Source organism: Neomonachus schauinslandi, chromosome 6 (genome assembly GCF_002201575.2).
Source record: "Neomonachus schauinslandi chromosome 6, ASM220157v2, whole genome shotgun sequence".
NCBI classification, from domain to species: Eukaryota; Metazoa; Chordata; class Mammalia; order Carnivora; family Phocidae; genus Neomonachus; species Neomonachus schauinslandi.
Genome location: NC_058408.1, coordinates 122,740,465 through 122,862,062, shown reverse-complemented (window position 1 = coordinate 122,862,062; position 121,598 = coordinate 122,740,465). Strand labels below are relative to the sequence as shown.

Genomic DNA, 121,598 nt, shown 5'->3' with positions numbered 1-121,598 from the left:
AATCTTTTTTTTTTTTTTTTTTTTTATTTTATTTATTTATTTGAGAGAGAGAGAATGAGAGACAGAGAGCATGAGAGGGAGGAGGGTCAGAGGGAGAAGCAGACTCCCCGCCGAGCAGGGAGCCCGATGCGGGACTCGATCCCGGGACTCCAGGATCTTGACCTGAGCCGAAGGCAGTCGCTTAACCAACTGAGCCACCCAGGCGCCCTGTTAAATTGTTTTAAAAAAAAATTTTTTTTAATGAATGTATGCAAAAGGTAATACATTCAAACTGAAAACTGTATACTGTGACTAGCAAATCTCCCTCGCTCCTCTAATCTCAGTTCTTCCTACAAGCAACATTAATACCATTTTCTTTTGTACCATTCTAGGGATATCCAGGTACTTAAAACCATGCATATACATAATGCATGCCTCATTTTGTGCACAAATAATCACACTTTACACTCTCTGTTGTGTACCTAGTTTTGTCATAAAATATATTCTGGTGAACATTCAATAGTAGAACATCCAGGATTCCTTTCAATGGCTACATTGTATTCCACTGGATGCAAAGGACTAGAAGCCAGAAGCCCTGAGCTCTGGTTCTCAGTTCTTGATTTATTGCTTCCAGTTAGAGTACTGGTATTTTATCTCCTCTGAGACTCAGGTTCCTATCTATAAAGTGAACTAGATGATGGCTGAGATTGCTTCTGACTTTAACATTTTAGGTTCTTTGCTCTTGCCACACACATGACAAAGTCTTCTGTGGGGAAAGAGACCTGACACTAGCCATAAAGCTCTGATCATTATCCAGTTTTAAAGGTTTTAAATTTAAAATGTTTCCTGGCAATTCATGTCTGTACACCCATTAAAAGTCAAATATTTCTAAAAGGCATATAATGGAAAGCAACCATTCCTTGTTCCACTCCCTCCTCACTCCCAATTCCCATTCCAAAAGGTAACCACTTTGATCTCTTTTAGCTATTTCTCATGGTGTTTGCTATCATCTTTCAAACTGTCATGTTTATATTATGATTTCAATTTGTCATTTTTAGATATATTTACATATTGTCCTGGAAAATAAAGATTTAGATGCCATACGTTACCTTTCCCACACACATTTCCCCCTTCCTCCATCTCCCCAATATATAATTTTAAGATATTTTTGGTTACATCTACTTTCAGTTGCTTTCATTGTTATGACTACACAAACATGTTCACTGTTGAGCCACATGGTGTCCTATAATTATACTTTCCTTTTCGTTTTCCTGGACTTTTTTTCCTTAGCTTTCGTCAAGCCTGTATCTTAAGTTTTCTACATTCTCCAATAGCTCTGTAAAATGTCTCCATTCAGCTTTCAAAATAGTCAAACCTTCAGATAATTTATTAGTTTTATCTTTCTGCTCTTGATTTATCCTCCTGGATCCATCTACCCTGATACTCCAGCTCTAATATTGATGGCTTCTCTCTAGAGCTCTATCTAGCTGCCTATCCTGGGATAGATTCCTGTTCCCAGGATCCCATGTCATTCTTTTCCTGAGTTTACAGAGCCCAGTAGCTTTCTGAGAAAGGGTACCTGGGAGGCAAATCTTTGAGACCCAGTATATCTGAAAATATCCTTAATCTCCCCCTCATCCTTGGTTGTTTGCCTAGGTACGAAATTCTAACATGGAAACCACTTCCCCTCATAATTTTGCATTTATGCTCTAATTAATGCCTTCTAGCCCTCTCATTTTCTGCCAAGGGAATAGGGAGATGGTGTAAGACTGGCTGATAATGTTTTGGAGGCTACACTGAAAAGCAGCCTAGAAGACTGTCCTCACTATAAACAGACTTTCACATGATTTCTCTGTTCTCAGTAAAACCCCTTTCTCCTTCCTACAGTTCAACCTCTTTAGAATATAAGCTTTCAGACTTCTAGTGTTGGTAAGTAGAGTTGCCTGGCTACAAAGGATGAGGAGGGAGATCTTACAGTTTAGTCATTCCTTTTAAAGACTTTTAACCAATCATCCTATTTTTAATTCACCTAGTATCTCTACCCCTGCCTCCATCTTTAAAGTATCACAGGTCCTGGGGTATCTGGGTGTCTCAGTCTGTTAAGTGTCTAATTTTGTTCCAGTCATAATCTCAGGGTCCATGGATGGTCATGATCTCAGGGTCCATGGATCGAGCCTCGTGTCAGGCTCTTCCTCAGTGGGGAGTCTGCTTCTCCCTCTACCCCTCCCTCCGCTTGTGCTCTCTCAAATAAATAAAATCTTTAAAAGAAAGATGTCGCAGGTCCTGAGTTTTCGGAGGTTCTTGTTGACTTTGGGAAGTCCCAACATCCCTGAATCTATAGCCACTTTATTTTCAACTTTCTCTGCTCTGGCAACTTGGTTATCATGGGTCTATCTACTTTCTAGTTTCTAAACTTTTATTCACTCTTGTGGTCCACTTGAGAGGGAGTAGAATAAATTCTGTGTTCAATCTGCTATATTTAACTTGAAGTTGAATTATTTCCAGTAAAAGTCTTACATTTCGTTCTTGACTTTTTTTTGATATTTCAGAAGTATGTTTCATAACTACAGCTCTGTTGGTTCTACCTCCAAAATATATCTTAAATTGGTATACTACTGTATTAGGTTTCCCAAGACTGCCATAACAAACTACCAGAAATTGAGTGGCTCAAAACAACAGAGATTCATTCTCTCACTGTTCTGGAAGCTAGAAGTCTGAAATAAAGTTGTCAGCAGGCTCCTCTGAAAGCTCTACAGAAGGATCCTTCCTTGCCTCTTCCTAGCTTGTGGTGGCTCCTAGCAAATCCTTGGTGCTCCCTGCTTGTAACTACATCATTCTAATCTCTGCCTTCCTCTTCACAGGACCTCCTCCTCTGGTGTCTGTGTCCTCTCCTCTTCTTGAAAGGATAGTAATCATTGGATTTAGGGCCCACCCTAATCCAGGATGACCTCATCTTAATTATATCTTTCTACATATATATATAAAGGAGGAAAGGTAAAGAAATCTATATGGTGGTGATAGTTCTACAATCTACTTAAAGTGATAGATTTTAAGTAGACTGTGAAAAGTTAAGTATGTATAGTACAATCCCCAGAGAACCCTTTAAAAATATACAAAAAGATAATAGCAAAAAATATATACATTAAAATGAAATACTAAGAAATGCTCAAATAACCTACTAAAGTAGCAAAGAAAAAACAATGGAACAAAAACAGAGAGGAAAAATGGAATACAAATAATAAAATGGTAGACCTAAGTCCAAACATAAATAATGACCTTAAGTCATGCCAATGACTAAATATGCCAATTAAAAAAGAGATTGTCAGAAGGTTTTTAAAAAAATAACCCAACTATGTGCTATTTATAAAAAAACTCACTTCAAATAAAATTATATAGGTACATTAAAAATAAAAAGATGAAAAATATATATATACCAAGTAAACACAAATCCAAAGAAAGCTGAGTAGTATACAAACATCAGACAAAATAGACTTCAGAGCAAAGAAAATTAATAAGGATAAAGAGGGACATTGCATAATGATAAAAGGGTTAAATAACCAAGACATAAATCCTAAATGTATGTGCAGTTAACAACAGAGCTTCAAAATACATGAAGCAAAACCTGACAGGACTCAAAGAAACAACAGACAAACCCATAATTACAGTTGTCAACTTAAATACACTTCTCTCAGTAACTGACAGAACTAGTAGACAGAAAACAGCAAGGGTATAGAAAAACTAAACAACACTTTGACCAACTGGATCAAAAGATATTCTTATCAATAAGAGAATGGTTGAATAAACCCTAACATATTCACAACAAAGGCCACCACATACTACACAACTCCAGGGGTCCTTGCACATAAATTATGAGTTGTGTGGTGCATGGACTGCTTAAGTGTATGTAGTGGATCTGCCCACGCTTTAGAATACTATGGATCCTTTAAGAAATAAGGATTAGTTCACTTGGAGGTATTTCTACTATTTTCGAAGGAGAAAAGCAACATACAGAAAAGCATACATATATGGTCCCATTTTTATAAAGCAAACAGGAACATATACACACACACATACATCCATATGTATATTTGAGAATGATGGTAAGTGGAAGGATGCATACTTGGTTGGTAAGCAGGTGAGTGAGGTGAATAATACAGATGGAGGAGGGGAGAGAACAGTGGGATAGGGACCCAAACAAAAAAAAAAGAAAGAAAAAGAAAAAATTAGCTGCACTTAAAAAATATCACATTTATGCACTTACACAAAATAATGAGTATCTGTAGAAGTAATTTTTAAAGTAGTCTTAAATATGAAAAATATTTTACTCAGTTACTTAACACCTTTCGATGATTTGTTATTGTACTTGAAATAAAATCTGAATTCCTTACCATGACTGATGTGATCTGATCTTTGTCTACCTCTCCAACTTTACGTGCCTCTACTGTCCCCTCCTTGTGTCTCTTTCTGGACTCAAGCCCTTTGCAATTGCAGTTTTCTCTGCCTGCTAGGCTTTTGCTGTAGGTTTGCACTACTGGCTTCCCCTCATCTGTGGAAGCCGCAGGTGCCTACCCCATAAGCCACCCTCACCTTCTTCCTTACCAATAGAACACTGATTTTATTGGGACAGCAAAACCTCATTTACTATACGTGACCTCCCAGCTTGCCCGTAGCTAGGAGTGATACAATTCTGGTTGATGGCAGATAAGTGGAAGTTACTAGGCATGGCCTCCTGGGAAGCTTTTTAAAAGAGCTACACCAGCTGCGTCCTTTACCTCCCCCTTCTCTTTCTGCGTTTTCTTGCCATGGAAACAGTTATGTGAGGCTAAAGCAAAGGTTCTCAAGGTGTGGTCCACAGATCAGCAGTCCAGGCATCACCTGGGAGCTCGTTATAAATGCAAATCACTGGGCCCCGCCCCAGGCCCACTGAGGATGGATGAAGACTAGTACACCTATAACATCACAGATCCACTGCATCAGACTTGGACTGCCTCCTCTAAACTTGGCAGTTATGTGAAAAAGTAATCCCTATTTGGTTAAGCTACTATGATTAGGTTTCTGTTACATGCAACTGAATGCAATTCTAGTTGATAAATCATCTAAACCTCGGCTCTAACATTGTCTCTTTAGAGAGGACTTCCTTAACTACTCTGCTTATACCCTCTATCCCCACCAAAGTCCTTCTCTATCATGCCATCCTGTTTACTTTCTTTATAGCACTCAGTACACACTGAAATGATCTCAGTTATTGTTTATTTGCTTATGGTCCATTTCCCCTGAGGAATGTAAGCTTCACAGGGGCAGGACCTTTGTCTTTTCACTGCTGTACTCTAGCACATACTGATGTGTCTGGTACATAAGGGATGCCCCATTATTATTTGTGGAATGATTTAAAGAACTTTAAAATTAGATGTCATATTTAAAATCATGTATTTTTAAGTTAAAAATAGAACTACCCTACAATTCAGCAATCACATTACTGGGTTTTTACCCAAAAAATACAAAGATACTAATTCAAAGGGATACATGCACCCCTATGTTTATAGCAGCATTATTTACAATAGCCAAGATATGGAAGCAGCTTGATGAATGGATAAGGAAGATGTGGTATATATATGTGTGTGTGTGTGTGTGTGTGTGTGTGTGTATATATATATATATATATAGTGGAATATTTATTATACAGCCATAAAAAAAGAATGAAATCTTGTCATTTGCAACAACATGGATGGAGCTAGTGTAATGCCAAGTGAAATAAGTCAGAGAAAGACAAATACCATATGATTTCATTCATATGTAGAATTTAAGGAAAAAAACAAATTCACAAAGGGGAGGAAGGGAGAGAGAGAGAGAGAGAGAGAGAGAGAAGCCAAGAAATAGACTCTTAACTATAATAGAGAACAAACCGATGGTTAGCAGAGGGCAGGTGAGTGAGGGGATGGGGATTAAGGAGGGTACTGTCATGAGCACAGGGTGATGGATGGAATTGCTGAATCACTATATTGTACACCTGAAACTAACAATATAACACTGTATGTTAACTAATTGGAATTAAAAACTTAAGAATAAAATCATGTATTTTTAAAGTAGACCAAAAAAATGGTTCATTACAGTTTCAAAATTTTAAGGAAAAAATTTTAGTTGAGAAATCCATACACCTGTAAAAAAAAAATGCATATGATACAGAAGGGTCCTCTATGCTTGCCTATGAACACTTTCTCCCTTACTCATGACTGGCCTAACAATTCAAAAACCATAAACAACTAGCAAAATAGTAATGTAAATATTGAAGTTGCCGCAGAAATGAATTGCATGAGTTCAGTATTTTTTTGGTAACCTTGTCTTTCCATTGACATCATTTTGTGCTACCCCAATCACCGTGGGAGACTTGTTAATAACAAAACTTCATATAGCATTTAAACACAAACATTCAAATAAGAACAAAAATTCTAATTAATTTTCATATGTGTGCCAGAGAACACACACGATTAGGTTTTAACCTTGGAGAGAAAGCATTCTCTTCACCCACATCCCTATTATTTTACTCTTCTAGTAATCTCAAGTTTGGTCCAAGATGAACATCACTGAAAATAAATGAGGTCTTCTCTGGCATCAGCCCATGAAGGCGCTCTGCAGGAGAGAATTCAGATTGAGGATTCCCCAGAGATGAACTTGGGGTCTCTGCTTATGAGAGTGACCCAAGAAGCTCCCGCACTTCTGCACTGGGAGAGGTCAATTTTCTTTCTCCTGTTTTTACCTCCTATAAAAGTGCTCTCATCAACCTTTGGAAATCTGTATCCTTTGGTTTTTCTAAAATAAGTTGTTCTGTAACGTTTAAGTAAAGTGTATATTTTTTTCTGTGAAGCACAGAACAATTAAAGAGAAGAAAGTGCAGTGCTTCTGACTCAGGTCCCTGTCCACTCTCTCTCTCGAGGCTCCTAGGATCTAGATGGGCTTCCTTGGCCCCCCCTCCATGGGGAAAGGAAAGCAGCAGAAAAGTGCCAGAGGCAGGATGGGCAGGCTGTTCACTAAGGGAAAAAGGAGCCTTGAGATTTAGTAAGACCATTTTCTCCCTTTCTCACAGAATCAGGAAAGCATATCAAACAGAGCTTCTTGGGAGACCCTTTCAAATAGTTGGAGCTGGAAGAACTTCAGGTCAGTAGCATCCCAAGTGAAAACTTTTAGGAAGCCCCCAGAAGCTGGCCTCAGCCCTCAGCCCAACGTGGCAGATTTTCCTTTGACTTCACTAGTGCAATAATCTTTTATCTTATGAGAGGCAATGACCTCAGGTTCGTACTGGAATACCTTCCACCTGGAATGGCATCAGAACCAGCATCAAACGTGCCAAGCTCACATTGGTAATGACAACATTTTGTAAGGCAGGGTTCTCACTCTTAACAGGTCATCAGAATGATCTGGGGGTCTTGTTTACAATAACATGGGTTCTGGAGCTTCACTCCCAGAGGTTCCGATTCAGTAGGTCTTAGGTGGGATGTAGGAGTCTGCATTTTCAACAAGCCTCCCCAGGCGATGTGACGGAGGTGGTGTGAGGCCTACAACCTAAGTAATACTGGCTTCAGAGGGAGGGGCCAGAATCACTTCTTTCCCATAATAAGACCTACTGTAGACAGTGACCCAAGGCCACCAGACTAACCAAAGTGTTCTCCTTGAAGAGGTCTCCGGTGGGGAGGTCATCTACACTCATTCTCAAAGGCTCAGGGAGTGAGTCTCCATGGTGCCCAACTCTATAAAAGAACAAAACTTGGGTTCATACTTGGCTGGACTTGAGGATAAGTAGCAAAGTCCTAAAGTATCAGAAAAGTCTTGATTGTTCTGGGCAAGGGGCCCATAGCACATTTTTTTTCCTTTTCCCTTCTTCCTTTTCACTGATGTTGAGCTAAGGAAGCCAAATAGACCCACACAGACAACACGTTGTTTGGGTATGGGTGAATGTACACAGCCAGAGCAAATTCTGTCTGGGGAAACTCAGAAGAATGAATTCCAGTTTGATACACAGCATCAATAATTGACTGTACATCAGTGTATGGCATCTGGATAGGAAATCCTGTGACCTGGACAAAAGACAGAATGACGTGTAAACCCATGCTATAATTATGTAGGTAATCAGGAATCACCGTATGCAAAAATATCACAAAAGCCTCAAAAAATGATAGTCATAAAATAATAACAGTTATTTTACAGGTGCTTATGATGTTCTAGGAACAGTACTAAATGCTTCACATACATATTTAATCCTCAAACAACCTTATGAAGTAGGTTCTACTATAATCCCCACTTTCTAGAGAGAGAGGAGCAGAGCCAGAGCTGAAACCAGAGTCTGCACACTCAACACTCCACATACTTGCACCCTTTCTAGAATAGCAAACTGCCAACGAAAAAATTACCTGGTCCTACAAATGAGGTATTTAAGTGAGCATTATGGGAGAATTTATTTAACACTGATCCAGTTCGTATTTCTTAAGTGACAACCATGTGATGGGATTAAAGGATTATGGTACATGGTCCTACGTAAAATTATCTATTTAATAATACACAGACAACAATCATACACCTCTTTCAAACCTTAGATTACTTACTTCAGGAGGCTTTTCTTGATCCTTAAATCTGTTCATGTGTCCTTCCCATGTGGTTGCAATAGGATGCTATCCTTTCCAATGTTACTTAATAAAATATATTGCAATTATATGTTTTCTGGTCTGTTTCATTAGCCTACAGTCTCTGTGAATGCACAAGATTGTATCCGCCCTGTTTATGGTCATAACCCCAGTGCCTAACACAATGCCTGGCACATAAAATACAAATAATAATTAACATTTGCTAAACACTTGCTGAGTGCTGGGTGCTGTGGTTAATCCTCACCATAACCACAAACCAGATAACTATTTTTAACCCTGTTTATCTCGCCCAGTGGGGTGGAAAGTATAGAGAAGTTAGGTTACTTGGTTAACGCTAGTGAGTGGTTGAACCAGGGCTTGAATCCAAGCCACAGGATTCAGCTCAGGTTTATGATTGTGTGTTATTAAATAGATAATTTTACAAAGAAATTCTAAGTTTTAAACCTTGGCTTATATTGCTTTGCTTACCTGTTTACCCCTAATTCTGTTTTTTTTAATGCAAAACAAAACAATTCCTCCCTATTCATGAATAAATAGCACCTGCAGCTCCCCCCGACCTGACAGCCTAAGTACTGAACTCCCAACAGATTCTGTCCTTTCTTCTCTCATAGGGTTTCCCTAGGAGATATTTCCTAGTCTATGGGATAGTAGGGGGAAAGAATCTCACTTTTGGGAGGCTGGGGCTTTCAAACACCCACTGGAACAGTTCATAGGGAAGAGTCAGCGAGAGGATATCCAGAGCTGGGGGTAGGTAGAGGAAAAGAAGAAGGACCCTAGCAATATACCAAATGCCCACCATGTTTGGTTATGAACTTGTTGAGTTTGAGATGCCTTTTAACCATCCAGGATGATGTCAAATGTGTTGGTAAATACATAAGAGAGGAGGTCAGGAGAGAAGTCCAGGCTGCGTACATACATTTGGAGTATTTTGCATATAAAAGATATTAAAGCTTGCCTGGAGTCCTCTTGCCCAGAACCAAGGACAGGGAATCTATTCTATTACTACCACCAAGGGATCATTTTTCAATTTCTCAGTTGCAGGTGATTTCCTTTTGGTCATCTCTTTCCAGAGGTTGTGATTTATATAACATACAACATACGACCGATTCCAAGAAAATGTCATGAAGTGTGGTCATGGTAATAGCTGTTCAGTATATCTGAAATTTCTTAGTCTTTAAATAAATGTATTTTAATGTCATATCATCCATCATCTAGGATCAAGATAAAAGCATTTCAGGGATATTTAAGGCTACTATTACCTAGTAATGAACAACATAGATAAAACAAATGTTATTAATGCACTAAATCATATACACACCCAATAAAACTGTAGTAGTCTTTCAAATTCACTCTCTTCTTCAGATGAAACAAAGCTTCCAGTGCCAAGTTCTAGTTTAGGAAGGATTTTTCGCAAAATATAAGTGCATTGTCGATTCCAACGTGTTGGCTGTTTAGGTCGCCATTCCATCATTTTACATTTCAGAGTCCTTTCAATCCTAACATAAGAATGCAAAGATTAGTTTATGACAAATTACAATTTGTTTAATAAATGTGTAAGAGTTTCGGCACTTTGCTCAAGTATGAGAATGATATATTTTTTTTTATTTAGGATGAACCAGACCTCTATGGCTAAGGTTATCTGCCATCATTCACATTATTAAGTTGGGGAGAAGCAGCTCTTGCTTGGCTTGGGAAAGCAAGAAGCTTCCTGGGGTAGCCAGCAATGAGATCTCAGGGGCACAGCTCTTTTCCAGTTACCTGTGTGTAGGCAGCTGCCTACTGGGTGTGATGTGACAACCATCTACTGTCTGGTCACTGGACCGACATCCCCATTCTCCAGGACCCTCCCCTGCCATAAAACATTGTGTTTCCAAGGAACTGCATTTACCAAAGTTCAGATATCTGGTCTGGGTGATGTTAGCAGGGATGGATTTATTAGATCAGTTAATTCAGCAAGCAGAGTTGGAAGGAAATAGGCACAGACTGATAAGTATGATGATCAGGTTCCCCTACTAGAATGTACCCTCCGTAAGGGCAGGGATTTGTGCCTGTATATTCAGCCCCTAGAACAGTGCCTGCTGGTAGACTGTTCCAGGGACAGTGCAGGTTGGATTGATGGGGCCCACTTGGGAAGCCTCATCTCTGCACAGAATCAGTGTGTGCTCTAAAAAAAAGCCACTGGGAGTCTCCTCTTGGCTGAGTCCGTGGTGTAACCAAGCAGTTTGGAGTTTGCTGTCTCAGTAGTAGCTAAGCATCAGAATCACTAATAGGGCTTTATCAACATATTGTACCTCCAGATACCGATTCAACAGGCCTGGTCTGGGACCCTGGCATCTGTATTTTTAAATAGTTCTAGAATCTATGAATCTGATTCTGATAACCAGAAGCTGGGAATCATTTCTCTAGCCCATTTCTTCCCTTTTTTTTGTTAAGAATTGAGGAAAAAGGAAGGGAATAAGAGGTGGGAGTTGTGTGCTAGTGAGATAAGAGAGTAGCAAAATTATTTTTGTCATGCTTTGTTTTGATCAGTTGGTAGCAGCTTATGTGGCAGCCTACTATGTCGGCATGAGTCACTGGAGGCAGTAAGATCTAGAAGCTTCTGACACATCTGGAGTAGGAGTAAAGCCTGCTGCAAAGTTTGTGACTTTGACAAACTTGTTCAGCTTGACTGAGTAACTCCTTAGGGCACGTGTGTGTGTGGGGTGTGTGTGTGTGTGTGTGTAAGGGAAGGGGGTAGTGCTGGGGGTGGGTGTGGGACAGTATTGATGTTACCACCCAACTTGGATGTTTTTTCCATACTCCAAGTGGTGGGCCATTTACCTTCATGTCCTTTCAAGAGGTATTAGCTACCACATTATTATTATTACTCTAACATCAACAGGTGTCTGTGTTGAGAACTTCCCAACAGCAGCCCCACAATGTTTCCAGAGGCAACCATTTTTTTACTTCGATGGTCTTTTTAAGGAGTGTTCTGGAATGGCAGAGGGGCTGCTTTTCGATGCACAGACCAAAAGACAGCTGACTCAGTGGAAGAGACTATTATAAACTCCATTTCCTGCTTCTGTTGCGGAATCGCAGAGGTATTTTGAGAGACTGGGTTAGAGGACTGAAAGGTGGAAGGAGGACTGAAAGATTCGGGAGAAAACGTAGTAATTGTAAGATATAAATAAAGGTGATACCTGTTCTTTAGATCTTCTATCATGCTTTTATTAGTCTCACAATAAATTATTTCTTCAGGCTGAAATATACAGACAATTGAAAGTCAAAAAAGATTCTAGGGAGACAACCTTTACATCGCGGTCACCCCTGGAGTGCGAACTGTAACAAGGGGAACCCAAACCCCTTTCATGTGGCAAAATCACTCCACCACAGAGGCACCAAGGTCAAAGAGATCACAGTGCTTCCTTTGATTTTAGTACTACTTTACCAGAGCACAGGATGAGGAATTAGGGTATTTTTCCTAGATGAGACGGAGCTGCTGCCCACATTCATTTATTCAAACAAGCATTTGCCATATTTATCGATAAGACCAGATAGCCTTTGGCAAGCTGCTTTAGTCTCTTCCACTGATCAACTGGGGTCTAGGTGAAGTTACTTAACCTGAGTCTCAGTTACCACATCTTTAAAAGAGGGACAATAATAGTACTGATGTCCCTAGGGTCTTGTGAAGATTTTGAAATAAAGTAATACACGCAGAGCCTGGCACATATTGTTCAATAAAATCAGGTATTATTGTTATTACTATTCCTTTAACATGGTTTATCATCTTCCTTTTTTGAGTATCCTTTTCTTTCAGCTTGCAGGAGTTGGGTCTTTTTGTTTGCGTGCATGTGTGTGTGTGTGTGTGTGTGTGTGTGTGTGTGTGTCTGTGTGTGTGGTCCATTTCAATTTCCCCTGTCTCCAAGCCATTGTAAAAACAGCAGAGAGCAATGCTCTACCACGTTCCCCATATTCCCTTCCCTGCCCTATGGGATTTGCTGCAAGGAGAGAGGACTCTTTAAGTCTACCACCCAAACCAGCCCTCCCCGCCCTATCTCGCAGGGCTCACGTGGACAAGAAGGTTGGGTTTAGACATTTTTACTTTGGGCATTCCTGAACTGAGAAACAGAGAAAGCTGTAGAGACAGGGAGGGTTGTGCAAAAAGATGGCAACAGTTCTTAGACCTCTAGGTGCTAGAATATCTCAGGAGTGGTCAAGAAGATTCAGTCTGTCACGTGGTGATCTAAGCCAGTGGTCCTTGAAGTGTGCCCCCCACCCCCACCCCAGACCAGCAACCTCACACCTGGGAAGCAGTTAGATACAACTTCTCAGTCCCCACATGGGACCCACTGAATCAGAAACTCCGAGGGCAAGGCTGAGCGCTCTGTGTTTCAGCAAGCCCTCCAGGGTTCTGGTGCCTGCCGTGGACAGATGTGACAACAGGCCCAGGCACAGGGAGCTTCCCCATAACAGATCCCGGCAGGAGATGGGAGGCACTGCAGAAAGGGAACTATGAACTCCAGCGTCACGTTGCAGGGCCACCAGCTCTCCCAGACAGGACAGGTAAGCCGAATACCTTTATTGCTGCCACCAACCACTGTGCAACCCTCCAACACCTCCACTCCCCTCCCCTGTGCCTTCTCTCCGGCAGGTAACTCATGGATTAGTGAGGCCAACTTCAGGCCCGAAAAAGAGGCCTGGGTTATGTTAACTCAGTACAAATACCTCATAAAGGTTATTTGTCCACTTTCCTTTTTTGGCAAAGTCCCCTTTCTTTCTGGGAATTCCTATCTTTTAAAACTTCAAGAGGATTTCCCTGTTAACTTCATCTCTGCATACCCACATACTCATCTTACACGCTTAAATTTGTGTCTGCGATCACGATACAGAAGTGTTCACTACAGATAGCAGTTTATTTTGGGATGTGTGTGGCAAGACAGAAGATTGAGGGCCATTAACCCACAGGAAAGAAATCAGTAGAGATACAAGCCAAATGCAATTCTGAGTTTTATATTTATAGATTCAACTTGGCAAACGTTTCATTTCCACGCTCAGGCAGAGTGGCTTTTAGAAACTACAGCTGTGATCATGGCAGCCTTGCCTTAGTGCTGTTGGCTTCTGACTGCCCTGAGACACAGGGACACATCCTTAGCAGGACTCTGCTCAACCCTGAGCTTGTCTTGCTCGCTCCCTGGCAACGGCCAAGCTGCCTTTCAGCTGCTCCCCAGATCCCTCCATGCCCCGCACATCTTCGTGCTTGCTGTACCCTCACTCTGCTGCGAGGTTGTCCACCCTGAGTTTCCCCTTGGCCGGCTCCTGCTCACCTTCCTCCCTTTGCCCCTCATCCCTTTTTCCCAGGAAGCCCAGCAACTGTCCTTCTCCTCAGGTCCTCCTGCTGCGTGCTCCCAAAGCACACTCATTTCTTCTGTAATCACATTTACCACTCTGTCCTGCAAGGGCTTGCTTCCTTCTCTTTGCTCCTTGAGAACACAAGCCCCCAGACTACGAGACATGTCTTTTCCTTGTGGAACCGATGCCTGACATAGCCTTGGCTCAGCAGGCATGCGAGATGCGCTCACTAAACGCCTAATAGACTGATTAATAGAACACATAAAACCTCATCTCTAAATGTACTGTTCTCCTCCCTAGGGGGCAGCAAGGCATCAGTCACAACTTTGGGAGGGCAAGAGTAAGGCATGGCTTATGGATGCTGAAAGTGCTTGCTCAAGAGAGATAAGCGCATTTCCCCTTCTTTAAAATGACTTTACAAACAGGAAATATAAAAAATATATATATGCTTGCAACATGTGGAGAACGTTTAGAAGGACGCACAACTAAGTTACTCCTAAGAGTGGCTATTTCTTAGTGAGGAAAAATGCTGAAGGGGGGGACATTCTTTATACAGTTTAGTACTGTTTGATCCCTTCCCTGCAACCTCCATGCATTCTTTTTGGTATTGTCAAATGGCTCAAATACACAGACAAGCATTGAGAATAACGTAATGAACATCCACTCAACTTACCTACCACTTAGCTATATCTAATATTTGCATTCTTCTACATTTGTTTTAGATTTTTTAAAAAGAAGTAAAACATTACAGATAGACTTGAAGTACTTTGTATGTTGCTCCCTGATCTCATTTTGTTTTTTGTCTCCAAAGGTAGCCTTTCACCTAAATTTGGTATTTATCATTCCTATGAATGCTTTTACATTATCAGTATGTGTCTATATATACATAAACAACACATAGTTTTCAAACTTTTATTATATAAGTGATTTTGTACTCTATGTGTCATTTCACATATTCTTTGTTTTGCTTAACATTACTTTTTTAATATTCATTCATGTTGATGTGCATGGCTCTAGACCAGTCGTTCTCAACCTCGGCGGCACATTGGAATCACCCAGGGAGCTTTAAATAATAATACAGGTGTGCGAGTTCCACCCTCAGAGATTCTGATGTAATTGATACACAGTCCAAGTTGAGAACTAGTGTAAATTGTTTTATTTTTTCCTTACTACTATATAGAAGATTTCATAGTATGAATACTTCATAACTCATGTATTCTTTTTCTGGTGGAATTGTTTCTTTCCTTTTTTTAAAAATATTTTATTTATTTATTTGACAGAGAGAGACACAGCGAGAGAGGGAACACAAGCAGGGGGAGTGGGAGAGGGAGAAGCAGGCTTCCCGCAGAGCGAGGAGCCCGATGTGGGGCTCAATCCCAGGACCCTGGGACCATGACCTGAGCCAAAGGCAGACGATTAATGACTGAGCCACCCAGGTGCCCCTCTTTCTTTTTTTTTTAATCTTTTTTGCTATTTCAAGCAATTCTATAATGAACATTATTGTACTTATCTCCCTGTGCTTGCTCCTTTTGGTATATACTTAGAAGTTGAATTGGTGGATCAAAGATGGAGCATCTTCAATTTTATCAGATATCATCATAATGCTTTCCAAAGTATTTATAGCAATTTACCTTCCCACCATTTCTCTGCTTCTTTGCCAACACTTGGTATGATCACACTTAAAATTTCTTTTGTCAATCTTATACATGTGAAGTAGTGTTTTGTTTTAAATTGTATTTCTCTGATTGTGAGTGAAATTGAGCATTCAAGTTTCTGCTTCTATGAACTGTTTTCTGCCTATTTTTCTTTTTTTTTTTCCTCTCACTTTCTCTGGGCTCGTAGCTCTTAGTTTATGGATTTTGCCATTGCTTGCACCCTGCTGTGCCCTGGCCCTCAATCCAGAAACAGCCACTGAAGTGAAATTTGGGGTGCCCTCACAAAGTGACACTGAGTCCATCGCAGATCCACTGGCTGAGCCATCTCTGGTCATTAGGTTGTTCTTGACCTCAGGTGTGAGGTGCTTCCTCCTCCTGCCTCTTTTGCCCCAGGCAGTGAGTCTGCAGCGTTCCTTCCCCATCTTCTTTCAAGAGTAGTGAAGTAGGAAGCCCCATCACAACCCCTGACTCCAAAAAGTGGGACTAGCTCTGGTTCCCTGGATTTCATGAACCATTTTCAGACCTTGCTGCTGTCGCCTGTTTGGCCCTACTCGCTGCTAGTATTTCTGTCCTATTTCTATTCCATGAGACAATCTTCATGGTTTGGAGCCTAGATAAGCCTTCTGTTTTTCAATTTTTATATTTTACCATTGCCACGGATGTGGAACAGAAGGACTAGGTCAAAGTAAACTTACTGCACCATCTTAACATTATATTTTCAGTTTTAGAATAAATATTTAAAAATTTTTACTTTAAAATCTAAATTCACATTTAAGATGATACCTTCTTCTCAACTCTTCTTTTCTGCAAGCAGAGGAGTATGGTTAGACTAGCCCAAACTCAGGCTGGATGGCGAAGAAAACTAGATTTTATTAATATTGCCAGGTAAATCAACATGCAACCAGCTATATAAACGTAACAAGAGCTGGTATGACTGGCAAAGATTAGAATAAATGGTAACTTTCATACAGACACACCTGGAAAAATATAATTTACCTGTATGGTATGTGCTTTTGTCCCTTGGAAATTTTTTGGAAGCAACTGTTTCCAGAAACTTTCCTTTGAAAAGTCAAAATGTACAGCCATCAGTGTATTATTTTCTTGAATATTAAACCAGACCTATTAAAACATAAACATAAAATCAGTATAGGCACATAGGAGCACAAAGGCTCTACCTGGTTAGCATGGAGCAAAATTTTACAGTCCTATACCAAATGAAGTGGTAGAAGCCAAAGGAGGTTCTGAGGTCAGAAGTAAAGCAATTCTAGGGGTATGTGAACATTAGACTGATTACTGGTGCTCAATCTTGGAGGCACTACAGAATCACCGGAGGAACTTTATGGATAAAAGTTTTCCCTGGCTCCATATCCCAGGGATTCTAACTGAACATCTGTAGTTTCCTCCGAGTTTTCCACACAATTCTAATGTAGAGCCAGGGTAGAGGTCCACTGTTTGACTCTCAGGCGATAACTCAAAATAAGATTCCGCGCCCCCCACCCCCGCCATATACTTACATTTCGATCATCAAACAAACAGTCTACACTTTGTAAGGGACAAAATGGGTCAAACTGCTTATGACATTGCCCAGTTAATGGATTCCAAAGCAAATATTCATCAGTTTCTTGAGTTAATACATAAGCCACTTGTCCCTATATGAGGAAAAAGAGCTACAGTCATGTTTGGTGGGTGGTTGACTTAACTCATCTTTGTATGTGGAAATTACAATGTAAGTATGTGATAGCTTTGATTTCTAAAAGTCTTTTTTTAGGGTCTTCAAAGTCTTTTTGAAAAGCAAAAAAGCCAAAGCTCCAGAAATCCTCAGGCCCAGGCTAGCATGAAGATTCAAAGAAGAGAACTTTTGAGCTGGTGCTGCCATGTACAGCCCTGTAGGGTGTACCCTCGCAGCAGTAAAACATGTTGTTCTAGAAAAATCAGTATACTCTGACAACAGCTAGCACTGAAATGTTTTGAGGTAGGGATACTTTGGCCTAATTCACACAAAGGCACTATATGGACTAGCCCTGCTTTGAGTGGAATATACTTGGGGACTGAAGGGGAACACCACGCAGAGTTAGGAAATGGACACTTGCCTAAAGCTCTGAAAAAGCCAAGTGAAGTTAAAAAGCCATTAAGTTAATTTTGAGAACAAGATCTGAAGTTAGAGGCTAGAGAGAAAGTATATAGGAAACCATCTGAGGAATAAAAGTAGTCATTATGTTATCATTCTGTTCTGAACATACCTTTTTAAGTTCAAAGTTTTCTTAGAAAAGAATAACAATTTCAGGTAATAATAATAAAGACTACTGAACATTTATTGGGAATTTATGTGCACCAGGTATCGTGCTTAACATTCACATGAAATTTTTTCACTTGCATTCACTTCAAGTTCTTTGAGATGGGGTGATCATTATGCCCATCTTCCAGATAGAGTCAGAGGTTGAGGGGCTTGTCTAGTGTAACAGTAAATGGCATTAGTCCTGTTTAGGGAGAGGATAACTGAAGCTCAGAGAAGTAAACAAGCTAAGATCACACAGTTAGTAAACGGCATTGCTGGGTTTTAAACCCTTCTTTGACTGACTCCCAAACACAAATTCTTAACACCGGGCCGTGCAGCCTGGTCTCTCCAAAGCTCTTGTTCTTTATCACTGTGCTCATCTTCTTTACAATAAAGAGGAGGCCTCACCTCAGCCACACAGCTGAGGTGAAACACACAGCTGAGGTGCCACCCACCGCGTTGACTCACAGGCACAAAAAGCAAACGTTTGTTGAAATATTGTCGACTGTTTACTGCCATCTAGTGGCACTTAAAACTACACAGGGGGATGGCAAGGGGGGGGGCTTTTAGCTTGCAAATGTGACAAAAATAATAAGCCATGCCAAGGAAATATAGAGAAATAAGTGATCATAACACAAAGCCTAAAACCGGACTGGAAATCTTGACCCTTATCAAGATATTCATGGTAGAAATAGAAACAATCCAAAAGACGATAGCTTTCTGGAGGTATGAATGCAGGAGCATATATTTAAGTTGTAAAAATTTCAGGTAGGTAAACACAAATTTCAGACCCACATCTTGTATGACTAAAAACTGAGGAAGGAAGAATAGGGAGAAGTATTTCTTAAGGATCTTTAAATCTATTATTAGAAAGTTATAAAGATGATGGTGGTTGATAGTTAACAACCCCTACAACTACTGCTATGACTATTGTTACATCACCACAACCACCACCACCATAACCACCATTTATTGAGTATTTGCTATGAACCAAGGTGCCGTTCTCAGTGTCACATATTCACTATGTAATTTAATATCTTAGTAACCCCATGAAGTAGCACTATTATTAGTACAGCTTTACAAAGAAAAGTGAAGGAAAGCCTTTCTTTACATGGTGGTCATTTTGATGAGCCAACAGTATCCTCTTAACTAAATAACTGGTTGCACATGAAATTCCCCAATTAGCTTGTGAAAAGGCAGAAAACTGGGTTTGGTGTCTTTTAAACTTGCAGCTGAAGGCTGATTAGTTTTGTTTACACTATTTAAGTATTAACTCCAGCACTTACTTCCAACATTGAGGTCCCCAGGAGGACCAAAGCTTTCTTTCCAAAATACAGAAAGAAATTACAGAGTAGTACGGCATGCTCTTCCTTATTTCCAATAGCCAAACTGATGCAGCGCTGAGGCAAAGCAAAAGCAACAAGGCCAAAAGAAAACAGAAGAGAAAGATGAATAATATAAGCAGCCAACAGATTTAGAGCCTCTCTGTTCCCTCCAGGTTCAAAGCTCTGATACCTCTGTCTGAGAAAACACTGGGGAGAACACTAACTTGGAATATAGGGGTCACCCTTACTATGGGACAATTAATGTGGATACTGCATAAGTGACCAAATAGTTCATCATCCAAAAATAGGATATTTCTGTTTAGGACAAATATTAAACTGCCCTTGGAAAACAGGGACATACAGACTGATGTTTTAAGAAACCTCATCTGATAGGAAGTCACATAGAGTTTTTAGAGGAAAGGATCCTTTGGTCAATGGAGCTTCACTCTGTCCAATACCAATATAGTGCTCTCAACTCAAAGAGAGGAAGAGGATGGAGTTGAAGCCCCATCGGGAAGATGATTGAAACTTCTTCAACTGGAAGAACGGGGTGGAGGGAGACTCAGGAGTACTAATATTTACCTGAATGGTTATTTTTATGGTTATTTTTTAGATATTTTAGAGGCTCTTTCAATGTTCTGCAGGATCATAATACCCATGAACATATTCTGATTAGGTCAAAGAGTCTCAGAAGAGTCTAAAGTTAATGACAACTCTTTGAGTGCTGCTAGATTTGAATCACTGAATCACTAGAACCACATGCTTGTGTCTCCCTTTGCAGAAGAAGACAGGGTAGCTGACTAATTAAGTTAGCCCTGTGCTCCCTAAATCCATTTCAGCTCCACTCTAGCCTCTAAAACATTCTAGATTAAGTGCCAGGACCATTGGTTCCAGACGGAAAGTGTCCCTCTCTTAGGCTCCTGTCATACTAGTAATTTTCAATTAATAGTATTTATTGAATGCTTGCTACATTTACGTAAAAATATAAAAATAAACAATCAAGTCTACTTCTTCATTCAGAGGTTAAACTTGGGATATATATATGTACAGAGTGTGGGTGTAGGGTCAATATATAAGCAACTAAATATAATTTAGGGTGGAATGAAAAAACTGCTCTAATTAGGGTTGCCAGATTTGGGGGAAAAAGTAGATGACTAACTAAATCTGCACTTCAGATAAACAAATGTTTAGTATAAATATGTCTCAGATATTGCATGGGGCTTGTATTCTAGTTGGCAACGAATCTAAAGAGAACTTTAATCCAAGTGCTAAGGAAGAGCATTGCTGTGTAAGCTCTTCATTCAGATGTGGGGAGGCTGGGCAAAGCTTCTGAGAAGTGGTGGTATTTGTCCTAGACACAGCATCTGTCCAGCTCCATAGTGACAAGCCATATTTCTCCCTGGAGGATGTCATAATATTGTACTGCTGGGATTCCCATCGAATTAAAATATTCATGAGCTACCACTTATAATGTTGAATAAGATTGTTCCTCTTTAAGAATTATTTCTATGGGTTGTTATAGAGCTGAAAATGATGTATTAAATTATCAAATGCTTTCAAATTTCATAAGACAAAGTATTTCATAAGTGCATAAATATTTCTTTAGGAGAAAGGTAAGAAATACTATATATTTCAATTATAAAACATAATGGGGGTGCTTGAGTGGCTCAGTTGGTTAAGGTCCGACTCTTGGTTTTCACTCAGGTCTTGATCTCATGGGTTGTGAGATCGAGCCCCATGCAGGGCTCTGTGCTCAGCGGGGAGTCGGCGTGAAATTCTCACCCTCTGCCCACCCCCCACTCATGCACGCACACACTTTCTCTCAAATAAATAAATAAAACATAATTCGTTACCTCTGATGTCATCCATATGTCAAAACCATCATTTTCATCCAGAATATCAGGCACAACAGGAATCAAAGATACAAAGCGAGCAATGAGGTCCTAGAATAATATTAACTAACATTTATTAAATGCATACTACATGCCCATCACCAAGCACAGTGTTTTACATGCAATATCATCACATTTAGTGTATCCCACAAGCCCATCAAGTACATACTATTATTACTTTTGTTTTACATAAGAGGAAACAAGTATAGAGTGCTAAGATAACTTGCCCAGGATCACAGAGCTAACACAATGTATGGAGTCTCTGGTAATAAGCCCAAGTTAGCCTGACTCCAGAGAATGCCTGTTAACCATAACACTTCACTGTAATAAATTATTAAAGTGTTAAACATGATATATATTACATATATACATTAAATTACAACTGTTAAGAATTTTTTAGAAAGATACTGAAGAATAGCAAAAGTTTGATTTGCTTTTTCCAAATCGATCAGAATTATTCTTATTAATATAAGCTTGTTACAAGCTGTTGAAGCTAGAAAATGTTGGTGCTGGAGACAAGGGCTCAGACTAAAGTAGGAAAGGAGAAAGGGATACAAGTAATGAGTCCACACAGAAAGTTTACTGATATTTTCACTGATTTATAATAGCCATCACTTAGGCACTAATGACCTCCTACACTGGTCACATTTCTGACTTCATGCAATTAATTAAACATGGTTCATAGTCCTTCATAAGCAAAGTTGCTAAGAGTTACATATTTTTTTAAAAAAACAGAGATTGTCTTTGAAATAAATCTAGAGCATTATTAACTCCTTGGACTTTGGGTGATAGGAAACAGACGGGAAGAAACTTGTGATGGAAAGGTAGAGTGTAGACAGAGGCAACCTAAATTAGGACTTTTGATTTTATCCTAAAGAGTCCAACTAAGGGAGCTTTATAGTAGACAAATAATATAAATATTCTGAAGTAAGCCAACTGACTCAATCAAACCTGAATAAACAAAAGATATAAACCATTGTTCACGGATGCCCTTTAAGCAAAGCTAATTTTTTTCTCAAAAAGGAGACTTAAATTTCTGATTTCATATTTTCCTTTCTCAGAGTAGAAGGAGGTTTTGAGTCCATAGTGAATAAATCTTCATTTTATATGAAATTCAATTTTGAACATATGTCTCTCTTGTCAGCTGGTAAATAGATATGCATAAAGAAAAAGTCACATAGGGATGGAGTGGGAGGTGTTACGTTGGCAGTTTACAAAGAAAAATATAACACAGTTTCTTCATTCCCACATACAGTGAAAAGCTATCCTGAGAAGGACAAAACCCCTTTAGAAATGTAACTTCTAGGGCGCCTGGGTGGCTCAATCGTTAAGCGTCTGCCTTCGGCTCAGGTCATGATCCCAGGGTCCTGGGATCGAGTCCCACATCGGGCTCCCTGCTCCGCGGGAAGCCTGCTTCTCCCTCTCCCACTCCCCCTGCTTGTGTTCCTGCTCTCGCTCTCTCTCTGTTAAATAAATAAATAAAATCTTTAAAAAAAAAAAAAAAAAGAAATGTAACTTTTAATTTTGCCTGGAAGTCAAAGGAATTTTTCAAAGTTTGGTAGAAATGTTACAAAGCCAGTGTGGTCACGTGAACTGCTGTAGCCACAGCGACTCTAGTCCAAGGGGGCAGAAATGAAAGGAATCTAGAAGAAATATTCTCCCCCATCTGGGGTTCGGGAGGACATACTGCAACATAGATGGTTTCTCTCTCAGGAAGCTGTCTTTGAAAGCAAAACAATTTTTAGTAAGAAAGTTATGCTCAAAGTTAATATAAAAAGGTAAACAAAATAAATATAAATTAAGATTGACAAAAATATTCTAAAATTTACTATGGTGATGGCTGCACCACTCTGTGAATATACTAAAAACCATTGAATTTTACACCTTAGGTGGGTGAATTCTATGCAATGTGAATTATACATGAGTAAAGCTACTAAAATACATATCTTACAAGCGTTGCATTAGAATCATGAAAAAACATATCCAGGAGTTGCTGAGGTGGATTTAGTGCCTTGATGTATCTGGTTACTAAGATCTGTAACCCTTCACCATTAAAGACAGTCGTCGTGATTCTTCGGTTGGGAAACATCGCCTTACAAGTTTTATTAAAAATCTGTGCTCTCTCCAAAACATCTGTTTGATCTGAAAACTAGAATAAAGTTCAAAATATTTTGACATGGTACCATGTTGTTCCCACAGGAAAATATCAAGAACCAATGTTCATTTTACCAGCTTTGAAATTATTATTACTAGTTTTTAAAGGAGTTTATACTTCTTTAGTAGTACACGTAAAACAATTCAATGTAAAACCTACCTTGTCTAGTTCTGGATTACAGGTGACATGTGATATCTGAGGTTCAATGGTAGCAAAAATATTTAAGAAGGTACCTTCTTTTAAATTCTGCCCATTATAATCTTCTTTAGGAGACACATAAGTCTTACTCCAAGTATACCCAAGCAAAACTGGTGGAATATTTACTTGAAATGTTCCACTAATCTGAAAGAATATATCAATATAATAGATTCCACATGAAGAAAATACACATCAGCAAATACAGTACAGCCCATTTCAGTCTTCTCCAGAGGAGGAAACAGGCTTGCATGCGTATGTATGTGCTGGTTCTATGCACCTGCACAAGGATGATCACATTCTCCATGGTGGTCTATTCACAGGCACCCTTGACACTCTGGGTCCCTCATTAATATGCACTGTGTGGAGAGGGCATATGTTAGAAAGGGATGACACAAGGATGCAGGTTACCCTAACAGAATGACAGTTCTTAGAAGATCCAATTCAGGCTCAGAAAAGATGCTAAAAGACCATATTATGTTTTATATTCGGTCTAGAAAGAGAAGAAAAAATATAACAGCAGGAAGGACAATCCACAGGTCCACAGGAGGAGGGATCTTGTGTGTGTGTGTGTGTGTGTGTGTAGGTAGGAGCTGATTTACAATAATAACAACTAATAATAATAGCTAATAGTTATTGAGGACTTACTATGTGCAAGGCACTGTGCCAAATATTTGATATAGATCATATCATTCAATGAAGTAGATATGGCTCTTAACTCCATCTTACAGAGAAGGAAACTGAGGCTCACAAAATTTAAGTAATTTGTGCAAACTCAGACAGCTAATGAGGTCTGTCCACTTTTGAAGTTCACATTGTCAACTACCTTTCTATCCTAGAGTCTGGCCTGAGACTGAGAGATATCGAGAGATTTACAGATGTAGGAATCCCTGTACCTCTAACAACTTAAATCTCTATTGCTGGGGTGCCTGGGTGGCTCAGTCGGTTAAGTGTCTGCCTTTGGCTCAGGTCATGATCCCAGAGTCCCCGGAGTCCTGGAATCAAGCCCAGCATCAACACTGGGCTCCCTGCTCAGCGGGGAGTCTGCTTCTCCCTCTGCCCTTCACCCCACTCATGCTCTCTCACTCCCCGCCCTCTGCTCGTGCTCTCTGGCTCTTGGTCTCTCAAATAAATAAATATAATCTTTAAAAAAAATAATAAATCTCTATTGCTCTTTATTTGCAGCCCTCGTACTTGCAACATGCTCCCGTGTGACATCCCTCTTGATGACACATTATGCAGACATTTCTCCTCTCCTCCCTAATATCCATTCTGTCCTCCTTTCTCACCAGTGGTTTTAGACAGCAACAGGACAGCCACACAGTGGCCAACTCACATAAATGTAAGAACTCTGCCAGGGTTTTCTGAAAAGTGTCTGTTTTCCTGATACAGGCACGGCCCCTTCTTGCTTCACCCTGCTCTTTTCTACAACATGGATATGAGGCTGGAGGTGCATTGACAAATTTGCAATTATGAGGATGAAAGGTACATGATATTTATGTGATGTGATGATATTCTTGAGCTGCTGCACTGTCATCTAGACTCCTTTTTAGGTGAGATAAATAGACCCCTTGCATCACTGTTAGACTTTCTGTGGCAAATGGCTGAATGCAATACTAATACACACATAATTCCTTCTGAGTCAAGTATCCTCTTTTGTTTGACAAACCATCTTTAAGGACTTGATTCAAAAGTTATCTCTTCTGTAAATACTTTCCTGACCTTTCATTCTCCTCCTCATACCCCTCTGACTCAGCCCTGACTCCTCTGAATACCCCACACTCCTCCAAGCCAGGAAGAGTAAGGTACTCCCTACTGTGTGTTCTCATAGTACTATCTCGTGCCCCTATCAAAGCACTACAGCATTATTAGGTTGTACTAAAGTGTTAGTTTTCTTCTATAGACAGTGAGCTCCTTGAGGTAGAAAATTCATTTCTGAAACTTCTGTGTCTGGCATAGCTCTGTAAGAAAGTAACAAAGCCTAAAATGGAGTCTAGGCTGAGGTTTTTATATTTTGCTGGCCACGAAGGCATATTTGTGCTACATAACTCAACAGGAGAGCCCTGTGGGGATATCACAGAGACAGGTGCTAATCATCAGTCTCACCATTATCAACAAACAATCCCGAGGAGCTGAAACTCCTGGAACCCATGGTCACAAAGCAACATCATTTATCATTAATCAAAGAACATTCGTGAATCTGGTCCTAAAAAACTATTATATGCAAATATAAGTGTTGCTTTAAGACCTAAGGCTAGCTTTGCTATTCTTTTTTTTTTTTTTTTAAGATTTTACTTATTTATTTGACACACAGAGAGAGAGAGAGCAGGAACACAAGCAGGGGGAGTGGGAGAGGGAGAAGCAGACTTCCTGAGGAGCAGAGAGCTGGATGCGGGCTCTATCCCAGGATGCTGGGATCATGACCTGAGCCGAAGGCAGACACTTAATGACTGAGCCACCCAGGTGCCCCTAGCTTTGCTATTCTTTATCAGTGAACACGCTAAAGATATAAGAAATAAATTTATGGGTGTCTCCTGTTCTAGAGACAGCTAAAACATTTAAATTCTGCAACATCCTAATGGCACTCAAATACAAGATTGTTTTAACTGACCTACCAATATGTCAATCACAGAATCTGATTCAAAGACAACAAACAGTACATTTCTATAAACCAGAGGTAAAAACTCAGAATAATTAGCAAATAATCACTTTCTATTACCTCAGATTGTTGCAGAAGAGCAGAGAAAGGGAAGACAATGGATCCAAGCCAATTCTTTCTTATATGTGAATGACTACTGCAGCTCTTGAAATAGGGATCCTATTAGTATGAATAATTTTTCTATTACTTACTGTATACCATGTGATGAGTAATTTCACAAACTTGCAAATAATTATAAAAAATCATTCTTTCTTTTTAAAAAGAAACCAAAGAGTAAGCAGAAAGAATATTTTTCTCTTTAAAAGATAACTATTTTTTTTAAAAGATTTTATTTATTTATTTGTCCAATAGAGAGAGAGAGTGAGTGTGTGCACAAGCAGGCAGAGCATCAGGCAGGGGGAGAAGCAGGCTCCCCGCCAAACAAGGAGCCAGATGCGAGACTCAATCCCAGGGTTCTGGGATCGAGCCTCACATTGGGCTCTCCACTCAGCAGGAAGCCTGCTTCTCCCTCTCTCACTTCCCCTGCTTGTGTTCCCTCTCTCGCTGTCTCTCTGTCAAATAAATAAATAAAACCTTTAAAAAAAATAAAGAATACAAAGAATAAAACTTCCCTTAACTCAACCCTGAAGACATCACCACCATTAACAACATTTTAAGATATTAAATGGTAGTGAAAATATGTCGAAATGATGAGGACACCCTCAAAGAGAAGAGAAGCATCATGGATGCTGGGTCAGTGAGAAAAGTAGACTTAGAATAGAAGTTTGATGGTTGATATAACATGGTCAAAAAGAAGCAGGTTTGTTGAATGGCTAAGTAATTTAAGTGCATGACATGTCTATTGGAAACAGGTGACCCCCAAGGCTACCTCATTAAGCCCTTAAAACCATGTGATTCAGTTTTCTCTGATTTACCAAGCAGTCTTCTGAGCCCAGTTCAGTTTCTAAGAAAGGTTTCTCTGTGGAGAAGTGATTGCACGATAGACCAATTCTGACTGCTTGGTATGTTATGTTTCTTATGCTAGCTGACAGATTGTTTATTTTCCCTAAGGTCCTGATCACCTGTATCATGGGAATTTCAGATTTGCAAGATTGGTTTGATTTCCTTTCTTTCCTATCCTCAATTTAGCCTTGGATAGAGCTGGCCTTACACTTCCAAGACCTTGTCATTAAAGAAGTAAACAACAGGCCATCCTGTTAAAGTAAACCATCCATCTGTGTACAAAGAGAAATTAATCATTTTGGCCTGTTTAGAATATTAGGATTGATTCTAGGCATGCTTAAGCCCCATCATGTTGCAAACTGGGAAAAGGAAATTGTGATAGTCATGTCAACTTGACCAAGCTAGGGGATGCCCAGATACAGTAAAACACTTTCTCTGGGTATGTCTGTGAGGGTGTTACTGAAGAGATCAGCACTTGAATCAGTAGACTGAGTAAAAAATCAGCCCTCATCAATGTGGCAGAAATCATCCAATCCTTCTGAGGGCCCGAATAGAACAAAAAGGTGGAGGAAAGGCAAATTATTTCTTCTTGAGTTGGGACATCCATCTTCTCCTGCTCTCGGACTTCGGAGCTCCTGGTTCTCAAGGGCTTTTGGACTTACACCAGCAGTTTCCATGTCCTCAGGCCTTTGTACTCAAACTGAATTATAGTGCTTGCTTTTCTGGTTCTCCAGCTTGCAAATGGCATATTGTGGCATATCTCAGCTTCTATAATCCCGTGAGCCAATTCCCACAATAAATCTCCTCATATATATATCATATATATAATTGATTCTGTTTCTCTGAATACTACTACAAAGATAATTAAAGGGGAAGAGGGATATATACCATGTATGTGGGATTGGAAAGATCAATATTATAAAGATGTCAATTCTAATCGAATTGATCTATGTATTCAATCCATCCTAATAAAAGTCCTAACAGGTTTTGTCTTGTTTTTGGAAATCAACAAGCTGATTCTAATATTTATATGGAAATACAAAGAGCTAAGAATAGGCAAAGCAATCTTGAGGAAGAAAAACAAAGCTGAAAAACTTAGGTTTCTAGATATTGAGATTTATAACAAAGGTTTAGTAATTAAGACAGTGTGGTATCCATGTAAGGATAGATAATAGACCAATAGAACATAATAGAGATAACAGACCAATAGATCATAATAGAGTCCAGAAATAAACCCACATTTATACAGTCAGCAGATTTACAATAGTGATTCTGTAGTGCAGTGGGGGAGGGGATGATCCTTTCCATAAGTGGTGCTGGGTCAACTGAATAGCCTTATGGCAAAAAAAAGTAATCTTGAACCTCTAGCTCACAGACACATAAAAATCAATACTGGTTGGATTTTAGATCTAAATGTGAAAGATAAAATGACTCAACTTTTAGAAGCATCCACAGGATAATATCTTCATGAACTTAAGTGGGCAATATTTCTTAAATAGGACCCAAAAAAGCACCACCACTGCATTGCACTATATTAAATCAAGATTTTCTGTTCATCGAAAGACACATTAAAAAAGTAAAAAAGACAAACCAGTGTGGGAAAAATACTTATAAAATGTATATCTGACAAAGTACTCATATCCAGAGTATACACAGAGCTGTTAAAAATCAATGGGAAAAAATGGGCAAAATACTTGAACACATCTCTCACAAAAGAGGATATCAAAATGGCCAATAAACATAGAAAATGGTGCTCAATTTCATGAATTATCATTAAAATGCAACTTAAAACCATAAGGAGATATTACTTTCATTAGTATGTTTGAAATGAAAAAATCAGACAATGCTAGGTAACAACAAGGATGTGGATCAATCTCATAAACTGGTGGTGGAAATATGAGTCGACATAACCATTTTGGAAACTGCCTGGCATTAAACTACTAAAGCTGAGCATATGCACAGTCCAAGAGCTAGCAATTTTACTCTTAAGTACATTTCCAACAGAAATGCATTAATTTGGGCGCCTGGGTGGCTCAGTTGGTTAAGCGACTGCCTTCGGCTCAGGTCATGATCCTGGAGTCCCGGGATCGAGTCCCGCATTGGGCTCCCTGCTCAGCAGGGAGTCTGCTTCTCCCTCTCCCGCTCCCCCCTCTTGTGCTCTTTCTCTCTCTCACTCTCCCTCTCAAATAAATAAATAAAATCTTTAAAAAAAAAAAAAGAAATGCATTAATTTCCCTAAGACACGTCCAATTACATTTATATCAGTTTTAAATGTAAGAGCTGACAACTAGAAAGAAGCAAATGATCCATCAGTCATAGAATGAATAAAAAAGTTGTATATTCCTATAATAATATACCATACAGCTATGAGAATCAATGAGTAACATTACAGATGACTCCCACAAAGTAGAGTAGAAATAAGCCACTCACAGATGGATGCATACTGTATGAGATTTCAACCATACAAAGTTCAAAAATAAGTAATACCTAATACATGTTGTTAGAAGCTAGGATAGTGTCCATCGACAGATGAATGGATAAAGAAGATGTGGTATATATATACAATGGAATATTAATCAGCCATCAAAAAATAAAATCTTGCCATTTGCAACAACATGGATGGAACTAGAGGGTATTATGTTAAGTGAAATAAGTCAATCAGAGAAAGACAATTATCATATGATCTCACTGATGTGGAATTTAAGAAACAAGGCATAGGATCATAGGGGAAGAGGGAAAAAAATGAAACAAGACAAAACCAGAGAGGGAGACAAACCATAAGAAACTCTTAATCTTAGGAAACTGAGGGTTGCTGGAGGGGATGGGGTAACTGCGTGATGGACATTGGGGAAGGTATGTGTTGTAATGAGCACTGGGTATTATATAAGACTGATGAATCACAGACCTGTACCCCAAAACAAATAATACATCATATGTTAATTAATTGAATTTAAATTTTTAAAAAAGAAGCTAGGATAGTTACTCATGGGGAGGAAGTAACTTGGAGAGAGCACAAAAGATGTTTCTAGGGTGATACTAGCAATATTTGGTTTCATGTTCTGAAGCAATGACATTTTTTCCTTTTTAGCCTTTTGTCTCTACTATTTATTTTCCCTTGGATAGAAAGCAAAATGTTTGCCAGAATAAGTTTGTCAATACAAATTTAATTAAGAAACCTGGAGTTGAGTCTCTTGCATCTGAATAATCTAAACTTATCTGAAGTGGTCTGTAAACTCTAGAAAAAGCATATAATTAAAATTAATCTTCAAAAATAAAATGTTTTAAAGAGTTATGTTTTTCAAAAATCATAGTACCAATTATTAAAAATTCACAAAGCACTTTGGCTACAAATGCAATAAAACTAGAATTTATTTTTTTAAGATTTTATTTATTTATTTGAGAGAAAGAGTGAGAGCACAAGCAGGCGGAGTGGCAGAGGGAGAGGGAGAAGCAGACTCCCCGCTGAGCAGGGTGCCCCCAACCCAGGGTTCAATTCCAGGACCCCAGGATCATGACCTGAGCTGAAGGCAGACACTTAACCCACCCAGGGCCCCTAAAACTAGAATTTAAAATCAAAACTTTACACTAGAGTCACTCAAACATTTGAAAATATAAAAACATAATATTAAATACCTTGTAGGTCAAGAAAGATAAATGTAATAAAAATACATAGAAAATAACACAAAATAAAAATAATCTAATATAAAAGATCTAGTCTAAGATATTTTAGAGATAAATTCATGGTCTCAAAATATTACCACTACTATGAGAGAGAGATTGATTCCAAATTCATCTCAGCCCAGCTCTTTCACCCCCAGTGCTAAAAATAGGCCACGCCACGTCTGTGAGACTTCGAGTCCTCAGCTTCCTGCTAACGAAGGGGAGACCCACAGGAAGTAAGAAACAGTTGATAGCAGGAAGAAAAAATACACAGGGAAAAGAGGAAAATCGAGGCATGGAAAGAAATTGTTTTCTAAAGAATAGTGATCGATGATAAACTAAAACCTTCTTTCAACCGGGTGGTCAACTTGGGGCTCATCCTGGGTCTGGTCTTTTATGAAAAAATGGAATGTTTGGGCCTATAGTTACCTTGTAACCCAGTGCATGAGATGAAGGCAAGAATATAGGCCAGGCCCTTTCCTTTGCTAGAGAGCATGCCAATGTTGTCACAGATGTCTGATACCTGAAGCATGTGGATTCCATTCACTAACAACATAAGCACTTAAAAGAATTGAACTATTAATCAATTACTATTCAAGTCTGGTCAAACTGATCATTGAGATAATTCACTTCTGAGAGAGAAAGTCGGTTAGGCATTCTTTTGGGTTTCCCAAGTTCTACCCATTATTAGTTTAGATATTCAGAAACTACTCAGTTTAACTCCTTGGAGAATAGCCATCACTGGGGCGCCTGGGTGGCTCAGTCCGTTAAGCACCTGCCTTCGTCATATGATTATCATATGATCTCACTGATGTGGAATTTAAGAAACAGGTCATGATCCCTGCTCAGCAGAGAGTCTGCCTCTCCCTCTCCCTCTGCTTCTCCCTCTTCCCTCTGCTGCTCTCTCCTCTTGTGCGCTCTCGCTCTCTGTCAAATAAATAAATAAAATCTTAAAAAAAAAGAACAATCACCAAATTACTCTTCAATATTTTTACCTTCAGCCTTTATGAAGAATTGATAGAAAACGTTTTAATAAGAATGTGTGTCTGGGGGGCGCCTGGGTGGCTCAGTTGGTTGGGCGACTGCCTTCGGCTCAGGTCATGATCCTGGAGTCCCGGGATCGAGTCCCGCATCGGGCTCCCTGCTCGGCAGGGAGTCTGCTTCTCCCTCTGACCCTCCTCCCTCTCATGCTCTCTGTCTCTCATTCTCTCTGTCTCAAATAAAAAAAAAAAATCTTTAAAAAAAAAAAAAAAAAAAAGAATGTGTGTCTGGGATCCCACCCTCTCTACCTCCCCCTGCTCATGCACATGCACATGTGTGTGCTCTCTCTCTCAAATAAATAAATAAATAAATAAATAAATAAATAAATAAATAAAATCTGATTGAATAGAACTGGGTTTTAATCCTACGAATAATTTGGTGTCTTCTGCAGAAGTGGTGTATCTTCTAGGATCAGACAGTGAGAAATATATAACCCATTTTCATTTTGTTTCATTTATCTTGGCTACCAGGGAGCTCACATTTAAATGTTATGTTTAATTGCAGAAACCTACTTGTCCCAAATTCTTGGTATATTTACCCCTCCTCCTCCTATACGTGGTTTATGATCTCTGCTATTTTTTAACTGACTTGTCACATGTCTGATTTTATTTCAAGTTACCCCAAATACTTTTTAGAAAATGCTGGAAATAGACATTGCATCTAAAAGCAAATTTACCCTAGCACATACCCTCCCCAATGTCTATCATCCAGCCACCCCTTCCCTCCCACCCCCCATCACTCTAGCAACCCTCAGTTTGCTTCCTGAGATTAAGAATTCCTCATTATGGTGAGCTCTGTGAATTGTGTAAAACTGTTGAATCACAGACCTGAACCTCTGAAACAAATAATACATTACATGTTAAAAAAAAGAAGATAGTAGGAAGGGGAAAATGAAGGGGGGGAAATTGGAGGGGGAGATGAACCATGAGAGACTATGGACTCTGAGAAACAAACTGAGGGTTCTAGAGCAGAGGGGGATGGGGGGATGGGTTAGCCCGGTGATGGGTATTAAAGAGGGCACGTACTGAATGGAGCACTGGGTGTTATACGCAAACAATGAATCATGGAACACTACATCAAAAACTAATGATGCAATGTATGGTGATTAACATAACATAATAAAAAAATGAACAAAAAAAATAAAAGCAAATTTACAAATATGTTACTAGATTTCATTCAGTTTGACTTTAGAATCAGTTCAACATTATTATAATTATTCTAATTTACCTCATGTTTTTCAATAATCATTTCATCAAAAATGTTGATATATATATTATCTTTTATTTTAGATAAGTTTGAGAAGCTATAGTCATGTCCTGGTGAGCTGTAAATAAGAAAAACATGTAAATGCTTAACTTATTTTATAAGAGTATTGTACATAAAGAACCATAAAATTATCTGTTGTTTTCTTTTATAAACTATAAGCTAAGAAAAAGCTATGTGTTTTGCAGATGAGTGTTATCTTTCACTAAAGCCGGTATGTGCTTTGTAAATTATCTTTTATCTGTCTTAAAGTAATTTGCATGAAAATAAGAATGTTTAAATTTCAAGCAGAAAGACTTTCACTACAGCCATCCATTGCAAACAAATTATCCAAAGTATGGCGTATTAAGATTTTCCAAATACCTTAAACTCTGCTACTTTCTGCTAGTTCCCATATGTAGTTAAACTGCTCTTTTGCTCCCAGCTAAGAGATGACTGTTTAACCACAGAACTTATTCTCTTTCCCACATTTATTTTCTCCAACTAGAAATTGGAATAGTGGAATGCATTTTGCAAGCTGTCTGTTGATGGCTTACTTGATTGGATACGTTTTTGGAGGTAGCTGAAAGGATAGTGTAGTATACCACAAGCCTAGAACTTGCTTCACTCTTAGCTCCAGCTTCTGCATGGAACCTTGAACCTTGATCAAACTTCTAACAGCTCAGAGAAGTTAAATAACTTGCTTAAGGTAATGCCACCAGCAAATGACAGAGTTGTATGTGAACTCAATTCTGGCTGACTCAAAAGGCCAGGCGCTTTTCACTATACCAACTGCCATTGATATTACTTATTAAAGCTTGTTGCTAAGGAAGCAACTACTATTTCAAAGGATCTCCAAAAGTTTGTATAACTTTTGAGACCTACAGTCAGTGGCAACTGAAAAATGTTAGCTGAGATTAGAGAACAATTTTAAGTTGAAGTTTCCTTATATTTTTAAGTGATAAGCTAACTTCCCTACCCTGTTCTTCAAGAGTTCCCCTTCGTGTTGCAAAAGGCTTAAGACAAGACAGAGGAGGCAATGAATACTTACAACACTATGCTGGCAGGAGAAATGATAACTGTCATCCTCCAGACATTTTTGTGTGTGTCAACTTAGAATGTCTCTTAAATCTCTCAAGTCCTGCATCATCTTGCATTTTGTATTCTACTAAAACCTTATTCAAATTTCACCACAATTTCTCCTCCAAAGTAGAGCTCACGAGGCTAATTACTATATACTATTTATTTATTATTACTCTCTATCCCATTTGCATGTGGTTTTCATTCACTAAAATGTCATGTGGAGAAGGGAATAGAGCTCTTGAATCTCAGGGAACCAAAAGTGGTACTGAATGGTGTGCCTTAGCTGAACCCTCTGATCTACTTGGTTGTACTCTAAATGTGTTCTTGGCGTATCTTGCTGCTATAACTGCGAGAATGCAAATACTCTACAGCCTCCTTCTCTTTAGTTCACTTATAAGTTTATTTATCTTATCAACTATTTTGTGTTCTCCTAAATCCATTTATTTAATAGAGAGACACCATCAAAGAATAATGCAAATAGGAACCACATGATCTGCAGAACTTGAGGGAGCTGAACAAGATTGGCAGGAGAAGGGGAAAGGACACCAGGACAAGAGAAAGGACTTCGATAATGGATGTGGTTGACAGTTATTTATATTCTTTCACACCAGGGAGAGCTAAAGATACTTAGGAAGTGATAACTGGAAATGGCTAATTGAGTTTAGAGAACAATTTTAAGTTCTAGGTTTCAAATTTGTCTTGATCAACGTACTTTATTTCCAATAACAAAAACCTATTTATACAGCTATAGTATCAAATATAAATCTTGAGAAAGAAGAACAAAGCTGGAGGCATCCAATTTCCTGATTTCAAAATATATTACAAAGCTACAGTAATCAAAATAGGATGGTACTGGGATAAAGATAGACATGTAGACCAATGGTATAGAATAGAGAGCCTAGATAAATCCCTGCATCTACATCAGGACAACTGGTCTTTGACAAGGATGTCAAGCATATACAACGTGGAAGGAATAGTCTCTTCAACAAATGGTGTCGGTAAAACTATCAACATGCAAAAATATTCAAATCGACCCTTATTTTACACCATACACAAAAATCAATTCAAAATGGACTAAAGACTTAAAATGTAAGTAAGACCCGAAACTTTATAGCTCCTAGAAGAAAACACAAGGGAAAAGCTTCATGGGATAGGTTGTGGCAATGATTTCATTTCACAGATATGACACCAAAGCATGGGCAACAAAAGCAAAAATAACAAGTAGAACTATATCAAACTCTAAATCTTCTGCATAGCAAACAATCAACAGAGTGAAAGGGAAGCCTATGGAATGAGAGCAAATTTTTGCAAACCATATATATTATAAAGGACTAATCTCCAAAATATACGAGGAACTCATACAGCATTCCATAGTAAAAAAGTTAACAACCCAGTTTTTAAAATATGCTGAAACTTGAATAGGCATTTTCCAAAGAAGATCTACAATGACTGACATGTATTTGAAAAAATGTTCTAGGCCCCTGGCTGGCTCATTCAGTAGAGCACGTGACTCTTGATCTCAGGGTGGTAAGTTTGAGCTCCACGTTGAGTACAGAGATTACTTAATAAAATCTTTTTTAAAAATGCTCAATAATTGCTAACTAATAAAAAAATGCTCACTAATTATCAGGGAAAGGCAAATCAAAACAACGGTGAGGTACCACCTCACACCTGTCAGAATGACTATTACCAAAAAAACAAAAGATGAAAAGTGTTAGTAAAGGTGTGGAAAACTGGAATCCTTGTACACTGTTGGCAGGAATGCAAAATAGTGCAGCTGCTATGGAAAACAGTATGGAGGTTCCTCAAAAAATTACAAACAGATTTACCATCTGATCTGGCAATCCCATTTCTGGGAATCTATCCAAAAGAATCAGGATCTCAAAGAGATGTTAGTAGTCCTTTGTTCATTGGTAGCACTATTCACAATAGTCAAGATGGAACATCTTAAATGTCTGTTGACAGATGAATGGATAAAGAAATAAATTCTATTTACCCTTACAAAATAAGAAAATTCTGCAGTATGTGACAACACAGATGAACTTTGAGGACATTATGCCAAGTTAAATAAACCAATAAGCCAGTCACAGAAAGACAAATACTGCATAATTCCACTTACATGAGACATCTAAATTAGTCAAATTCATTAAATCAAAGAATGGAATATTAGTTGCCAGGGGCTGGAAAAAGGGAAATGGGGAGTTTCTCATCAACAGGCATAAAGTTTCAGTTAAGCAAGATGAATAAGCTCTAGAGGTCTGCTGTGTAACATTGTACCTATAGCCAACAATAATATACTGCACACTTTAAAATCTATTAATAGGGTAGATATCATGTTAAGTGTTCTTTCCAAGTTAACAAAAAATGAGTAGACCTGAGTAAAGCAAATTACCCTCTGTAGTACTGGCTCACGTGATTATGAGGCAGCCGAGTCCAAAACCTGCCAGGTAGACCAGCAGGCTGGAGGCCCAGGGAAGAGTTGCTGTTCAAGTCTTCCCAGGGGGAGGTAAGTCTTTTTTCCATTAAGCCTTCAACTGATTAGATGAGGCCTACCCATATTCTAAAGGGTAAGAGAGAGAGAAAGACAAGACACAAAGATACATACACAAAGACAGACATACACACACACACACACACATACCCTATTGATTCTGTTTCTCTGGAAAACCATGATTAATGCAATGACATTCTGGAAAAGGGAAAACCATGGAGACAATAAAAACATCAGTGGTTGCTAGGTCCCAGGGGAAGGATGAAGGGATAAATAGATGAAGCAGAGACTATTTTTAGGTCAGTAAAACAATGCTGTATGATATAGTGGTGGGTACATGTCATTATACATTTGTCAAAACCCATAAAATGTATAACATGAGAGTGAACTCTGAAGTAATGGTTGATAATGATGCATCAACATTGGTTCATGGATTGTAACAAACATACCACACTGATGCTGAGGGAGGCTGTGTGTGTATTGTGAGAAAGATATAAGAACTCTCTGTACTTTCTACTCAATTTACTGTGAGACTAAAACTGTTCTAAAAAATAAAATCTACCAATTTTTTTATTATTTTTTTAAAGATTTTATTTATTTATTTATTTAACAGAGAGAGAATACAAGCAGGGGGAGCAGCAGGCAAAGGGAGAGGGAGAAGCAGGCTCCCTGCTGAGCAAGGAGCCTGATGCAGGACTTGATCCCAGGACCCTGGGATCATGACCCAAGCCGAAGTCAGACGCTTAGCCGACTGAGCCACCCAGGTGCCCCTATCAGATTTTTAAATGAGAAAAAACTCAATCTCATTAGAAATCAGGGAAGGTAAATTAAACCACAATAAGAATATCATTTTAGATCTATCATATTAGAAAAAATAATTTTAAAAATACAAAATATTATTGAAGATATGGCACAATATATATTGTGTTGGGAGTGTATATTGGTACAGTCACTAGAAAACAGTTTGGTATTATCTAGTAAAATTGAAGCTGAATTCAATTACAACCCAGCAATTCTACTCCTGGACATATATCCTAGAGCAGAGGTTCTCAAAGTATCCCCTGACTAAGTAGCATCAGTAACACTTGGGAACTTGTGAGAAATGGAATTATCAAGACCTACCCCAGACCTAGTGAATTAGAAACTATGAAGGTGGGCCCAGCAATGTTTTAAGAAGCCATATAAGTGATTCTAATGTACAAAAAAGTTTGAGAGCTACTGTCTTAAAAACAAACTCTTGCATGTGTGCTCCAGAAGAAAGTACAAGAATGTCCAGAGCAACGTTATTTGCAATAACAAAAGGTTAAAATAAGCCAAATGGACATCAACAGGAAAAAGTTACGGCATTTTAGTAAAATGTCGTATAATTACGGCATTTTAGTCCAGTAGAAGAATACTATACAGAAGTGAAAATAAAAGAAGGAAAGAAAGGAGGAAGAGGGGAGAAAAGGTAGGAAAGTAGGAAAGAAAAAAAGGGAGGAAGGATGGGAGGGAAGAAAGTTATGAGTAGGAACACAGATGAATCTCTCAAAATAATTAAGAGTAAATAAACAAGATTGCAAAAGATGATTCAATTTATACAAAGTTGAAACATCCACAAGTGAATAATACATGGTTAGGGATAAATACTTATGATATAAAATCATAGAGGGAATGTTAAACACAAATTAGTGGTTGCTACCACTGGGGGAAAGAAAGGGAATATAATTAGGTACTGGCTTAGTGACAGCTAGGTAGTGGCCTTTGAAAGTAATGGTAATATTCTATTTTTTAAGCTGGATGGTAGATACACAGGTATTCATATTATTACTTTTCCTCAGAACTTATATTTGCATATACATTATATATATCAATACCTATATAAGAACTATTTCATAATTTAAAAGCTTAAAAAATAAAGCCTATCTCAATCGTTAATTTCAAGCAATGGCTCAAGAAAACAATTGTGTTATTGCTCTATTTTTAGAAGCTGAGGAAAGATAGATTCCAACTTACATAAAATCTACTTTAATTTCTTCATTCCAGCATGGATGAGATCCACTTGCTGTACTGGTTTGGTATACAGTGTGTTGAAAAGAAACTTCCACGAAAGGTTGTACAGTATCCTGAAACACATAATAAATACTGACTAGATTTTTGTGCTATCTCATATAGTTGATGAAAGGTAGAAGGCCAGGAAATTACTTGTTTACTGGCTGACAAACTGGATGGCTTACTTTTTCTAGTTTTTCAAACAGCTATTATTCGTTCACTCATTTAATAAACATTTATTGGTCCTACTCAATATCAGATACTTTTCTAGGATCAAAAGATAAATGGAACTGACCCTTAAAGACTTTAAAGTCTACCAGGGGAAAATAAACAGGTAAACATATAATTGCAACGAAATGTAAAAAAGAAAAGAAACATATTCAAGGTATAATAGTTACTCAGGAGAGCCAATGATTTTCTGGAGTAAGGACAAGGAGAGTTTCAGAGAGAAAACATTGATTGACCTTGAGCTTTGAAATAGTAAGCAGTAAGTTTCATGTGGCCAATAACATGGAACTGTGTGGAGGCCATTCCAGACAAAGGAAAGGGAAAGAGGCCTTCTAAAAGTAGAGGTTTGATATGATACTGTCTTGAGCGGGAGAGAGATGTGGCTGATTGGTAGGTAAGGGCCAGATCATCATAGATTTTTGTAAGCATCCTAAAAGAGCTTGTACCTTATTCTTATGCCCTGAGAACAGGGGAGCAGGGAATGAATTGGTTAGGATTACATCTTATAAAGAATACCTTCAGGGGCGCCTGGGTGGCTCAGTTGGTTAGGCGACTGCCTTCGGCTCAGGTCATGATCCTGGAGTCCCGGGATCGAGTCCCGCATTGGACTCCCTGCTCAGTGGGGAGTCTGCTTCTCCCTCTGACCCTACCCCTGCTCGTGCACTCTCTCTCACTCTCTCTATCTCAAATAAATAAATAAAATCTTAAAAAAAAAAAAAAGAATACCTTCATTGTGTTATAGAAAATCAACTGGAAGCTTAAGACTCTAGAGATGGAGAGACCAATTAGGAGCCAGTTGTAATTCAGGGCAAACATAATCAAAATTGCACTTTATAGAAGTGTTAAATACTTACTTCATTTAAGATTTCATCTGAAGCTACTGATTCGATTGTTTCTTTATGTCTGAGGTGAGATATTGATGATTTCAAATTGGTAGGCAGATCCAAGGCTCTTCAGGAAAAACAATATAGAGATATACACTTCAGATAATTGTAACAGAGAGGAGGAATTAAGATGGCCAAGGAGTAGGGGGACCCTAAGTTTGTCTCATCCCTCAAATACAACTAGATAGTTATCAAATCATGCTGAGCACTTGAGAAATCAATTGGATGGCAAGTCTACAAGTAGAAAAGCCACCACCTTTTGGAAGGTAGCAGGTGCGGAGCCTTGAATCTGGTGTGATAGAACTGAGGATATGGTGGTGGGGAGGGAGCCTGTTTTAGGAGGGCACTGCAAAGTATTATAAGCAGCAGAGTGCAAAATCGGAAGTTTTAGAAGTCTGCTACAGTGGGGGCTGTGCCTGGCTTGAAGGTGCTCAGGTGGTGAAGTGGGACAGAATCCCAGGTGTGACACTGTGTTCTGAGGATCCCCTGTGACACAAGAAGAATGGGTGGCACCTAAGTAATGCACTGTTCCCAGACATAGGAGTGTGGAAGCTGGCCAAGAACACCGAGTGTAGATGCCGGCTTTCTGCTCTGTCTTGCCATAAACTGAGAACTGTGACATGGTCGTGGGACCACTTTGCTGGGAGGGGTCCAACAAAAGACAGAAGCGTGGTGAGACACTCCCTGGGAGGAACATCGTGGGTCTGCCCCACAGGACTCCCTAAAATTTGGAGTTTTGAAACTCAGTCGCATGCCTGAGCTAAAAAACCTTGGACACAGGCAGGGTGAAAACAGAGTTCTGACGGAAACCACGGAGACAAGTGTGATTGATTTCTCTTTTGTGAGGGCTCACTGAAGAGCGGGGGGCCACGAATTTTCAGCTCCAGGGCTAGAGAGCGAGGGGCCACCATATTCATTCGACCCATCAGCGCTGAAAGCCCTCAGGGAGCAGAACAGCGCCACCTAGTGGAGTCCAGAGCTACTTACACCAAGCCCTGCCTCCCTGCACTCTAAGGCACATTTCCATTAGGGCAAGTCCACTTGAGAATCAGGGCTTCAGGCACTCCCCCAGAAGACCAAAAGAAACAACTCACTGGCACCAGGTTTACTGGTCATAGACGGCTGCGAAGTTTCAGCTCTAGGGGAAAATAGTATCTAGAACCTTTTGTACTTTTATTCTTTAATTTTTAATTATTTTTTCAGTTATCTTATTTTTTCAATTCTTTAATTCGTTAATTTTTATTTTTATATATACTTTATATTTTTTATTTTTTGTTTCCTTTCACTGTATTTTATTTCCTTCCTTCCTCCCTTCCTCCTTCCTTCCTCCCTTATTTTAAGATCTTGTTTCTTTTAATAAGCAGACCAAAACACACACAGGATTTAGGTTTTGTTGTTGTTGAGGCTGTTGTTGTTTTTGTTGTTGTTTTTTTTTTCCTTTCTTCTTTTTTCTTCTGGACAAAATGACGAGATGGAGAAATTCACCCCAAAAGAAAGAACAGGAGGTAGTACTCATAGCCAAGGATTTAATAAATACAGATATAAGTAAGACGTCTGAATTAGAATTTAAAACAATGATTATAAGAATACTAGCTGGGCTTGAAAAAAGCATAGAAGACACTAGATAATTCCTTACTGTAGAGACAAAAGAACTAAAATCTAGTCAGATTGAAATAAAAATCCTATAACCGAGATGCAGTCCCAAGTGGAAGCCATAAAAATGAGGATGAATGAAGCAGAAGAGAAAATCAGTGATATAGAAGATAAAATTATGGGAAATAACGAAGCTGAAAAGAAGAAGGAAAGAAAACTATTAGATCGTGATGACAAACTTAGGGAACTCAGTGATTCCATAAAGGGAATATCCAATTATAGGAGTCTCAGAAGAAGAAGAGCAGGAAAAAGGAATAGAAGGTTTATTTGAACAAATTATAGCTGAGAACTTCCCTAATCTGGGAAAGACAACAAGCATTCAAGTCTAAGAGGCACAGAGAACTCCCCTCACAATTAACAAAAATAGGTCAACAACACGACATATTATAGTGAAACTTGCAAATTACAAAGATGAAGAGAAAATTCTGAAAGCAACTTGGGACAAGAGTTCCTTAACCTAAAAGCATAGACACATAAAGCTGGCAGCAGACCTGTCCACAGAGACCTGGCAGGCCAGAAAGGACTGGCATGATATAGCCATATTTTCCCGACTTAGCACATCATGGCTAAGAATACTTAGCAGCCAAGAATACTTCATCCAGCACGGCTGTCATTCAGAATAGAAGGAGAGATAAAGAATTTCCAAGACAAACAAAAACTAAAGGAATTCATGAACACTAAGCCAGCCCTGCAAGAAATATAAAAAGGGACCCTTAGAGCAGGAAAGAGAGACCAAAAGCAACAAAGACTAGAAAGGAACAGAGACAATCTACAGGAACAGCGACTTTCCAGGTAATACAATGGCTCTCAATTCATATCTTTCAATAATTACTCTGAATGTAAATGGACTAAATGCTCCCATGAAAAGACACAGAGTATCAGAATGGATAAAAAAACAAGATCCATCAATATCCTGCTTACAAGAGACTCATTTTAGATCCAAAGACACCGCCAGATTGAAAATGAGGGGATGGAGGGGCGCCTGGGTGGCTCAGTCATTAAGCGTCTGCCTTCGGCTCAGGTCATGATCCTGGAGTCCCGGGATCGAGTCCCGCATCGGGCTCCCTGCTCGGCAGGGAGTCTGCTTCTCCCTCTGACCCTCCTCCCTCTCATGCTCTCTGTCTCTCATTCTCTCTGTCTCAAATAAATAAATAAAATCTTTAAAAAAAAAAAAAACCCTCCACAATGTAGGAATAGAGGGAACAGACTTAACATCACAAAGGCCATTTATTAAAGGCCCACGGCTAATATCATCCTCAACAGGGAAAAACTGAGAGCTTTTCCCCCTAAGGTAAGGAACACGACAGGGATGTCCACTCTCACCACTGTTGTTCAACATAGTACTGGAAGTCCTAGCCTCAGCAATCAGACAACAAAAAGAAATGAAAGGCTTCCAAATCAACAAAGAAGAAGTCAAATTTTCACTCTTCACAGACGACATATACTCAGAAAACCTGTAAGGCTCCACCAAAAAATTGTTAGAACTGATACAAGAATTCAGCAAAGTCACAGGATATAAAAAAATTTTTTTAAAGATTTTTTATTTATTTATTTGACAGAGAGAGAGAGCAAGAGAGTGCACAAGCAGGCGGGAGCAGCAGGCAGAGGGAGAGAGAGAAGCAGGCTCCCCACTGAGCAGAGAGCCTGACATGGGGCTCGATCCCAGGACCCCGGGACCATGACCCGAGCCTAAGGCAGAAGCTTAACTGACTGAGCCACCCAGGCACCCCTGCAGGATATAAAGTTAACACAGTGAAGTCTGTTGCATTTCTATACACTAACAATGAAGCAGTAGAAAGAGAAATCAAGGAATCGATCCCATTTACAATTGCACCAAAAACCATAAGATACCTAGGAATAAACCTAACCAAAGATGTAAAGGATCTGTTCTCTGAAAACTATAGAACACTTATGAAAAAAATTGAGGAAGACACAAATAAATGGAAAAACATTCCATGGTCATGAACTGGAAGAACAAATATTATTAAAATGTCTATGCTACCCAAAGCAATCTACACAGTCAATGCGATCCCTATCAAGATACCATCAGCACTTTTCACAGAGCTGGAATAAACAATCCTAAAATTTGTCTGGAACCAGAAAAGACCCTGAAATAGCCAAAGTAATGTTGAAAAAGAAAACCAAAGCTGTAGGCATCACAATTCCGGACTTCAAGCTCTATTACAAAGCTGTCATCATCAAGACAGTATGGTACTGGCACAAAAACAGACACACAGATCAATGGAACAGAAGAGAGAATCCAGAAATGGACCCACAACTCTATGGCCAACTAATCTTCAACAAAGCAGGAAAGAATATCCAATGGCAAAAAGACAGCTTCTTCAACAAATGGTTTCGGGAAAATTGGACAGCCACATGCAGAAGAGTGAAACTGGACCACTTTCTTACACCATATGCAAAAATAAATTAAAATGGATGAAAGACCTAAATGTGAGACAGGAATCCATCGAAATCCTAGAGAAGAACACAGGCAGCAACCTCTTTGACCTCAGCCACAGGAACTTCTTTTTTTTTTTTTTTTAAAGATTTTATTTATTTGACAGAGAGAGATACAGCGAGAGAGGGAACACAAGCAGGGGGAGTGGGAGAGGGAGAAGCAGGCTTCCCGCTGAGCAGGGAGCCCGATGCGGGGCTCGATCCCAGGACCCTGGGACCATGACCTGAGCCGAAGGCAGACGCTTAACAACTGAGCCACCCATGTGCCCCATCCACAGGAACTTCTTAGTAGACACGTCTCCAGAGGCAAGGGAAACAAAGGCAAAAATGAACTGTTGGGACTTCATCAAGATAAAAAGCTTTTGCACAGTAAAGGAAACAATCAACAAAACTAAAACACAACCTAAAGAATGGCAGAAGATATTTGCAAATGACATATAAGATAAAGGGCTAGTATCCAAAATCTATAAAGAACTCATCAAACTCAACACCCAAAACACAAATAATCCAGTCAAGAATTGGGTGGAAGACATGAACAGACATTTCTCCAAAGAAGACATCCAAATGGCCAACAGACACATGAAAAAATGCTCAACATCACTCATCATCAGGGAAATACAAATCAATACCACCTCACACCAGTCAGAATGGCTGATATTAACAAGTCAGGAAACAACAGATGCTGGCGGGGATGCAAAGAAAGGGGAACCTTCTCACACTGTTGGTGGGAATGCAAACTGGTACAGCCACTCTGGAAAACAGTATAGAGGCTCCTCAAAAACTTAAAAATAGAGCTACCCTACAATCCAGCAATTGCACTACTAGGTATTTATCCAAAGGATACAAAAATAATGATTTGAAGGGGCACCTGCCCCCCAATGTCTATAGCAGCAATGTCCACAACAGTCAAAATATGGAAAGAGCTGAGATGTCCATCGACAGATGAAGGAATAAAGAAGTAGTATGTATGTGTGTATATATATATATATGGAATATTACTTAGCCATCAAAAAGAATGAAATCCTGCCATTTGCAATGACATGGATGGGACTAGAGGGTTTTATGCTAAGGGAAATAAGTCAGCCAGAGAAAGACAAATACCATATGATATCACTCATATGTGGAATTTAAGAAACAAAACAGACGAACACAGGGGAATGGAAGGAAAAAGAAAATGAGATAAAAACAGAGGGAGGAAAACCATAGAGACTCTTAATTATAGGGAACAAACTGAGGATTGCTAGAGGGGGGTGGGGGGGGATGGGGGTAACTGGGTGATGGGCATTAAGGAGGGCACTTGATGTAATGAGCACTAAGTGTTATATGCAACCGATGAATCACTAAATTCTACCCCTGAAACTAATAATACACTATATGTTAACTGAATTGAATTTAAATAAAACAATTTTTAAATAAATTATTTTAACATTAGTGTTGGTGGGAATAGGCAGGGTTTTGCCTATGTTCATGGTGATAAATAATTCAGTTACCCTAGATCTTAGAGAGTTTGCTTTGGATCTTCTTATCATAGGTGGCTAGAGCTAAACATTTAATAATCACCACTCTGGTAGAGTATCTTCTAAATGCTGAATCATAGATTGGATTCAGTCTGTGGTAAAGTTTTCAGTAGTCCTCAGCAAAGTAGAAAAATAAGGCCAGTGATACTTTGAGATTATATTCTTTCTATTTTGGGTGTTACAATATTCTTTCTTTTACAAATTGATGATTATAGAAAATGGTGGTGATTTTATGATGTCCTTACTTCATAAAAGTTAGCTTTTGGAATGTGCATTTGTTTCGAGAACATCAATTCTATTAGGTAAATAAAGTTGTTGTTTATAAAACATAGGAAAAACTTTTAAGAGGTTTTAACCATAGATTAGTACCTAGTAAGCAAAATATTTTTCATATGTAGAATTCACTGGATGTGGTAAACATAAGATAAGTAGAGCACATTATGTGCTAAACACAGAGGGGGATACTTAATATTCCTGAGATACCTGGGTTCTAAATACCGATAATATAGGATTCATACATGAGACTAAATACAGAGACACTCGATATTCAGGACACACTAAATATACATGAGCATTTATTATTCATGATGCCTTAATTTGGCCACTAAACAGTGATCTCCATTCTGGCCCCACATATCCTCTGCTCAAAAACATAAATAAAACCCATGGAGTGCCTGCAGAAGAGCTGAGTAAGATCTGATTTTTGCAGAGGTCAACTAAAATAACAAGTCTGAAACAGCCTACTCTCTCCTGTGTTCTACCTGCAGTCCTGAGAGGGGTCAGTGGCAGAGAACAATGCAGGTGGTGACAGCAGGGTCACAAGTGCTCACAATAGGGAACAAGGTCAAAAGGCATTTATATGATACGGCACCCCAAAATACACATGGTAAAGTTACTGTGGTCATCGCAAACTTCTGAAAATTCTTAATACATGGCAATGATGGTATGACTATCCAAATGAAGATTTCAACTTTCCTTCCATTTCTTTATACGGAGCATTAATAAAGTGCCAAGTTTCACACAGAGGACAGCATGGAAATTTACATTTAAGATAGAGCTTTTGCAAAAAAAAATTTTTTTAAAAGATCTTTTGCAACTGTAAACATTGGTGCACACTGTCTTACCTATTAACTGTTGTGTTCCTGGTAGGAATGTTATAAGCCCGCAATATTCTGACAAGAATCTTAATATCTCCATCACAGACAGTGTGCGCTGCTACCTTTTTTCTTTCTTTCCTCTGAGGCTTTAACTTCCTTCGTCGTTCAACAAGCTTACAAATTGCATGTGTCAACTGGCTAAAGAGTAAGAAAGTGATCAGCTGCATATACCCAAGATAACTTTGTTTTAAAAGACATCAATTTTTATTTTTTATTTTATTTTACAATTTTATTTATTTATTTGACAGAGAGAGACACAGCGAGAGAGAGAGCACAAGCAGGGGGAGTGGGAGAGGGAGAAGCAGGCTTCCTGCCGAGCAGGGAGCCCAATGTGGGACTCGATCCCAGGACCCTGGGATCATGACCTGAGCCAAAGGCAGACGCTTAACGACTGTGCCACCCAGGCGCCCCAAAGACATCAAATTTTAAAGTGAATTATTGTGAATAAGGCCATTATTCGGAACCATATTCTCTCCATTGTGGAGGGGAGACAGAGTTGTCTTAAGCCCAAGGAAAGAACCTTTCTCTAAGCACAGAAGAGATTCTGTGCTCACTATCATGTTGTGAGAAGATGCGATTGCCCCATGCCCTTTGGGTACATGGTCCAAGAAGAGACAAGGGCATGGAGACGTCATTCCACAAAGACATGATATTCTTTCAGAATATTATTCATTTTTCAGGAATCACTCTCTTGAAAGTGATCAGATTACTCAACTTTTCTACAGGCTCTGAAACAGGAGTTAGTAACACAAGCTGTAATTCCACAAATCCATGGAATTACAGCTTTATGGTCACACTCATTTCCACCCCCTCAAAAAACGAAAATAAAATACAATAGATTTCAGCATCCAAGCCAATTAAAACCATATTGGTCACATTAGGAATCTGCAAGTGGCCCCAGGGAGGATTCCCAGAAACATGGCATCCCTACTCCTAGTCCTACCCCTAAGGTTCAGAGATAGAACAGTATGAGAATTGAGTTGAGCCAAAGGCTCCCCCACCTGCTGCCTGTGGGTTGTAGCACCCACGGATGGCTGAGGATTTTTGAAAGGGAGAGATTATAGACTTAGTATGCGGTGCTGCCAGCAACTTTTCCAGGAGCGGCTCCAGGACAGGAAAATCTTAGGACAAAACTAATTTGGGACAAAGGTATTTCTTTTCTTTTTCTTTCCTGCCCTAAAAACTATCAATAAGGAAAGGGTTAAAAACCAGTACTATGCAACTGAAAACACCTATCATATAGATATGTCCAAAATGCAATTTTAAAATAACCAAATATATTTTAAGTCACTATATTTCACTTTATGCCTTGTAACTGCATCCTCTGACATGTAACTTAATATTAAAACAGAGAACTTTGAGGGCATTAGCTTAAAGCTTTATATTTCATATTTAAAAAATAATAATTTTTACGATGTACCTTGCAGATACAATTTCTTCATAATCAGCCACAACATCTGATAAGTTAAATTTGCTAACTTTGACAATTCTTTTCATTATCAACCTTCTTATCTACAAAAAATATATTTAAAGAAATAATAGTTAATATTTGAAGATTAAGTATGTACAATGCTATTGGTGCCACCATTTTTTTAGTCTTAATTTTTGCAAGCAATGAATGTAAAGGGAGATTAGGAGGATTTCACAAAAGTAAATGCAAACATACTGATAATACTATTTTGTTATTGCTACCTTTTTCAGAAAATTGGCAGAATTAATCCTTTGTGCAGTAATAGAATTGACATCTGAAATGGAGATATCCTTCTCTGTCTGACTTTCATATTCCTAAACAGAGAATTAAGTTAGTTTTACCTCTTCAATGTAACAGAGTTCAGAGTATGATGCACTGCAATAAGATATAAAATATTAAATATTCAGTTCTTGTGTGGGAGACACTGGCAACACTCTGGCATAAGAGAAGAAAACATTTCTTTCAGATTCTCCTACTGAGCATTAGCTAAGAACAGCTTTTGTCCATATTTCATTTGTTTCTAGGATGAGGTCCATTCATCTTTTAAAATAGATAATGTTGGGGTGCCTGGGTGGCTCAGTCAGTTAAGTGTCTGCCTTCAGCTCAGGTCATGATCCCAGAGTCCTGGGATCAAGCCCCACATCGAGCTCCCTGCTCAGCGGGGAGTCCGCTTCTCCCTCTCCCTCTGCCCCTCCCTGCATCTTGTGCTCTCTCTCTCTCTCACACTCACTCTCTCTCTAATAAATAAATAAAATCTTTAAAAAAACATAGAAAAATTAAAACAGTATAACGTTGAGAAAAAATTATGATTGAGAAAATTATGAGAAAATGTGAAAACGATGGCAAAATATTCTTTATGCATGCATTTACCTGGCAGTCACTGAAAACAAAACATATGGGAAGTAGTATAGTATCAATAACTTTAATTTTTAACTTCTAACTTTATTTTTTTAAGTTTTTTAAAAGTAATCTCCACACCCACTGTGGGACTCGAATTCACAACCCCAAGATCAAAAGTTGCAGTCTCCACCAACTGAACCAGCCAGGTGCCCCTTAACTTCTAACTTTAAAAAGTTTATCAATAACGTTAATTTTACATCCAGCAGTTGGTATAAGATTATTTGTCAGGCTGCTTCATCTATATAATTCAGAATAAATCTGCATCTGTTAAATCTGTATTTGTGGGATACATCCCTAGTGCACATGGAAATTGTTTTACATTATGGATAACACTAATGACTACACAAAAATAATGAAGTAGATACTTTAGAACTTTTAGCCATGTTACAACAAACATTCTTTCATCTGAAAGTAATTTATTTGTTCTTCTGATTATCTGCAAGAAATCTTGAATTTAGTTCTGTTGGTAAGTAACAACTTTTACTTAAAGATATATTAATATTTCATATTACTTTACTCTTTATTAATTTATAGGAGCTACTTAAATATTATAATATCTAGATATTAATTTTTTGTTATATGTGTTGCAAATATATTGTCTTAATCTGTAGGGTTTAATTTTAATATCAAATTTATTAACCTTTTTTTTAAATTTATACTTTCTGTGTTTTAAGAAATACTTTCTTACCCCAAGATTAAGATATCCATTTAAAGTTTTGCTTTTCACATGTAACCCTTTTCTTATTAAGTTTTTTATTTTAATTCCAGCATAATTAACATAATTCACATGTAGTCTTCATTACACATGGTATTTATTCCTTTTGTGAGGTCTGAATCTAATTTTATTTCTTTCTAGACAGATGACCAGAACCGCTTAACAGATAGTCCATCTTTTTTTTCTTAAGATTTTTTTTTAATTTAAAGATTGTATTTATTTATCAGAGAGAGAGTGAGCACAAGTAGGGCAAGTGGCAGGCAGAGGGAGAAGCAGGCTCCCTGCTGAGCAGGGAGCCCCATGCAAGACACAATCCCAGGACCCCGGGATCATGACCTGAGCTGAAGGCAGACCCTCAACCAACTGAGCCACCCAGGTGCCCCTTTTTAAAGATTTTTTATTTATTCATTTGAGAGAGACAGAGAGAGTGAGCGAGAGCATGAGCAGGGGGGAAGGGCAGAGGGAAAGGGAGAAGCAGACTCCCCACTGAACAGAGAGCCTGACTCGGGGGCTCGGTCCCAGAACCCCGAGATCGTGACCTGAGCCGAAGGCAATGGCTTAACCCACTGAGCCACCCAGGTGCCCCAAAAGCCCATTCTTTTCCAACTGATTTGTGATTATACCTATCAAATATAAAGTTTCCACATATGCATAGTGTGTCTGTTTTGAGGCCCTCTGTTCTATTTCACTGGTTTGGAATTGCATTACTACATTTACAAAATAACTCGGGGAGAACTGGCATCCTACAATGCTGGCACCTTACAGTTTCCTATCAGTGAACATTTACTCAGATTTTTTTTACATCATTCAAAATGTTTTATAATTTTCTCCATTAAGTCCTTGCTAGCCAGTTGTCCCACATTCCAAATTTGATTGTTTCCTTGCGGTGCCATTTAACTTGTTTCTCTATTCCTCATACTTCTTGTTAAACAAATTAATCTAAAGTCTTAATTTGATTCAGATTACACATTTGTGGCAAAGATACTTCATACATAATGTTGTATATTTCATACTGTATCATATAAAGGGCAATAATGTCTGTCTTTTATTAGTGCATTAGTTTTCTCTTCCTGCTGTAACAAATTATCACAAATTAAGTTGCTTCAAACAACACAAATTTAGTATCTCACAGTTCTGTAGGTGAGAAGTTCTGGTTGTCTCAGCTGGTTTCTCTGCTCCAGGTTTCACAAGGTTGATGTCAAATTGTAGGCCAGCTGGGTTCTTATCAGGAAGATCTGGGAAGGATCTGTTTCCAAGCTCCTTGACGTTGTTGGCAGAATCCAGTACCCTGCAGCTTTGCGACTGAGGTCTCCTTCCCTTGCTGCCGTCAGCTAGGGACCACTCTTAGCTTCCAGGGACCTCTCTCCAGTCTCTGCAGGTGGTCCTCTAAGTCTCTGAGCCAGCAACTACATGTTTAATCCTTCTCATGACAAATCTCTCTGATTTCTCTTGCTGCAGTTTTTGCTCCCAGCTGGAAAAATGTCTCTGCTTTTAAAGGCTCATGTAATTAGATTAGGTCCCACCCAGATAATCCAGGATAATCTCCCTATTTTAAACAATGTAACACAACATATTCACAGGTTCTGGGGATTAGGGAATGGACATCTTTAGGGGGCCATTATTCAGCCTACCACTATTAATAAGATTAAGTTGGATCATTGAGTCAAGACAGCTAGATATCTCCATTGTAGAGGTACAATGTTGCTTTTGCAATAAAAAATTAGTCATTTTAAATATGGATATTATAGTCAACAAATTTACTAGTTGTGACAGTTTGCTGTAGTTTCTCTTATGTTTTCTATGTAGACAAATATATTTTCTGCAAACAAGGGCAATTTATCTTTTCTAATTCTAATTTTCTTCTTTCTGTCCTAATGCATTGGCTCTTAGTGGTAGAGATGTTGGCGGGCATCCTTCCGTTGTTCAGATTAATGGGAAAATTATTGTCTATCCACTAAGTATAATGTTTGCATAGGAGCCTATGAGGAAATGGATTTCGGATCATGTTCCTTACACCAACTCAGTTCAGAGCCATACAATTAATAGGGTATTGAATCACAGTCAAGGGGCAGATTATAAGGAATAGGTTTTCCAGAATGCTGAAAAGCTGGAAACAGAGATTTTGTTCAGGGACACCTGGGTACTGGCTCTATTTCTTTTCTTGAAGGAAAATATGGCCTTAGTGACCTTGACTTGGGATCAAGAACCAAAGGAGGCCAATGTTTGTAAACATTCCCTTAAATGGAAGTGCATTTACCATGTAAGTATTAATTCTCCTGGAGTAGTTAGGTAAACCTTGCCTATTGTGTACAGGGGTTTTTTGTTTGTTTAATTGATTTTTTGTTTGTTTTATTTTGTTTTGTTAACTCTGGCAAAACCCTGTTCTGTGTGGACAGGTCACAAGAAGCTTACCCCCCATTACGGTACCAAAGTCCAGGAAAAACCAGCATCTAAATTTGTTGCAGCTGTCCTGTCCTGTGTTCTGCTCTGCTTTCTGTATGTTTCTGCATTACTAGCTAATTACATCTAAAACTCAATGTAATCAGCCAGTGGGTATGTGGTACCTTCTTGTCTCTCCTCCCACCCTCTCAATTCCACAATTTAGAAGAAGCACTTCTTTCAATGCAGTTCACATCAGCAGAAAAACCCAAAATGTTGTAACATTCTTAATCAGTTTAAAGAAGTTCTCTTCTAAGGAAACAATCAACAAAACTAAAAGGCAACCTAAAGAATGGGAGAAGATATTTGTAAATGACATATCCAATAAAGGGTTAGTATCCAAAATATATGAAGAACTTATAAAACTCAACTCAATCCAATTAAAAAATGGGCAGAAGACATGAACAGACATTTATCCAAAGAAGACATACAGATGGCCAACAGACACATGAAAAGATGCTCATCATCACTTATCATCAGGGAAAGGCAAATCAAAACTATAATGAGATATCACCTCACACTTGTCAGAATGGTTAACATCAACAACACAAGAAACAACAGGTGCTGGCAAGGTTCTGGAGAGAGGGGAGCCCTCTTGCACTGTTGGTGGGAATGCAAAATGGTATAGCCACTCTGGAAAACAGTATGGAGGTTGCTCAAAAAGTTAAAAATAGGACTACCCTATGATCCAGCATTTGCACTACTGGGTATTTACCCAAAGAATACAAAAACACTAATTCAAAAGGATACATGCACCCTATGTTTATAGGAACATTATTTACAATAGCCAAGATATGGAAGAAACCCAAGTACCCATTGATTGATAAATGGATAAAGATGGGGTATATGTATACAATGAAATATTATTCAGCCATAAAAAGAATGAAATCTTGCCATTTGCAACAACATGGATGGAGCTAGAGAGTATAATGCTAAGTGAAATAAGTCAGTCAGAAAAAGACAAATACCATATGATTTCACTCATATGTGGAATTTAAGAAACAAAACAAACAAGCAAAGGGGAGAGAGAGACACACACACACACACAAACCAAGAAACAGACTCTTAACTATAGAGAACAAACTGATGATTACCAGAGGAGGGGGGGTGAGGGGGATGGGTGAAATAGGTGATAGAGATTAACAGTGCACTTGTGATGAGCACCGGGTATTGTATGGAACTACTGAATCACTATATTGTACATCGAAACTAATGTAACACTGTATGTTAACTAACTGGAATTAAAATAAAAACTAAAAAAAGAAGAAATTCCCTTTTAATTCTAGTATACTAAGAGCTTTCATCATGAATGAGCACTGATTTTATTAAATGCCTTTTGGGCATTTATCAAGAGGAGCGTATTTTTCCTTCCTTAATTATGTTAATGTGATAAATTATATTAATTGATTCCCTAATTAAATCAGCTTTGTTATGTGAAAACAAATCCTCTTAAATTATAAAGTGTAATTACATATTTATATACAACACATTGCTTTCTAATTTGTTGAATTTTTATTAGTAATTTTACAACTATGCTCATAAATAAAATGATCTAAAATGATCATTTCCTGCTCTCCTTGCCCAATTTTGGTATGAAAGTTCTATCAGACTCAGAAAATGAGTAGGATTACTTTTCTTTCTTTTCTGTTCTCCGAATAGTTCGAATAAGATAAGGAAAGCTCCTAGTTTCAAGAGCAGAAACTGTTCCTCTTTTATGATGTTATATTCCCGATTATGCTGAGCCTTGTGCTTTGCCTGTCGCAGTTTATGGAACTGTAGAATTGAATTCAATCACTGAGAGAAGCCGCAGGAGGAAAATGAATAACTTTCTAGCTATTCTAAGCTATTCTCAGGCCTTCCCACTACAGTTTGCTAACTGAAGTTCCTAAGGTCTCAAAACAGGAGACTGACCATAATTAAAAGTTGGGAAATGCTTTCCGAAGCCGAATACCAATTGGCCAGTTTGTGATTACATATATTTCTACTCACCCATGTTTGTGAAAGTCATAAATCATCTGCAAATCCTATTGTTATATGACTATAATAGTCAAATGTGCTAACTGGTGGTGCTAGGACATTGTCATTGAAAAATCATTAATTTGCATTTCCCCTTTCACCTCTGAGCCACACCAAAAGTCTCCGGACAGTCCATTTGGTTCAGAACATGAGTGTCCTTGAGTTTTAAACGTAATGAGTCCTGTATAGTTTTGTTTGTGTATCCTCTAAATTAGGGTTTACAAGCTAAAGGATGGCTGTGTGGCAACAATAAAAACAAACACACACTATTTTTTAAAACAATTTTTATTTACTATTAAGTGGCTTATTGCAATTTACTTTCAGTCCAGAATAAAATGAAGACAAATATCGAAGATCTTATCCATTTCTTTCTTACTGATAATAACCAAAGTTAAATTAATAAGTCTATTATAACCTATTTTTAAAAGTGTTTTTTTAAAATAGGTTTTTTAATATAAACTTATTAGTTAAAAAATTAAGATAGATTTAAAGCAGCAAAAATATTAATTTATCATACAATAAGTAACATTCAAATAGAAGCCACATACCTGGAAGACTAAATCTGGAATATCTTTGTCGTAAAGGGGTATTTGCTGCAGAAGGAAAATGTCTAATTGACCTGCATTTCTAAGTTGCAATAGCTGGAAACGTTTACTCTTTTTCATTTCTTCTTCAGAAACAAAGTTAAATTCATCTTGCAACTGTTCAAGACGAAAATATTTTGGAACATCCTGTCCTTTATGTTTCATGTACTATAAAACATAATTAATATAGCCTTTACTTAAAATATTAATTTTTTAAAATTTGGGAATTATTTCAAAACACTTTTTTCCCCTCAACTGTGAGATGTTAGACTTGCCATATATGTAGGAAAAGGAGCAATGAATCTATACAGAGATAGAATCTGGAAAAAAAAAGAAAAGAAAAAATAGAATCCAGCCTACATAGCTTTCCAACCTTTTTCTGGTCATGACTAAAATGAAAAATGAAAATATTTATATTGCACACTGGGTTAAAAGATGAGACTATTCGTATCTGTTTGCTATAAATGTTGAAAAAGGATCAATATTTCTGTATACTTGTAACGAACAGAGCACTTTAGTTGGAAGCTGTGATCTAGGGAAGCTTAACTGCAATAATCTATGCATTGTTTTATTCAATAAATGCAAATGTGTGTACACGGTACATGCCAGGAAGAGTGCTAGCTACCAAAGATTTATTCACTGTAGTTCTAAAAGGAAAGATAAAACACAGAATGAATAGCTACAGTAAAGGGCAGAATGATATCAGAGTCATAGAAGTTATAAAAAGAAAAAAAGTTAAGAGGAAGGAATGGAAAGAAGGGCCCATATCTAACTGAGGTTATCAGGGAAACCTTTATCAGACTTGCAGGCTACCAAGATAGCCACCTAGGGTGCCCTTCTAGGCAGAGGGAATGACATGAATAAAGGTATGAAGAATGCATGTTTGAAGCACACAGAGCAGTTCAGGTGGTTATAAGAAAGAATAGGAGAAGTGAACAGTTAATGGAGTCATTGAGGGAAGGAATGTGTCTATAAATCATCTTTATATCCCTAGCATCTATAATACCATGGGTACTCTGTAGTTGTACAAGAGATGCTAGCCTGAAGTTTAGCCTATAGGATGCCCTGCAGGTTGCTAAGTAACGGCAGAGTACCAACCATCAGGACTAAAGTAGCAATTATTTCAGTTGTTGAAATTCTAACTGCCTTTACAATACTGTAAAACTGGTTGAAAATCGTATCTGTCCTCAGATTTATCTTTATATGCCTCCTGGTGCCTAAAAAACCTGAAGTATAAGGGGGTAGAGCTTAGGAAATAGAATATACAGTACTGATATTTGCTATAACTTACCATAAGAAATTCCATTAAATCAGAATATTCTGGATTATTTGGATCAATTTTTACTTCATTTGCCCACTCAAAAAGCTTCTGTGCATTAATGAACCATGGAATTCCAGGAACCCCTCTTGCATCTACATTCCTTAACACACTAACAGAGAAAAATATCTTGTGAATTTGCATACAATATCTAAGTTATACATCTGTTATACAGGGTAAAACCTACCCATTCCAGGTAGTTAAAGATAAAACCTATACATCCTCTGCATTTCAGGATAAAACAGAAGATTTAGATGTGATCTCACTCTCGGTTCTTCTCACATTCTAATTTGTATCCTAGCTTTTTGATAAATGTCTACCCCCACTCTTAAGAGACAGTAAGCTTCTTAAGGGTAAAGTCTGTAAATATCCATCTTTGCCATCTCCACCTGGTATAGTAGCTAAAACATAGTAGATGCTGAAGGGAATAGTGCTTGCTGAATGTACTTTGTAAACCCTGAGGATAGTAACTTGTTAAATATTTTCTTTCCATAGGATGTACAATATTGCAATTTAATCAAGATGTTAGCTCTGGCAAAATTAATAAAGTCCACAACATAAAAAGAATCTTCAGGCTCGATCTATACAGTTGAAACATAATACAGAGTAATACAATTAACTGGGAAGTATTCTGCCAGAAGAATATCTCTGTTTGGTCACATGTGGCCGTCTTGAGAAGTTGGAGAGCTGCAAGAGCCTAGACTCATAATTCATCCTTGGTGGGACCTCAGCTATAGGCTAAGTGAAGAAGAAATTCAACCCTAAACAGTAAGGATTTCTTGAAAACCATCAATTATCCCAGTTATTTAGTCTCTCTCTTCATAGAAAATTTGCCTCATCATGTGTAATTATAGGGACTTGGACTAGAAAATCTCCAAGATCCTTTCTATAAATTAATTCAAGAAACATTCTAGTCCATAAACTGGGAGTCCAGAAATACAGTTCTGACTCAGATTCAATAATGTCTTAACCCAAACGTGGACACTATCTTATACTGTCTACTTTCCGTCAGCATCTATTCATATTTCTGTGATGAATCTTGGGAAGCTATTGCTAACAAAGCCAATGCCTGGTATGACAGGATATAAGCAAAATTACAAATAGGTGACGAACCATGAGAGACGATGGACTCTGAAAAACAAACTGAGGGTTCTAGAGGGGAGGGGGGTGGGAGGATGGGTTAGCCTGGTGGTGGGTATTGAGAAGGGCACATTCTGCATGGAGCACTGGGTGTTATGCACAAACAATGAATCATGGAACACTTCATCTAAAACTAATGATGTAATGTATGGGGATTAACATAAGAATAAAAAATTAAAAATTAAAAATTAAAAAAAAATTACAAATAGGTGAAGTATGAGTATTCTTCCTTTCTTTAATTCCTATTTCTGTCCTTATATTTGAACTGTTTTTGATATCTTTGTCACAAGAGATCTCTACGGCCTGAGATCTGATCTCTTACACCATCATGTAAGAAATTTTCCTTCTCATAGGAAGAGTCCTAGCCCAGGTCACAAAGCCTGAGGCAAAGCTTACATGTTAATTAACAGATCAGGGAGGGAAACTTATCCAGTTATAGCCTTAAAATAAAAAAGAAGTTGTAAATGGATTTCAATGTACTCCCATGATTTCTGCCTTAGGGAAGGTAATAAAGAGCTCAGAACATCTCGGGCCTTTGCTACAATGATTCCTCCAGCCACCCCTATAGGTGTTCAGCTATGGGCTACGGTGAAATCCCTCTGTCACCTGGACTCCCTTCTCCACAACCAAATGCCAAGCAAGGAACACAATTCAGTGGCATTAAGTATACTTACAGTGTTGTACAACCACCATCGCTACCCTATTTCCAGAATTTTTATCATTCCAAACAGAAACTCTGTTAAACAACAGCTCCCCATTCCTCCCTACCCCCAACTGCTGGCTTTGTGTCTCTATGAATTAGGGGGGAAAAAAAGTAAAGTTATTAGGGAGGAAAGATAGACTGTCTACAAAACACCAACATGGCAGACTTTTAAACAGGAATGATAAATCCCAGAAGATTATGCAATTATAGCTTCAAAGTGTCAAGGGAAAATAAGTATCAACCTCAGATGTTACACCCAAACTATTATTCAAGAATGAGGACAAAATAAAGATATTTTCAGATATACAAAAACTAAACAAATTTGCTAGCCACAGAGGCTGACTGAAAGAATCAATAAAGGAGCAGATTTTCATCAGGAAAAGTAAATGTAAAATGAAAGTGTGGAAGATAAAGAGGTGCAAACATAAAAGTCAATTAACCATATCAGAAAATTTCATTAAATAGTGAGCATAAGAAAATGGTTTATATTTTAAAAATGTGTTAAATGAAAACTCTAGACAATAATCACTGAGATTCGAGAAGTGTGCTCAATGTGCCATTAAAGTATTCCAAAATCTTTTCGTTCACTGCTTCATCTCAAGCTCATCGATGAATGAATAAATGAATGAGTAAATCAGAGAATTACATGAATACTTTCTTTTGGATCTTCTTGCTCTGAAGGATAGCTCCAAGCTCTGACTCTCACAAGTCAGCCCTGCCTTTTGGAGCACCCATCCCAGGTTCCTGGAACCCGGGCTCAGCACCTGCCCTTGAGCACCCACAACTGTAGAAGAGAGTTCTGGAACCAACCACTCTGATCACGGAGGCCCCAACTGTAAAGTTTTACTTCAAGTTAACTTCATTAGAGAGTGCTCTGGACTTTGAAACCTCCTTTGCAATTCACTGCCTCTTGAAATCTGGCATCTGTCCCAATCTTTCACAGAACTGCTTTCAATCTTTTGTAAACCTGAGTTCCCAAGTAAGTGGAACTGCTAACTGCAGCATCACAGAAGCCATTAGAGAAAAGACTTCAAGAAGCAAAATGATGAGGATAAGCCAATGAATCTGGCCAGAAGGTCACTGGTAGTGTTCAGGAATAAATGGGTTGAGTTAGGGAGGGAATGTGTGAATAAAAAGTGGAGGCTTTGTACACAGATCAGTAGACCACACAAATGAGGACTTGGACAGGAAAAACAGCCAAGACAGGTTTTCAGGGTTTAATCAAATGCTTGGGTTTTTCTTTGTTTTAAAACAAAGAAGGCTTCTTGAATACAAAAGACTAACAGCTTAGGGAAATGGAAGAGTTAAAGATAATGTAAGAAAAGGATATAAATACGTCATCAAGATCCTAAAGGAGACAAAGAAAAGTGCCTAATTACCTGTATAAAAGTTAGCTTTAGAGTAAGAAGAACAAATATTTGACTCCAAAAAGAAAGTGAAGAATAGTATGAGGAGACAAAGATTGGAAATAGCTGCAGTGGGGACAATGCTGGGGAAAAATGAAGAAATACAAGCAAATAATGGTTCAGAGTTTTAAAAGCTTATTCACTAGCACCAAAATGGATTATCTTTATTAATTGTCCATTTTTCTCTAAATGCGTTTATTCAGGTCTCTAAGAAGATGACCTTGTTTACTTAGCAAAACAAGGACATCATCAAAATTGCGTTCCTGTCTACACAGTGATTTCCGTTTCCTTCTCTGATTTAAAGAGGTATTTCCTCTTCTACAGAGCCAAGCTATCACTTGCATTCTCGTTCGATATCTTCTTGACTCTGAAGGATCTCATACTCTAATACATTCTGGCTCTTTTTCTATGCATTTCATCACTTATTCTAAGAAGATAAAATTGCCCCAATTTTCAAGAAACCTATACTTTGATTCTATTGTCTCTCTTATTTTCAGCCTCTTTTTAAAACTTCTTGGTAAGTAATCTACAAATACCTTAGCCTCTTCAACATCAATTGCTGAGTACTACTGGCACTTTGTCTTTTTTTCTCTAAAACTATTGCCAAGAAAAACATTTATGAACACTTACTATGAATCTGGCCATATGCCACTGGCTTTATAGTGTTCTCACTGTTATTTTTAAAATAGTCTCTAATTTCAGTTTTGATTTCCTGTTTAACCCAAGTTATTTATAGCAATGTTTTAAATTTTAAAAATTATTTTTTTCAGAGCAAGACTGATCAGAAAGTGCAGTTTCTTTTTTTTTTTTTTAAAGATTTTATTTATTTGACAGAGAGAGATACAGCGAGAGAGGGAACACAAGCAGGGGGAGTGGGAGAGGGAGAAGCAGGCTTCCCGCTGAGCAGGGAGCCCGATGATGCGGGGCTCAATCCCAGGACCCTGGGATAATGACCTGAGCCGAAGGCAGACGCTTAACGACTGAGCCACCCAGGCGCCCCCAGGAAGTGCAGTTTCCATACGTCCCCTACCCGCCTCCAACCTGCAGTCTACTCTACTATCAATATCTTGTACCAGTTATAATTTATTACATTCATTGCAATAAAAGAGTTGCATTTGTTATAATCAATGACTGACACATCATCAGCACTCAAAATCCACAGTTTACATTAAGGTTTACTCTTGGTGTTGTACATTCTATGGGTTTTGACAAATACATAATGACATGTATCTATAATTATAGTATCATACAGATAGTAGTTTCACTGCCCTAAAAATCCTGTGTGCTCTGCCTATCCATCCCTGTTTCCTCCTAATGCCCGGCAACCACTGATATTTTACTGTCTCCATAGTTCTGACTTTTCCATAATGTCATATAGTTTGGGTACAACAATGTTTTTTTTTAATTTAATTTAATTTTAATATGTTATGTTAGTCACCATACATCATTAGTTTTTGATGTAGTGATCCATGATTCATTGTTTTTGTATAACACCCAGTGCTCCAAGTACGTGCCCTCCTTAATACCCACCACCAGGCTCACCCATCCCCTCACCCTCCCCCCCTCTAAAACCCTCAGTTTGTATCTCAGAGTCCATAGTCTCTCATGGTTCGTCTCCCCCTCCAATTTCCCTCCCTTCATTTTTCCCTTCTTCTCCTAATGTCCTCCATGCTATTCTTTATGTTCCACAAATAAGTGAAACCATATGATAATTGACTTTCTCTGCTTGACTTATTTCACTTAGCATAATCTCCAGTCCCATCCATGTTGATGTAAAAGTTGGGTATTCATCCTTTCTGATGGCTGAGTAATACTCCATTGTATATATGGACCACATCAAAAAATATGTGTTTAGATGGGGAGGGAGAACCATCTTTTCGTTATCATCATTCTTTAATTTTTAAATGATGGAATCTACTTAGCCCTTTATATTTCCTGTTTTATTCAAACACAGCACAATATATAAACCAGTATTACCATTTTTATAGATTTTTACTGTACTTAATTCTAGTAATCCTACTTGTGGTATGATCTAGAAATTAATCCCAAGTTCTCTAAGAAGTCCTAGGGCATAGAGTAAGATTTCTAGGATTTTTCTTCTAGCAAATTGATAATGCATAAATGATTCTTTCATAATCCAGAATGGTTGGGAGATACAAAGGATCCAGAAATAAAATCCTTGGGAGTCTCAGCCTCTGCCTGCAAGAGCTATGGAACCACTTCTCCCATCATCCATGTAACTATAAACCTAAGCATTAAAGAGATACATTCACTTACATGTAAATCCAAATGAAAATAAATAGTCCAAATCAACTAGACTGCTCTTACCACTGCTAGAGTTTTCCCTTTTACTGACACAGGTTCTGTGTGATGGTTTGCTGAGTACTGGCATTATTTTTCAAGCATAAAAATTTATTACCTGCGGGCGCCTGGGTGGCTCAGTTGGTTGAGTGACTGCCTTCGGCTCGGGTCATGATCCTGGAGTCCCCGGATCGAGTCCCGCATCGGGCTCCCTGCTCGGCGGGGAGTCTGCTTCTCCCTCTGACCCTCCTCCCTCTCATGCTCTCTGTCTCTCATTCTCTCTCTCGCAAATAAATAAATAAAATCTTTAAAAAAAAAAAAAAAATTTATTACCTGCAATAAGCAGATCTTAATGACTGTGACATGGGTGTCCGAGGAATACCATTTTCATCTAAAGCCCACGATAGAGAGTAGCTCAGTTTTCCTGACGTCAAAAGACAAAGTTCCTCAGTTCCATTTCCCTCAAGAAGAAAAGGTACATCTATTTATAAAAAGCATTAAAACATGAATTTTTAATAAGGCATAGAATGTGACACATTGTAGATTTTTTTCTCCCTGACTTTACTTGTGAAACCCCAGGCTGTTCTGTGGTGACCCCAGGCTCTAATCTCAAAACTCTCTCTCATTTTCCATCTACGGTACCTCAAGGCAGACCACTTCAAACAGACTACAAAACAGAGAGGAAAATATTGATCTGAAGACCTAGGGATGGACACCTCTATGATACTCTTCTTACTATTAGAAGCTTTTTTAACCATTCTTTCTGGAAGTGGCTTCCAGCAGGAAACGACTGCTGGCTGCAATACTAGGGGCAAACCAGCTACTACTCTGTCCTCTTTCCCTATCGTCCTGAGTCTTCCCCCTCTATCCATTTTCTTTTGCAATCTCCAGAGAGCTTAACAATACTCCTCGAAACTTCTGCTGACTTCCTGGGGCTCCTTAAATTTTTTGCCCTAAGTCTTTTCTCCTGGGTTCCCACAACCCTATTTTCTCGCTTCAGCTGGACTAAGCAAACTACATTCCTGTCTTATTCCTGTCGTTCCCAGGCTTTTTTGCCTACTTATTTCCTTCTGTCTCCTCATTGCTCATTTGTTCATACTTCCTTTTCACTTGTTCGTACACAAGCAGCTGTGAAACTCCTATTTAGGAAGGTGAAAGAAGGTATCTGGGGGAGAAGGAGAGGAATGGAAGTGTTCTCACAAGCCTTGTCCCCTGATGGCAGCTCTCAAAACTTCAAATGCTAACTTGAATTTCATTGCATGAGGAGTGAAATCAATTGAAAGACAAGTGAACAGAAACATGCCTTCTTCCTTCTCTCCTGTTCTCTTTTTCTTTCACTCCTCCTCTACCTCCCTTCTCTATTCAGCTCAAAGATGCATCAAAACGTCCCATCCCGTCCCATCCCGGAGCATCTTTGGGCTTTGCTAAAGGACAGGCAGAAGCGGAGCAGTCTCTCTACTCAGAAGCAGAGCTCCTGTTCCAGAGAGTGTAGTGCTCTTATCTCAGGTGATTTAGGAAAAGCACAGGTGCCAATTCCAAATTTTAGATTTCCCAAAGATCTGATTCAAGACAGTTTTAAAAATGTTAGTTTAACATCTGAAAGGAGAATTTAATACACTTTAAACCTAATACTGTAAACACAATGCTCTTTACTCATATAAATGACCCAGGGTCAGGTACGACATGGAACTCATGAAGAGAATGAAAGTGGGGAGGGGGATATGTTAAATAAACTTACTGCTTCCTACTTCTCCATAAGCAGGTATGACCAGCTCATCAGAGCTAAACTCTACATATTCCAAAACAGTTTTGCTTTTCAACTCTGTGTTGTTAGGTAAAGGTAAATATAGTTTTGCCAGTAAGCTTGTCCTTTTACTTATCTCATAAACCTAAATATAAAAGAAATGGTTGATAGGTCACTGAACATACAAAATGGGGGGGGGGAGCTAAAATGAGAACCCTCAATTAACACATTTTTATTCCTTTTTAAAAATACTAGCATATAAAATAGGTATTTTTCTAGAGCATTTCATCCACATGATTATGAGAAAGGAGATAATCCTAAGTCCTTAAAAATATAATGCCTTTTACTGGTTTCAAAGAAAATAAGTTGAATTAAAGGATAACAAATATATTCTGAGCATATAGGTACATATAACACAATACCCAAAAAACTTACTTTTGTATAGCCCTTTTAAAGTTCTTTATCTCATTTAAGCCTGATAAAAATGATTAGGAAATAGGTATTACTTTTCTAATTTTATAAATGAAGAAATTGAGTCTCTATATGAAACTACATTCATAGAAATTCAGGTTGAATTGTTTAGGAAAAGGGGAGATTCATTGGCTCATAGAATCAGAGGAGAAGTTAAACAAGCCGTGGGAGGCAGGGGAGGGAGAAAGAGTCCCGGAAGAAGGAGTAAGGGAGGGGCTGAGTAGACAGCTCCATAGATGTCTACTGGATACTAAACCCAGGTCTTCTGATTCTGTATGCTGTTCTTTCTACTACCATTCCATCAAATCCAGTCAAATCTGGTTTCTGGGACCGCAGGGCTGGAGGCCCGATCCTGGATAGTAAATGTAAAGGTAGAGAATTCCACCTCCGTAAGTGAAGTCTCCTGGGAGAGCCTTGTCCCCTGATGGCAACTCTCAAAACCATTGTGTGGCTGGAATGGAGTGTCAAGAATGAAAATGGGCCTTGTTAAGCGGGAGAACTAGAATGTTCAAAAGCTCAGAAGCAGGAAATTGCAAGGATGTATGGGGAAAAAAAATCAAGCAGTTCAGTTTGGCTAAAGTGAAAAATGAATAGAGAGGAATGATAAGGAGTAAATTCAAAACGTAGGTCAGAATCTGTTAGGTTAGGGCATATAGATTTATTTTGTAATTTCTGCAGTTGCTCATGGTGTACTTTATCCCTAGCTAGATTCCTTTCTTTCCCTGCCTCTTAGTTTGCTACGATCATGTTCTAAGTGGTAGGATGATGAAGGATTCAAAATACACATTTATCCCCTTGGAGTTAGGGCAAGTTTTATACTTCAAGTGGTTGGATTATTACATCACAATTTATTTTAGGTACAACAGGAAAGTATATTCAGTATATTTTTTAAATAGGAATTTCAACAGAGGCACATTGTAAGATGATAGAAACTTGATAGCATACATGAACAAAATGAATGTAGCCTCTGATCAGGGATAGAAAAAAATTATTTTAGGTATTGTAAAAATACCTTTGATTTAGATTTGTAATTATAATTCTCTCCCTACTCCCCAAACCTCACTCTATCTTTATTCCCTCCTAACTTTCCTTTCAGGTCTAATTGCAAGTTTAGCCCCTATGTTAGCCATCAAGACTTCTTTTTTTTTTTTTAAGATTTTATTTATTTATTTGAGAGAGAATGAGATAGAGAAAGAGAGCATGAGAGGGGGGAGGGTGAGAGGGAGAAGCAGACTCCCCGCCGAGCAAGGAGCCCGATGCGAGACTCGATCCAGGGACTCCAGGATCACGACCTGAGCCGAAGGCAGTCGCCCAACCGACTGAGCCACCCAGGCGCCCCATCAAGACTTCTTATCTAGACTCCTTTAATGTCTCTAATTTTTTTCCATTGTCCTATTTTTCCTTCCTTTAGTGCAGGGGTTCTTACGGTGGGGTCTTTTGATAGGGATCAGTAGTCTGTTATGTGTATGTTCTTTCATCAGATTCTTAAAGCAATACAAAACATAAATGAACAAATAGATGAATGAATGAATGAATGAATGAATGAAATACACACATATATACATACAAATTCAGCAAGATACTGAAATCACTAAGTCAGGGCTGAGACAATTTGGAGAAATCATTCAACACTAACAATAGCTATGCTACATGTTATAGTTTAAATAACCCTCTTCCATCACACTAGCAAATGAACAGTAGTGCTGCACATCCAGGGTTGATAAGAATTTTAGCAGGAGAGAATGGAAGTATTTAGAACAACCACAAATCAAATAATTTTGTACTTGTAGCATAAAAGACTATCGCTGAGTTATAAATACATTATTTATAAGTATCTTGCCTACCCATATAGATCAGTCATCTCTAAACAGAAATTACTTGTCACATATAACAGTAACTAATGAGAAATTTAAAATTACAAATGGCATAAAATAAGATACAAAAGTAAATGACAATGGCATACCTCCAAGCAAATTGTTTCAGGCCAGTATATTAACTGAATATTGAAAATTTGCTGAAACATGACTTTAAAATCAAACTGAAGAGGAGATACTGAAGTGCAAGAAACCTGTTTATTGTTGTATAATATTTTAATAAAATACTTAAGCTTCTGAATTTTGGCTCTCCTCTTTTGTTCGTGCCTAAAAATTAAATAAATCTTTAAAGGATCCTTGAAAAACAAAATGGATACAAAATATTGTTCTTTTCAAAATGCACCTAAGCATGTTAAAGTATGACCATTTTGAGGACAAATGCTATCTTAAAGCCCAATAACGCTTGCCTATGTGTGGATAAAAGCCTCTCCTACTCTAATGTTTTTTTAAAGAAGATATTTACTCAAAAATAGAAAGAGAACTAATTTAGGTACTATAAATCACTCAGCAACTTATTTTACTAAATTGAAACTTAAAGAGATTCTGGCACTTACCCATCATAAGATGTCTTATAAAAGGAGAAAACTGAGGGACTTAGGAATGGGGGGGAGCTTGAATTTAAAATTTGAAAATATTTTCTAACTTCTAGAAGAAAGACACACTTTTAAAAGAAATATGCCATGTTTTCAATAACCTCACTGAGGTGGCTCTCAGTCAACAGGCTTGTTGTATCCTCTTTAAGGTCTTTAAAAATCCCTTTAGGCTTTAGGTTGTACACTCTTTTTCTCCAGGACATCCTTTCTCTAACCACAAAGATCAGAGAGGCAAGCCAGATTCCCCAGGGTTTCTATGAAACACTTGCTGGGAAATAAACTGATCCCTTAAGTGATATGAATTCCTAAAGAGAGTCTTCTAGCCATTCATTCATTTGCTCATTCACCCAACATTTATTGAATACCTTCTCAGCTGCAAGGAACTGACCTAATGATGTTTAGGACTTCTCTTTTTCAGAAAGATAAGCTTTAGGTTGAAACACAACATGCCCTTCTGTTCTCCACCCTAATTGTCCTAGGCATCCAGTATCTCCTGGCGCCCAAATCTGCCCACGTTCTCTGTAACCTTTTCAGAGGGTCAGGAGACGAAAGATTACTTTTTTTTTTCCTTTTTAAGGATTTTATTTATCCATTTGACAGAGAGAAACACAGCAAGAGAGGGAACACAAGCAGGGGGAGTGGGAGAGGGAGAAGCAGGCTTCCCACTGAGCAGGGAGCCCGATGCGGGGCTCGATCCCAAGACCCCGAGGTCACGACCCGAGCCAAAAGCAGACGCTTAATGACTGAGCCACCCAGGCGCCCCAAAAGATTACTTATTTTTCCTATCTCCCTGTTGGCCTCTTCTAATCATCTTCTCAATTAACTCTAAAGAAATATGTTAGGTACATTTCCCCTTTATGTTGCCCTCTGAAAGTAGTTTTAATAATGAGCTCATGAACTGATTATGAAAATTCATTAATTCAGGATTATATTTATCCTCAGGAAATCTTGCCTTTTTCATCACCTATAAACTCTTTATAATTCTTCTTTAATCCCTGTATTCCCTTCATCTCTATCCTTGCCATCAGTATATTCTTCTTTCCTAGAGAATCGACCCTTATTCAACTAGACATTTTAAATGGATAAAGACAGCAACGCCTCACAACAGCAATAACTTTGAAAAGACAGAACACATCCCATTTCCTTGTGCCTTGACTTCCACTAAGTTTTAACCTCCATTTATCTTCCTCCTCCTCTTACTTCTAACTTCCATTTTATGGCTCTTGTTTTCTTATCCTCATGTAGGTGGTCCTTTTGGATGCATGTCTCACATAATAATTATCTCAGGCACTCTTGGGAAGTAGGTGTAGAACAAACAAAGCTTTCCTCCACTGCTGCACTTTGCTGGTCAGAAAGAGAGCAGTGGTAATTGTGCTTTTGCGTCTGCCACTCTTTATGTCATTTTAAATGTAATCATCCATCCAATCATTTCATAAATATGAATATTTTGGGGGCATTTACTACCCTTCAACACTGTGCTAAATGATGCACATTCACAATACTCAAAGATGAATTGGTACAAAGTGTCCCATGGGACAGGGATGTCGAAAAGTTGGACTTAAGTTCCGTGTTTTAAGTTGTCATATCTTCTTTAAAGGAGATGAGATCCCTAGGCCCAGAGATGGGAGAAATGGGGATCTATATTAGATCTGTTTTTGCATGAAAGTCCTAGGAATAGGGAGAAAACAGCTCAAGGAAAAAGTCACAACTGGGAAGGAAAGAAGTTTGTGTCAAAGTAGAAAACTGCCCAGAGGATCCTCCAGATACAGAATACTTTTTTTTTTTTTTAAGATTTTATTTATTTATTTGACACAGAGAGAATGAGAGACAGAGAGCATGAGAGGGAGGAGGGTCAGAGGGAGAAGCAGACTCCCTGCCGAGCAGGGAGCCCGATGCAGGACTCGATCCCGGGACTCCAGGATCATGACCTGAGCCGAAGGCAGTCGCTTAACCAACTGAGCCACCCAGGCGCCCCAATACAGAATACTTTTTATGAAAACAAGAGGTCCCCTTAGTAAGCAAGGGCAACCACATAACCTTATTTTTTACAGTGGCTTTATATCCTACCTATTTCTGAACAAAAATTACTGCCATAGCAAAACAAAACAAAACAAAAAAACAATCATTAAACCAAACAGGTTTATGTCCTACCTCAGTCATGAATTAGAAGTGTGACCCTGGACAATTTACCCTTCCATAAGCACAAATTCCCCCATCTCTAAGATGAGGATAATACCACAGAGCTATGGTTGCAATTAAATGTGCAAATGTATTTAAAAACTTAGTAAAGTGCCCAGCTATGGGACTCACTCAAGAAATCTAACACTATTATTAAAACAATACAATAAAGAGATACTATATAATGAAGAAATAATCCTTTAAAATGCTTACAGTGAACACTTGGATAAGTTTGTTAATTCTGCAGTGAAAGAGAGTTGTGGCATCAAGGTAATTGGCCTTATTCTTTTAATATCTGATTCTTCAAGTTCTGAAGCTAAATATGAGAAGCTCTAGAAGCCAAAATATAAATATTTAATATACAATGTAAGTTCATTGCTTAAGACAACCATTCTTAAAATTAAACTTTTATTTCTTATGTTTGTCATTTTGTTGGGTAACTGTTACAAATACCAAGACTTCCTATTCTACCAAGCAATTAAATATTATAACCAGTTAAGAGGAGTTGAATGTTATTTTGCAATATAAATACCTCCTGTTTTTCCCCATTCTTAAATGCTTTTCCTTCAGTTTTCTTCTCAGTTTCAGACATTTCTAACAGTTCTTCTTGGTTTTGTTCATCACATTTATTCATTTTTATCCTAATTAATAATAAATATAATTATTTGAAGCAGAAATAGTGGAAGTATTTGAGATTTGTTACTGGTGTTGCTAACACACATATACACATACGACCAATTGCTTACAACAAACAATTTTACATCCCAAGGATGATCGTAGCGAGAATAAGAGTGAGTGGTGAGCAGGCACAGGTCCAGAGCTACGGTTCTGAACAAGCTTATGGCATCCATGGCTCTCCTTTTCTGCTCAGGGGTTCAGAATGCATGTGTGTATCAGACTCGTTTAAAGAAATGGAGGCAAGTAAGCAGGTTTACATGAATTCAGGACTCTACCATATAAAGTTTCATGCTGGGTAGGTTTAAAAATTGTCAGAAGCGCTTACGTTAAAAACCAGTGCAGCGGGGGAAAAAAGTCAACAAAGTAAACATCTTTCTTAATAGGCTGAAGTTACACTAATCTCCTACAGTTTTGAAAAAAGACCATGGGTTGTGGGGAGGAAACCAGTTATTTCACTGAGTTCACAAACAGCTTAAGTGATTAACAAGTACAGTTTTTAATCATAACCATCTCCTCCACTAACCATGTTTTTATGACTGTATGTTTCACCTAGAAGTATGATGGGTCTATGTGCAGCTTTATAAAAAGTGCCACACTGTTTTCAAATGGCTGTAACATTTGCATTCCCATCAGCAATCAATGAGAGTTCCTGTTGCTCAATATCCTTGTCAGTATTTGTTATTGTCTTTTAAATTTCGTTTTGTTTTGGATTTTAGTCATTCTAAATGGTGTATGGTATATTCACATTGTGGTTTTATTTATTTATTTATTTATTTTAAGATTTTATTTATTTATCTGACAGAGAGAGACACAGCGAGAGAGGGAACACAAGCAGGGGGAGTGGCAGAAGGAGAAGCAGGCTTCCCGCGGAGCGCAGAGCCCGATGTGGGGCTCGATCCCGGGACCCTGGGATCATGACCTGAGCTGAGCCGAAGGCAGATGCTTAATGACTGAGCCACCCAGGCACCCCTCACATTGTGGTTTTAATTTACATTTCTTTATTGACAGGATATGATGCTGAACTTCTTTTCATGTTTGCATTTGCCATCCATATGCCTTCTTTAGTGAAGTGTCTGTTCAGTTTTAAAAATTGAGTTGTCTTATTAAGTTATAAGAATTATTCATATATTCAAGGTACAAGTCCTTTGTTGACTACATTAAATAGCTGTCTAGCTTCTGGATTTTCTCCCAGTGACTGTGAATTCCCAGTTATTCGTGGGCAGTTCCTCAGGAGCCCTATCAGAACAAATAGACAAGCCACTCACCTTTCAAACTGTAACTTTACTGGGGTGCTTGTAAACCCTTGCCGTTGTCGAAGGGATTTTATTTGTTTCCAAGTCCGTAATATACTGTGTAATAGAGAGAAGTCTTTTCCCCTTTCTAAGTCATAGAGCTGTTTTGTATTACTACAACAATAAAGGTAGATCAAAAATACATTGGTGGATTAGAACTATAAATCATTAAAAATGGCCTAGGAGAATGTAACTAACTCTTCTGGATACCCCCACCTTATGATTTTTTTTTCATTTTACCCACATCTTGGTATAGCTACTGAAATTCCATTAATTAATTCCTTTATGACTTGAAGATTTTTCACTATTCAAAAGTGCTCTGCTAAAATCCAGACTTTTCCAGATGATCTGGTCATTCTGGAGTGTATTTATTATATTTTTTTCAGATTAACGATTGAAACCATTGCTTCAAATTTAGAGGTACTTTGCTGGATGGGGTAGTGATCATATTATTTGGATATTGAGGTAATATACTGTTTTAAAAGATGCTTATTCTGTTTCATGACTTTACAAACACACTATTAGTATGACAAATTACACTAATTGACTTTCTAATGTTAAATCATCCTTGCACTCCTGGAATGATCCCAACTTCACTGTATTATTTGATAGAATTCTGCTTAGCATATCTGTAACTATGTTTATGAATGAAATTGGGTTGCAACAGTTTTTGTATTGTTATCAAGTTTTAATTTCAAGGATAAAACAACCTCAGAAATGAAGTTAAGAATGTGGCCTTTTTTTTTTTTATTCTTTGAATTTGTGAAAATAGAAGTTATCTTTAAATCAGAGGCTCCCAACCTTTCCTATATCAGAATCACCAGAGGGCCTACTGAACACAGATTGCCAAGCCCCACCCCCAGAATTTCAGATTCAGTAAGGCTGTGGTGGACCTGGTAATTTGCATTTTTAACAGGTTTCCAGATGAAGCTGACGCTGCTGGTCTAGGGAACCACATTTTGAGAATCACTGCTTTAAATGTTCTACCGAATCCTAATTTTGTCATCTGAGCCTCAAGTTTTCTTTGCAGAAAGATTTCAAATTACCGATTTGATTTCTTTAACAGTGATTGAACTACTTAGGGTTTTTCTTCTTCTGCTTCTTCTTCTTCTTTCACTTGTTGGATATATGGTTTGTTTTTTTTTAAGACTTTATTTATTTATTTTAGAGAGCAAGAAAGAGACAGCACAAGCGGGAGGAGCAGAGGGAGAGGGAGAGAGAATCTCAAGCAGACTCCCTGCTGAGCGTAGAGCCCAACATGGGACTCTATCTCATGACCCTAAGATCAAGACCTAAGCCGAGATCGAGAGTCAAAGCTCAACTGACTGAGCCACCTGTGCACCCCAATTCTGGTTGTATTTTTGTACAGATTTGTCCTTTCCATGTAAATATTCACATTCTTAGGCATGAAGTTTTTCAAAGTATACAGCATGGGTGATAATGTCCCCCTTTCCTTCCTGATATTGTATATTGTATATTTGTACTGTTTCTTTTCTTTCGTTTTTTTAAAAAAGATTTTATTTATTTATTTGAGAGAGAGTGAGAGAGAGCACAAGCAGGGGGAGGGGCAGAGGGAGAGGGAGAAGCAGACTCCCCACCAAGCAGGGAGCCTGATGTAGGGCTCGATCCCAGGGCCCTGGGATCATGACCTGGGCTGAAGGCAGACACTTAACCAATTGAACCACCCAGGCACCCCATGCTGTTTCTTTTCTTGATCAGCTTTGCCAAGTTTATCAATTTTTACCAAACATTTGAGTTTACTGATTCTATCATAGCGCTCTTAATTTCTGCTCTTTATTTCCTTCTATTCTTTTTCCTAACTTAAGAATGCTTAGCTCATTAATTTTCAACCTTTCCTTTTTCTCTCATGTGTATTTAAATAAACAAATTTTCCTCTAAGTACTATTTTAACTGTACCACAAATTTTCATATATATTTTTTAATCAGTAAATTAAAAATCGTAATTATCAATATATCTTCTCTGAAAAATAGATTTAGACATGTATTTCTTAATTTCCAATCATATAGATTTCTTAGCTATACTTTTGTATTAGATTTCTTTCTGCATTGAATGATTTAAATCTGTTGAATATATTGAGACCTTGAGATTTATTGAAATAACAGAATATCAACTTTTGTAAATGTTCCCCGTGTTCTTGAAGAGAGTGGCATTTTGCAGTTGTTGGGTACAACGTTCTCTAACTATATATTTAGTCAAGTTTATTCATCATGTTGTTCAAATCTTTTATATACATACTGAATTTTTTTGGTCTACTTGTCCCATCATTTACTGAGAGGAGTGTGTAAATATTGCCCAGTATGTTTATGAATTTGTTATTTCTCCTTGCACTTCTATCAGTTTTGCTTTATTTATTTATTTTTTTATTTATTTCTTCATAAGAGACAGAGAGAGAGAGAGGCAGAGGGAGAAGCAGGCTCCCCGCTGAGCATGGAGCCTGATGCGGGACTCGATCCCAGGACCCTGGGATCATGACCTGAGCTGAAGGCAGACACTTAACCATCTGAGCCACCCAGGCGCCCGCTTTATTTATTTTGAAGCCATTTTATTGTATGCATACATGTATATATGTGTATATTCATATATATGAATACATGTTAATTAAACTGCATCATTTTGATGTGGCCCTCTTTATATCTAGTAAAGCTTTTTGCCTTTAAAGATCTATTTTACCTTATATTGATATAGCTATGCCATCTTTATTTTGTCAATGTTTGTGTGATTTTTTTTTCCCATTATTTCTATTCTCTAACTTTTTATATCCTTATGATCTAGATAAGTCTCTTATAGATAACATATAATTGGATTTTGGTTTGGGATTTTTTTTCTCCTTTTAAAAATTTTTTTATTGAAGTATAGTTAGCACACAATGTCACATTAGTTTCAGGTGTACAACATAATGATTCTACAATTCTAGAAGTTATACTATGCTTACCCCAAGTATAGCTGTCACCATACAACACTAGTACAATACCATGGACTATATTCCCCATGCTTCACCTTTTACCCCCATGACTTATTCATTCCATAACTAGATGCCTAGAACTCCCACTCCCCTTCACCCATTTTCCTCAACTCCCCACCCCCCTCCCCTCTGGCAACCACCGGTTTATTGTCTAGATTTATGGGTCTCTTTCTGCTTTTTGTTCATTCATAAAATATTTTTTGTTCAATCATATTTTGTTCAACCATAAAATATATATATTTTAAAGATTTTATTTATTTATTTGACAGAGAGAGACACAGTGAGAGAGGGAACACAAGCAGGGGGAGTGGGAGAGGGAGAAGCAGGCTTCCCGCTGAGCAGAGAGCCCGATGCGGGGCTCAATCCCAGGACCCTGGGATCATGACCTGAGCTGAAGGCAGATGCTTAACGACTGAGCCACTCAGGCGCTCCATTTATTTGTTTTGTTTTTAGAGTCCACATATAAGTGAAGTCATGGTATTTGTGTTTCTCCATTAGACTTACTTCACTTAGCATAATACCCTCTACGTCCATCCATGTTGTCACAAATGGCAAAATCTCATTCTTTTTTATGGCTGAGTAATATTCCACTCTGTATATATACCACATCTTATTTATTCACTCATCTAATGATGGACACTTAGGTTGCTTCCATATGGATTTTTTAAAATTTTAATCCAGTCTATCAATCTAGACAAAAATGGAGCACTCAGCCCATTTAGATATATTTAGGTTTAACTCCATTTTCTTTTATGTTTTTTATTTGTCTCATCTGCTTCTATGTTCCTTTTTCTCTCTTTTCTTGCTTTCCTTTTGATTGTTTGAATATTTCTATATTGTCTCATTTTCCTCTTATATAGATTTGAGACATATCTTTTTTTCTTTTTTTTTTCAAAGATTTTATTTATTTATTTGACAGAGAGACACAGCGAGAGCAGGAACACAAGCAGGGGGAGTGGGAGAGGGAGAAGCAGGCTTCCTGCTGAGCAGAGAGCCCGATGTGGGGCTCGATCCCAGGACCCTGGGATCATGACCTGAGCCAAAGGCAGATGCTTAACAACTGAGCCACCCAGGCGCCCCAACATGTGGTTTTTTTAATCAATTGATATTAAAATTACAACTACTTTCATGTGACACTTCTATGAAATATTTTTACACAAAACTGGGTCTAAAGGAAAGGTTGGAGCCATTTCTGTAATTGCCTAAAGAGTAGGGACCTTCTCTTTTTCTTATTTTATATCCTCCATAGCAAGTGCAATACTCAGTTTAAAGAAGTTACTTGATAAATGCTTGATAAATACATTAATGGTCCCAAACCTACCTTATCTGCCAATAATAATCTTGTAAAGATTTTTTGGTCAGTTGGCTTATTTCCAAATTTTCGTTTGCTAATTTGGTAGCATCTGTCAGTGCTTTCAGCTACAACAAAGAAAAGAGCTTTTCGTATATTCCATTCACTGTTACTAGCACTCCAATTTCTCCAAAGGTCTAGGTGTGTGCAGCAGAAGCACAACTGTATAACTTTTTGTGTATTACTGTCTTATCTTCCAAAATATATTTCATATAAGCACCTTGGGGTAGAACTGAGAAGAGCCTCAATATCTAAGAAATAAACATTAAACCTAGAACTTTCTAGGTAATCAGCTCCTCAATTAATGTAAAAAATGCCAGTCAATCAAGACGGCAGATTGAGCCCAGGAATCTACCTTATCTTTCACCTAAAATCCCATGGTTACAGAAAAAATAGCTGTTTATCTGTCTTTATCCATATCCACTGCCAACATTACATCCATATCTATACATGTATATTTATAACTGTGTTTATATCTATATCTGTCTATAAAAATGAATGCGTAACATAGGAAAATAAGAAAAAATAAAATCAAGAGAAAACGATATGCTGAGGAAAGCATAAGATAGAAATATCCTCAGAGAATGTCCATAGAGAAATAAAGCTGGAGGAACCTGTACCCTAAAACATATGCAGGAGAAATCTGTCATAGTTAGGAACAGTTTGTAGGAACTCCAAGACTAGAGTCAATTAATATAAACTTTTACTGGAAGAAATCAGAGAAGACCTCAACAAATAGGAAGACATACTATAGTTCTGAATGAGGGAACACAATTTTCATAAAGATAAAATTTCCTTCAAAATTAATATAATAATATAATGTAATCACAATAAATATGGTAATAGAATTTTAAAAATAGAAGTTGACAGGCTAATTCTAAAGTTCATATGGACGATCAAATCTTTAAGAGCATACAAAAACATTCTAGAAAAAACGAGGAGTCCTTTGTTCTACTACATTATAATTTAATAATATAGTAATTAAAACAGGGCAGGACTAGGCCATACGTCAATGGAATAAATAGTCCTTAATCTATGTAAATATGTGAAGCCAGTTTATAATAAAGGCAGAATCTTAAATTAGTAGGAAATTATGATGTTTGGATATTAGGCTAACCTTTTGGGGGAAAGAAACTGAATTGGAGCCCAATCCACAAGACACAAATATAAACTCTAGACCGAATAAAAGCCTAGAAATTATACATACACACACATGTATATTATTAGAAGAATATATAAGAAGATAACTATAATTTTGGTCTCTTAGACACTATTGGTTGCCCTTGAAAGGTCATTTTTTTTTTGCTTGCAGAACCCCAATTTTGTTCAATTGCTTAATCATCTTCCACGTGTTTCAGAGGTAAACCCTGATTAGCCATTTGTAGCAATTTCATTCTTTTTGCTAGTGCTGGTTTAGGCATAATCATGTGATATAGTTCTAGCCAAAGAGACAAGAGGGGAAATTGCCCATACGTGGGGGAAAGGCTGAAGAGGGTTCTCAAAGCGAGATACTATGCATACTGTGTGTCTGGTCAGCATGCCTTGAACTGGAACTGCATACTGTGTGTCTGGTCAGCATGCCTTGAACTGGAACAGCCAGTAGTTTACCTGACAGGAGCTAACCAAGTCAATTTGCTGAAGATGAACATTGGAAAGAGAGGCAAAAAGCTAGGGTTGTTGATGATATTGTTGAGCCACCAAATCAGGCAACCCTAAAGCTGCCCTAACTTGGGACTTGTGATGTAGGAGGTAATACGTTTTCCTTATTGTTTAAAGCAATTGAGAGAGCGTTTTCTGTGAATTGCAACCAAAGGCATGCTGACTGATACACTTGGGGTAGAGGTCTTAGGAAGCAAATGACAAAACCTAATATACACAAGGGAAAAGATTGAAAGATTTGATCTCAGAAAAATTTTAATGTTTGCCAAGAGACACAAAAAATGAAACTAAAAAAGCAAGTAAATGAGAGGTACGAATTCATAAAAATAATCGGTGGGCACTCATTTGATTTCTTTTTTTCTTTTTTCTTTTTCCAAACTTTTATGTACCCTTTATGCTGTCATTGGATGACTGGGTTAATCATTCTCAGACCAAGACTTTTCACATTTTATATGAGATTCAAGATCTCTAATTTTTTTTTTTTAAGATTTTATTTATTTATTTGACAGAGAGAGACACAGGGAGAGAGGGAACAGGGGGAGTGGGAGAGGGAGAAGCAGGCTTCCCGTGGAGCAGGGAACCCGATGCGGGGCTTGATCCCAGGACCCTGAGATCATGACCCAAGCCGAAGGCAGACGCTTAACGACTGAGCCACCCAGGCGCCCCATCAAGATCTCTAATATTTTTAACAAAAATACTTTATTAGAAGACTTAAAACAACCATATGGCTCTTTTAATCTTTTCAAATACTCTTCTTGAATCATAGGACCAAGAATACCACTGATTAGTGAACCATTTGTAAGTACTAAATATCCTGCAGGATATGTTTGAGGCTACCTCCCTGGCCAGTCAACACCCAGAGTTTCTTTTTAGAAAAACTGAAAGCAACTATTGTTCTAATTGGTTAAATATTTAAAATGCTAAGGGAATATGTTCTAGGATAGCTTGCTCTGTATTATTTGTTTTCCCTTTCGATATTAAATGTTCAGCTCTATAAATATAATGAAAGCCATTCTCACCTTCTCATAAAGCAGCTGAGATAAATTCTGTTGCTGTCTGTCCTGGAAACACTCATAAAGTTGAAGCAGCCTAGCACATAATACTTGTTCTTGATTGAAGAGAGGATGATGGCTGAATTGGAAACCCACAATGTTGAGATCTAATTGGTACATTTCCCTTTGACCTTCCATTTTGTTCCTAATAGAGCTTTCCAGATCAGGTTTCACTGCCTTTTAAAGAAAAATATGTACACAATGTTGATTCTTTCTTTTGAAATTATAAATTTCCTTATAAAAGTAACACATTAATTGTAAGAAAATTAAGGGATATGGTGAGTGCTGTGAATTGTGTAAGACTGATGGATCACAGACCTGTACCCCTGAAACAAATAATACATTATATGTTAATAAGAAAAAGAAAGAAAGAAAATTAAGGGATATAGAAAGCAATAAACAATAATTTGATCCTTCTTCCTTAAAACTGATTATGGCCCTTGATTTCATAAAATATATTTATATTACATCCACTTTAATCATCTTGCTATGAATTATTATCAGATACTTTACTGTTGTGTGCCGGTAGAGTTTAGACTTTCAAGTTATAAGCCCTGCAACGATTTCCTATAGCAACACTATGACAAATGGTGTTTAGATCTGTTGGGTCAATAGTTCCAACTACCTTATGGTCTAATAGTCATCTATGGGCCAGTGTTAAGTGGCAAACCCTTACTAAAACGCTGTTCCTATGTGAATATACTGGTAATCCCCTGGAAAATTCCCTGGAGGGGCTCAGACCCTCCAAGCAAGTGCTAAGGATACCATCTTTCTTTATACATGAGACTGTCTCCACTTAACAATACAAAAAATATAAATAATATAAGCACTCATTGAGTGTCTACTATATGCTAAGCATTTGGATATGTGTTAGCAATTGACAGATTGCCCCTAAATTAGTTGAAGTCTGTGGGCCTTAAATTATATACAAAATGATTCAATTATGTTTTAGTACCCTATTCTGAATTTAAGCACATTTGTTTGAATACGTATGTGACTTGTTTTCAGCGATATAATTTGAGAGGGCTAATGGGTTACTTAGCATGTACAGTCTAGTTTGTGAATGCCTAGTCACTCCCAGTAAGATCCATGACTGCATCCCCCTGAAAAAGAGAGCACAAGCCCTCTCTCTGGACCAGTCTGTGCAATAGAACATGATTTCCTGTCTGTGCCATTGCTATTACAACTGCTGTCACACTGAAAAACTGCTGTCCCACCTCTGCCTGGCATGGCAGATCCTCAAGGACGGCAGGTCACAGTGTGATGCCTGCATTTCTCCCTCCCTACTCTCTCCTGAGCTAGGAATCTTCCCATTTTCTCACTGCTTTGAGGGAAGGCAAGAGAAGAGTCATAAAATTTGTTTTTTGTTTCATCCTTACTTTATAAATCTCTATTATCTATGGAAGGACCAACTCAGAGGGGAAAACCTGCTCTTGATTCCACTTATAAGATTTAGTCAATTGGTAGTAAAATGGTCATTTACCAGGCATAAACACCAACGAAATAAAGTTTTGGTATTAAGCAACCAAGTTATAAACTTTTAAAAATTAAAGTTCCTAAGCTAGAGAGGACTGTCTTATTGAGCAGATTCTGCACTGATCAGTTAAGTGAGGGGATTAAGTGAACTTCTAGAACTAAGTTAGACTAAAAGCACAAAGATCTAGGAATAGTAATTCAAAGGCCAGATAAACGCACAAAAACATCCAAGCTGATGACAAGTGTAAAATCTACATAAACACATAAGAGAATGTTAGAAGAGGGAGTAAAGGGCATAGTCAAATGGTCAGGGAAAACTCACACAGGCAAATAAGACCTGGGGCAGAGGAATGTGGCAGAGGCAACAGCAAAGAGAGGACTTTGGTACTCGGGCAGCTCTTACCTGTGCTTCAGTCGCCTTTATATTTCATTTATTCTGGTGAGAAACCCCAAATGAGCCTTGCCTCTAAGGCTAGCTGGACAGAGTAACAAATGTGGAGAAGATAAAAGGGAAAAGCAGGCAGAAGCATTTGTCTGACGCAAATTCCAGAACATCGTCTGTTAAGGATGCTACAGAATGAATTTTAATACTCAGTTTAGATGCTTGGTGAGTGACATTTCCATTTATTTCCAAGTCTAAAAGTCCATGAAATACTGAAATTATGCTTGGATGAAGCCAGAACAGATGCACTTAAGGAAAAAGGTACTTGTTCAGCCCAGTGGTTTCTAGTTTGGGATTCTGGTGGTTACAAAGGTCAATCCAGATGGTGGTTAATATTTCTCCAAAAATTGTATATTTTGCATTTATTTGTTATCATTCATTCACAATTGTTCATTCATTCACGCATGCATGCGTGCATTTATTCATTCATTCAACAAACTGCCATTGTTTCAAGGATCTCTCTCCCTAAGAATGGTCTCAATTATATAATTTTGTTAGAATATCTGTGCTTTATCTTCAGCAAAATTTAGATGAAACATATTGTCACCATAAGGTATAAAAGTTATGCCACATAATAGCAAAGAACAAGATAAGATAAATACTAGGGATTTTCTCTCCTCCCTCTTTCATTCTTTTATTTTTATTTTTAATGGAGATGGGTGTTTTTAGTAACCAAACTGGAGAAAACAGAAAGATATTGCAATGTTGGGTGTGTATGTGTATTGGGGAGGGGGGGCTCACTTACAAAATGTCAGTGAATGTGTTATATTATAAATTAGGATGGGGCAGAGACATGTCAGTTTCTCATGGTATGACAGGCACCATGCAAAAAATAATCTTTTCTAAGATTATGCCAGTCAACTGAGGTCTTTCTCTTCTAATGTATACTAGGACCATAAAAGTCGCATTACAAATAATATAAGCACTCATTGAGTCTCTACTATATGCTAAGCATTTGGATATGTGTTAGCAATTGAGAAAGAAAGAGAAAGAAAGAAAAGGAAAGAAAGAAAGAAAGAAAGAAAAGAAAGAAAGAGAAAGAAAGAAGAAAGAAAGAAAGAAAGAAAGAAAGAAAGAAAGAAAGAAAGAAAGAAAGACCCTACTCTGCAGTCAAGCAGGAAAGAGATTAGGAAAACAGAAGACATACAGACAGAGCCTTGAGAGAACAGCAACCCAGCTGAAATCAGTTAAGTCCCTAATTGGACTAAAATGATTATCCCCACTCAATATGCCTAACAAAGCAAAGGACAGAACCTTTCTGAAAGAAAGTATCTTTAGAGCTTTTATAACTTTTCATATGTAATATTTGCAACACAATGGTCATCGACCATAATAAAAGACAAGTCTAAATGAGCAAAATGAAGAGAAAAAAAAATAAAAACAGACTCTCAGGAACCCAGATATTGTAGTTACTAGATATGGACTTTAAAGTGGCTATCATTAATGTGTTTTAAAAAACAGAGTAAAAGAGAAAATACATGAAAACATGGCATATTCTAGGAGGAAACTGGAATACATACATAAGAATCAAATGTCAAATCAACATTTTAAATTAAGAATTCATTAGACAGGTGATTCTGGGAATATGGTGGCACTATAGTTTTAGATAGTCCCAAATCTCTACCATTAAAGCATGCAGAGCAACTAGATAGCAAAGCCAAAAATCCATGGACAAGATCCATAACAAAACTACATCTCCAAGAATCCCTCGTGAAACCCAAAATACAAGTGGATGGAGACAAACCACCAACAGTAGAAAGCTTGCATAGTGTTGGTGATTGTTTGGAAGAAATCAGAGAAGCAGTGAAGCATCTGAAGGTCCTGACAGCAGGAGAACCCCAAAGAGACAACAGTTAGTTGCTCACCAGAAAGTGCAGCATGCCAACTCAAAAACAGCAGCTAAAACTGGAAGAGGTTTTGTCTACTCCAACTGTGGGGAGTGCAAGGGCTTTTGGAGAGGACTAAAGGGGCTTAGAGGAACCTACTCCCTCAGAATTTTTAGGACAAGTCTTCACACTAAAGAGAAACTGCTAGGAGTGGAATAAAAATTGAGAAGGCCAGGGATCACAGACATTAAGGGAAGAGAAGATACAAAAAAATATCCGGGAAGGGAAATACAGCCAAGAAATTTCAGAAATCCAGCCACTATATATTTTTAACACTACACAAAAACAACATAGTTCTGTGACATTATTAGAAAAGTTATCAGGGGGGGCCTGGGTGGCTCAGTTGGTTAAGCGTCTGACTCTTTTTTTTTTTTTTTTAAAGATTTTATTTATTTATTTGACAGAGAGATAGCGAGAGCAGGAACACAAGCAGGGGGAGTGGGAGAGGGAGAAGTGGCTCATGACCTGAGCCGAAGGCAGATGCTTAACGACTGAGCCATCCAGGCACCCAAAAGCGTCTGACTCTTGATTTCAGCTTAGGTCATGATCTTTGGGTCCTGGGATGGAGCCTTGCATCAGGCTCCCTGCTCAGCAGGGAGTCTGCTTGACATTCTCTCTCTCCATTTCCCTCTGCCCCTCTCCCTGTGTGCACTCTCTCTAATAAATGGATAAATCTTTAAAAAAAAAAAAAAAAAGAAAGAAGAAAAATGAATAGACAGCAGAAAGAAATCCAAAAAACAGACAAAAAAATAGAAATGGGGGTGCCTGGGTGACTTAGATGGTTAAGCATCTGCCTTTGGCTCCGGTCATGATCCCAGGGTCCTGGGATCGAGCCCCACACACTGGGCTCCTGGCTTAGCGGGGAGGCTGCTTCTCTCTGTTCCTCTGCCTCTCCCCCTGCTCATGCTCTCTCTCTCTCTCTGTATCTCTGTGTCTCAAACGAATAAATAAAATATTTTTTAAAAAGTAGAAATGTAGGGGCGCCTGGGTGGCTCAGTTGGTTAAGCAACCGCCTTCGGCTCAGGTCATGATCCTGGAGTCCCGGGATCGAGTCCCGCATCAGGCTCCCTGCTCAGCAGGGAGTCTGCTTCTCCCTCTCCCGCTCCCCCCTCTTGTGCTCTGTCTCTAAAATAAATAAATAAAATCTTTAAAAAAAAAAAAGTAGAAATGTACTGTCGAATGAGCTAAAAGACATTGAGAAAATTTTTATGACATTTAAGAACATAAATCAGAATTAGAAAAACTGAGAAATGAGGTGACAGAAAGAATTAAAAATAAAAAAATATTTTAGAAATTAAGCCTAAAATAGAAGGAGCACAAGGGCAAAGAAACACCACAAAAATGGACTTTTTCTTAAGGTGAAGAGGGAGAAATCTTTCTAAATAAAAAAGAAATGAATAAAGAGAAAGAATTCATTGGATGGATTTAGCAGGAGATAAAACAGAGCAGGAAAAAAAAAAACAGAGCAGAAAATTAGATAAGTGAACTAGAAAACAGATCAAATAAAAAATATTCAGCCTAAAGGATCAGAGAGAAGACAAGGAATAAAAAATAAAAAATAAAAGCAAAATAAGACACAAGGGACATGTGTACTTAAAGTCCCAGAACAAAAAGAGGAGACTGAGGTATCAGACATATTTGCTAAGAAAATGGCTGAGAATTTTTCTAAAACTGATGGATGACATGGAATCATACATTCAGGAAGTTCTAATACCCTAAAGCAGAATAAATATTGAAAAACTCACAGCTTAACATATTACAGTGGAAATTATTGAAAACCAAAGAGAAAAACTGAAAATGCAAATAAGACTTTAAGATGGCTTTTCAAGGGGTACCTGGGTGGCTCAGTCAGTTAAGTGTCTGACTCTTGATTTTACCTCAGGTCACGATTTCAGGATTGTGAGATCAAGCTCCATGTCTGATTCCATTCAGAGAATAGATTTGCTTAAGATTCTCTCCTCCCTCTCCCTCAGCAGCCCCCCCTTAAATAAATAAATAAATGCTTTTTTAAAAAGATGGCTTTGCAATAGAAACAATGAGATTCAAAAGAGAGTGGAAAGCTCTCTTCAAAGTGCTAAAAGCAAAATAACATCCAATCTAGAACTCTAGACCTAACAAAAAATACCCCATCTCAGATTTTTATTTTATATATTTATTTTTTCTTCAGGGGTGTGCTAGAATTCTCCACTGGACTTGTGAACTTCCACAAAGGCACTCTTGTCCATGGGCGATCGTCAGAATCAGTGTACTTTGGGGAGGAAGACAACAGAAAACTCTTATTCTGCCATTATGATGATACCATTCTTTCTAGCTTTATTCTTCTTTATCAAGATTGTTTTGGCTATTCAGGGTCCTTTGTGGTTCCATATGAATTTTAAGATTGTTTTTCTGTTTCTTTGAAAAATACCATTGGGATTTCGATAGAGATTGCATTGAATTTGTAGACTGCTTTGGGTAGTATGGATATTTTAACAATATTAAGTGTTCCAATCCATGAACATGTGATTCTTTCCATGAGACAGTCTTTTATTTTTTTAAAGAAACTATAATTAAAAACAATCCCACAAATAAATTTCCAGGCCAAAATGGATTCATCAGTGAATTCTTCCAAACACTTAAGAAATAAATAACACAGAGAAATAAATAAATAACAGAAAAGAGAAAAAGAAAATAAATATATTTTTCATACAATGGAGTTCTATATAGCAAGAAGATTAAGCAAATTATTATTGCATGCAGCAACATAGAATACCTACTCTATTATTACATTTATGTAAAACAGGCAAAGTAGCAGGTAAGAGTAATCTACAGTGGTAGAAGTTATAATAGTAGTTACCTTGAGGGGAAATAGTTACTGGAAAAGGACATGAGGGGGCCTTCTGGAATGTTGGTAATATTCTATCCTTGATCTCAATGGTGATTACACAGGTTTGTTGACTTCATGTAAATTGACCAAGCAAATATACTGGATATATTTATATTTCTGTATGTAAAGATAACTAAATGAACACATTGCTAAAATCCCTCTCAGAGCCTTGGAAAGGGACCTCTGCAAAGTTAGGGACCCTAACCTTAAAATTCATTAGTTTCACAGCAAAACTGCCTCTGATTGAGGCAATGGCAATTCTCTTTTAGGTGTACTGATCTTTTTTTTTTTTTTTTAAGATTTTGTTTATTTATTTGAGACAGAGAGAATGAGAGACAGAGAGCATGAGAGGGAGGAGCAGACTCCCTGCCGAGCAGGGAGCCCGATGCGGGACTCGATCCCGGGACTCCAGGATCATGACCTGAGCCGAAGGCAGTCGCTTAACCAACTGAGCCACCCAGGCGCCCTAGGTGTACTGATCTTAAGACACCAGATTAAGGGGCCCCTGAGTGGCTCAGTCGGTTGAGCATCCAACTCTTCGTTTTGGCTCAGCTCATGATCTCAGGGTCGTAAGAACAGAGCCCCACATCAGGCTCTGCACACAGTGGGGAGTCTGCTGGAGATTCTCTCTCTCTCTCCTGTTGCCCCTCCCCCCTCTAAAATAAATAAATCTTAACGACTGAGCCACCCAGGCGCCCCATAAATAAATCTTAAAAAAAAAGACACCAGCTTGAGCTTTCTAAAAGCAATTCTGTATATGCAATTGAGGATCAGGACAGAGATCTGGGAAAGATACATGTTTGGGAGTCACCAGCAAGTACATGGTAGTAGCAGCCATGGAAGTTGGGGTTATCAGGCAAAGAGTATGAAGAAAAAGAACATAAAAAGACCAAGGACCTAATTATACATCCTCATCATTGAGTTTCTTTGCTTCTGGTTGGGTAGAATTCTGCTCATCAAATGATCAGAAGTTCTGGTAGACAATTGTATATGTCTGTAATTTATAAAAGTGGGAAAATTAATTAAAGCTTAAATGCATTTTATATAGTAAAATGACAAAAGGTTTTCTTAGCAGCACAAAGTTTTGGTATACTTTTAGAAGGTCCTCAGAACAATTTATAAGCAGTATAAAGATATGAAAAACATATCACAATATAAGAAAAAAATTTTTGATTTCCTGAATTCTCTGGGAAAGAAATAGAAACTAGGGAAGAAAAGAGCATATATCATATATAAAGAAGATCCTTACATGTTATAGAAAGACAAGGAGACTCCTAAAACTATTAATCTCTTCAATTGAGGGAGAGCCCTCATTTCCTCAGGCTGAGAAGTATCAACCTAAGTGCCCTTGCTATTAATATGTCCCTGCTATTGGAATATGCAAGAACTAACAGTAACAATTATAAAGAACAGTAACAATTATAAACAGATGGAAGGCATATAATTACTGGGGAGAGCAGAAGTAACTCACAGGTTCAAAGCAACAGAGGGAATAAAGAATAACATCCTATAAGTATTTTTAGTAGGTATTTTTCCACTTTATATCTACTTACAGCCATATTTCTTATGTATGGAATGGTTAAGGCAAATGAATGGCAATTGAGTTTTTGTACATAGTTCTGATTTAAATTTTTCAAGCCAATTTTTAAATATAACTATTTCTGTCTAAATATTTCTTCTCATTAGGTTAATGGACTGTTAATTTTCATAATGTCTTAGAATACATATAAACTTTGTTTCTTGATTATGAGTATAACATACATTCATTTTTGAAATTTAGAAAATAGAGAAAGAAAGAAAGAAGAAAATAAAATAATCCTATGTCCTACTATCCAGAGATAATTATTTGATATATTTTCCCACTCTTTTAATCTATCTACCCATATATGTATGTATTTATTCATTCACTGATTAATTCATTCATTATCTGTTCTATAAAATTAGGATCATATATGATTTGCATTCTGCTTTTTCACTTTGCATTTTGAGTATTTCCCATATCACTGAATATTCTTCAAAAACATAATTTTAATGGCTATTTTACATTTCATCATAGTTTTGCCATTACATTACTAGATTTACTAATATCTTTATAGGGTGAATTAACACCAGAAACACATAAGTTATACCTGATATTATAAGAATTCTTCTAACCATAATCACAAATAAACTGTTGTTGGTTACCTTTCTGTATATGGTCTTTAGCGCTGGATTTAAAGATCCCTTGCTTGTGGTTAGCCTGAAATTCCATGACTGTCTAATGGGTGAAGGTAATGACATAATTTCTCCACTTTCTTCAAACCAACACTTTCCCTATCAAAAATATTCAAGAAATAGTGTAATAAAATATTTCACTAAAAACAAATGTCACATACAAGCAATGAGTGGTGTAACTTATTAGCTGGCGCACTTGCCTCTTCTAGGGTAAGCAGGCGATTTTCCATTTTGTTGCAGGTCTTTTTATGTATTTGTGGCTTTCTCTGAATATAGAATCCTTCATCTTCTAAAATGCGTGGAATCATATCTTTTGGCAGTTTACACTGGTTGACCACTTAACAACAAAACCTAGATATTACTTTGAAGTCCAAATTATTAAACTGGTAGTGACAAAACAAGGAAAAAAAGGTAACTATCATATACCCTACTACTAAAGTTTAGTAGGAAGTCTAAATATATATATATGATAAATGATTTCTTTTAACCAGTTTCCTTAAAGTCAGAGAAGATTTGAAGAACAAATAAAACTTTCTGTAATTTTAGATCAGTACTTTTTATCTATCCAACATACAAAGAAGCTATTATTCTATAATATGATTCATTAATGACTTAAATATTTTGTTGTAAAGAATTTTACCTGGAGAACTACTTGGTACAAAAATGTCTGCCGGTTGTTTTTTTATTTGTTCTTGATCATCTTCATATTCAGCAGCTTTTACTTCAAGTAAATCTGGGAAAATGATTTCCTCCATAAAATCTTCATCTTGGCCTTCAGCAAAATTTTGTAAATTATCACCAAGTGAAAAATGTTTGGGATAACTATCATTTACTGATCTCTGTTGAATACAAAAAGAAAAAAATAAGTAAATATGTTGTCCCCATGATTATATATAGATAAGTGAGATGTATTGGGACCTTACTGTGAATCGTCTTTCTGAGCCATGCCACCTAGTTCAAGTTCAAGCTGAAACTGTTATAATAAAATTTCATTGAACATAGGAAGAACTCATTTAAGGCTTAATAGTATACAGTATGATTTTTCTATAACCTTTCTTTGCAATTCACAATAAAGGACTAACTGAAATAGAACTACAGTTCAAGTCCCTCCTCTCCCATGGAAAATGACCTGAGATATTGGACTATGGCATTTCAACCACTGAGAATTCACAGTGTAAGGCAAAGCCCAGAGACATCAGCCCATGCAGTCTTAAACTGCATTTTTTTTTCACCATTCAGAAAGCAGTATTACCTAAAATTATATGGAGCAGTCATGCTGGTTTCTGGATGGTATGTATGTATGTATTTATTTATTTATTTATTTTAAAGATTTTATTTATTTATTTGAGAGAGAGAGAATGAGAGACAGAGAGCACGAGAGGGAAGAGGGTCAGAGGGAGAAGCAGACCCCCTGCTGAGCAGGGAGCCCGATGTGGGACTCGATCCCGGGACTCCAGGATCATGACCTGAGCCGAAGGCAGTCCCTTAACCAGCTGAGCCACCCAGGCACCCTCTGGATGGTATTTAAAAGAAAAAAAAAAAAAGATTCAACATAGAAGTCTATGGCAGAGTGATTATAGTGAAATTCTGAAATATGATAGATACTATAAAAACTATAAACAATCTGAATATAGGTATCAAAACACATGTATTACTAAATATAAAAATGGATACTTTTATATCAGGATCAGAAATTCTATATGAGTCTCTTCACACACACAAAAAATCACCAATTTATTCTTTTTTTTTTTAAGATTTTATTTATTTATTTGACAGAGAGACACACAGCAAGAGAGGGAACACAAGCAGGGGGAGTGGGAGAGGGAGAAGCAGGCTTCCCACTGAGCAGGGAGGCCCATGCGGGGCTTGATCCCAGGACCCTGGGATCACGACCTGAGCCGAAGGCACACGCTTAACGACTAAGCCACCCAGGCGCCCCTCACCAATTTATTCTTGATTGACTTTATTTATCTAATTTGAAATCTATATATATTGAAAAACAGAAGGAGACAGAAAGTGTGTGTGTCATGCAAATAAAATCCCTCAATTTTCCAAAACATACATTTGTGGATAAATAATTAAATTAAAAAATAATCACAGAATTCCTTTGAATATTCCTTGTAATAGCCAATTACATGGCTTTGACCAGCTCTGACAAAATTAAGAAATTAACATAGTTAATCAACACTTAGGTTCATACAAGTCATCACAACATCGCACCCTCTCTCTTATCCCCATCATGAAATCAAGAAAGTATTTTATATCCAAAAACCTTTGTGACATTTTTCCAGAATTCAAACCAGGTATGACACTGACATCTAGAAGCAAGATTTGGGGGATCTTTACACAGAGGATCTCTGAAGATTCCAATCACCTACAAAAAGGGCCTTGAGCTCCCATTATCAGGCATCCCTCATAATACCCCTGGTGTGGACCAGGGCTTACAACAGGCCTTCAGAGCTAAGGTTTGTCCTGACGGCTGAGTAGATCAGCCCTCATCTTGGATCCCAGCCTTTTATTTGTGACCAAACAAGTCACTTGTATAAACCTTACTCTATTCAATTGGCCTATATTTTTAGCCTGAGACAAACTGTGATTTCAACCAATATAAGCCCCATCTGACCGACTATTCCTCATTTAATCTAAGGCTAGCTGCTCTCCCAGATCACCTTCCTGGTCTTTACTATGCAGCTCACAGCAAAGCAGTGTCTGTGCTATTAGGTGTTGTGTGACAGGTAGTATGAGGCCAGAAGGCATCCATCTAACTTTCCATTCATAACTCGAGATGGATACACCTGAGCATGGTGTGGTACAAAAGAGATATTACCCCCCGCCCCCTCCATGTCGCAGGAACACACCTTGCTAATTGTGGTATAAGTAGAACTGTCAGAAAATAACCTTGGACCTCACTCTGGGCTGCCCAGACAACATATTTGGGACCAGGACTCCCCTTTCTCCCAGCAGGAAGAAACTCAGCCTCACAAATAGTGGTTTTCTCCTGTGATGAGGACAATAGTTTCCTATGGACCTCAAAGTCACCAGGTACAGGGCAATGGCTTTTTAAGACAAAGCCTCTAAACAACCCACATCTAAACCTGACTTACTAAAGCCCAAATAGCCTATTTGCCTCACTGATCTAATTTCTCTCATGCCTGCCCTCTGGGAAGGAAAAGCAGCCAAAACCACAATAATAAAAACCACTGACCCTGGTATCCACTGGGTGGATCTTCTCGTTTTCCCAGAAAAGCTCATTCCTTAACCCATATTGTGAGACTCCAGGAGGTCAGATGACTTGGCAGAGCATGCACATGTTTGAAACTCATTTATTCAATATTCATTGGAATATTCATTGAGTGCCTAATATGCTTCAGGAAGAAAATAAACAAAAAGATATAGAAATACATGCTCGGTGGTGGTAAGTGTGTTGAAGGAAAAAAAAAAAAGCAACACAAAAGGATAGAGAATACCAGGCTAGGGGGGGGGGGGGGGGTACTATTGTAGATAGGGTTGTCAGATACAGTATCTTAAATGATGTGTCATTTGAACAGAGACCCAAAGGTAGTGAGAGAGAGAGAGAGCATGAGGATAAGGGAAGAGCTTTTTAGACAAACAAAAGGTGCAAAGTCTCTTGCATATTGTGAGGAATAGGAAGGAGGCCAATCTGGCTGGAGTTTGGTGGGAGAAGGGCAAAGTGGTAAGAAATGAGGTCGGAGAGGTACCAAGGGGGTCAGGTCACATAGGCTTTGGAGGACGTTAGCTTTTATTTTAAGTGAGATAGGAAACTATTAAAAGGTGTAAGCAAAAGAATGATCTGTCTTAGATTTTAACAGGAGCACTCTGGCCACTGTATGATATAGAAAAGAGACTGTTGGGGCACTAGTGAAAACAGAGGGAGACACTGGCAATGATCCAGATGAGAGGTTATGGTGGCTTAGACTAGGGTTATACCAGTGGAAGTAGTGAAAAGTGGGTCAGATTCTGGAATACTTTGAAGGTAGAACCAACAGGATTTGTGATGAATTATATATGAGGTCTGTTAGTAAAAGAGGATTCAAGGATGACATGAGGGTTTGGCTGAGCAACTGGAAAACTGGAATTGCCATTTACAAATATGATTCTATTCATATAAAAGTCCATGTATGTGCAAGTCTGGGCATAAGCACTGAGAAATGTGTGAAAAATGATAGTGGTTTATCTCAGAGCAGTGGGATTTCATGTGATTTTTAGGTTCTTCACATGGTTTTCTGCATTTTAAGAAATAATGTATATACTTACCTTAAACTTTTAAAAGATAAAGCTCTTTTTATCATAGAAAAACCAACAATAACAAAGAAGGAATGAAAGGACTGGGCAGGTTGCAAAGAAAGGGGGATGGAAAGGACTGGAAAGTAAATTGGGTGTCCAAGAGGGACTCAGGAGGCCTGAGGGATTAGGCAAGGCTAAGCTGCGTCAGAAGATACTGGGTAGAACTCCAGGGGATAGTAGTACTGGGGGAGGGGACCAAGGAAACCGTGCAGAGACTTAAGGCAGAGAGGACCTGGAGAAACTGTAGAGGAACAGGAGCAGACGGGGAGACCAGAGGGATGGACAGTCATGGAAAAGACCCATGAGACCGACTGGTATGGGAGAAGAGGACCACCAGGGAATAACAGGGGGCTGAGGAGTTTGGGAGGCATGGGGAAGAACTGCTAGAAATTAGAAGGGTCTGGGATCAGACTGGGAGGGATGAAGAATGAGGCATCTATGGAGAGTAATGGAGATTACGGAGAACGGGGCGGGGTGGGGGGAGGCACTTGGAGAGAAGGACAGGAACAACAAAAGAAAAAGAAGATACAGGCTTTGGAGCTGACAGCCAATGCTTCCAGCTCTACTGATGTTTCACCCTCTATCCCTGAGCTTCCTCACGTTTAAAGTAGACATTATAGTAACACCTGCCTCATGCGATTACTATAAGGATTGAATGATGTAATCCGTATTAAAAATTTAGTACAACATTGGGCATCCAGTAAGTACTCAATAAATGTTTGGAATTATCATTTTGAACAGATTCTTAATTCAAAGAGAAGAGGGTGGCTCAATAATAAAAATTTCATCTCCCATCCAAGTATTTCATTCTATGCCTTTAATAAAGAGCTAATTTGCCTGGGACATGAGAGGAAGGGAACAGATCTGACCTGCTCTGAACACCAGCCCACAGCTGAGCCTTCCTCACCACTTGGCATGAAAAACCAAAGACTTTCATCCAGGGAGACATTGATCTGTGGAGTAAACAACAGTAGACCAGTATTTAGGGTGGAAAAGAGTATTTTTTCTGCTTATCAGTGGAAGAAATACTTTTCTGTAATATGGTAAACAGTAACTGTCATCTTATTCATGAGCAAGGAGCAGCAAGAGTCTGTTTGGTTCATTACGTTTTTTGGGTTTTGTTTTGAAGGTTCTGGTAACTACAATAAGAAACAGAATAAAGTAAAGCCCAAATGCTCTGCCTCCCAAACTCTCTCTTCACTCTAGCTAGAGTACTAAGAGTATTACTTTACAGTGCGATCAAAATAGGGGCTCAGGGCAAATCTTTCTTTTCTCTCCCTGTTTTTGGATGCTCTCATGGATGTGTGCGCTCACACACAAGTACCACCCAGTCCACCTACATTCTTTTGTGGTTATAGACAGTTAAAAGTATTAAAAGCAGGAGGGTGCCTGGCTGGCTCAGTCGGTTAAGCGTCTGCCTTCCGCTCGGGTCATGATCCCAGGGTCCTGGGATCGAGCCCCGCATCAGGCTCCCTGCTTAGGGGGAAGCCTGCTTCTCCCTCTCCCACTCCCCCTGCTTGTGTTCCCTCTCTTGCTGTGTGTCCCTCTGTCAAATAAATAAATAAAATCTTTAAAAAAAAAAGAGGTATTAAAAGGAGCATATCCTTAGTTATAAATTTGCTGATAAATAAGCTTTCATTTTTCAGTACTGTCAAGTCTGAATCTTTTAAATGTAAATCACGTACCACTTCTTTCTCACACACATATTAAAAATGAACTGTTTTTAGGGAGATTTGGGAAGGAATTAATTCTATAATAAAAAGTAAAACTCATAGTTACTAGAAGTCAAAGAATTTAAAAATATATAAAATACAAAGCTTATCTTATATCCTGTTTGTATCTACAATTTAGCTGTCACATTAACTTTAAAAGTTATTCACCCTGCAACAACGCTGCATATCAAAATTGTCAGTATGTACTTTACTTCCCTTTATCTCTGCTCATCACAAAACCACTTGCTAAGCAGATACTCTTATCTAGCAGTTGGTATGGGGAGTCTTAGAAGCCAATATCTCTTCTTTTTCACCTCTTTTCTTGACACTCCTGGACCAACTTTGACAAGCTTCCAATTTTTTATTATTCACAGTTACATAAATCCAAATTAGGCACACTTCTATTTGTTGAATGAATAGCACGGATACACATTTTTTTTTTTTTAGTCTGCTTTTATTTTTAAATTTAATTCTTACTAAGCACCCAAGAAGAGCATTGTGGGGGAGACAAAGATGATTTTTAAAAAATTCCTTGCATTTTAAAATTTGTAGAGTTAAGGGGCGCCTGGGTGGCTCAGTCATTAAGCGTCTGCCTTCGGCTCAGGTCATGATCCCAGGGTCCTGGGATCGAGCCCCGTATTGGGCTCCCTGCTCTGCGGGAGGCCTGCTTCTCCCTCTCCCACTCCCCCTGCTTGTGTTCCCTCTCTCGCTGTGTCTCTCTCTGTCAAATAAATAAATAAAATCTTTAAAAAAAAAAAATTTGTAGAGTTAGACTCATTGCTTATGGAAGAAATGACTAATTGTCCATTATTGTCTTTCCCCCATCTCTAATAACAGAATCTACTTTTAGTGGGGGACCTAAATATTTTCCCCACATTCCTTTAAGGGAAGTAATGTGTGCAGCTTGCAGGTCTTGTCCTGTAAGAGATCAATCTGCAATGCTCTGGCTCTTTCCTTCTTTCCCTGTGGCCAGCAAATAAAGGCACTGAAGCTTTCCCACTGGACTCTGAGATAGAAACCATCTGCTGAAGATGGCAGAACTCTCCTAGCAGTTTAGACTACTTACCTTTTACAACTAGAGAGAAATGAAACTTCGATCCTAATTAAGACATTTTACTTGGAATCTTTTGGCTAAAGCTGCTCAGCAACCTTTACCCTAAATAAGATAGTTTCCCAAAACAGAGTTGTTTTGTCATTTCAAGTTTCAAAATGTGATTACACATTGAGTTGTAAAACAAAATCTGTAAGTCAGGGATCACCTATAATATTTTATTATAATTTTTTAGGATAAAAATAATGTCAGCTACGAATAGAGAATGCTGCAAATCGGTATGAGGGATCTTTGTGGAGTGACAATAATGGATTATAGTGTTGACTAGCATCATTCTGTAAGTTTACTAAAAATCATTAAATCATACACTTAAAATGAGTGATATTCTGCTATATAAAGTATACCTCAATAAAGCTGTTCTAAAAAATATAAAAAATTATTTACCTTAGGCCACTGATATATCTTCTCATCAATGAGTAGCTGAGGTGAGGATTTTTCACCTTGATTAATCTGAAACACAACATAAGTAAATGGTATGGAAAATTTAATCTTCACAAATATAGACATATTTGTGCTCATAAGTCTTTTATTCAAAATGGATAAAAATCAAGATTTCTCAATGCTTTTCTTTTAACTAGTTATATACATGTTTTCCCTTGAGATGTCATATATAGTTACCATGACCAACTCAACTTTTCTTGGCTTTAGGTTTGGAAAAAAAAGTATGGAAAAGAACTTGAAGCTTTTGGGACTTAAGGAACTATGTTAAGGCTGAATTTTCACTCTTTTTTGACAAAGAAAAGTTTATTATCATACATATTGCAGTAAACAGTAAATATGAAAACAGGAAAGAAAAAAGAAGCATTACCTTAGCATTTTTTAGCTTCTCTCTTACTTTGCCTCTCAACGTTCCTATTACATTTTGATTTTCTTCTGCATCTAAATCTATCAAGAAGTCAACATAGTACAGAGTTCATGACACCTTCTTATAATAAAATAGCAATAGCGGCAAAAGTGCTTAAATAGCTAAACTGCATGGATTTCTAAAGATCATGACAATTATGAAGGCTGAGTCATTGCCCCATGTGAGCTTAGAACTTAAGACCAGTGGCTGTTGTCCCTTCCCTCTTTTCCAATCTGGACTAAATAGGACTGAAACTTGCTTCTTTTTGTGACTTTTTCCCCTACCTTCTATATCCTCAGCTATTGGAGACAGTCCTTTACAGTCAGTCAAAAAAAAAAAGAAAAAAAAGAAAAAAGCAAGCTCAGATAAGCATCTGAACAGTCCTATTCTATGTAGATTGTTCTGCAGAGTATACAAATAACAAAGCCAGGTTACTTCAATCTGATTAAACTGGAGAGAAAGGAATAGAGAGAAGTCTCTAGGTACCCATTTTAACTACTTATGTCAGTTCTGAAAAATCAGTACAATACTGCCAACCCCTACTTTTGCCAGCTCTTAAAGGATATGAAACATAGAGCATAAACAAGGTTCCAGGTAGTGTGTACACTCCAAGTTATGTGCTATTTTCTGCTCATCCACCAGACAATCCACCAGATGGACTGAGAAAGACAGGGGTTGTGCAGTCCTATGTACAGTAGAAAATGGAGGGCCTATTGGTTATTCTGCCTTGCATTTTTCTTTTTCTTCTTTGAGTACTCAAAGGTTGTATAGAGGCTAATGGAAATAAAGGGTAAATATAAAACTATATCACTACAGGTAATGAGAATCTTAATTCTTTTTTTTTTAATATTTTATTTATTTGAGAGACAGCGAGAGCATGAATGGGGTGAAGGGCAGAGGGAGAAGCGGGCTCCCCGCTGAGCAGGGAGCCTGATGAGGGGTTCGATCCTGGAACCCCGGGATCATGACCTGAGCCGAAGGCAGATGCTTAACCAACTGAGCCACCCAGGCGCCCCAAGAATCTTCATTCTTAATTGCAGTATTCCTTGGTAAGTTTAAAAATTACTAGTTGGTTTGTTTATACTCTACTCCCAGAATTTAGAATGGCAGATGCCACAAAGTCGGGTCTCAATAAATATTTGGTGGATGAATGAACCAGGTTTCAACCATATTTATATATGTTTCTCCCTGAGATCTGGAGCTTCCTGAAGCAGGTTCTGTATCTATGCTTGTTTGTGGACTAACACAGTCTCAAGCACTAGTGGCTTCTTCATGTTTGTAGAAAGGGAGAGAAAACAAAATTTGGTTTTATTACATGTGTTGACTTTACTATGTATTTTCTTATGCCCATCTTATATTATCTAGGAAGTTTAGTTTCTGTTTGAACTCATTTCTTAAGAAACTTGTGTTCCCAGTTGAAACCCTAGGATAGGATTAGTCATTTATATCTTTAAAAAATAGAAACCAGCAGTATCAGAGTTGTGGTATACTTATTGAGAACCTTTTTGGAGATGCTTGTTTACATTTTCTTCTGCACTGTTATCTTCTGACATCTGCAAAAAAGTTGTGGGGAGCAGGTTACCTTATATCTTTTTGTTTTGGCATTGAACATCTTTTCATATGTTCATCAGCCCTTTGAAAGTCATCACCTTTAAAATGCCAATTCATGTCCTTTGCCTGTTTTCCTAAGTTTCATCTTTTTATCAATTGGTATAAACTCCTTAAATACAGTGAATTTTTAAATTAAGAAATTTCTCTCTGTAATATCAAAAAGGACCTTTTAATGATAAAATCCAATGGTTAGTTGTTAGTGTTGGTATACTGTCAACTTTACACATCTTTTAGGAGGGCCAAATAAGACCAGACATATGAAAATACTTTGAAGCTCAACACTCTATCCATGTTAGCTACTACTTGATTACTCCGTAACATCTGATAATGTTGGGTACCTTTATTTTCTGAAAACTTTCTATATCATTGCTCTCTGCTCTTCTACTTCTCTGGCCACTTATTCCCTGTGTTCTTCAATGGTCACACTTCTCTTCATAGCTTACATGCAGGCACATTCCAAGGCTTTGGAGAGTGGATGTATTCCTAGGGCTTCCCAAATCTTGCTTCCAAGGCTTCCAACCTTGACTGCTATCCTGAATACCATATTTCTAGTTGCCTATTGGTATTTCTAATTGAATATCCTACCATTATAAAAAAACTCGATATGTTCAAACTTCCTTTTAAGTTTTTTAAGCTTCAATATTCTGAAATTAAACCATACTAGCAATGTCAAGTCTGTTTTTAGAACAATATAGATTATGAGTTTGTTTTTCATTTTAAGTTTAAATACAATAGCAAAAGACTCCTTAACTAACAACTAAAGTAAAAGACATTATCACAATAAGAGTCTCGTCTACATATTTCCTGAAAGAACTTCAAAATCCACCAGTGCTTACTGTATCACACTTAAGAACTATTAAGAACATAAACTAAGATGTTCAGCATCTTCCTCAACACAATTAAAAATACCTAATTCTATTCTGGACCAAGGGACAGTAAGTGATTGATAGAGGTCTCCCTTTAGTTTCCAATAATCTCAACCAGCATTCCCAGGATTCTGCACACTTCTTCATAACTTCCCATCCCTCTAGAAGGGATAAAATATGAATATTAACTAGAGTTACTCTAAAAGACCTGTAGATATTGGTCCTATATATGTTTTATTTATTCACTAAAAAAAAGAAAAACTTTTTTTTTTTTTGGAGCAAAGCAGAAAATGGACCGCTGGCTGAGAGAACAGGTAAATGAATTAATATTTATATAAGGGAATAAATAAATAACTCACCTCTAATACTATGGCATAACTAACACACCAAGGAGTGTAATTCATTCTTAAGCTTATTATTTTTTTTAACATGCGAACTATGTGATATGAATATAGAACCAAATATATCACATTGTTCAGGACTATCCTATATTTATAATTGGGCTATTAGTATAATCAAGATCCTTATAATCTCCATTAATACCTTACCTTTTTTTTCATATCTTCTTTTCTCTTTAAGATCTTTTTCATGATGGTTCTTTCATTTCTACTTCCTAAATAAATAGGAAGTAGTCTTAAGGATGATATATTACTGAAAGTATGGTGTTATACTTAAAGGTATGCTACTTAATTTTTTAAATTTAACTAGAAATTAAACAAAGAAATACGCTATCACCTTTAGTATATAGTAAAAATTCCAGTTAATGTAATAAGACACATCAAAGAAATAAGAAGTATAATTATTAGAAAAGAGAAGACAAAGTTATCATTGTTTGTAGAGGATAGGTTTTTATACATAGAAAAGCCAAGACACTCAATCAAAAAGTTTAGACACAATTAGAAAGTTAGGTGGCAGAATACAAGAGGAATATATGTCAAAGCTAATAGCTTCCCTATATGTTAATATAATAGAGAAAGATCACTTTCATAATAGCAATACAACAAAAATATTTTCAAAATACTTAGGAATAACTTCAGTTAAAATATGTGGAAACTCTCTGAGAACTATAAAACTTTAGTGAGAAAAAATATCTCATTAAACATGGAGATATATACCAGAGGCAGGAAGATTGGTTAGGAGGCCATTATAATAGTCCCAAAGAGAGATGCTAGAGATCTGAATCAAAAACAGAAGTGGGAATGGAGAGTGGAAAGAGCTTCATTTAAAAGATAAAAATCACAAGATTTCATGAGCAATTACATGGAGAAGACAAAGTGAGGGAAGAACCAAACCAGGTTTTTGGTTTGAGTCACTGAGAAGTAGCGTCATTTCAAGTATTGTCAAAGTAGGAATGTAGTTGCAGTAGGGATCAATAAGTTCAGTTTTTGGATGTTGCTAATGGATCTTTATGGGACATTCAGGTGAGAAATCCAGAAGATGATTAAAAATACTGTAATAGAAGAGAACAGAAAACAGAAGAAAATCAGGTCTAAGTTAACTAAATTCTTTGTTTAATCAGTCAACAGACATTTAGGAAGTTGATTTAAGACTCTTTAAAATATCTTTAAGATTCTTCCTACTAACATACCAAAATTAGGCACAACAGGAATATAATGCCAGGAAAAGAGAATTTTTAATTTATTTTGCATTCTGCAAGAACATCTAAAATAACCTTCAAATCAATACCTAGCTTGCTGATATGTACATCTAAAATTTTATCTGCTACACTAGGGGAAACTTTAGGGACAGCACATCCCATAGATAGTTAAATTATAATAAATTTAAAAAATTTTTAACAAGGTACTGTTTTGTAGATCTGGAGATGTTTCTAACCTGGTTCATTTATCATTCCATAAATGATATAAGATAAATAAATGATTATAGACAAAATAATAAATAAAATTGAAGATCTGGAAGAAAATTGCATTTGCTTTTTTGAAAATCTTGCAGAAGTAAGGAAAAATTGTGACTCAGACTTTTACCTTCTTACAGAATTCAACTCTCTTTATTGAAAAACTCGATCCAACAGTTAAACCCAATCTTCTCTTCAAGGCTATTGCTAATTTGCAATTCTTGCAGTTAAAGCTCTTTCTAAAGGGTAAGGAAATTGAGGATTAGCTATTTTTGTATCAGATGACCTGGAGGTCCATAGTCAAAACCTGAGAATTAAAGTCAAGTAGTTCATTCAGCCTTTTCTGATTCACAGCAAACAGAAGGCAGTTTATGTGTATAAATGTTTGCCTCTTGCGTAGCATTTAGAAATCTCTAGGTTCTGCAAATTTATCCAGTTGTGCCTTTATCACTATGGTGATTCCTGAAATTAAATTTTATGTTGTGTGTAAATTTAACATTAAATTACCTTGATTACTTCTGTCATATGCCATTTGGTTTCAGGAGTGTTAGCAGAATAAAATTACAGAAAAATCTCTAACATATGGAATGGTCACAACATGCATATTCTGATATCTAGTAATATTTCTTTGGTTAATTATGAACTAACTAGGAATTTGTTTCTCTTTTCATTTTCTCCCAGCTCTTGGAAATCTTTCCAAATGTATTAATCCACCTTCCTTCCTTAGCGGAACTGAATTCAGGTCCAAATCCAACTTTATTTTAGTTCATCTATTGCCACACAGTATGATCAGTTCCTTCTGAACTCCCTTATAGCAGTGTTTCTTAAGTCATGCTTTTCCACACTTCTTTGATTTGCATTGTGATGTTGTACAAAAAACTTAAAGTCTCACTCAAAGTTATGAGAAAATTAAGGCAATGGATAGCATTTTGCCAAAATCAAAATTTATTAAATATATGGCAAATATACTGGTTCTAAGGTATGGAAAAGGTGGAATTTAACAAAAAGTAATTCTACAATTAGGTAAATATAATAGCATTATTTCACAATGTTTTCCAGAGAGCATCATGACTTCCAGGTGTTTCATTACCTGACAAATTTGAAAATGAATACCTTTTAGTTAACTATAATCTTATTTTCTAAAATAAAAAAAACTGTGCTCGCTTCGGCAGCACATATACTAAAATAAAAAAACTACGAACAGTGGCCTGACAAAGGATTTTCTGTGAATTTATATATAAGTCTTCAAAAGGCATCAAAACGAAATCATCCACTGCACACAGGACTAAGCCCCCAAATCACCATAACCTGCTCTTATAGGTCAAGAAAGATTTGGGTTCACTTCCCTTGAGAGCTTAGGTACATAGAGATCGATTAATGCCAAAACAGGTTACAAAAACCGTGGTATATTTTTAAAGGTTATATCTAACACACACACACACACACACACACACACACACACACGATGTAATGTAATTTTGCCACTCTCAAGTTAATTACAGGATTTATAAAAATGTATTAATTCATAGAGCAACACAGGCCATGATGTCCAGAAACTGGACACAGGTAAGTCCTGTGATGTTGCCTTTTATTTAAACCTGACATATCTCAGTGCCTGTACTTAGAGTCTCAACTGGAGAGAAAGTCAAAACGAGGCCCTTCCTGAAAAGTCAGGCCAAAAGACCGCCGTGTCTACTCTCCCACCTAAGCCCTGCTCACTACTCTCCAACATAAACCTTTGCCTATAGCCTGATCAACCTTCTTTATACTCCCTGCCACATCCATCCTTGGATTTTTGCAACTTTCCTCTAACCTAGAGCATTCCACGTCTCAAAGCCTGATTCAAATCCCACATCTTCCGGGATTTTTTTTTTTTTTCCTGACTCTGGCCCTTCTGTGACCTCCAAAAGCATTATTTTTGTTCATTACATCCTACTCTGCAAGTTCATCTTTTTGCCTACCCTAAAGAGAGGACGAGAGCTGGGATCCAAACTCATCTATCCTCCACCAATCCTAGCAAGATGTTCAGCACAAAATAGGCACTCAATAAATAACATGGTCTTGGATTTGATGCAAATCAAGCACTACTCTCGAATGCTGCAAAATGGAGTAGTTCTCAACCCACTTAATTTCCCAAGGGAATGACTGACGGGTCGGCCAGGTTCTGGGGACTACAAGTCCCAGCGGCCTGTGCGGGTTTGTGTCTGGTTCCAGGGGGCCGCCGCTAGTTTTAGTCCACAGAGCAGGGCTCCAACCAGCCAAGGTACCGGGGTGTCTGACAGGGAAGGGTCAGGGGGCTTTAACAGGCAGTATGACATTCACCTGGATGGACAGGGCACTCTTGCTACTTATGAACAGCTAAGGCAGGACGCACCATTTACCGCGGACTCTGAGAGGTCACTAACCGCCCCGCAAGGATCCTCACGACCGCGGTCACAGCCCGCCGCCCGCCTAGCGCTCCCTCCTCGGGGATTGACGTCAAGGCCGTCCGGGAGCATGCGCGGTGCGGCCCCTGAGCCGGCTGGGTCCCCAGAGAGCGCAGAGCGTGCGCCTTCGGGAATCTTCGGTGCGCTACGTCTGTTCACCCGCTGCTTGGGCTTCTGACTAGAATTGAGGCGTCGGAGCCTGTCACTCCCGCCCTGGCCTGGGCCTGTAGCGCCTGCAGGAGCGCTGGCTCTGATCACTTGCGGTCTGGGTGTGTGCCTCAGTGGCCGCAGCTGCCCGAGGGAGAGAGCTGGGAGCGCGGTGTCTTGGCGCGTGGAAGCCCCGCACCTCTCGCGTCATGGTGAAGAAGAATAGTATCCCCAACGGGTGAGTACCGGCCGTGAGCTCCCTGGCGGACGCGGGCCCGCGGCGACAACCGGAGTGGCAGGCGTGCCGGAGGACACGCTCGCGAGCCCGCTGTCCGCGGTCCAGGTGCGCCCTGTGGTCTTGGGCGGCGTGTGGGGCGGGCGGCGGGGATGGTGGCGCTCCGGGCGCCTGCCCGACACGCCGCTTCGACCGCGCCGGGAGTAGAGGGCTTCTTTGATTTCGGGTGCTTTGGGGGTGGCATCCCAAGGGGCGTCCTAAAGATGCCAGGGGTTCTTTTTCTTTCCGGCGCTTGGTATGAGTGTAACCAATTTAATACTTTTAAAAGCCTTGAAGTAGGGCACGCAGGACATGCTCACTCGTGTCGTGTCATCTTTGCTTCATAAACGAAACAGCTTACATTTCTTTTTCCAGTGACTCACCCCGAGTTAAAATAATGAGTTAAGTGAAAATGTTCTATTTTGAAACTTGTCCTGGGAAACTGGCGGGCATGAAGTTAGGAAACTTGTTAGTAAGGAAAGCAGCTCTGCGGTGTGAGGGAGGCTTTCATTCATTCAGATATTCGGCAGATGTTTTCTAGCGGCTCTCTGCGCCAGGCTTTGTGCTTGGCGCTTGGACTCCAGGGAATCTTAGAAGGGGGTTCAGACTTCTGACAGCCTTGTATATTTGGGAAAGGGGAGATGTAGAAGTGAAGAAACTGCAGCAAAAATAATGTTCCAGGATACGTTGGTACATTGTGGCATACGTAGAAATAGAACTCGGAAGTTCTGCTCGCTTTCTCATCTGAGGTAACTGCATATCGCTAAATGTGTCCGAGCCTCGAAATCATTTGGCCATGTTGTTATTCTGAGTAAAATCCTTGCCGGGTCTCCCATCTTGAATTTCTACGGCTCTTCTGCTATTGGAATTTAGGAACAATGATAGTGGTGAAAGAAGGACAAAGTCAAGCAATACTTGAGTAAATAGCAATGTTACAAGCTAAATAGAATAGGAGTGCATGTGCAAATAATATGTAATCTGTGCTGTTCCTTATATTCACTTAATTTCTGGAATAATTATCACACAGGGGTACTGTTTTTGTTTTTTGTGTTTTTTTTTTTTTAAGATTTATTAATTTATTTTAGAGAGGGGTTGGGGGAGGGACAGAAGGAGATGGAAGGGAACATCTCAAGCCAACCCTCTGCTGATCTGGGAGCCTGATGCAGGGCTCCATCTCAGGACCCTGAGATCATGACCCTGAGATCATGACCAGAGAGATAATCAAGAGTGGGAAGCTTAACGGACTTAACCACCCAGGCGCCCCAACAGGGGTACTGTTTTTAAAAATACATACAGTATGTATTTACTGAGATATACTGTTATAACTACACTTTCATATGTGTTATAAAGTATGTAGGCCCGAATAATGAACAGGCTAAAGTGAGGTAGTGTAGGATTTGAGATCTAATATTGGACAGTTTGTAGTTTAAAGAGCTAAAAAAACAACCAACCCTAAATATTTTCAAGTTTAAAGGAAAATCGTATCAGTCCAGCAGATATCTCACTCAGATTGGTCATCCAAATCTCACTTGCCAAAGTGTTTTGCTTCAGTTCTTTTTTTTTTTTTTTTTAAGTTGCTGTCATTTAAAGGTCCGGAGCTTTCACATGAAAATCTAGATTTCTTGAAAAATCAGATTTAGGAAACCAGATCTGTACATGGCAATAGTAAGTGATTTGCAGCTGCCTTTTCTATAAAGAGTAAGCCTCTCCAGTTTCCCATCCCCCTTTAGCCTCCGAAGCACTGAGACTTAGAGTTGATTGACTTTATTATTTTATCATTTTTTTTATTTGGGACACGTTTTTCTTAGGTATGTCAACCGGCCTGGCATTTGATTTTGCAAGTCCAGCTGTAGAGGGTAAATGGGAGGAAGGAACTTAGTTTATTATATTACTTGTTTCCAGAATAAAATGTCATTTTGAGTGCTGCCAGGCAGTGCTGTGGACTGTTTTGTCAAAAAGCATGGTTATGGGGCACCTGGGTGGCTCAGTCGTTAAGCGTCTGCCTTCAGCTCAGGTCATGATCCCAGGGTCCTGGGCTCGAGCCCCACATCAGGCTCCTTGCTCCGCAGGAAGCCTGCTTCTCCCTCTCCCGCTCCCCCTGCTTGTGTTCCCTCCCTCGCTGTGTCTCTCTCTGTCAAATAAATAAATCTTTAAAAAAAAAATTAAAAAAAAAAAAGCATGGTTACCTTCCATATTGTGAGCCCCAGAAGATGACACCACTTCAAATATCCCTACAGTCCTTTAACTTGGTGAGTTGCAGTTTTGGCATCTGAATAGTCTGGGTGATTGTAGTATTCCCAGTTCTACCTCCTACCTGGGAGGATGGTGAAACGTGACAGTGAAATAGGAAAGTACTTGTAAACTGAAGAGCCTCTAAACAAACTAGTTGCAATAACTCTAAAATAGCAATTTTCTTATCTGGAGGTATAGATTTACTTTCATCTTCCAATGATCTCTCTTCCCAAACTTGTTTTGGTTTTTGTTGTTGTTTTTTGTTTTTAAAGAAAGAAAAGATATATGGCTACAGACAAGAGATACTCTAATTGGGATTGATTTGGAAAAGAGTTTGAAAATGGGGCACCTGGGTGGTTCAGTTGATTAAGCATCCAACTCTTGATTTCATCTCAGGTCATGATCTCAGAGTGGTGATATCAAGCCCCAAGGCGGGCTCTGTACGCTCAACGGGGAGTCTGCTTGAGATTCTCTCTCCCTCTCCCTTTGTCCCTCCCCACCTCTCTAAAACAAATAAACCTTAAAAAACTTTTTTTAAATGTGCAGTTGCCCCTTTAAATTACACAGGATTTTAACATGAGTTTTTCAGAAATGCTCTCTTTATTTGATCCGATTGGAATACTCTTTTATTAAGTTCTCTGCCTTATTATTTTTTTCTTTGAGAAATTTCCCTCTGTTAGAAGGTCAGTTCCTGGTGATTACACTTTGGATCTAGTTGTTTTTTTTCCCCAAGTAAAATTCTGTTCATTGCTATATGAATCCTAATAGGTATTATATATGTTGTGACAAATTAATCACACTGAGGATTTTTATCCCTCATCCCACTATATTTGTATTCAAAATAATTTGGATCCTCAATCCAACACCACTATGTCTTCCTCCACCCATTTGCCCATTTTTCAGAGCTTTTCTGTCACAAAACCAGAGGGTCTGCTGTGAGAAGGACAGCTGTATGTATGGGGTGGGGGGACAAAGTCCCTGAATCCTGAAATTGGGAGCGGAGTACTATCATATTGATTCTTGCCAAACATTGAGTGAATTTAAGCTGGGACCTCACTGTGTAATGTAAATATTCAGAATGGATTTGTATTTTCAAGCAGTATTCTATAAACATACTATCTAGAGGTCAAAATACTGCCTTATGTTCCAAACTATCTCTTTCATGCTTCTAGGGATATCCTTTAGTTCTCCTTTGAAATTTGTGAGTTTCTTATGAGATTTTAAGCTTTAATTTTATTTTCTGAATGTCCATATTAATGACAGATGAGTGTAAACATCATTAATTTTATTCCGAGTTTCATTGATTGCCTGGGTTTTTTGAAATTCTTTTTACTTTTTAATAATATAGTCACCAAAACTAACACTGTTGTTTAACCTCAGCAACCAAATAAAGTCCTAGTGTTTTGGGCAGCTTGATACTCGAAGAGTATTATGAGAGTTTCATTTAAGATCGGAGATCAGTAAATCCCATTCTACTTCTAGTTTCTGTCATACGTGTAACCACACTGATAATTTTTCATAGCCTTGTCCCCACAGTTTCTCTATCTCTTGATCATCAGCCTTCTTCCAGAGACATTAACTCTTTCTCTGGACTCCCCATACGTGATATAAATAAACTCCTCTTTATCCCCTTCTTCTTACATAACATTCTTCCTCCTGATATTTGGAGCCTGACTCTCCTATAAGGCCACTGCTTTCCCAGCAGCTCACCACATTGGAAGTCATGCCCCACATACCACAGGGGGCATTGATATGCTCCATCTCCTCATTGCCATTGCTAGGCCACTCCATCCTACCCTTGTAAAACATAATGGAAACCCTTGTGTAATTACCGTTTACCTTCCTCTTCATCATTTATCAGCTCCCTGGTCACTCCCTCACTTTTTAAAAAGAATTTAGCACCCAACTCAGTTTTCATTACTCAAGTCCTACAAGACCATGGTGGGACTAAAGCAGTCATGTGCATCACAGTTCCAGCACCTGAAATGACTGTCTGTGGGACCTTAATGTTTAAGACTATTCCGTATTAAAAATCCTAAATTCTAGCATTCTCCTCTCATATTTCTGTTTATTCATTTCTCCCTCTTCCTTATTTTTCTATATTTAGTCTGTGACCTCATAAAGACCCTGTCCTTCGACTACTGTTTTATCATCATCAGCCTCTACCTAGAGTAACTTTCTTCCTTGTCTAGCCACACTACTTGGTTCATTATTTACTCAAATTTCCCTGCCTTTTGTCTTTCTCTGCTTTTGCTCTCTGCTCTAGTTCAGTTTAGTCATTTGCTTTTTCAACTCATATATTTAAAGATAATTAAGTTCTAGTACTGAAAATTACAAAACCGATTATCATCATGATGATATGTCACAGTCCATAATAGAGCTCAGCCATTCTTTTCCTTTTCCACCTACAGCTACTATTCTAATTTTTATCACTGTTTAAACCTTCTATCCCATCTTTGACCTTGTACTTTCAGCAGCTGGTTTTGCTTTTTCAGAGGAAATAGACTCTCAGAAGTGAATTTTTAACAGTGACCGCCAGGACAACTTAACTTCATCAGCAGATATCCTTCTCTCCTGTCTCAGCTAAAGAGGTATGCTTTTTTCTATCCACAACTGATCCTATATGTATGCTAGATCCCATCCATTCTGTCTCCCCCGGGGCCCTTGCTTCATCATTTAACCTTTTCTTTTATCTTCAGTATACCTTTTCTCACCCACCTGCACCAGCTTCATCTTCCCTGTTCAACAACAAAAAAAACAACAACATAAAAATGCCTCCACTTAGATTATCCTCTGATTTCTGCTCTCTTTCCTCTCCCTTACTATCAAATTTGTGGAAAGAGTAATCTCCCACTCCCCAAGTCTATTAACTCTTCCACCTGCAGTGTTCTGGCTTCTATCACTTACCTGCCATTAAGGACTTTATAATTGACAAACCCAGTGTATCTTCTTAGACCTCTTAAATGCACTTGGTTCTGTAGACCATTGCCCAGTCTTGAACTTTCCTTCTTTGGTTTCTCTAACATCAGATTCTACTTTTCTTCTCCCATCTCTTAGAGCATTTTAAATTTTCTATACTCATTCCTCTGGGATCTCACTCTAATCCCTTCTTTCTATGATTTTTTAGTCATTTTCTTCTCTTTGGCATATGAACGTGTTCAAGTTCATCTTAAGAAAAGCAAGAAATAAAACAAAAAGACAAACATTGACTGTTGCTTTCTAGGGTTTTGTCCTTTATCTTGTTCTCTTGAGTAGTCTCATAGCCTCAACTACCATCTGTAGGATAATAAATTCCAAATCTATACTTAGCCCACACTCCTTACCTGAGCTCCAGACTGACTATGTATACCCTTACCCCAATTTCTAAAACTCTGAATATGCAGAGTTTAAAACCAACCTTGCCTCACAAAACTTATTCTCTTTATTTCCTGTTTTTTGAATGAAGCCAGTAGGGGTGCCTGGGTGGCTCAGTTGGTTAAGCGACTGCCTTCGGCTCAGGTCATGATCCTGGGGTCCCGGGATCGAGTCCCGCATCGGGCTCCCTGCTCGGCAGGGAGCCTGCTTCTCCCTCTGACCCTCCCCCCTCTCATGTGCTCTCTGTCTCTCTCATTCTCTCTGTCTCAAATAAACAAATAAAATCTTTAAAAAAAAAAAAAAAAGAATGAAGCCAGTATTCAGTCACCCAAGTTAAAACTAAGAACAATTCTGAAATTCCATTTTTTTTTTTTTTTAAAGATTTTATTTATTTATTCATGAGAGACAGAGAGAGAGAGAGAGGCAGAGGGAGAAGCAGGCTCCCAAGGAGCAGGGAGCCCGATGCGGGACTCGATCCCAGGACCCTGAGATCATGACCTGAGCCGAAGGCAGACGCCCAACCATCTGAGCCACCCAGGCGCCCTGAAATTCCATTTTTTTTTTAACACCCCACACACAGTTGCAGGTCATTTGATTCTATCTCCTAAATAGCTGCTCTTTGGAGCCTACTTTTCTCCTTATTGTTCTGCTTTAGCAGCCATCATCTCTTCATAGTAGCTTCTTAATTGATGTGTTTGTCTCCAAGTTGTCCTTTTCTGGTTCATTTTAAAAATTAAATTAATTAATTTAAAAAAATTTTAAAGATTTTATTTATTTATTTGACAGAGGGAGACACAGCGAGAAAGGGAACACAAGCAGGGGGAGTGGGAGAGGGAGAAGCAGGCTTCCCGCTAAGCAGGGAGCCCGATGTGGGACTCGATCCCAGAACCCTGGGATCATGACCTGAGCCAAAGGCAGATGCTTAACGACTGAGCCACCCAGGTGCCCCTAATTAAAAATTTTTAAATTGAAGTATAGTTGACACAATATTACATTAGTTTCAGTTATAAAACATAGTGATTCAACAAGTCTATACATTATGCCATGCTTACCACAAGTATAGCTACCATCTGTCACCGTACAACACTATTATAGTATTATTGACTTTTGCCTGTGCTGTACCTTTTATCCCCATGTTATTCATTCCATAACTAGAAACTTGTATCTCCCACTCCTCTTTACCCATTTTGCCCATCCACTCATGCCCCTCTCCTCTGGCAACCATCACTTTGTTCTCTGTATTTATGGGTCTGTTTCTGCTTTTTGTTTGTTTATTCATTTGTTTTGTTTTTTAGATTCCACATATACCGTCTATGGTATTTGGGTTTCTCTGACTTATTTCACTTAGTATAATATCCTCTAGGTTTATCCATGTTATTGAAAATGACAAGATCTCATCCTTTTTAATGGCTGAGTAATATCCATTGTATATATACAAAATACATATATATATCACATCTTCTAAGTAATGAAGTATGGTTGACACACAATGTTACATTAATTTCGAGTATACAATGTAGTGATTGGACAAGTCTGTACATTTTTATACCACATCTTTTTTTTATCCATTCGTCTATTGATGGACACTTGGTCCATATCTTGGCTATTGTATTAATGTTGCAATAAACATAGGGGTTCATATATCTTTTTGAATTAATGTTTTTGTTTTCTTTGGGTAAATACCTGGTAGTAGAATTACTGGAACATATGGTATTTCTATTTTTAATTTTTTTTTCCATATTGTTTTGTATAGTGGCTGTACCAATTTTCATTTCCACCAAGGGCTCCCTTTTCTCCAATTTCTCACCAACACTCGCTCTTTCTTGTCTCATTGATTCTAGCCATTCTGATAGGTGTAGGGTGATATCTCATTGGTTCATTCTTTATACTCTCACCAAACGGTCTTCCTAAAATGCAGGCCTGATTCCCTATTTTCATTTCCCCCATCTGGTAAAATCTGAGCTCTTTACATGGCATATATGAACTGTCTTCTTTCTAAGCTTCATTTTTTTTTTTTTTAAGATTTTATTTATTTATTTGACAGAACAAGAGCAGGAACACAAGCGGGGGGGGTGGGAGAGGAAAAGCAGGCTTCCCGCTGAGCAGGGAGCCTGATGTGGGGCTTGATCCCAGGACCCCGGGATCATGACCTGAGCCGAAGGCAGACGCTTAACGACTGAGCCACCCAGGCACCCCATAAGCTTTATTTTTTTTTAACTACTCTCCAGCATGCATATTATACTAAAACCATACCGAACTGCTCACTGTATCGTAGGCCTAGCATGTGGCATCATGTCTGCATGCCTTTTCATGTGCCATTCCTTCCTGGAATGCTACCCCTTTTTCTCCATAAAGTTTCTACTCAAGCTTTCTTTGTGATGCCATCCCTAATTCACTCTTTTATGGCACTTTATGGTAATTGTCTCTCTCTCCATCAGACTAAACATTGTTTGAGGGCTAACACTGAATTTCTCCATTCTTTAGTACTTAATAAACTTGTTGAATGAATAAATGAATAGCAATGAGCACAGTATCTTCAGGTAACAGTGAACCATGATTCCTGGATAGTTTGGGTGATGATCAAATATTAACTTTGGGAAGGACCCTCAGAGACAATGAGGTCCAGCTCTTCATTTATCAGATATAGAAACTGAGGACCAGTAAGGACCGAAGCACCTGTTCCTCAGGCATAGCATATGCATGGATGCCTTCATATCTTGTTTTTGCTCTTCGCTCTGCCTAGAATGGACTGTTCTACCTGGCCATGTGCTACTTGTCTATGGATCTTGTTATTTCAGGGTTGTACTTGGACTACCAGCATCAGAATTACCAGGAATGCTTATTTAAAATGTAGATTCCTGGGGCACCTGGGTGGCTCAGTCGTTAAGCGTCTGAGGGGGTAGCATTCCAGGAAGGAATGGCACATGAAAAGGCATGCAGGCATGATGCCACATGCTAGGCCTTCGGCTCAGGTCATAATCCCAGGGTCCTGAGATCGAGCCCCGCATCGGGCTCCCTGCTTGGCAGGAAGCCTGCTTCTCCCTCTCCCTCTCCCCCTGCTTGTGTTCCTTCTCTCGCTATCTCTCTTTGTCAAATAAATAAATAAAATCTTAAAATAAAATAAAATGTAGATTCCTGGCCGCCATCACAGAATTTCTCAATCTGTCTCTGTAAGGGAATCCAAGAAACCTATTTTAATTGCAGTTTCACCCTACTAACCTAAGAAACTAGTCTCTACGTCCCCCCCCCATACTCTTCCTCTATAAAACAAGCACACAAAGAGTGTGTGTGTGTGTGTGAGAGAGAGAGAGAGAGGGGAGAAGAAAAATATTCATTCTAAGATGAGAAAGGAACTGTTTTAGTAAACTGCCAATCACAAGCTTTCAATACATCTTTTATGATTTTCATCTTTGTTACTTAAAAAATAAAAGCAAACTGACACCAATTTACATAGTAATCAGAACAAAAACTAATTGAAGTTCAAATTTGCTGTTGCTCATTTCCTAGCAAGACCTCTCTCCTAAAAAGTACTCTTGAAGTTCAGAATTTTTCAGTGAGATTGTTGCGTGTGTCTATGAGAGAGACAGAAGGAGAGGGTGATGATTTTCAAAAGAGTTCTTTTACATTTAGTGGTTGAAGGTGAGAACATGTTAAGGCTTCAGAAGAGAAGGAGGCCCAGCCAATTGCTGACATTTCTCCATGAGATTGGAAGTGCCCTAACAGGTAGTTATCTCCCCTAACTTAAAGATATAATGGCACTCTACAGAAGGTGTGAACAGAGGCTGCTGATTACTATGGAAAAGTAAATGTTAGGTTGACTAACTGGAAAGGGGGAATAAATAAATACTATGACTGGTAACTGAAATTTTTCCAGGCCAAAACTACTTTTAACTACTTTTAATTCTAGTAGGCCCAACCTTTGGAAATTCTGATTTAGCATGCGTAGATTGGGACCAAGACATCTAATATTTCTATAAAGAATTTTTGAAATTTTTATGTATACCTGTGGTAGAGATCCACTCTTTAAAGGGAAAGAACCCAATCAAGTACTTATTTAAGCATTTACATTTAGGTGGGTTTTTCCTCTATCTAGGCAAGAGTTCTACCTCCTTTACTTGCTCAGTAAGGTACCAATTTTATTGTCTGTCTGTATTTAAGAAAAAATAGTGATTAATTACCACCATGTGCTTAATGCTAATGGGTTTGGGTCTTTATATCTGTGGTGTGCACGTAAAGCCTCTAGCTTATATAGATCTGTTATCAACAAGTGATATAAAACACCAGCCTCCAGATTCTTATAAGACAGTAGAATCCAGAATTGTCCTTTCTTTACTTCTTCTCAAAAGCTTGACTCAAAGAAGTTGACCAAGAGAAGATCATTTCAAGGGTCTGTAGTACATCCATTTCTTCCAGTGGATCAAGCTGAACCACTTGGAATTTAGGTGCTTGGACTATAGTGCCTTAATTCCTTGAAGAATTATTTTCACTGAGTCATGCCCAGTCATGTTAAATGTCATGTCCAGTCATGTGAATGATTTATTTTAGGACTCAGTAATAGACATTGTTTCCTTTTTGCTGTTGTCTCTTTTTGATATTTTATCAATATGTAATGTATAAATTATTTCACTTCTTTTGCTTTTGTTTCTTAGAAGCTGAGAGGTGAATGTGAAATTTAGTTAACATTGAATCTGGCTTTTATGATCTGTATGTTTTGATGTTTACATGTTCTTGATTTTCTACTTATGTTTTATTTGTACTTTAAGTACAATTCTTTAAAATTCTTTGTGAAATAAGTGTATCTACATTAAGTTAAATGTCTGGCACTTCAGTTCATCGTAAGATACAAATTACTGCAGCATTAAACAAAAGTTTTGATAATTGGATTTTAGAGTGGGATGGGAAGTAAAATGAAATCCTATGTTTGAAATGGCTTAGAATAAAATTTTTTAAGTGGAGTTAAGATCTGATGCCTCTGTCTGATTATTCACTTTTTACCTGAATTACTGCAATAGCTGATGAGTTAATTTTCAACTTTCTCGGGAGCTTTAAAAGAATACTTTTCACATAGTTGTATTCTGAGGATATTTGGGCATGTTCTACACTTGGATTTATTAGTAATGACCTATTTTCAGGCCTAATGATTTCAGTTGTAAAGACATAATATACATGAAATCTAGTTTTGATGGAACCTGTCATCAAGAAACATTAAAAAAATTAGTCCCTTGCAAACAAAGCATTTCATATAGGTTTAGAAAAGGGAGAGGTGACTATGGGCTGTATTGATTGGAGGTTTCTTACAGGGTTGAGTTAGGGCTTGAAGCAAGACTCGGATTTTGATCAGTGGTTCTCAGCCAGGGGTGATTTTGTCCTTCAAGAAATGTTTGGTTATTTGGAGTTATATTTGGCTATCACAACTTGGGGTAGGGGGTGTTACTGGCATTTAGTGGGTAAGGCCAGACATACTGCTAAACATCCTGTAATGCACAAGACAGCTCCCCACAACAAGAATTATTCAGCCCCAAATGTCATTAGTGCTCAGTTGAGAAACCGTGATTTAGATGGCCAAAGAGCCTAAGGAAAGGCAAAAACCCAGAAAGAGAAATGAACTTCTGTATTTGTGGGATTCTAAGGAGATCTGCTGGACTGAGACACAATTTCCAGGTGGGCTCTGTGGTGAAAGGTAAGATTCAATATATAGGATAAGGCTGTATGATATATGGCCTTGAAAGAGTCTAAAAAACAGATTTGAAATTTATCCTGTAATGATAGTATTTACAGAAAGATTCTATAACAGTGACATATAGGAAGGGATAAATGGGGGAGAATCTGAAAGGCAAAGGAGACACACTATGGGAGACTGTTGCAGTTACTCAGTGATGAAGTGATAAGTAGAGAGCACAGTGGTAGGAACAAAAAGGAAGAGCTAGATGTAAATTTGTTTCAACAGTTAAGGTTAACAATGGCATTTGAGGGTTTAAGGAAAGGAAGGGGACCTAAGTGACTTTTCTTTTGATCTCAAGCCACTTTCTAGTGCTCTAATCACTGAATTTCCCCATCCATCCCTCTCTAATACATCATCTGTGTCATTGCAGCTGCTATTTCTGTTCTATGACTAACCTTCTCTTTGTCCACCTACTTCTTTATCCACTGAGTAGAAAACTTATGGAACATTTTAACCAAGGAGGTGGTACAGACTAAAAATGTACTGTTTCAAGAGGGATTCAAAACTTGGCAGGTAAAGTTTTGATGTTAAGACTGGTTTTCTGCCTTCTTTGAAAACATCCCTTCCTACCAGTGACCCAATGTCTATTGAGATGGAAAATTGATTTCTTTATGCACTAAATTACTAGCGATTTGGGTAGGATATTTGAGGAAAAAGATCTTAGGAGTTCTTATCCTCTTTTATTTATTTTTAAAGATTTTATTTATTTGAGAGAGAGTGAGCGAGAGAGAGCAGACCACAAGCCTGGGGAGGAGCAGAGGGAGAGGGAGGAGCAGACTCCCCGCTGAGCAGGGAGCCCGATGCGGGGCTTGATCCCAGGACCCTGAGATCATGACCTGAGCTGAAGACAGACCCTTAACTGACTGAGCCACCCAGTTGCCCTCTTATCCTCTTTAAAAGTATAGCTACTTGGGGAGCACTTGGGTGACCCAGTAAGTTAAGTGTCCGACTCTTGATTTCAGCTCAGGTCATGATCCCAGGGTCCTAACATCGAGCCCCACCTTGGGCTCCATGCTCAGTGGGGAGTCTGCTTAAGATTCCCTCTCCCTCTCCCTCTTTCCCTCCCTGCTCCATCCTGCACACACACACACACTCTCTCTCTCTCAAATAAATAAATCTAAAAAAAAGTATAGCTATTCCTATAGGATAGAATGGTTAAGAAAATTTTTTATTTTTATGTTACAGCCTAAAATTTGGACACCATTGAAATGGGAGTACTTTGGATTCTGTTTTATCTTCTCTCTCCAACTAGTGAGGTGTATAACTTTGGATAAATAATTTTATGTAGTAATTAGCTTTAGTTTCCTTTTCTGTAGAATGGGAAAAAATATGTGCTTATTTAAGCATAAGTATGTGATGAGATCTAGCAAGGTAGGTAAAAATTTATTCAAAAATATATATCCTTTATATATATGTGTGTATGTGTGTGTATATATATATACACACATTGTCTATGAATGCAGATTGTAACCAAATTTTATTTTCATAGGGGTCTGTAATAAGATTGTGGTGTGGGGGATTTTTAAATAATAGAATCAAGGGACACCTGGGAGGCTCAGTCAAAGTGTCTGCCCTCAGCTTAGGTCATGATATCAGGGTCTTGGGATTGAGCCCCACACCGGGCTCCCTGGTCAGTGAGGAGTCTGCTTCTCCCTCTCCCTCTGTCCCTCCCACCTGCCCATACTTTCTCTCTCTTTCTCAAATAAATAAATAAATAAAATCTTTAAAAAAATAAAAATAGAATCAAGCTCAGAGTCCTAAGAAAATAGCATAGGAATCAAGAAGGAACTCTAAAAAGCTTAAATTCCCACCATGGGGTGGAGGCTTCATCTTTTTTAGTTCCTACTCATTGCCTGTAGAGTACACTGTTCTCTTTAAAAAGCTAAAAACTCGAGTGTAAACCACCCCCCTTGCCTTTGGTTCCTAAACAAAAAGTTGCTTATGCTCTCCTGCCTCTTTTGCCTCAAATATAGAATGTGCCTTAGAGGAGAAGCAACAAGACCTAGCTTCAAGTCTTGACTTTACCATTAGTATACTGGGATACTAGGCAACTCCAACTCTTGGCCTCATTTTTTTCATTTATCAAGTGAGGATAAATACCTTAAAAAATACCTTAAAAAATGTCTGTTCTATCTATCTCATACAGAGTCATATGAGGAGCAAATGAGATAATATTAATGAAAGTTTCTGAAAAAATTTGAAGTCTGGGAATGTAAATTGTTATTACTACTACCTTGTGATTAGCACCAGAATATGGTTCAACTCTGGTTCCAGAAAGGCTAATCAGTATTAGTGAAATTACCTCAGTTATCTGTAATTTCATTTACTTTTCTACAACTTTCTGTTTAATTTCTATTAGAATTACTGTATTTATTTGTTATTTATTTGGTGTGTGGTACAGATATTATTTCAGTTAAGTAAGATATTGCTACTTGTCATTTTTTAGTGGGGTTTATGGCTCAGGGAAATATTTGTTCGTTTGTTTTTATGGCCCCATCCTAATCTTTTATTAACAGAGAGTTTATTGAACATACACTATGTACATATTGCCATGCCAAGTGCTTTGTGAGGATAAGACTTACCAGAAAAAATTTAGAGACTAAGACATAATAATAGCTTGCTGAACTCTATGGTTCATTGAGTAAATAGAAATGGCAGTTCAGAGAAGAAAGAACTCAAAGGAGATTTTTTTTAGGGTAGAGTATTACTAATTACATTTTTTATTGTGCCATCATTTGTTTTTTGTTTTTGTTTTTTAAAAATTTCAGAACTTCAGAAAAGTAGGAATAATACAGTAAATATTTTGTAACCTTTGCCTAGAATCTAATTTGCCACATTTGCTTGATCTTCATATGTATACGTCTACACTTAACCCACTTTTTTTTTAGCCATTTGATTTAGTTACAGAGGCCATGACAGTACACTCCTGAATAGTTCAGCATGTATCTCCTAAAAACAAGATAATTCCCTGTTTAACCACACATAATAATCAAACTTTGGAAATTAAACATTGACACAATATTCTTATAGTCCATATCCAGATTTCCCAATATAATTATGATGGAGTTTGTTTTTTATCCCAAGAAGGTCTTGCATATATTTAGTTGTCTCTTTAGTCTCCATCTACAATAGTCTTTTTTTGGTCTTTCATGACATTGTCATTTATTCAGTCTAGGCCAGTGGTTGGCAAAATATGGCCCATGGGCTGACCAACTGTTTCTATAAATAAAGTGTTTTTGAAAAATAGCTATACTCATGATGCACATTTTGCCTCTAGCTGCTTTTGCACTACAGGGGCAGAGTTGTGTAGTTGCAACAGAGACTGTGTGGCCCATAAGCCTAAAATGTTTATTACTACCTGACTTTTAGGAAGTTTGTTGATCCCTAATCTAGGCAGTTGGTTATGTATGACCCTCTTTTTGAGTTTGCTGATTGTTTCTTTAATTATATTCAGGTTGAACTTTTTGTTTTGTTTTTTTTGTGTTTTTTTGGCAACAACACTACATTGGTATTGTTGTAGCCTTCTCATATACTACATCAGGAGACACATGAGGTCAGTTTGTCCTCCTCTTTGTGATGTTAAGTCATGGGGGCGTTTTGTAATAAAGGATGACTTCATGAAAGAAATGATGTTTTAAACTAATCCTCAAGGATAGGGTAGTATTTGAATAGGTAGAAAGATTTTTCTAGTAGACATTGTCTGTAACATTCTTCTGTTCCTGCTTCTATTAATCCTAAATTAGTATTTTCATCCATTCACATGGCTGGAATGATTGATAGCTTAACAACTTATTGATCTGTTGGTAGCAGTCAGAACATTATAGGTTTTCTCCATACAGTCTCTACTTTTTATTTATTTGTTTAATTTTGCAATGGTAATTGTCTTTTATCTTACACTGTGTCCAAGAATTCTATAAGCAAGTTTTTTTTTTATTTACTTATATAGAATACTCTAAAGATTTCTGTCTTTTCTCGGAGCTTAATAAAATTTTATTTGTCTGAAAACCAGAACCCCAGAAGTATTGCATTCCAGAAGCAAATGTTGGGAATGTATATAGATTCACTTACTTTTTTTTTTTTTAAAGTAGCTGTATAGATCATTTAAATGAAGTACTAGTTTATTTAGATACCATCATTTATGTCATTGTGGAAACATTAGTTGCTGAAATAAATGGATTGAAAAAAGTGCATATTATAGTAATAGATGTAATATATGTAATAATGTTGGCAATATTAGCAAATGGTCCAAAATTGCTTCCATATGGTTCCTTTATATTGTTAATACAAAAAGAACAGCTTCCAACTGGATGTCAAAACCAAATGAACATGTTTATAGAATTATCATAGTCATAATTGAATGTCATTCATAATAGTGGAATTATATGTGCTGTCAAGGAAAGGATAAATGTTAAGTATTCAAGGGCGTCTTATTCCACGAGTAAAGAATTCCATCAAAGAAATGATCTTTTAAAAATGTCACAAGCAAAAATCTAAGAGTTAATGAGTTATTTAAAGGTAAAAATGAGGCCTTTTATTTAGAAATGAAGCCTTTTATTATGCTAGAAATCATTTTCTAATTTTTATTTTTTTTATTTAAAAAAAATTTTTTTTTAAAGATTTTATTTATTTGATAGAGAGAGAGACAGTCAGAGCAGGAACACAAGCAGGGGGAGTGGGAGAGGGAGAAGCAGGCTTCCCAGGGAGCAGTGAGCCCAATGTGGGGCTTGATCCCAGGAGCCTGGGATCATGACCTGAGCCAAAGGCAGACGCTTAATGACTGAGCCACCCAGGCTCCCCTCATTTTCTAATTTTTAAAGAGAAAGAAACCTAGTCCAACATCATTGCTTTGTTATTGGATTTTGGTAGCATTTGGATTGTATTTAAGAACTTGAGAAACTATATTTTTCAACTTCAGATAAATTATCAAAATAAAATTTCTGTTCTTACAGAGCAAAGGACTACTGGAACATAGTTATCACTCTTTTTTTTTTTAAGATTTTATTTATTTATTCGACAGAGAGACACAGTGAGAGAGAGAGGGAACACAAGCAGGGGGAGTGGGAGAGGGAGAAGCAGGCTTCTAGCGAAGCACGGAGCCCGATGGAGGGCTCGATCCAGGACCCTGGGATCATGACCTGAGCCAAAGGCAGACACTTAATGACTGAGCCACCCAGGCACCCCTATCACTCCTTTTTTGAAGGATAGTTTTGCTGGATATAGAATTCTTGGTTGGCTATATATTTTTTTCAGCATTTGAATGTCATCCTACTACCTCTGACCTTCATTATTCCTAATGAGAAATCAGCTGTTAATCATGTATAACCAGTACATTAAATAGTGATTTTATGAAACCAAACTTAATCAATATTATTTAATATTTATGGCATATGTGTGGTGTGGCAGGCATTGTACTGTGAGGAAAGACAGACATGGTCATTCTCACAGTTTATGATCAAGGGAGAAACCATGATTTGTCAAAAAAAAAAAAAATTATATAATCATGGGTATAGTTACAAACTGTTAAGTGCCAGGAAAGAAAGTGAAAGTTATGTCTAATGGGATTGGGTGATGAATGACAGACACGTTCCTTAGAACTGATACTGGAGCTGCAAGCCGAGGGTGACTGAAGGAGTGAAATGGGAGAAGGGGCCTGAAGGAATAGCATGGAGCATTGGAAGGACTAGGGAAAGGAAACAGTGTGAATCCAGAGCCTGGTGAAGGAAAGGATGGTACAGAAATGAAGCTGGAGAAGTAAGCAGGGAATTAAAATGCTCATTTTAAGAAATCTTCATATGTTATAATTGGAATTTATCAAAAATAAGTTGGAAATAATTATATGACAAAGTTATTTTTAATACCAGATTTCTCTTTGTTATTCATAAAAAGTCATCATAGATAAATCAAGATGTTTAAAGTTAATGAACTATAGTTCTTAATTCAAGATTAATCAGAAATTAAAACAAGACATCTCCAAAATAATCGTGTTGTGAAAATGATTTGTTTCCTACTTACAGAGCTGTAGAAAACACTGTAGGTTTTCATACTTTACTTTTATTATTCCCACATTAAATACCTGTTACCACTTTTTATTTAATATATAATCCGTGACATTATTTTCCTTCTCTTACTGTTGCCCAAGAAAAATAAAGACAATATTGTTTTGGGTATTGGAAGTTTATATCAGGAATGAATGCTACCTTATTTACTGTAGAAGTGTCGTACATATGTAAAACCTTCCATTGTTTTTGTGTTTTTTGAGGGAGGAAGCAGTAAATTTAAATTCATGCATGATAGCACTCAAAAAGCAACTAACCAACAAATGAGGCTCTATTTATTAAAAAAAATAGTTTCTTTATTTACCATCTTGAGTCATTAAAATATTTTTATTATAATTGTAGTTGTTTATTTTCATTTCAGGTGGAGGACTGTGACGCCAATTGGACATCCTCTACCTGGAACACGATTTATTGCTTTTAAAGTTCCTTTAAAGGGAGTATGTATATTATTTTCTCATCTATTTTATAAGGAGAATTGGGACTAATGTGATCCATGTTTACTTAATGTTATGCTGTTTTTGATGAAAATATGTGAAATTTCCAGCAAACGTTTGACATTATGGAAGTAACAGTAAACTTTTTCACACATGTAATTATTAATTGTTCATGCTAGTGTAAGGGAGTAGTTTTGGATTAATTTTTTAATAACAGCTTTATTGGTATGTAATTCACCTATTCACATTCACCTATTTAAAGTATACAGTGGTTTTTAGTATATTCAGGGAGTTAGGCAGCTGTCACTAAACTGAAAAGTTTAGAACGTTTTCATCACCCTCACTTCCTCCCAAAAACCCATGGACAGTGGCAGTCACTCCCCTTTATCCCTCATTCCCACCCCCCACCTCCTAGACAACCAATAATCTCCTTTCTGTCTTCATAGATTTGACTGTTCTGGACATTTCATATAGATGGAATGATATAATATTGTGACTGGCTTCTTTAGCATAATGTTTTCAAGGTTTACCCATGTTGTAGTGTGTATCATACTTCATTTCTTTCTATTGCCAAGTTGAATTTTTTAACGGTTCAACTTACTTTATTAAAAGCATTTAACAAGATTAAATACTTTTTGAAAGAAAGTATCTTGAATCCTAATGTTATTTCTGCTTTTTATATTTTGACCTATTTAAAAGTTATATAATGCTCTGGTTCAAAGATAAAGATAGATAACTTTTGAGTACCCCCCCCCCCGCAAAAATCAGCATTCCTTTACTAATTTGTCAAATCCTTTGCATAGCATTTCCTAAAAAAATCAAAAGATACTTGAAACCCATGCCATGTTTTATATGGCCTCAGATCCGTGACAGCTTTAGTTTCTCCTACTTGCTCTGACATTGGGAATGTGTGAGCACATAGTTCAGAATCTTTTATACTGGCCTCCTAATTTAACTCAGATTTTTCTCTTTCACAAGTCTTTAAGTTACTTCCTTAATATATTGAGAAGTAACTTTAAGTTACTTTTTAAATATGCTTAATATAATTAATACTTTAATTCACATACCATAAAATTCACCTTTTTAAAGTATATAATTTAGTAGTTTTTTTAATATATTCACAGAGTTGTGTAATCAATGACATTAATTCCAGATCATTTTCATCCCCTCAAAAAGAAGCCCTGTGACCATTGGTAGTCATTCCCCATTTCCCCTCCCCCTGGCCCCTGGCAACCACTAATCTACTTTCTGTGTAGATTTGCCTATTCTGGACATTTCATATAGTGGAATCATAAAGTCTGCGGCCTTTTGTGACTAGCTACTTTAACTTAGATGTTTTCAAGATTCATTCATGTTGTAGCATACAGTTCATTTCTTTTTATTTCCAAATTGATTGCGTATAACACCCAGTGCTATATTGAATTAATTTTTTAAAATTGTTTATATTTGGCTCTGTAGTACATTATGTTAACTAATTGTTTTTATTAATCATATAATATAAAAATCAAATCTGTTGTACAATCAGCACACACCACTGAGAGCAATAACAAATACAGCAGTCTAGAAGAATGCTGGTAAGTTTATAGACATTGACCAAAACTATAGATTTATCTCCAGACAATCCATATATAACATCTGATAACATTTTAAAAATTCTACACTCTGTTTAATATAAACATGGAAACTTAGAACCTTTATATCTGGGAGAAAAACGAACATTTAGTCAAACGAGTCAGACTGGTATCATGAGCTGGATAAGGTAAAAATTTCTGGTTAAAATCTTGACTGCCATCTAGACTGTAACGTTGGACAAGTAATTTAACTTTTCAAAGCCTCAGTTCAAATGAGAACTCTACTACAAAATTATTTTTCACTTGTGGTTAATACTTTATTCAAACTGAATTTGGTGCAAGAAAATTCCAGTGGATCCAAGCAGGACAGTCCATTTTTGAAGTGTTCTGAGTCCTTGGTGACAGGACATATGTAAAATCACTGAAGCAAATGATGTAAATATGTTTAGGCTCTTTTCACAGCTCCGATTCATTATGAGCTTTGCCAGTGTTCTTAAAGTTATGACAGTTTTCACTGATTCTTTTTGTCTTATGTTTTTTCTCTTCCTTGTTTGTTTTATGTTAAGTACATTTTACCTGTATTTCGTAACCTTACTGTTCATTTTTCATTATAGGCAGTTAATCAGAGACTTACTCCAACCCAGAAGTTTACACCAAAGGATTTGATTAGTGCAATAAAAGCATTAAATGTGGAGCTTGGATTAATTATCGATCTAACATACACCACAAGATATTATGAAGTTAAGGTAAAGTTACAGATGTATTTTGTTATCATAGGTATGTCTTGAAATAGAAAAGATTTTTTAATCCTGCATTTAGAAAGTAACTCTCGTGGTTATTTTAATA

General features: G+C 37.8%; 1 protein-coding gene across 1 annotated transcript; it reads right to left on the bottom strand.

Annotated features, from left to right (window-relative positions):
• Positions 1 to 7,859: 7,859 nt before the first annotated feature.
• CC2D2B (coiled-coil and C2 domain containing 2B) lies at positions 7,860 to 97,274 on the bottom strand. Its single transcript, XM_021700104.1, has 34 exons — positions 97,233 to 97,274; positions 95,709 to 95,760; positions 94,172 to 94,248; positions 93,747 to 93,813; positions 91,410 to 91,504; positions 86,876 to 87,074; positions 86,436 to 86,572; positions 86,206 to 86,334; positions 77,319 to 77,528; positions 74,611 to 74,708; positions 70,279 to 70,419; positions 68,868 to 68,976; positions 68,549 to 68,667; positions 65,654 to 65,831; positions 63,214 to 63,364; positions 61,809 to 61,956; positions 55,899 to 56,037; positions 54,572 to 54,775; positions 48,175 to 48,267; positions 47,903 to 47,994; positions 46,450 to 46,620; positions 39,669 to 39,765; positions 38,551 to 38,660; positions 32,967 to 33,063; positions 26,157 to 26,255; positions 23,402 to 23,584; positions 23,039 to 23,236; positions 21,049 to 21,138; positions 19,157 to 19,270; positions 17,110 to 17,244; positions 16,592 to 16,714; positions 11,792 to 11,850; positions 9,931 to 10,108; positions 7,860 to 8,048 (listed from the first exon to the last, which is right to left on the bottom strand). Exons 1-34 carry the CDS (start codon positions 97,272 to 97,274, stop codon positions 7,860 to 7,862), a joined length of 4,323 nt encoding a protein of 1,440 aa, XP_021555779.1.
• Positions 97,275 to 121,598: the final 24,324 nt, after the last annotated feature.

What these genes read in the sequence shown, in the direction of transcription:
- CC2D2B (XM_021700104.1), bottom strand. Translation starts at nt 97,274, where the DNA reads ATGAAAAAGATCTTAAAGAGAAAAGAAGATATGAAAAAAAAG. An exon ending in CAAAAGCACATACCATACAG is followed by an intron (nt 11,851 to 16,591) that starts GTAAATTATATT and finishes TGTATATTTCAG; the next exon opens with CCTGAAGAAATAATTTATTG. An exon ending in GACTACTACAGTTTTATTGG is followed by an intron (nt 8,049 to 9,930) that starts GTGTGTATATGA and finishes TCTTTTGTCCAG; the next exon opens with GTCACAGGATTTCCTATCCA.